The sequence below is a fragment of the Polyergus mexicanus genome, unplaced genomic scaffold (genome assembly GCF_030449975.1).
Source record: "Polyergus mexicanus isolate NDT 795.1 unplaced genomic scaffold, iyPolMexi1.0 SCAF_12, whole genome shotgun sequence".
Classification (NCBI taxonomy): domain Eukaryota; kingdom Metazoa; phylum Arthropoda; class Insecta; order Hymenoptera; family Formicidae; genus Polyergus; species Polyergus mexicanus.
In genome coordinates, this window is record NW_027223332.1 from 2,833,912 (window position 1) to 2,978,090 (window position 144,179).

General features: G+C 33.6%; 13 protein-coding genes across 21 annotated transcripts; 8 read left to right on the forward strand and 5 right to left on the reverse strand.

Annotated features, from left to right (window-relative positions):
- Positions 1–9,057: 9,057 nt before the first annotated feature.
- Positions 9,058–11,327, forward strand: LOC138938425 (oxidative stress-responsive serine-rich protein 1). Its single transcript, XM_070305375.1, has 2 exons — positions 9,058–9,345; positions 10,177–11,327. The coding sequence occupies exons 1-2, from the start codon at positions 9,269–9,271 to the stop codon at positions 10,862–10,864; spliced, it is 765 nt and encodes a 254-aa protein (XP_070161476.1). The 5' UTR covers positions 9,058–9,268; the 3' UTR covers positions 10,865–11,327.
- Positions 11,328–11,362: 35 nt separating this feature from the next.
- Positions 11,363–72,554, reverse strand: Src64b (Tyrosine-protein kinase Src64B). 4 transcript variants are annotated; one of them, XM_070305366.1, is made up of 7 exons: positions 72,166–72,554; positions 19,716–19,942; positions 19,045–19,236; positions 18,120–18,330; positions 17,775–18,028; positions 16,876–17,586; positions 11,363–16,769 (listed from the first exon to the last, which is right to left on the reverse strand). In XM_070305366.1, the coding sequence occupies exons 2-7, from the start codon at positions 19,756–19,758 to the stop codon at positions 16,555–16,557; spliced, it is 1,626 nt and encodes a 541-aa protein (XP_070161467.1). In that variant the 5' UTR covers positions 19,759–19,942; positions 72,166–72,554; the 3' UTR covers positions 11,363–16,554. The 4 variants fall into 4 exon arrangements, with proteins under 4 accessions (XP_070161467.1, XP_070161469.1, XP_070161468.1 ...); XM_070305368.1 differs by lacking the exon at positions 72,166–72,554 and adding an exon at positions 57,804–57,961; XM_070305367.1 differs by lacking the exon at positions 72,166–72,554 and adding an exon at positions 51,645–51,928.
- On the reverse strand, positions 36,658–37,488 carry LOC138938355 (uncharacterized). The gene has a single exon (XM_070305273.1). The coding sequence runs from the start codon at positions 37,486–37,488 to the stop codon at positions 36,658–36,660; it is 831 nt and encodes a 276-aa protein (XP_070161374.1).
- Positions 72,555–72,986: 432 nt separating the features above from the next.
- On the forward strand, positions 72,987–76,879 carry Uev1a (Ubiquitin-conjugating enzyme variant 1A). 3 transcript variants are annotated; one of them, XM_070305370.1, is made up of 4 exons: positions 72,987–73,267; positions 73,765–73,907; positions 74,888–75,013; positions 75,097–76,879. In XM_070305370.1, the coding sequence occupies exons 1-4, from the start codon at positions 73,243–73,245 to the stop codon at positions 75,235–75,237; spliced, it is 435 nt and encodes a 144-aa protein (XP_070161471.1). In that variant the 5' UTR covers positions 72,987–73,242; the 3' UTR covers positions 75,238–76,879. The 3 variants fall into 3 exon arrangements, with proteins under 3 accessions (XP_070161471.1, XP_070161475.1, XP_070161474.1); XM_070305374.1 differs by lacking the exon at positions 72,987–73,267 and adding an exon at positions 73,584–73,676; XM_070305373.1 differs by lacking the exon at positions 72,987–73,267 and adding an exon at positions 73,606–73,690.
- Positions 76,880–77,248: 369 nt separating this feature from the next.
- Cyt-c1 (Cytochrome c1) lies at positions 77,249–80,562 on the reverse strand. The gene is made up of 8 exons (XM_070304827.1): positions 80,282–80,562; positions 79,225–79,272; positions 78,821–78,969; positions 78,613–78,745; positions 78,366–78,530; positions 78,011–78,124; positions 77,756–77,890; positions 77,249–77,682 (listed from the first exon to the last, which is right to left on the reverse strand). The coding sequence occupies exons 1-8, from the start codon at positions 80,351–80,353 to the stop codon at positions 77,572–77,574; spliced, it is 927 nt and encodes a 308-aa protein (XP_070160928.1). The 5' UTR covers positions 80,354–80,562; the 3' UTR covers positions 77,249–77,571.
- A 2,192-nt stretch (positions 80,563–82,754) lies between these two features.
- Tral (trailer hitch) lies at positions 82,755–92,609 on the forward strand. 2 transcript variants are annotated; one of them, XM_070304853.1, is made up of 7 exons: positions 82,755–82,983; positions 84,571–84,725; positions 84,845–85,145; positions 85,939–86,137; positions 86,419–86,712; positions 86,941–87,117; positions 87,412–92,609. In XM_070304853.1, the coding sequence occupies exons 1-7, from the start codon at positions 82,863–82,865 to the stop codon at positions 87,695–87,697; spliced, it is 1,533 nt and encodes a 510-aa protein (XP_070160954.1). In that variant the 5' UTR covers positions 82,755–82,862; the 3' UTR covers positions 87,698–92,609. The 2 variants fall into 2 exon arrangements, with proteins under 2 accessions (XP_070160954.1, XP_070160953.1); XM_070304852.1 differs by having other exon boundaries at positions 82,776–82,983; positions 84,845–85,040.
- Positions 91,088–94,572, reverse strand: LOC138938102 (15-hydroxyprostaglandin dehydrogenase [NAD(+)]). Its single transcript, XM_070304854.1, has 7 exons — positions 94,438–94,572; positions 93,449–93,612; positions 92,876–93,002; positions 92,654–92,760; positions 92,153–92,326; positions 91,791–91,945; positions 91,088–91,461 (listed from the first exon to the last, which is right to left on the reverse strand). Exons 1-7 carry the CDS (start codon positions 94,451–94,453, stop codon positions 91,230–91,232), a joined length of 975 nt encoding a protein of 324 aa, XP_070160955.1. The 5' UTR covers positions 94,454–94,572; the 3' UTR covers positions 91,088–91,229.
- Positions 94,573–100,444: 5,872 nt separating this feature from the next.
- Positions 100,445–113,424, forward strand: LOC138938280 (15-hydroxyprostaglandin dehydrogenase [NAD(+)]-like). 2 transcript variants are annotated; one of them, XM_070305142.1, is made up of 8 exons: positions 100,445–100,806; positions 105,888–106,287; positions 107,130–107,250; positions 107,890–108,013; positions 108,161–108,267; positions 108,529–108,702; positions 109,154–109,308; positions 111,115–113,424. In XM_070305142.1, the coding sequence occupies exons 3-8, from the start codon at positions 107,158–107,160 to the stop codon at positions 111,227–111,229; spliced, it is 768 nt and encodes a 255-aa protein (XP_070161243.1). In that variant the 5' UTR covers positions 100,445–100,806; positions 105,888–106,287; positions 107,130–107,157; the 3' UTR covers positions 111,230–113,424. The 2 variants fall into 2 exon arrangements, with proteins under 2 accessions (XP_070161243.1, XP_070161244.1); XM_070305143.1 differs by having other exon boundaries at positions 100,445–100,640.
- On the reverse strand, positions 101,380–104,426 carry LOC138938142 (15-hydroxyprostaglandin dehydrogenase [NAD(+)]-like). Its single transcript, XM_070304918.1, has 6 exons — positions 104,049–104,426; positions 103,041–103,167; positions 102,662–102,768; positions 102,242–102,415; positions 101,809–101,942; positions 101,380–101,710 (listed from the first exon to the last, which is right to left on the reverse strand). The coding sequence occupies exons 1-6, from the start codon at positions 104,139–104,141 to the stop codon at positions 101,557–101,559; spliced, it is 789 nt and encodes a 262-aa protein (XP_070161019.1). The 5' UTR covers positions 104,142–104,426; the 3' UTR covers positions 101,380–101,556.
- Positions 113,425–115,380: 1,956 nt separating the features above from the next.
- LOC138938122 (15-hydroxyprostaglandin dehydrogenase [NAD(+)]-like) lies at positions 115,381–120,414 on the forward strand. Its single transcript, XM_070304885.1, has 6 exons — positions 115,381–115,596; positions 117,517–117,643; positions 117,956–118,062; positions 118,142–118,315; positions 118,473–118,630; positions 119,639–120,414. Exons 1-6 carry the CDS (start codon positions 115,504–115,506, stop codon positions 119,772–119,774), a joined length of 795 nt encoding a protein of 264 aa, XP_070160986.1. The 5' UTR covers positions 115,381–115,503; the 3' UTR covers positions 119,775–120,414.
- A 2,918-nt stretch (positions 120,415–123,332) lies between these two features.
- On the forward strand, positions 123,333–130,876 carry Stau (double-stranded RNA-binding protein Staufen). 2 transcript variants are annotated; one of them, XM_070304859.1, is made up of 8 exons: positions 123,333–123,533; positions 124,321–124,396; positions 124,778–124,986; positions 125,068–125,685; positions 125,824–126,371; positions 126,449–126,974; positions 127,056–127,261; positions 127,415–130,876. In XM_070304859.1, the coding sequence occupies exons 2-8, from the start codon at positions 124,344–124,346 to the stop codon at positions 127,670–127,672; spliced, it is 2,418 nt and encodes an 805-aa protein (XP_070160960.1). In that variant the 5' UTR covers positions 123,333–123,533; positions 124,321–124,343; the 3' UTR covers positions 127,673–130,876. The 2 variants fall into 2 exon arrangements, with proteins under 2 accessions (XP_070160960.1, XP_070160961.1); XM_070304860.1 differs by lacking the exon at positions 123,333–123,533 and adding an exon at positions 123,606–123,779.
- Positions 130,877–131,379: 503 nt separating this feature from the next.
- Bug22 (cilia- and flagella-associated protein 20) lies at positions 131,380–132,722 on the forward strand. The gene is made up of 3 exons (XM_070304920.1): positions 131,380–131,570; positions 131,660–132,013; positions 132,120–132,722. The coding sequence occupies exons 2-3, from the start codon at positions 131,738–131,740 to the stop codon at positions 132,423–132,425; spliced, it is 582 nt and encodes a 193-aa protein (XP_070161021.1). The 5' UTR covers positions 131,380–131,570; positions 131,660–131,737; the 3' UTR covers positions 132,426–132,722.
- Positions 132,723–133,243: 521 nt separating this feature from the next.
- Positions 133,244–139,652, forward strand: LOC138938232 (zinc finger protein 391). Its single transcript, XM_070305065.1, has 5 exons — positions 133,244–135,027; positions 136,438–136,668; positions 136,741–136,970; positions 137,083–137,469; positions 137,723–139,652. Exons 1-5 carry the CDS (start codon positions 134,848–134,850, stop codon positions 138,066–138,068), a joined length of 1,374 nt encoding a protein of 457 aa, XP_070161166.1. The 5' UTR covers positions 133,244–134,847; the 3' UTR covers positions 138,069–139,652.
- Positions 139,653–144,179: the final 4,527 nt, after the last annotated feature.

Here is a 144,179-nt window from a genome sequence, read left to right on the forward strand (position 1 = left end):
CTTAAATTTTGGATGTAAACATGCTGCTATTATTAATTCTTTTGTTTCAAATATTGTAAGAAATCTAAAATCAAATATAGTAAATTAAGCGACATTGTTTGTTTTATTGAAATTAATACTTTTGAATCAATAGTTTAAAATAAAATAATATTTTTCAATTAAATCCTTATTTAAAATTAAATAACATATGTATTAATCAAATTAATAAGTTACCTTTTATTTAAACCTTGCTGAATAGCTTCAACTAATGAATGGCAATCTATAAGGTCAGATTTATTGAGATTTTCTAATTTTCGTTGCAAGGTACTTAGAACTGGTAGTAAATGAGAGCTCTGCTTTTCCGAAAAGATAAAGCTCTCATTGGTTATCGCGTGTCGCGTCATCGCACTGGTCTGCAAGAGCCATAAGTTGATCAATCACATTCAAGCATTTTTACAACATAATAAGAATGCTAATTGGTCGATTTGCTTACGGCTTTACGGTTAAGATAAAAATTTTATCACGCACAATAGCAAGAATAACATCTTAAATAAATCAAAAAATTTGAAAAAAGTAACGATAAAAGTAACTGTTAAATTCGTTACTCGTTACCGAAAAATGTAACGAAGTTACTTTTTCCGTTACAAATAAAATTTGTAACGCCATTACCGTTATAGTTACCGAAAAAAAGTAACTGTAACGGTAACGGCGTTACAAGTAACGCGTTACTTCCCAACCCTGCAATTTACTAAGCAATATAAAAAAATAGATATCTACGGTTCCCTACGTTTATAATTATTAATTTCTTATTTTTACACATTGAAAATCCATATATTAGAGTATTTTCACATATTTATGTATATAATTTTTTTAATAATATTTTATAATTATTCTAATTAATAAAATATATTAAAATTATCCGTTTTTTTAGCTATATTAAAATGCTTTACTTCTATCATTTATATTATTTATGAAAATTAATTATTCACACATTAATCATATTAATTATGTCTAATTATTTCCCGATACTCGTTGTCATCGCATTTAAAAGAAATTCGACGAAGTGTGTTTAATGATTACCTTTCTATGCGTTAGCAAGGTCGTGGCATGTAAACATTAACGCATAACTATATAAAAGGGCAAAAATTAATCATTATTGTGATTATTATTAATTTGTCATTGAAATATTGTAAGTACTAAACCATATATGTATATTCGTGAAATATTAAATTAAATAAAAATATTTTGAAGTATATAGATATATTAATTATTTATTAAATACTTAATCTATCACAAGACTTTTCATTATGTTAATTACTCGATTTTATCATTCGATTGTTTTACTGCGTGTTCTCGATTCAAATATTATATTTAAATTATCAAATATCATATTTAAATCGTCGAATCATCTAACGATAAAGAGCATCGGGTGAAATATCCAAGAAAGATATTCCTTTCTCGAGTAAAATATATTAATGAACGAATTATGTAATTCCTCTAATTATTAAAATTTTTTGGAAAATGAAAAATATAGTCAGAATTATAAAAAGATTGTTAATAGAGGATAGGGGACTTGAAAATCGACCATCTCATTACGTTAGATACGTTAGAAACTTGGCGTTAGAAGCTTTTACTATGTTTTCAATCGGTTGAGATAAATATGGGAACGTATTTCCGCATTATTTATCTGACGTATTCTTCGTCCGCATATATTCGTCGTTATTTATTTCTCTTTATATGTTAAAGAGAGCATACTCGTTCGAACTTTCGAAAAATGAGTAATTTTCTAGATTTTTTTCCAGCATAACGGTTTGATAAAAATATTTTTTTTTTTTTTACAATATTAATACAATATTATTAAGTACCTAAATAAAAATTTTTAGATTTGAAAAAAAATTTTTTTTAAAGTTGCGCAAATATTTGCGGATTTATTTATTTTCATGCACGGTGTGTGCATGAGAACGTTCGTCTATCACATTCAAAATAAAGAATGCAAGCTTTTTTTTGTTAGACATATTATAATAGCTATCTGCTATCCGAGCGTTTTTTCAAAATTTTGAAAGATAAGAAAATATTTCGAGTCGTCGCGCTACAAAAAAATTACTAGAAAATTACTCATTTTTCGAAGATTTAAATGCGTGTGCTGCCTTAAAGATGCAAATTATCGAGTGACGGGTTAAAAATATTGCAAGTAGCAGATAATTTTATTGCGTTTAATTGTTCGTAAATATTTTTGTGCCCGATGAATGATTAATCCTTCTAAATTGAAAGATCGGTTTCTCATATTAACATATAAAAAAATTATTTAACACGTTTCTTCTTATTAATTAATAACCTTCTTTCTTTCCTTCTCTCTCATTTTCATTGTAACCGCAGATGCAATTGTGCCGAGCAAAAGCGCGTCGAGATTGTGCAAACAATTGCTGAATTACTTATACTATGGGACGAAAAATCACGTATGCATAATTATAGTTTGCCCGATAGAAATATTATGGAAGGGCCAGAGTGCAAGTTTATTCGCGCCATTTCGCTCGCGACACTTATCCGAATAATTCTAACACGATGATATACACTCTGCCGCATTCGGTTGCAAGCGTACCCTCTCAATTCTTTAATTAGCTCGCTATATTCGTAACTGTAGATATGCCACATAACTTCCTGTACGTCCGTAATACGTCCCGTCTTACATCAATAATTTCCGGATAATTTCGCATGTTGTTAAATGTGTATGTTTAAAAAATATTCAATATTATATATTTTTTCTTTAATTTTAATAAATGTTAACTCTCTTTTACATTCTTTTTGATAATAACTTGATGATCTCAGTTCAGTTACATTTAAAAATTTTGATTTCTTCAATATCACTTCTTGACAGTCGTTAACTTACCGTTACCGTTATTTTTTGTAAAAAGTAACTCATTATCGTTACTCGTTACTGATTTTAGAAAGTAACGATTCGTTACTTTTTCGTTATGTTTTTTTTTTGTAATGCTAAAATAAGCTATTAGATTATTTAATAATCAATATAAAATGTAATAATCTAAGTTACAATTAAAAACTCTAAATTAGTCTCTATATAGCAAACGGTTTTTTATATTAAACTTATTTAATGATTCTAATTTTTTATGTTATTATCTTTACTTTTTAATACACTTATCTTTATAGGAATTTAAATTGTAATTTACAGATTTCAATTTTGTCGAAAATTTTTGTCAAACATTGTTTTTAAATATTAATAATATTATTAAGAGTGTATTCCAATATTCACTGCCAGTGTTGTAAAATCTATAATTTACATTACTATAGATTTTCAGTACTGGCAGTGACTATCGGAATGCAGCCTATGACTAGAAGACTACAAATCCATACAGCACCGCAAGATTGCAATAACATTGCAGCAACATTTTTCTGCAAGATTGCAATATTGCAGAAATATTGCGAAATGTTGCTGCAACGTTGTTATGATATTGCAGCAACAGTAAAATGTCCGCCTACAGAAATATTGCAATATAATATTGCAGCAACATAGCAATATAATATATATGCAATAATGCTTTATGTATATTTATCGACATAATATCCTTAACATATGAAAAAAATAATAAGAAATTAGGCCTATAAGAGTCAGGATCTAGCGTATATATAGTTTTTCTGTATTATAATAACGAAATTATAAAATGTAAATTTTTCAGTACACATTCGACTTCCTTCAGTGACAGAGAATATCTAAGAGAAATAAGAAAAAACTCAATTTGCAATTGTGTAAATTTACAATTTCTTTGTATCCGAAATATTCAGATATCCGGATGCAAAAAGATTGTGATGAATTTACGCATACAACGAGTTTTTTCACGTCCTCTTGTCTTTATATAATCTCAAAATTTATTTATTAAAATCTGAAGTATCTTTTTTGCATATTAGAAAATTATTATCAAATTTTTGATTTTATATAAGAATGGAAACTATATTAAAAGAATTCTTAGTCCAATGCCTGAGCCCCTGTATTAGGGTCATATCATACGACTTAAATTAACAAAAATAGTTATGATTACAAATTAAATGCGGAATAGATAGCGCAACATGCGCCGCATAGTGGTAAATGAATGAACTAGCGATTATTGAATACTTTTTTTGTAATATTTTCGGAATGTTGCTGTAACATTGCTAAAGTTATATTGTAAAATAATGTCTTTGCAATATTTCTGCAACATTAAACTGCAATATGCAATATTACAATGTTGCAGCAATGTTCTTGCAAGCTTCAGTGCTGTATGGGAAATATTTTTCAAAAAATACATCTGAATAGATATAAAATAACAAGGAACCAAAAAGTAACGATAAAAGTAACGGCTAATTCGTTACCGTTACTGTAAAAATGTAACGACGTTACCGTTACCGTTACAAACAGAAAAAAGGTAACGATCGTTACCGAAAAAAAGTAACTGTAACGGTAACGACGGGTTACAAGTAACGCGTTACTTCCCAACCCTGCTTCTTGGTACAATAAAGATATATAGAATATTTTTAAATTTTTAATATCTTTCAATATTTTTCGCGCACAAATTACCGCGCTGGCCCTTAATTGCCTTCCCTCACCTTTATTAGATACATTTGTAAGAGCCTTTATTCTTTCTATTAAAATTTTAATATTTTTTATATTATAATAAATTTAACAAGTTTTTTGGAGACAAAACGTACAAGTTCTTTCTCCTCTTTCTCTCTACATATTATGAAATAAATGAAATCAATTTACTTGTTTCTATTTTCGATTCTCATAGAATTTGCTTGGTTTTTAAATTCTTATTAAATATCGAAAATATTGAATTTACATTGCGAATTATTGGGTGATTGCATAAGTTCGTGCCCGATTTAAATATAAACTTCAATAGATTATATTTTAGAGATAACACTTTTATTAATCAATTATATAGTCTCCATTCTTTTCTACAATCGTTTTCCAACGATCTATAAGCTTGTCGATTCCATTTTTGAAGAAAGAACTTGGTTTTTCTTGAAAAAAGGTGATTGTAAGATGGTTTTCGACAGCTTCTTCGGAATTGAGATTCTTGCCATTTGAACTATTCTGCAAAGACCGGAACAGATAAAAATCTGAAGGCGCAATATCTGGAGAATATGGCGGGTGCTGCAGAATTTCCCATTGCAACTCCTGCAGTTTTCCTGCAGCTTATTCCTTTCAGTCAGGAGATGCGGCACCCACGTATCAAGCTTGGAAATGTATCCAAGCTTTTTTAAATGACGAAAAGCGGTTGAATTATCCATGTTCAGCCTCTCAGCAATATCCTCAGTTGTAATCCTTGGGTTTCTTTCCACTAAGGCATGCACAATGTCATCATCAATGCCAGAAGGCCGTCCAGAGCGGAGTTGATCCTCCATGTTGAAATCACCATTTCGAAATCTGCCAAACCATTTTTTGACTGTTCGGAGAGCAGGAGCGCGGTCCAAATAAACGCTTTGAATATTTTTTTGTGCAATCCCAACACTCACGCCTTTCCGAAATTCATATAGCGTTACATGCCGCAAATGCACCTTTCGTTCTCCATTTTTAATGATTTCTCTTATGCACAAATGGACTTGATCTGAACAATGTCTGACGCTAAATTGACATAAGACAACGTCATCTATTCGGTGTAAGCAACAATTACCACACGAAAACAATAGAACTCCGCCATGCAGCAACTTAATGCCATCTATGAAAATCGGGCACGAACTTATGCAATCATCCAATATTTCTACGACATATCCCATCCAACTTTAAATCTAAATCTTAAACCAAATTTAACTCTGAAATCAATCGCTTTTAGGGTGGGAGAGATATCAGTTTCCACAAAATTAGTATCACCTCTCCGTATATAGAACGATTTAATTTACATCCATTTAATAGCCCAGTTTCAAATGGTGACGTAAAATTGCACAAAGCGCTGATTTGCGGAAGAAAGCACGGCGCGCGTTTCACGAAGATCACCCGGGTCTAATAAACGGGCGGAGAACATAATTTTACCGTAAGCTTTAACGTGGCGTTCCGCGCCACGACGATTCGCCGGGTGATGATCGCCTCCTGGCCGTTGCAACAGATATGCGTAGGTGCAACGTGCATCTGTATCCGGATGTCACGTTGACATCGGAAACTTCATCACGCGCATTAATGTAGACGAAACCTTGGCGCGACGCCAGGACTCATTTCTGACCAATTAAATATTGAAATTTCCGAACTTTTTTTCGCCGCTCTAAAAATTTCGATACATTTTATATATTTCTGTTTTCTTAATTGTCGCCTTTTAAATAGAACATTTATGTACAAAAAAGAGATCTATGACGTATATGTCACGGCAATAAATAATAATGCTATATAATGGACGATTTCTCTCTCCCCCCCTCTCTCTTTCTCTCTCGATAGTACCGCGTGTCTACGAACAACGTGTATTGGAAAACAATTCCGAATGGAACTTGCGCCTTTAGCGAGAAATGGAGACGACCGGCCGTTTTCTCTTTGCCTCCATGCTTTTCAGAGCAGCGGGAGGGAATTCGTAAATGTTTCAAGCCGCACGCTAAAATAAAGCCGGGCCGCGAAAGTGCGTCAGCATGTAGCGAGTTCGTCCACTGAATCATCGAATCTTATATCTTATACACGGGATCGGCTTATACGTGAAACTCAGAATTACAATTTTGCGAAATGTCAATCTAGTAAAATATGCTAAAGATTATTTATTCAATTCTCTCTCTCTCTCTCTTTCTCTCTCTCCGACATTAAAGAACAATAGATAATAACATGAATGTATGTTTGCGATCCTTAATTATGCTCATAAACGTGTATTATTCACGTTGGATGAAAATTCGCAAAGTTATCTTTAGTTCGATGACATAACTCCGATTATATTGTATTTCAGACGAGAAAAAAACAAGTGTATATATAATATTGTATATATATATATATATTTAATTATATGTATTTATATTTTATTATATATGGACCTTCTTCCCGGAATATAAGATAATAAATTCGAAAACAAATAATTGTTTAAAAAAATACATTGTAAATAATTTTCTTAAAAACAATTATTTTTTCATACAAATTGATACGTCTCATTATTCTGTACATAGAAGTATTACGGTAAGAAATATCGAAAACCAAATATTTTACTTGAGATATTTAATTTTTTTATATCAAAATATGTCAGATTATAAAATATAAAATAACTCAAAAAGTACTCAACGAAAAAATACTTTATTATAGTGTTTTGAAAAGCTCTCGTGATAAGCTACAAGAATATGTAATGAGAAATAGGGGATGCCATTTAAAAAACGGAAGTTGACCTTCAAATAACCTTGAAAATGAACTTTAATGTCAAATCCAAGGTCACTATTAGATAGCCCCCTTTGTTCCCTGCAACTTTTATCCGAGTCCTTTTCCTTCAAACGTTGATCCTGAAAAGTTATGAAAGGGGAACTTTTAAAATGGGACACCCTGTATGTATATATATATATATATATATATATATATATATATATATATATATATATATATATATATTAATTATATGTATTTATATTTTATTATATATGGACCTTCTTGCCGGAATATAAGATAATAAATTCGAAAACAAATAATTGTTTAAAAAAATACATTGTAAATAATTTTCTTAAAAACAATTATTTTTTCATACAAATTGATACGTCTCATTATTCTGTACATAGAAGTATTACGGTAAGAAATATCGAAAACCAAATATTTTACGAGATATTTAATTTTTTTATATCAAAATATGTCAGATTATAAAATATAAAATAACTCAAAAAGTACTCAACGAAAAAATACTTTATTATAGTGTTTTGAAATGCTCTCGTGATAAGCTACAAGAATATGTAATGAGAAATAGGGGATGCCATTTAAAAAACGGAAATTGACCTTCAAATGACCTTGAAAATGACCTTTAATGTCAAATCCAAGGTCACTATTAGATAGCCCCCTTTGTTCCCTGCAACTTTTATCCGAGTCCTTTTCCTTCAAACGTTGATCCTGAAAAGTTATGAGAGTGAAACTTGTAAAATGGGACACCCTGTATATATATATATATATATATATATATATATATATATATATATATATATTTAATTATATGTATTTATATTTTATTATATGTATTTATATTTTATTATATATGGACCTTCTTGCCGGAATATAAGATAATAAATTCGAAAACAAATAATTGTTTAAAAAAATACATTGTAAATAATTTTCTTAAAAACAATTATTTTTTCATACTAATTGATACGTCTCATTATTCTGTACATAGAAGTATTACGGTAAGAAATATGTAATGAGAAATAGGGGATGCCATTAAAAAAACGGAAGTTGACCTTCAAATGACCTTGAAAATGACCTTTAATGTCAAATCCAAGGTCATTATTAAATAGCCCCCTTTGTTCCCTACAACTTTTATCGGAGTCCTTTTCCTTCAAACGTTGATCCTGAAAAGTTATGAGAGTGAAACTTGTAAAATGGGACACCCTATATATATATGAAAGATATATACATAAAATCTTTCGATACATATTTTTATTTTCTTATACAATCTCTGTCCCTAATAATAAGGATAATTTAAAAATGATTAAAAGAGCAATATTTGTGCGTTATATTTTTCAGAGAAAACAAAATTTGAAGAAATGAGAAAAAAATTAATCATATGCAATTAAGGATATATATTGTAATAAAAGAAATAGAATATACGATAAAGGGGGGAAAAAAAAAAAATTTGCCCATACATATGTTCTAATAAATACACGTGCGTCAAAATTTCGCGGCAAATTTCAACCAATGGGAGGACGCGAACTCGCGCGACGCCATCTAAGATGGCATCCTCTTCCGGTGTCTTCGGGAGTCGCTGGTCTCCGATGTCGCGCAGTAACGGTGTTTATTTACGTACGCCGTCGTCGTGCGATTAATTGATCGCGAGTTCGCGCGTCTCTGAAACTCGAATTCGGACGCGGACGCCGTTCGTCATCGTTTCCTGCGAAAGCCGTTCGCGCCAAATAGCGAATTGTCAAAGCGAGGGGTAGGAGGAGGCGAGAAATCGTGCGACAAGGATCGCTCCGCTACGCCATAGTCATCGTGCATCGGTTCCATCCTACGTCCATCATCGTCTACCCTACTGTCTAACCTATCCGTCGTCGCGGTTTGTTGTGTTTGTTCTGGACGTTTCCGAAATACGCGCCTGTCAAATCCGCGATGCTACGCTCTCGTTGAAAAGAGCTCGCAGCCAAGTGACCGAGTATGGGCGACGAGGACGACGTGTTGCCGGCACGTCTGCAGAGGCTCGAGATTGATCGTCGCTCGACGAGTTGCCCGCAGTAAGCGTCTCGTTTCGTGTCAATGAAAAGAAATACGACAATAATTCCGAGACACCGTATCCTAGCCCATCCATTACGTTTCGTGATCGTGACGTGTTTAAAAGGCGATGTTAGAAATTCTTTCGTATTACTGGCATGTAAAGTTTTGGCTTCTTTGTCAATCAACGTTTCTCCTCTATTGACCAATCGAGCTATCGAAATGCCTTGCGACTGTATACTCTTTTGCAATCGCGGTCAAGGTCTGGCAATAACGTCACGGTATATTTACAATCGTACACTCAGACGTGTTTCGTTCGCCGAAAATCATCGTTTGCGTATCGGATTCTCAGATTTGTGTATATTGGTATTGATCGAGTAAAATGCGGCTCGATTTTATGGAGAAAAATATTTTAGACGCTCTATTTTTAGATTTGTAGACATCGAGATCCGCGATGCTGAAAATAACTAAATAGCGTCGATAATAATCTTAGAAAAGACAGATCTATTACTGAATTATGAAGTGTGGATTATTTGAAAGACTTTTAAAAATATAATAATGTTTATATAAATGATATTTAACAATTGAATATATATGTATAGGAACTTGTATATCTTCAATATTTTTTAATGAAATTAAAGGCTAAATATTTCCTGTAATTTCTTGTAAAATGCCTTTCTACGCTTCCTTATTTTTTTATCGCTGTATATGTTGATATCTCGTATGAATGTCGATAGAAATGTATTAAAAAAAAAAGTTATTTCCAGAAAGATCATAAGACACTTTAGCAGATTATTATCTGCTTTTTCGTGATATATATCTTTTTGCAAAGTAATTTCTCTTTATTCTTTCAGCATTGCAGCGACAGACAAATCAAAGGTGATAAATCTATTCAAGATATTTGGCGAGATTTCTGATAGCAGTTACTTATTTCGAAGGAGATCGATGCCCAACAGGCCTACTATGTTCTCAGTCAATCCAAAGGGCATTAAAAGTACAACGAACTTCAAGCCGTCTAAAAATGAAAGAGCGGTTGAGAAAAGCAAGAGGAGCATTGTCCTTAAGGAGGCTATTCTAAAGTTAAGCGATCTTCATGATATTTCAGTAGATACGCTCTTCAAGGACACGTGTAAATTCAATATTCCCACTAAAAATTCCAAAATAATCGATAAGTCAGTCATGAAGGACTTCAAGGCGCTGAAAATCAGTAAAGATTGTAGATTGGCCAAGGACGACACTAATATTCAGGATGACGAATGCGAGCCCGGCAATTTTCAGCGCGCTCGCAGTAACACGATGCCGAATCTAAAGAGGTGTCCTGGTCCAGGCGGTGGAGAACAACGAACGGCAACCGGACAGTCAGATACGAGTAGCTCGTCTACCCAACAATTGTCGAGTTCGCCGAATACTTGTTCGGTACAGGCACGTATATCGCCGCCCTCGTCGAGCGACGTGACGATCGGTGAACTAGCCGGCTACTTCGAAGAGTTCGTCCATATTCCAAAGAAGATGTCGCATATGGCGGAGATGATGTACACTTAACTGTAAAGTATCTTGAATTATGCATGTACCGCAAATATAAACTTTCTTTCCGTGCACAGTTTTCTCAGGCTGTGTATATTTCATTCTCTATATCGTATCTATCTGTTTGTTTATGTCTAATTTAATTCACTAAATTATTTTTTTAATATACTTATAACATTGGCAAAAGAAGAAGAGAGCAAAAGGAATATTTTTACTTTTGTTTCAATTTCTGTATAGTATCACAAAATTATTAATATATATCGTGTACAATGTGTACACACATTTTACAATATAGCGAGATATCGATATACTTTCTTTCGTATTTCTTTATCTTTCTTTCATTATTCGCGCACTATTTTTTTTTTCTTTAGTATATAAAAGGGAATATGGAATATTATATTATCTGTATTTTTAAAAAAAAACTTTTGTATTATGTGAGAGAAGAGTGATTGGTTTTAGAATAAATTACATAAACTGAAAATTACTATCGTAATATTTATCGAGCACCCATACAAGCAATAGATGTTTTTATATGTATATTTCTGTATCTTTGCATATACTTCGTCTCGCATTAGCTATTTGATTGACAAATAAAATTTTTATCCTACGCAAATAAAAATAAAACGTAAAACTTTCTATAAGACACACGTTAATAAAGGTGCGGTATTAATATGATACATAATATATTTATCTGCATAGGCTTACGACAATTAATAATAATATAATAATAATATAAAGTAATTAAGTTACTTAATAAGCTTTGGTATATAAACAATGACAACAGCGTATTGATCGTTTTCGCTTTAGATACAATACGAATGAAAATGCACGTCGACGCGCGATGGTGCACGATGTGAAAAAAAAATGCGAACGAAAGAGAGACGGGTGTACGAGAAAAAATATTGTTCGCTATTTGATGTGCGCATCACGTGACACAGTTCCATTCTGTAAACGATTATATCGTGGATAATGGCTATCCTTTTTAGTGATGTGATGCTTTCGTGGCTGCCGCGAGACAATAATGTCGATCCTTATATCAAAGTGAGTGACAGAGAGAGAGAGAGAGAAAAAGATTTGTCCTTATATCACAGATTTACCGAAAATTTTATTTGAGCGGAGCCACGACGATAGAGTCTTTCTCTCCGAGGAATCGCGCGAAATCCACGATTAATTAAGAACGTAATTTTCATTAAGTACAATATGCGTAAATCGCCGATCTCGCTTTGTTAGGTCGCCGTATAATTAAAAAAAAAAAAAAAAAAAAAAAAAAACATTTACAAATAAAAGCATATGTGGGAACGATACGTCCGAAGTTGTTTCCCCGATAAGTTTTAAACGGTATGATTTATGTCATTATCAATATTGCATAAGAATTATATAAATAATTAATCGTTTGAAAATACTGCTTATTTAAAAAAATGTATGCCTTTTCTTTCACCGCGTATGTTAATAATAAATATAACATTTGTTACAATGCTAAATAGATGGAAACATTATTATGTACAATTGTGCGAACGATAAAGTTATCGTATTGAATAATTTGAAAAAAAGGGAAGCTCGCACACACACACTTTAGTAAAAGAGATGTCGCGAACAGTCGGACATACAGTTCCCGATATCCCTGTTCGAGAGCAACGCGTATCGGCTTAATTTAAACAATATCAGTCTCTAGATCCAGTGGAAAAAGGCCAAACGACGCCTTTACCATAATAATTTGTAAATACATGGTCCAAATGTGATCCGGATGAAAACAGTCTACGCGAATATATAACGCGAACGCTTCGGGTCGTTCGACAACTCGTCACTTTCTTTCGAACAACAGAGAAGTCTGAGAAACATCTGAAATACGTCTAGAAAAGACGTTTTTTATTTTTCAAATGTCTTTCTTCAAAGATGTCTAATAAGACGTTTGAATTTTTTAGAAATCCCTCCCATCTCTTTTGGACGCCATAAAAAATGGTCTAACGGATATTTAAATTTTTAATCGTATCATATATATACACTTACAAGAATTTTTATCTTGCAAATATCTTTAGGCGCCTTTACGATGTTCGCGAGACGTTTCTGTTGTCTAGATTGTTCCGGTTGATCTAACACGTCAGTGTTCAAACCCTACGCATTTCTAATCTACGACCTACAGCAGCGATCATCATCATTATCATCATCATTATTATCAGCGAAATTTCCAAGTGATCGTTCATCATGAGAAAACAAGTCTATCGGTATAAAACGCTCATAGAAAAAATGTACTGGACGTAATACACCTACTCTCTAACGCTACGTAAACGCGAAACGCCTTTTCACGTGAACTCTTCCATACGACATCGTTATAATTTCATTGAGAACACGTTGCGCACCGTACTGTGTAAATATCGCCATCAGGATTCCATTTATGGATCTCGGGATCTTTACAAAGTAAGAGAGAGAAGAACGAAAGTAAAGACTGCTATTAAATAATATATTAAATTATATATTAAGCGCTACTTTATATTTCAAACACATTCTCTCAGTTTATTTCATAATATCTAGGAAATTATTCTCTTTTTCTGTTAACATTTCTTTTAACAAAGAATAAAGACGCGAGATTCATATTGCAACGATGTTTTAATTTGTAGCGCAATAATCGACGGATGTATGAGTTTGTCGTGCATCGCGTTATTGCTCACGATATTCTCTTATTTAGCCATATTAAGAGGACACGTGAAAAGAGGACACACGCTGACACGTGGATGTAACAATTTCCTACGCTCGCATGCGCGCAACACACTCGCATTTTGCTTTCGCTTTAATCACTTGTATCTATCGTACTAGTATCTATCGTATCGTAATCTATGGCTCATCGTGTTTATCGTGACATAATAAAATGTATACATTCGGTATCGATCGCACCTGGTTAACCAACTCTGGCTCTAATCGTTTTCTCTTTTAAATCGATTTTAACTATGATATAGGGAAAAAAATTCGATTATCATCTCTTATATTGAGCCAAAAAACTTGATACAAAAGTATTTAAGAGAAAGACTAAATATCAAAATTATATGTTCTCTTTACTTAGACAAGTCTTTAATCATCTTATTTAATTCAGCAATTAAATATTTCTCTTCATACCCTAAGTTGAGACATGATTTAAATAGAAAGAAGAAGATAAATCGTCACTATTAACAATATTGACAATGATGCAAATCCATTCAAATGATTGCATCAACAATATGGGTTGAATAATTTCAGTTAACAATTCGCCATTCCTTTTTATATTACAGATTACAAATATGTAATCTTACAGATCGAGACAATAATGATTTATAATATTAAAGTATTATCCATCCACTTGTAGTAATTCTTCAACGCGACGATTTTTATTATATATCCAATATAAATATAATAAAACCGCCTTTAAAATCTTTCTGTGTGATGCTATTAATAATCTATTTTACGTATTTTGTATTTCTCAGCTTCGTTTTTTTTTTATAAAGCTTTAAATCGCACTGATAATGAGGTAATTAAACAAAATGGCATTAAAATCAGAGTTGGTTTGAACCGATTTTGGAACAATCGATTCTCATGTGACATGTCTCGCGGAGACGACATTGAATTCTGGGAAATCGAATGCGGTTCGCGAGGATATTTTTTTTCCATCGAACCATAAAGAGAGCAAAATCGCCGATCCCGGCGAGACTGACACGCCTATCACCTAAGAATTCCTATTCTAAATCCGTCGTTTGTGTATGTATCTCTTTTTCTTTTTAGTAGAAAATTTACAATTCTTCAAACACTTTGTACGAGTAACATCGATGACTTAAGTTTATCCGAGATTGCATTTCCGATTTCACCCCGTTCCCTTGTGCTGCGTAAAGCCCATCGTATCGATTTATATCGCAGAGCTGGGAGATATTTTTACTCAAACGCATATACGCATTCGCATTTATTCGTGTATTAGTAACTTTCTTGCCTCTCTCGTGTACTCTAATTTCTATAACCTTCTTGTTTTCCCTCTCTTCAACAAGACCAACGGTATTTTGCAAAAGAGCGTCGTAATTCACACAGCGACTGTCGAAATGAAAAAAAAAAAATGACAACGTCAATTTGTGCGAGGTATTTACTGCGCTTTCGCAGAATGCTTGAATCAGGCTCAGAGACATATATTCGTGCATACTTGAGATAACTTATACGTTTAGAAACGACGATATTAAATGCATCAATGTATTGCCCCAAAAAATCAGTAAAAAGCTACTAGATCTAATTAATTTTTGGCAGACACATCTTTTTGTGCATGTTCGAAAGTTTTTGTCGCCGAGAATCGCTGTCGAAGAAACTCTCGAGCGAACAAATCGTTTTCATGCAATAAAACATCAAGACTTTCGTTAAAATGATACGTATCATGCTGATTCGCGTGTATTTTTTACAATCAAAATGAAATTATTGCGTAGCGATAACAGGCAAGCACATGTATAAATTCGTATACACGATTCTTAGCACTTAGGAGGAATAAATCGTCGAACGTTAATATCTTTTCGAAAATAAAGCTCCGCGCAGCTGTGTGCAATAACCATTCCATTTGAAAATACTCTTATTTTCGAGTTTCTCTCGATGGACAAACTACATGAAAAATTCATAGATATCCTTTATACCTAATTTTACATCTGTCAGAGCGAAATTCAGCCCTCGATTGAAAATTATGCACTCATGATTGAGTTTCACCATAAACAGTATGTGTATGTAATACCAAAACTTTTCTCGAGGACTATATATCCAAAAATTGGATTTTAGGAAAATTCGGATATAACCGCGATGAATCGGATGATCCGAGATCAATAAAATGTAAATACAATGTACTCTCGTACGACAAGTCACGTTCACAATACGCGCAAATACATACACACACGCACGCGCGCATACGCTCCTTTTCACTCTATATATATCTCGTTATCATACACACTAACATACGGTTATATTATATAATCTATAATTTCGAATTTTATCTGCAAACTTATATATCACGTTACTCTCTAATACCGTTTAAATTTACCGGCATTGCTAGTGTCTTTATTGTGGTTGCTCATCGTCAAAAGTATGAAAACATGTTTAAGTAAGTCATTGCAGGTTTCCGAGAGGAAGAAGCGGGGGCAGGTTTCGCCAGTGCTCCCGCGATCTTAAGATTGCATTTTTCGTTTCTAAGTATTATGGTTAAAGCCTGATTAGTCGTAAAGATTAGAATCTTTAATTTCTTCAATTCATTCCTGCAAACGGTGCAAAAATACCGTAGCATACTCAGCTTACAATCCATTTGACGTTTTCGGTGCTAACGTTAACACTAAGGACACGTAAAGGACAAGGGAGGAAGGAGAGACGGGGATCACAATCGAATTTTCGGCAGCATTTGACAGTGATAGTTTAATGAGTTTGCGGCATTCTTTTTCGTAAGAATTGGTCGCAAAAATTCTGTCGGTAGAAAAATTTCGCAGTCGAAAAAATGCCATTCGCGATAACGGATGCGGGGTGGTATTGCGAGGGAGGTTTTCCCACTAGTCTTTTCTCTCTGCGAGAACGATACAGCCAATGCGCGAAGTTTTTAGTAAGGGCAACGAGATACGCGCTAAATAATTTACTTAGCAGTAAATACCATAAAATTCCATGGCACAATTGATGTGGGCTGGATGAAAGTGACCGTGCGGCGGCAGATGGTTTTGCATATATTGATGGGCTGTATATCAGTCCGTCGGCGGTTCGAGATACGGTATTTCGCTAGTGACATTAAACGACTCGAAATAGTGATTCAGGAACTCGAACGTGGGTCGTTTCTCAGGACTGGCATCCCAACACTGTAACATCAATCGATAGATGCTGTCAGGTAGCGGATGGTTTAATGGTTTCGGCATACGGTAGCCCTTGTCCACTTGCTCGATCACTTCGCGGCCGTGCATACCTGAAAGAAAAAAATAACGTCGTATATTAATATATAGAATCATAAAAAATAAATACACTGAGAGAATAATAATCATCACGCGCGAAGATAAAACAACGTTACTCACCGGGATAAGGAACTTGTCCGTAAGTGAAAAGCTCCATCAGCAAGATTCCGTACGACCAGACATCGCTCTTGATGCTGAACCTACCGTAGACAATAGCTTCCGGCGCGGTCCATTTGACGGGGAATCTACTACCCTGTTTCGGACAGTACTCGTCGTCCTCGATCACCCTGGCGAGACCAAAGTCGCAAATCTTTGCCTTGTTTTTCTCGCCGATCAGCACGTTTCTCGCCGCGAGATCCCTGTGTATGAGCTGCTTGCTCTCAAGATACTCCATACCGGAGGCCACCTGAGCCGCGATGTATATCAAATCCTCAAACTGCATGTACTTGCCGTCTCCTTTTCGAAGGAAATCTAATAAGCTACCGTTGCACATGTATTCCTGCACGATGTAGATGGGCTCCTCCTTTGAACAGACCGCGTACAACGCTACCAGATGCCTATGTCGAAACTGCTTCATTATGGCAGCCTCTTGCAAAAACGCCTCGGTCGACATAGTCCCTGGACGTAATGTCTTCACTGCCACTTCGATCTTGTTTCGCCATTTGCCGTAATAAACCTTGCCGAAATTGCCGTTACCCAGTTCCGAGATCAGTTGTATCTCGTTCCTGTTGATCTCCCATTTGTCGCGTAACTCGGGTCCGAGATCCCACATGTCGGGTTGTGGTTTCGGACAAGGTTTCGACAGTACGTGACAAAGACCCAATGCGTTTTCTAGATGACAGAAATATCCTCAAAGATGAATATCATTCAATACAGAGACTTCTCTCAGAGTTAACTTGACTTTGATTCTATTTCCGAAATCATTAATTGAAGAAAGCAGGTACAAGTGTTGATACAATATTAACACAAATATACGGAAACGTTACTAAGACATTATAAATTCGAGAAGCTGTACTTACTGCTGTACGCCATAACGAGAGCCGGTAAACTGGAGAAGGTTTGATTGGTGGCGATAAAGAAGCCGCCATTGTCGAGCGGCTTAATCTTATAATGCTTCACGTGATGGCCCCTTCCTTCCTCCCAGTCCTTCACCGACAAGCTGTAACCCCGGGGATTGTGCTCGCTCGGCCTCACCAAGAACGTACCGCGAGGATTCTCGTCGACCAGCAGCAGCTTGCCCGCCTCCTTGCGCGACACATTTTCGAAAAACCAGCTGCAAAGAGAGCGATACATTGAATACATAATATCTCAACAAGAGACGCGATGCAAAGAAGAGGGAAGGATAAAAAACAACGAATACTCACTCCTCGCTCTCGACCGATCGCTCGACAGCCACAAAGTTCCAAGGAATCAGGCCTTCCTGTAGGGTCGTCAAGTGCAATACTCTCCACCAGTCCGGCTCGGAATCATCGAGGACCTCCATTCGGTCACCTTTCATAAAACTAACATCGGTGCTTTCCCGCGCCGTGTAATTGTACAGGGCCACCACGATCTTGTTGGATCTTTGTGAGTGTGCTGTATTGCGGAGAGAAGCCCAACATGTACATGTCGTCAAATTATTCTCCGAACAATGGAGAAACACCAAGCAATTCGAATCGGTTAAAAGTGTTTTAACTTTGAACAACTGAATACTAAAGTGATTTGAATAAAAAACCTACTCTCATTACTTTATTCAAAGAGTCGACATATCCAGAAATATACAGATATATACGTATATATGGTAGTTGATATTGATTTGTATCTACAGATACACATACGCATTAAATTTATATTTTAATATAAAATTTTTATATAAAAATATTATTTTAAAACATTGTATAAAATTAAACTTGGTATAAAAAAAGAAAAAAAAATTATAGTATAATTTTATTGAGTAAATTTAATTATAATATAATTTTGTCACTCTTTGATGTTATAAATATGAAAGAATAAATCAAAAGTCAAATTTCATTTTTTTATCGTTGTCAATAAATATAATTGAGATCATTCTTATACGTCAAAAAATTGTCTGATTAAAATTAACCGGTTCGAGTTATCAGCGGAAACATTTAAAATAACAGATGGAAACAACGCAACGATTACCAACGCTTAAGCGATTTCGCAATAAAATATAAGATTGGATTATTTGCAACAAACCAAATTCTCTATCTTCGCCCAGACGGCCATTCTAGATAAGAAAAAAAAAAAAAAAAAAAAAAAAAAAAAAAAAAAATAACGTAAAATACACACATGCAGATTTAAGAGGCGGATTCGTTTTACGGGGTTGTTGATGCGATATCTGTAGCTTACAGGGTGTCGGCCTCGGTCGGATGATATCCGCCCGAGCTTGCACGCCTCTCTGATTTGGGTCGGCGGTGTATCGGTCCAAGGAACCTCCATTGCTGTGCTTTGAGCTGAGTCCCGTCTCTGCCTTCTTATAACCTGAACAGAGAGAAGAATCCGTCTCTCGTCAAAGGGGTGATCGATCCGATGAGAAATATATCTTTTGTTTGTATGAATCTTAAGTAACAAACTCTCTCGACTGAGTCGACCTGTTTATGCACCGTCTGATCTAAAATAAACATTTACCTTGAGAACTTGTCCCGGAAATCACAATATCAATGTATGAAAATTTACAATAAAATCAAGAAAATAGAGATTAGCAATTATTAAATTTAATTGACACCATTTTTTTTTTAACGTAAAGAACTTACCTACATCGCTAGCCTTTAGCATAATTTTTTTTTTAGTTCTTCGAAAGATTAAATTCGATTATTATATAGATAGATAGATAGATAGAGAGAGAGATGAATTGATTTTCATGCCATTACGTTTGGCTGTTAATTAATTATAGTAAAATAACGGAATAATTATTCTTATATATAATATGTGTTATCGATGAGAAGATAAAATAGACTCACCGATTGGTTGAGGCTCTTGACGTTTACTGCAACACTTCCCCATGCTGGATCTCGTTCCTGATCTCCCCGCGGATCCTACGCACCTTCTATCCTGGATCTATTTGCAGGACAAACCTCCATCGTCCGGTGAAGCTCGGCCCGGATGGCCTGCGACGTGATGTATCGCTACGAACTCTCAGAACCCTCTCGCCAGTCCATCCATCGCCGTATTATCAGACCTGCCGCTCCTGCAACATAAGAGATCTGTCGTGATTTCGTGCGAGGATTATTATCACGACAATAGTCGCAGGATGCAATGTCACTGGATGAAGGTTCATGAATTACAGTCATTTGACAATAGGAAGTGTTACTATGCTTCGATGAAGTCGATGATGTAATTGCGGAGTCATCATGCGAGGACATCGCAATGACTAATTAAAATGTTATTGATAGCATTATTGCACAATTATAATTTATTTCTCGTTATCGTTATTATTCCCTGATTAGTCTCTAATCGAATCAATTATCAAAATTTTATAAAATAAATGTCTAAAGAGCAAATTAAGAAAGCATTAAAGGATCAGAGAGACTACAGCTTCTTTTTCAAGTACTAACTACATTTTAAAATTTACACGATTTTTTTATACAATATATTATGCGTACTGAGATTAATCGGCTTTGATTTAATTGTGCTTTATAGCTGTAAATGAAAATATAACAAACTCTTGCTTCAAATTTTAAGTAAATCTTGATACTCTTTAACATTCTCTCTTTTTTTATTTGAAGCTAGTTTTACGATAATAGTTGACGTTATGGTTTTTAAAATTGTGGAAAAAATGTGATGCAATAAAATTTTCATGGAAGGAGAAAATTATTTCAATTATCAACGGGCAATATGGTCGACCCTTATAGCTCTCGTAGAGCGACAAAGTAACAAAAGGGACTCTTGTAAAAAATCTCCAAGAGAGTATCTTCGCTAATGATCGATATCCACGAAAGCTCGCGGCCAATTTTACTTAACAGAATACCTACCGTTGTTTAACCAAAAGAAAATATTCATACAAAGAAGAGAAAGCAATAAACAAACAAACAAAAAAAAACTACGAACCATCGATGCCAAAGTATACCCTTCGGATCATCTTCTGTATCATTAAACAGAACGAGGTTTCGTTCGTTTACCCTCAACATGCAGAGAGTTTTTAATTAAACAGCCAGGCTAAAGAGAAACGAGAGCCATAGGATTTTCGAGGAGGGGGTGTAGAAATTTTCATGCTTCTGTCAATATTTTGACACATACATCCCTAACGTTCTTTTTTTTTTACTTGACATTAAAGATTTGAAAATTATGAAAAAAAAATTGTGTGTGCAATGAAATTTTCCTGGAGGGAGAAAATTATTTCAATTATCGACAGGCAATATGGTGGTTGGCCCTGTTTGACGAATGCGTCCATCTCCGCGTTCACGGACATGAGAAACAATTGTCGGGGATCGATTTTGGATGTGGGTCGGTCCTACTTTAGTGCCGAACACTGAGCAAGCGATGGCGTACGATCACCACGTTGTCTCTCGTTCGATTGGCAGAGCTCGACTACGAGAAACCGCTATAGGACAATTCGTTTACACCATCGCTAGCCCCTATCCATGTTTATATGCGTGTACTTATGCAACGGGGTAATACACGAGTAGCGAAACGATCGATATCCCACGGTGTGTGTGTGTGTGTATGTGTGTGTGTTCGCGTATACTATACGATATACACTCGCCATCCGGCAGAGCTTTTACGTGGCGAACAATGCGCTTCGTGGACAAAGACATATTAACGTTAGCATCAGGACGAGATCGCCTGATCCAAGCCATCGTCAGTTTTCACAGGGAGTTCTTAAGTTTCATAAAAGAGCGGAAAATCGTAACAACTAAGCTTGAATAGCTACAATTGTCATAAAGACTTTATTTAGATTCACTACTTATCTTATTGGAAGCAAGTGCAGTCTAATAAATTTTCCGCCCATCTAAAATGTCGTAATATTTCAAATTCAACATGGAATATTATATTTAATTTTCAATATTAAAAATTGAAAATTAAATATTATATGATGATTGCATAAGTTCGTGCCCGATTTTCATAGATGGCATTAAATTACTGCATGGTGGAGTTCTATTGTTTTCGTGTGGTAATTGTTGCTTACACCGAATAGATGACGTTGTCTTATGTCAATTTAGCGTCAGACATTGTTCAGATAAGTCCATTTGTGCATAAGAGAAATCATTAAAAATGAAGAACGAAAGATGCATTTGCGGCATATAATGCTATATGAATTTCGGAAAGGCGTGAGTGTTGGGATTGCGCAAAAAAATATTAATTTGGACCGCGTTCCTGCTCTCCGAATAGTATAAACAATGTAACTCCTTCTGGCATTGATGATGACATTGTGCATGCCTTAGTGGAAAGAAACCCAAGGATTACAATTGAGGATATTGCTGACAGGCTGAACATCGATAATTCAACCGCTTTTCGTCATTTAAAAAAGCTTGGATACATTTCCAAGCTTGATACGTGGGTGCTGCATCTCCTGACTGAAAGGAATAAGCTGCAGGAAAACTGCAGGAGTTGCAATGGGAAATTCTGCAGCACCCGCCATTTTCTCCAGATATTGCGCTTTCAGATTTTTATCTGTTCCGGTCTTTGCAGAATAGTTTAAATTTTAAATAGCAAGAATCTCAATTCCGAGGAAGCTGTCGAAAACCACCTTACAAACTTTTTTCAAGAAAAACCAAGTTCTTTCTTCAAAAATGGAATCGACAAGCTTATAGATCGTTGGAAAACCATTGTAGAAAAGAATGGAGACTATATAATTGATTAATAAAAGTGTTATCTCTAAAATATAATCTATTGAAGTTTATATTTAAATCGGGCACGAATTTATGCAATCACCCAATATATATATATATATATATATATATATATATATATATATATATATATATATATTATATACACAAGGTGTCCCATTTTAAAGGACCCATTCAAATATCTCAGAAACACTGCGTTAAATCGAAAAATGTTTCAAACAAAAGTTGTGTGGCTTCAAGGGGGCCATAAGATGGTGACAATGATTCGACCTTGGAAAATCATTTGAAGGTCATGTGAAGGTCAACTTTAACATCTTAAATGGAAACCCCCATTTTTCATTTAGTATTCTTGTAGCTGACATCGAGAGCTTTCCAAAACACTATAACAAAGTATTTTTTTATTAAGTACTTTTTGAGTTATTTTATATTTTAATCTGACATATTTTGATATAAAAAATTAAATATCTCGTAAAATATTTAGTTTTTGATAATCTTACCGTAATACTTCTATGTACAGAATAATGAGACAAATCAATTAGTATAAAAAAAAATTGTTTTTAAGAAAATTATTTACAATGTATTTTTTTAAACAATTATTTGTTTTTTCTTGGTTTTTGAGATATTCGACTGGATGTATTAAAATGGGCCACCCAGTATATATTAGAATTATAAATATAACATATTACAAAAAATATAAACTTGTGATTTGAAATATATTATATCGCATTTTTGAGATATTCGACTGGATGTATTAAAATGGGCCACCCAGTATATATTAGAATTATAAATATAACATATTACAAAAAATATAAACTTGTGATTTGAAATATATTATATCGCATTTAGATAAAAATTGCTTTTTATAATAAAATATTTTTAATTATATTATTCTCTCTGAAAAGAAATTCAAAATTTGTTAATAAATAAAAAAAAAATTATTGTGAATATTTTCAATAAATGTATTCTACAACTATTTTGTCTGAAATTAAAGAAAGGCTATTTTTATTTAAAATAATATATTTTACAATAAAAAGAGTCGTAGTTCTTATCGCATTTTCCCATATGAAATAGAGTAGAGCTGAATAATATCGAACGCAGAATAATTTCCCTATAAATCGCTGCCACTAGCATCGTCACTCGTTCTCTCACTTTTACTTCCGTTTATGATTTCGCGGTACAACAATGTACTCCATTTTGTCTCGTACGATAAAGTATAACGACTAAAACGTTTTAAAACGACGTGAGAATTTACCGGCCAACGACGCCGCGTGTAGATACTGACCATAAAAATAGATCGTAAAAACAAGAGAGTTAGTTATCGTCGCCCGATGTAAAATCTCTTTCTCTCTTTTACAATACTTTATCCCGGAGTAACAACTTTGTTGTTTCCCCATAGATCGCATGCCGGCAACTTTCCATATCGCCTGTATAAAGTCGCAAGATACAGTCAAAACATTTTAACGATATTAAAGGCGACAACGGAGCATTTTTTGTTAAGAAATATCAATTTTCCCTCGTATAAGTCATTATTAGATTTCTATTTAGCCAAATCTATAATATAACAATTATTAGTCTCGTTAATTATTTTTTTATTAATTATTATCCATATCAAAAATTATTTCTACGATCAAATTTTTTTTAAATTACTTTTGTAGCTTCCTTTATTAGACAACATTTTTATCTTTCTAATTATTAAACAAAGTGAAAACACGCCCTCCCCTTTTGCTAATCCTATTTTCGTACTAATCGATAACGCTTACGCGTCCGAGGTAGACAAAGGAACAACCACAATATTGCGAAGGTAAAATTTTGCGCGCGTTGAAATTAAAGATAGAAGAGACAGTATATGTGAATCTCGAGTTATATCTCGTTGACGTTATATGGGTGAAAACGCAAATGCGTCATTTCTTTGAGCGGTTGACTAAGTCTGTCAACTAATGCTTTAAATTGATCCGTGTGAGACATCTAATTGAAGAACTAGCTTTTAATTCGTCAAAGTAATTCGTGAAAATGAAGATCATAACAAGACTTTCATTCGTAATAATAATCGTATTAATTGTAATAAGCTTTTTAATTTTTTTCATTTAATTTATCTCATTGTATGTGTAAAAAATATAATTTAGAGAATATTGAAATTTCTTTCTCTACTAGCGAAGAGAGATACAAGTATAGAGATTACGAGTAGAGTTCGAACGAATAGATAACAATCGCGTATTGGAATCTGGATCGAATGGAGTTTCGAAACTTCCGTCTGTCATGACAAGGATCACAAATGACTGTAATTATCGCATGAAAAATACGAAACTTGCAGTTCCGATTTCAATCGGCGATATTAATCTTCCGCTCCATTTACAATTTAAGATTTAATCGGAAAATCATTTCTTTCTTTGTGTTTTTTAAAATCCTGAAATGATTCGGATTTGTATACTTTATTTTCTATCGTTATTTACTAGAGCACTCATAAAATTTTATCTCATTAAAAAAAAGGAAAAGAAATTGTAACAATAATGATATATAAATTTTAATATACAGGGTGTCCCATTTTAAAAGTTTCATCCTCATAACTTTTCAGGATCAACGTTTGAGGGAGTTTTTTAAGTTATTTTATATTTTAGTCTGACATATATTTTGATATAAAAAATTAAATATCTCGTAAAATATTTAGTTTTCGATAATCTTACCGTAATACTTTTATGTACAGAATAATGAGACGAATCAATTAGTATAAAAAATAATTGTTTTTAAGACAATTATTTACAATGTATGTTTTTAAACAATTATTTGTTTGTTCTTTTTTTTTTGCGCTAATTGATTTGTCTCATTATTCTGTACATAAAAGTATTACGGTAAGATTATCGAAAACTGAATATTTTACGAGATATTTAATTTTTTATATCAAAATATGTCAGATTACAATATAAAATAACTCAAAAAGTACTTAACGAAAAAAAGGAAAAGAAATTGTAACAATAATGATATATAAATTTTAATATACAGGGTGTCCCATTTTAAAAGTTTCATCCTCATAACTTTTCAGGATCAACGTTTGAGGGAGTTTTTTAAGTTATTTTATATTTTAGTCTGACATATATTTTGATATAAAAAATTAAATATCTCGTAAAATATTTAGTTTTCGATAATCTTACCGTAATACTTTTATGTACAGAATAATGAGACGAATCAATTAGTATAAAAAATAATTGTTTTTAAGACAATTATTTACAATGTATGTTTTTAAACAATTATTTGTTTGTTCTTTTTTTTTTGCGCTAATTGATTTGTCTCATTATTCTGTACATAAAAGTATTACGGTAAGATTATCGAAAACTGAATATTTTACGAGATATTTAATTTTTTATATCAAAATATGTCAGATTAAAATATAAAATAACTCAAAAAGTACTTAACGAAAAAATACTTTATTATAGTGTTTTGGAAAGCTCTCGAGATAAGCTACAAGAATACGTAATGAAAAATAGGGGGTTCCGTTTGAAAAACGAAAGTTGACCTTCAAATGACCTTGAAAATGACCTTTAATGTCAAATCCAAGGTCACTATTAGATAACCCCCTTTATTCCCTACAACTTTTTTATCCGAGTCGTTTTCCTTCAAACGTTGATCCTGAAAAGTTATGAGGGTGAAACTTTTAAAATGGGACACCCTGTATATTCATATTTTTTATAATCGCATTTTTATTTAGAGTTCGAGTTTTTTTTATAATCCGAAATTAGATATATTTGTGTAAAAGACTTAATATGTTATCATTTCACTTATAAAACCTGCGGTAAAGAAAATTTAGAGACAAATTCTGGTTCTTTCAATTATTCTCTTTTAAAGATGTTACACCGTGAGAAAATTTCAGAAATGTCTGCTATTATTATTTCCCCGAAGAAAAGTTTAAATTTCTTGTTAAGCGATGTAATTGACGAATTTCCGTTTAAACGTGTGTCGTTATTAAAGGAGCGAAAAAGCTGATTACACGAAGAGCTCGGCTCTCTTTCGTCTCTCGTCCCAGCCAATGTTTCTCAATCAGGAAAGCAAAACGGAAATGCGTTATTGTTTATCTTTCCTCGTTGCTCAGCGGTAAGACAGACAAAAGCCTCTCTCGATTGCACGACAATATACGTCGTGCGGGAGCAAGAAGATGTCCTTGTTTTCATATTTTAATCCTCGCTGTTCGCGCTATCATGAGCTCTCCTCCGAGAGAAGCCCGGGCTTTCGCCAAGCGTGTAATTCATAAAATATTCATCAAAATAATGACTAATTTAAGCGCTAATTAATACAGCTATTATAATAAATTAAATATTAACAATAATCGAAATTGTAATTTTATTCAATTAAATCCAGGCTGCTGGAGTAAAATTAACGTAAAATTTAAACAAATACAATTTATTATCGCAAGAAATGTTATAATGTGAAATAATATACTGAATATTAATAATGTCATAAAAATATGTGCCAATGCTGAAGGATTAATAAAATCATTGAAGAGGAAAGATTGCGGAAAAATAAATTAAGTTTTAAAACATTTTTAACGAGAAAATCTATAATAATAAAATAATATAAGTGATAATATAAATCTTAAAGTAATAAATTTTCGTTGAGAGACTAGAGATAATATTTTTAGACATCGATTTTATTAATGAAAAAAAAAAAAAAAAAATGAAAGATTTATTTCTTTCTCATTTACATAATTATTCCAACAGGGACATATAAATATATATATATATTATATAAAACTATTATCCTTCGTTCATTGTTACTCTACAAAGAAAGATGATCAGTAGCAGTGGACTCTCAGAAAACTATGCCGATAAACAAGCAGACAAACAATAATAAAATTTAAAAACTTTCGCTCGGCACAGCTCCAATGCGACTAACTGGAGAGGAAACGTACTTTTATCATTTCCGACAATGATGTAAAAAATAATATTCTACACTGCAATCGTTGTTTATTTTTAGTCGAGTTTGCGAATAATAGAAAACGGCAGACGCTTTCAGGGAATTCGACGATGTACATGCCAACAAAAGTCCCACTACGAATTAATCTCACGGTGGAAGAAAAAGAAAGAAAGGGGGAAAATAGAAAAAGACCTAAGAAAGAGATAGTTTAATCGCGCAGGTTTCCCTAGACGAAATAAGAGCCTGATACGCGTTCTTTCATAGCCGTTCCCGCGCGCGCGCGCGCGCGCGAGGATGCGACAGGACGCGCGTACTTAGAAGAGGAGGAGGGCCCGACTTGCCAGCAGTCACGACTGACAATGAGTCACGTAAGGTCCATGAGTCACGGGTGCACCTCTCAGGGGGTCGAAGAATAGACGTCGTTAAGGGATACCGGCATGAGAGAGAGCTCGGTGTTTGGGTCCACTATGAGGCCCGGTAGGGCCTACTTACTGATCCTTTGTATCAGCTCATCGGTTATTGACATGACAACGCGACACGTGGAAAATAGGGCGCTCGAGAGATAAGTCATAAAAACGCAGGTTAAAGACATCTACTTGAGCCGAAGCGTCGGGCATGCGTCTTTTTATACGTAGCTCGAAAATGGAGAGATATGTATAAAGACATGTATAAAGTATCCTTGATAAAGCCTCGTATCGTCAGTAACGGTGGAGACATGGTTTGTTTTTCTCTTCTTTTCTATATATTTCAATTTATAATCTCTGTATGGATTTATTCTTGTGTATATAAATCAAGAAGATAAAAATGTTTTTCATATGTCAAAAACAAATATATTAATGTTTAGGTCAAAGCGAAAATATTATATACCGATGCATATAAATATTATTTATATTTATATTATCACTCTATTCTAAATATTTTTTATATAATAAAATTATATATATTATATTATATTATATAGATTGAATCCAGAAAAAAAAGGAGAAAGTTCAACGTATATAAAATTAAAAATATATATATTAAAAAATATACAGGTTGTCCCATTTTAAAAGTTCCACCCTCATAACTTTTCAGGATCAACGTTTGAAGAGAAACGACTCGGATAAAAAAGTTGTAGGGAACAAAGGGGGCTAACTAATAGTGACCTTGGATTTGACATTAAAGGTCATTTTCAAGGTCATTTGAAGGTCAACTTTCGTTTTTTAACCGGAACCCCCTATTTTTCATTACGTATTCTTGTAGCTTATCTCGAGAGCTTTCCAAAACACTATAACAAAGTTTTTTTTTTCATTAAGCACTTTTTAAGGTATTTTATATTTTTAATCTGACATATTTTGATATAAAAAATTAAATATCTTGTACAATATTCGGTTTTCGATAATCTTACCGTAATACTTTTATGTACAGAATAATGAGACGAATCAATTAGTGCCCCCCCCCCAAAAAAAAACAAATAATTGTTTTAAAAAATACATTGTAAATAATTGTTGTAAAAACAATTATTTTTTATACTAATTGATTTGTCTCATTATTCTGTACATAAAAGTATTACGGTAAGATTATCGAAAACCAAATATTTTACGAGATATTTAATTTTTTATATCAAAATATGTCAGATTAAAAATATAAAATACCTTAAAAAGTGCTTAATAAAGAAATACTTTATTATAGTGTTTTGAAAAGCTCTCGAGATAAGCTACAAGAATATGTAATGAAAAATAGGCGGTTCCATTTAAACAACGAAAGTTGACCTTCAAATGACCTTTAATGTCAAATCCAAGGTCACTATTAGATAGCCCCCTTTGTTCCCTACAATTTTTATCCGAGTCCTTTTCCTTCAAACGTTGATCCTGAAAAGTTATGAGGGTGGAACTTTTAAAATGGGACACCCTGTATATATATATATATATATATATATATTTTTTTTTTATCGTGACAATGATTTCTTAAAGACTGTTTAATTACGGGCATTAAATATCCATAAAGATAAAAGCATGCTTCTTCATTTAGCACGCAAAGGAAAATAGGAGAATTTGCAAGTTATCTATATTGCGAGACTACAAGGCGCCACCCTGTCTAGATCAAGACATTAGTAAAGTCAAAAATGAATAAGATAGTCCTGGGCCGTCTCGTATACAAAATATTGCCCGCGTTCGCTATCTCGCTATGAATTACGTATCTCACTCAATTGGAGCGGTAAATCGCCTTACTTCTTTCTTTGCTCGCGCCGCGCCGCGCCAGGCCGTTCAATTTTTCTTCTTATCCGCTCGATGCAAGCGCGGGGAAAGCCTGTAGAACGCGTTTCGAGATACTCCAAGGCCTCGTCCGGCAGTTAAATGGGATCGACTTCGCCTCCATTCCCGTCGTTTCATATTCTTGCTTGCCTGTCCGCCTGCCCGCGCTCCGCTTAACGTGTTTCGCGAACGCGTACGTATATTCCTCCTCTGTAAAACCAGACACTTCCCCTGCCTTTATTCTATACGCACAGATATGTCGAGGAAAAGTCGAGGGAAACGAAAAACCAGCCGAGAGATAATCCTGCCTGAGAACGGTCTCAAGCCGAGACCCACGAATCTTTTGGCACTTTTAACCCGATAGCGGTATTCTTCTACCCACAAAATTTTTAAATTTAATATCGATTCTATGTTTTATACGCAGAGGTAAATTAAAAAAAAAAAAAAAAAAAAACAGTATATGAAATCCAGTTTCTGTCTTATATTAAATTCTTTTTGAAACAAATTTAGTTTACATAAATTAAGAAAGCTTAAGGCCGTGAAAAAATATATATAAAAAGAGGCCAACATTTTTTTATATATTTTTTTAATTATCTGTAACATATTCTTAAATTATCTTGATTTTATTGTTATTAATATACAATATCGTAGTGGTATGATAGCTTTTAAAATTTTTTTTATATTGTATATTTACCCCTTTCATATATTATTAATACTGATAATATATAAAATAATAATATATAAAATAATATAAAAGAATATTAATAATATTATTATTATTATTTTTATCACTATCAATATTACAAATATTTCAAATATTAAAAAATATATTTCCTCTGATTTTCATCAGAAAAAAAATCGGAGATTTATTACGATCTGTTAAGAATTTAGTTTCTGCATTTTATCGAATAATCGGAAAGCCGAGCGTTTGACGTTTGAAACTTCCCCACGCGCGTTTCTAGGAGCCGTGTACCGAGAGAATTATAAACGACTATGGATGGCCAAACTTCCGGGGGAATATTAAGAATTCAGGGAGCACCGCATGGTTCGCCGCACGTTCAAGCATATAAATGTGAGGAAGCCATTATTGCGCGTTACGATCTACTAGCAGCTACCAATAGTTGTACACGATATATCTACGAGCCGAATACTCCGAATATTTCGCTCGTCGCAGACGCTAAAACCCATGAAGCTTGTTATGAGCTATCATCGTCGGGGCACATCGTTACACTCTACGTGTTAATTATAAAGCTTAATTAATTGCCCGCAAATTACCGCGTAATAGGATACAGGGTACTCCATATACCTAACGAGCCACTTCTCGTTTATAAATTCCGTGGAAAGCCAAGCATGTGTCGACGAATATGAAAGTGAAATTATTCAAATTCTTTTAACAAAACAGGATACAATAAAATGTAGTCCTCGTTAACTATCGGTATTATTTTTTGCAATTTTTTTTTCGCATCGGAACTATGGAAAAAGAATTGTCACTTTTCACAACCTATCATATTTTCGTATTCGATATCATATTGTTAGTAGTAATTGAGGCTCAAAGAGATTCTATCGAAGGCCACTTTCAATCGAACGATAGATAATGCTCTCTATATAATTTATTTTTAATAATTCATAAAGACGAGGAATAAATCAAAGCCCTTCAATATCTTTCGTCAATAAATTCCATAGAAAAAGTATTGTCCATAAAAATTTTCTAGTACACATATTATATATAAATTTTTATAATTTTCTGCAAAAAAAAAATATCTTTTTCATTCATATTGAACAATCCATAATCATCTTAATACTCAGAAATTATATTAATATTATACGTAGTTTTGTCACACACTTTGAAGTTTTCGATAATGTCAATAGATATTCCACTTCGAATATTCGTATACGAATCGAACGCGCACAATCGAATCGGTTTGAATAGTCATTAATAATTTAAAGGTCTCTATGATCGGTAAGCCGTATTATCCCGTCATTACGATCGAATGCTTAAGAATTGACTTTCACATACCGCCGATATCGAGGGCCCGGATCTAATCATGGCAAATCTATGCGCGAGCGTAAGCGGACGGGCGTGAAAAACGCGGCCAATGTCGAGAAGGTGTCGACACGATCATTGCATTTGCATCGCGGCAGGCAGGTGACGGTATACCTCGTGTGCAGATACGAGTTAAATCGATCCCTTTACCCAGACTCGAGAGAGCGAAGCGACAACGATCAACGGGAGGAGAGAAGATGCGAATAGGAAAAAAAGGGTGAATGATCGAGGAAGAATAGAGAGGCTCTGGAGCAAGAATCTCTGCGTAATTGACGCAAAACAAGCAAAATGTAATAGACTTGCAAAACTAGAGATTTTCTTTTCCTAAATAAAGAATTATTTTTTTTATAAACGTTTCTAGAGAGAGAGAGAGAGAGAGAGAGAGAGAGAGACGGCTGTTCAAATAAAAAAATCAAAATCATTTAAACATAATTTCATTTAACACTCTTATCATTCAATTTATTGAAATAATAAAAATATATTATGAAAAATATTATAATATATTTATATCAATTTATTGAAATAATAAAAATATATTATGAAAAATATTATAATATATTTATATCAATTTATTGAAATAATAAAAATATATTATGAAAAATATTATAATATATTTATATCAATTTATTGAAATAATAAAAATATATTATGAAAAATATTATAATATATTTATATCAATTTATTGAAATAATAAAAATATATTATAAAAAATATTATAATATATTTATATCAATTTATTGAAATAATAAAAATATATTATGAAAAATATTATAATATATTTATATGGGGATTCGTAGAGGCGTGTTCGCCTTCAGAAGATGGCGCGAGGGATAGGTCGAGCGTACAGAGGTGAAGTCAATCACGAGACTTCTTTTCTAATTGTCAATGATAAAATGTATTTATAGTATATTTACAGTTATTTGGTTTGTGGTGGCCCTGAAAAGGGCCGTTTACGGGTTAACGCGGTGTGCGTTCCCGCCAAGTGATACGCGGCTCGGCTTTGGTTACGTGGAGGGAACCGATGCGCAGTAGCTCGGGCGAGGATGGAAGAGTTGGTGTAGTCCTGGGGTGCGTATAGCCAGGCTCTTCCCGGTCCGTCCCTGTCTGCGTAGCCGCTTCCTGGGTGTTGGTCTCCCAGTCACTGTCAGATTGAGTACCGCTGTCCGCTACTTCCCGTGAGGGGTATTGAGTACCGCGATGGATTCGTATTGCCGGTTGTGACTGTGTCCAACTGTCTCGATGGTGAAGTGGAGAGGCCGCTAGCGGTGATAATAGCGGTGGCGGCAGGTTCCACGGCGTCGATGGTGATGTGTATCGCCGTACCCTGATGTCCCACTGACTCAGGAAAAAGCGTGGTGGTCGGGTGAATTCCACAGGCGCCAGCTCTATCGGGTGTAGCGTCCACTCCCTGAAGCTCGTACACGTATGGTTGCCTGTAAGTCCTGGTGTCTTTTCTCCCTCACTGATGGGCTGTCGACTAGTCCCGGGTGAAGTGGGAGGCAGCTGTGGTCGAGGAAGACTCAGGTCCTGTGGTACTACAGGAGGCAGCGTAGGCTGTCGCTAATTCAAAAGAATTCGTGAGCTCGAACTGACTGACGGGCAGGAGGTCCTCTCCGCAGTCAGAGCGGGCTGCGAATTGAAGGCTTCTCGCCGTGCGCCGTCTTATAAGCCCCACTCACTGGATTTCACTTGCTGGCGCCCACTCCCGCTCGTGGCCGCCTCACGGTAAGCCTTCGTGGCTCGCGCGGTGCTCGCGCGCGGGTTTCACGTGCTCCGCGCGTGAGAATTCGTTCGCGCGTCTACCGGGTCGTTCGTGCGTAATTGTGGTGGTTTCTCGAGCCGCCACAGGACCCCCTTGGTTGTATGGAAGCCTCCTAAGTGTTGAACCTGATTGGCGGGCGAGATACTCGTCCGCTTCTTGTCGTGGCTGGTCGTACTGTTGTTTCTTGGCTAGTGGCTTGTGGTCCTTCTTCTTCTTCTTCCATGGTATACGCTGGTTTCAGCCTGTCTATTGATACGTTGACTGTTTTGTTGTTCATCCGTATTTTGTATGTTTTTTCGTTTCTGTGTAGAACTTCATAAGGTCCGTCGTATGGCGGTTGTAGTGCTCCTGATGGTGCGTTGTGTCGCACGAAAACTTTTGCTGCTTTGTCCATGTCTTTGTAGATGAACGTCGCTCGTTGTCCATGCCTTTTGATGGCTGGGCTGAGTTTTGTCATGATGCTTCGTAGTCTGTTCACGAGGCTGGTTTTGTCTTCTGTGTCATTGCTTTTTCCTGCTAAGAATTGTCCAGGTAACCTCATCGGTTCTCCGTAGACCAACTCTGCCGTTGTTGCGTTTATGTCTTCCTTCCAGGCGGCCCTGATGCCCATCAATACGACTGGGAGAATTTCTGTCCAGTCTTCTGTTTGATGGCATTTGATGGCTGCTTTTAATTGCCTGTGGAAACGTTCTATCATCCCGTTCGCTGCCGGGTGGTATGCTGTTGTCCTTATATGTTTTGAGCCTGTCATTTGCGTTAGATGTTTGAAAAGATCTGCTTCGAATTGTCTTCCTTGGTCGGTCGTGATTCTTTCCGGAGCACCGAATCGCGTAATCCAGTTTATGAACAGGTGCCTTGCTATCGTTTCTGCCGTAATGTCTGTTAGTGGGATCGCCTCCGGCCATCTTGTGAAACGGTCTATTATGGTGAGGCAGTAGCGTTTGTTATTGGATGTTGGCATTGGTCCGACTATGTCCATATGTATGTGCTGGAAGCGTCTTGTTGGTGGATCAAACTCTCCTATCGGTGCTATGTTGTGTCGTGTGATTTTTGCTCGTTGGCATTGCATGCAAGTTTTGGCCCATCTGCTGCAATCTTGTTGTACCCTTGGCCATACATATCTTTGCGCTATTAGTTTCGCTGATGCCTTTGCTCCTGGATGAGCTAGGCTGTGTAGGGAGTTGAATATTCTCCTCCTGAATTGTTGTGGCACGTATGGTCGTGTTATCGGTGTTGACGTGTCGCAGTACAATGTTATTGTCGATCCCGGTATTGCGACTTTCGTGAGCAGCAGACTTTGTTTCTTTTTCGTCATCTCTTGCATTTCCGTGTCTTCCGCTTGTGCTTCTGCCAATTCTTCGAAATTAACTGCCTTTTCTATTGCTTCTACTCTGGAGAGTGTGTCGGCTATTACGTTTTCTTTCCCTGCTATGTGGCGAATGTCTGTTGTAAATTGGCCGATGTACTCCAAGTGTCGTGCTTGGCGTGGTGAGCTTCTTAGCGGATCTTGGTCAAATGCGTAGATGATTGGTTTATGGTCTGTGTATACAATGAACTGTCTCCCTTCTAGCATATGGCGAAAATGTTTGATCGCTGTGTATATAGCCAGTAGCTCTCGATCGTATGGACTGTACTTCGTTTGTGGTCTGCTGAGTTTTTTGCTTAGGAATGCTAGTGGTTGCCATTCCCCTTTAACTTTCTGTTGAATGACCGCTCCTAGTGCTATGTCCGAGGCGTCCGTTGTTACGGTCAGTTCTGCTGTTGGATCTGGGTGTGCTAGGAGTGCTGCTCTAGATAGACTGTTTTTGCAATTGACAAATGCTTCTTCCATTTCTGTCGTCCATTGGATTGGTTGTTGTCCTCTCTTCTTTGGTCCTCTTAATACTTCGCTCAATGTTGCTTGGTCCTTTGCTGCTCCTGGGATGAAACGTCTGTAGAAGTTGATGGTTTCCAGAAACTGTCGCATGTGTTTGACCGTCTTTGGAGAAGGGAAGTTTTTTATTGCTTCCACCTTCTCTGGTAGCGGTACGGTGCCTTCTGCTGAGACCAGGTAGCCCAAGAATTTGACCTGTGCGGCTGCGAAGGTGCACTTGGCTGGGTTAATTCTCACCCCGTTGGTTTCTAGTCGGGTGAAAAGTTCCCTCATGTGCTTTTCGTGTTCTTTTTCTGTTGCTGATGCTACCAATATGTCATCTATGTATGCATAGCAGAAATCTAGTCCCCTTATTATTTCGTTAATGAATCTTTGGAAGGTTTGTGCTGCATTTCGAAGTCCAAACGGCATGAATTTGAATTCGTATAGTCCGAATGGCGTGGTGATTGCTGTCTTCGGCACGTCTTCTTCATGTACCGGAATTTGGTTATATGCTCTTACTAGGTCGAGCGTTGAAAAAACTTTTTTCTTGTGCAGTGTTTGCGCGAAGTCCTCTATGTGCGGTATCGGATAACTATCTGGTATTGTGCGTGTGTTCAATCTTCTATAATCTCCGCACGGTCGCCACGCTTCTTTTCCCTTGGGCACCATATGAAGTGGTGCTGACCATGGGCTTTTCGATGGCTGGATTATTCCTTCCTGCAGCAGTAGGTCGAATTCCGTCCTTGCGATGTGTAGTTTCTCTGGAGATAGTCTTCTTGGTCTGCATGCTTCTGGTTGTCCCGCGGTGGTTTGTATGTAATGGACTGTGTTGTGTTTGACTGTCTGGCTCCTTCCGTTTGGTCGCGTTATTCCTGGGTACTCTTTTATTATGCTGTCATATTTTGTTTCCCCAGCTACTGCTTTGATGGAGTTTATTTTATGGTTGCCTTTTGATCCGTGTGCCGCGAGGCCTGTTTTTCCGTCGATTAGCTTCTTATTCCTTACATCCGGTAGGAGGTGATAGTGCGATAAGAAGTCTGACCCTATTATTGGCTGAGTGACGTCGGCTATTATGAATCGCCATGGGAATGCCCTACGTAGCCCGAAGTCTGGTTGTATGGTTGTTGCTCCGTAGGTGGATATTGTTGATCCGTTTGCTGCGAATAGTTGATATGTTTCCGCCTGTTTCCGGCCTTGTGTTCTTGCCCGTGGGTAGACGCTTATGTCAGATCCGGTATCGATTAAATATCTTATTTTCGTCTTCCGGTCCGTCATATATAGGCGGCGTGGTTCTGAGCCTATGTCGCTTGCCGCCATCAGCGACTGGCTTCCTCGTTTTCCTTTTTGAACGAGCACGGGGTCGTGCATTTCTTGGCTTCTGCTCCGAAGCGTCGGTGGTAGTAGCAGATGCCTTCTCTTCTTGGTGTCCTGCTACGTTGTCGGTCTCTCGATTGGCTTCGTGGTCGTTTCCCTTGCTGTTCTCTTTGGAACTTCCTAGTCATTTTTGTGACCTGTGTTGTCAAGGCAGCGACTTGATCTCTTAATGCGTCTATTTGCGTTTCCCATGTCGTTCGTGCTGGCGTGACTACCCCTTGCATGGTTGCTACCTCCATTGGTCTATTGCCTATCTCATGTATTCTATCGGCCTGTTCTGCGACGTCTTCCAGTTTGTCTTGCGCCCTGACTGCTAAAATGGCCTGCATTTGCGTTGGCAATCGACCTAGCCATAATGTACGCAGTAGTTCGTCCGAAACCGTTATGCCGGCCAGGGTTTTGAGGTGGCGGAGAAACTGCGAGGGCTTTCTATCTCCCAGCTCTTCATGTTCGAGGAGCTGTTTGATTCTTTGATCCTGGGATGCCGTGAGTCTCTGAATTAAAGCCTTCTTTATTGCTTCGTATTTCTGTTTTAGTAGCGGCTGGGTGATGATGTCTTTGATTTCCCTGGCTTGCTTCGGCTCTATCCTCGAGAGGACGTATGCGTATCTCGTTGCGTCGTCTGTTATGTCGCATGAGATGAATGTTCCTTCCAGCTGCGCGAACCATAGCTCCGCATCCTCCGGCCAGAATGGTGGTACTCTTATGCCGATCTTGTTGACGCTCGTGCTGTCGTCGTCGACGATGCTTGTCTTCTCCGGATCCCTTGGCATCTTCCGCGTCGGTGGTCACCAGCTATGGGGATTCGTAGAGGCGTGTTCGCCTTCAGAAGATGGCGCGAGGGATAGGTCGAGCGTACAGAGGTGAAGTCAATCACGAGACTTCTTTTCTAATTGTCAATGATAAAATGTATTTATAGTATATTTACAGTTATTTGGTTTGTGGTGGCCCTGAAAAGGGCCGTTTACGGGTTAACGCGGTGTGCGTTCCCGCCAAGTGATACGCGGCTCGGCTTTGGTTACGTGGAGGGAACCGATGCGCAGTAGCTCGGGCGAGGATGGAAGAGTTGGTGTAGTCCTGGGGTGCGTATAGCCAGGCTCTTCCCGGTCCGTCCCTGTCTGCGTAGCCGCTTCCTGGGTGTTGGTCTCCCAGTCACTGTCAGATTGAGTACCGCTGTCCGCTACTTCCCGTGAGGGGTATTGAGTACCGCGATGGATTCGTATTGCCGGTTGTGACTGTGTCCAACTGTCTCGATGGTGAAGTGGAGAGGCCGCTAGCGGTGATAATAGCGGTGGCGGCAGGTTCCACGGCGTCGATGGTGATGTGTATCGCCGTACCCTGATGTCCCACTGACTCAGGAAAAAGCGTGGTGGTCGGGTGAATTCCACAGGCGCCAGCTCTATCGGGTGTAGCGTCCACTCCCTGAAGCTCGTACACGTATGGTTGCCTGTAAGTCCTGGTGTCTTTTCTCCCTCACTGATGGGCTGTCGACTAGTCCCGGGTGAAGTGGGAGGCAGCTGTGGTCGAGGAAGACTCAGGTCCTGTGGTACTACAGGAGGCAGCGTAGGCTGTCGCTAATTCAAAAGAATTCGTGAGCTCGAACTGACTGACGGGCAGGAGGTCCTCTCCGCAGTCAGAGCGGGCTGCGAATTGAAGGCTTCTCGCCGTGCGCCGTCTTATAAGCCCCACTCACTGGATTTCACTTGCTGGCGCCCACTCCCGCTCGTGGCCGCCTCACGGTAAGCCTTCGTGGCTCGCGCGGTGCTCGCGCGCGGGTTTCACGTGCTCCGCGCGTGAGAATTCGTTCGCGCGTCTACCGGGTCGTTCGTGCGTAATTGTGGTGGTTTCTCGAGCCGCCACATTTATATCAGTTTATTGAAATAATCAAAATATATTATAAGAGATCTTATAATATATTTTGAATAGTCTTTCCGTTATATAAATTATAATACGTTAATGGAAAAACTTCTATTGTCAAAGGTAAATCTTTGTCCAAGTTTTTAAAAGATAGTAACTATGCGACTGACAGAGACGACAGGCTTGAAAAGACACGCGGGGCAATTTCAACGCGGGGGTGGCACGCGAAGCGCTATAACGTGGGGTAAACGTCTCTCTCTCTCTCTCTCTCTCTCTCTCTCTCTCTCTCTCTCTCTCTCTCTTCCATCGGGCCGTGCTAATGCTTCGAATCTGCTCGGTCTTCCGGCCAACGCGCCGACAAAGCTTTGATACCCTTGGTACAGTCGGAAAAAAGCTCGCGGAAAAGACCGAGATGACTTAACGGAAGGGGATTACCTTAAGGAAAACGTGATTGGAGAAAATCGTTATTATATGCATAAAAATTGTATAATATACAAAATATTTTTAAAAATACTTAAAAAAGAGTTGAAAACTTTAGTAATATAATGTATATAATATATGTGTATGTGTGCGCCGGATATATAGAGTATAAATAATACGGGATAATTAATTCTAAACTGTATTAAATAAACTCGATTTATGCTCGCGTTATATTTGCATATCATTATATCAAAATTCAGTCAGTCACCATTCGAGATAAAAGGGTGAAAAATTAAAATCAATTAAACTATTCATGCATAATTTCGTTTTCAAAATAGAGATTTATGCTGATTGTTGTTATTAGATGCATCTAATAGTACACCGATTTATACAGGGTGTCCCCAATTTAAACGTCAAAACTTCGAAAGCGTGTAGGGGACCGATAAACGAAAGACAAAAAGTCCTTTTGCTCGTTTTCGCTTTGTTTTGAAGAAAATAAAAAAAAAAAAAAAAACGAAAAATTTTCACCCAAAAAACTTAAAACAACTCTAAAATTATCAAGTTTATCAAAAAGAATCATGAAATAAAAGTTGTAAAGTTATAAAATTAAGAAAAGAGAGTGAATTAAAATACTCCTGAGATAAAATAAAGAGGATTTTAAATAAATACTCGACACAACGCGAAATTTTGTCTCTAAATCTAATTTTCTTACGACGATTTTATCTCACTCCCTTTCTTAATATCCATCCCCTACAATTTTTATTTCACGGTACTTTTTCGACCTAACCTAATAATAATTTTAATATTGCTTTAAGTTTTTTTCGTGAAAATTATTCGTTTCATTTTCCGCGATTTTCTTCAAAACAGAAGCAGAAACGAGCAAATCTCTAAAGGATCCTTTGTCTTAGTTTATCGGTCCCCTATATGCTGCCGAAGTTTTGATGTTTAAATTGGGAACACCCTGTATAGAAAAATATCAATGAATTGGTTATTTAATGTCGAAGATACCAAGCGATTCGTGCGCTTTTAGCGTCCTTGCATTTTTAGACATCTATCTAAAGAGATCCGGAAGTAGGTTACGAATGGGGTGGCTCCACAAAAACTACCCGGGAACGTGTAAATTATCGCGCAGAGCACGATTGGACGATATTTTTCTCGCGACATGTTGAACGCGATTAAATTATTGACCCGCGCGTTCACCGTCTTAATAAAGAGCGCACGCAATTGCAATTTGTCGACTAGTCTCAATCTTTTCGTATTGTGAAATTCCGCCGATTTTAATGGAATGCACACGCAAGTGTTCTGCGTAATGCAGTCGCTTAATGCATGCGTGCACTCGAAGCCAAGCGGGAAATTCTCACGCGCGACGATGCATTTCGTCTCGGGGAGTCCCCGACGCGACCGCTGCCACACGTTTTTCGCCTTTCGCACTCGTCGGATCTGATTTTCCATATGCACGCCGGGGAATATCGTAAGGACGAATATATATGCGAGAGGGCTGCAGGGGGAAAACTCTCTTTCGTCGAGGGTAGAGGATCGATCGATGCGCTCTCGCTGCTTCGCCCGGAAACTCCGTCCAGAAATAAGCCAGCGAGGGAGGAAGATGGGGCGCGGAGAGACGACAAACGTGGCATTTAATGATAACACGTGCGACGTTTCGATCGACAATTTTATTTTATCTTATTTTTTTTTTTTTCTCCTCAGAGCGTCTAATCCTAGCCTCGAGCCATTCCCTAGGCCATTTTCTAAATTTTGCATTATTTATTTACGTAATGCACTTTCAATATCGATTGAGATTGTCATAATATATTATTTTTGCAAGATAAATAAATAGGTTTAAGGAGCGGATGTCCGTGCAATAATTCAAGTCATAAAAATCGTACAATTCACAAATATCTTAATGGAAGAAAATTCATTTAAAAAAAAAAAAAAAAAAAATTCTCATTCCCATATAAATAATGATAACAAAAAACGCGAATCGTAAAAAATAAATAAATATTAGGTGTACAACTTTGCTTCCGCCGTTTTTTTCCCGAAATTCAAGGCTTTATTGTAAAAAACTGGTTATACATTTATGATTCAAAGTATTGTCCACTCCCAATGATCGTGCCAATTCTTTTTGACTTTGACTCGAGTCTTCATTAAGTAATGCCTACAATCCTGCATCTTCGAAAACCTTCTCTCTTCCACCGCTATGCCGGTCTTCGACGTGAGAATCACCGTTCTTGAAGCGTCGAAACCACTCACGACACGTTCTTTCACTAATAGCGGCTTCACCATAAGTATTTAAGAGCATTCGATGAGCCTCAGCCGCAGATTTCTTCATATTGAAGCAGAAAATTAAAACCTCCCGCAAATGACGAGAATTTGGCTCGTAAACTGACACTTTCAATCGAGAATAACTTTATGATGCAGACACAAATCGACTAATGTTTCTATGGGATTATGTTGACAGATGCCCAAGTTTATTGCACGACGTCTATGATCTATTTATTTCGACCACTACTTACCGCTAAAGTCATCTATAGGAAAACGGCGGAAGCAAAGTTGTACACCTAATAATATAAATGATAAACGAAAACGTTTCTGTCCTCGACTGGATTCTTTCGATACATAAATGAATAAAATAAAAAATACAAAACGGTCAGCGATAAAAAGTCAGAAATAAATAAGTAGAAAATACCGAAAAAGTCAGAAATTGTCAAAAGTTATTTATGGTTTTTTTTAAATATTATTTTTAATATTATGATAGAGATAAACGGATGTTTAATTTTAAGACTGAATATGAATGAATCAACAATTCTTGAAATTTTTGGGAGCAATCTTTTTCTTGGACAAATTCCCTATGAATTCTTCATTAAATATCCCGTATTATTTATACTTTATATATCCAGAGCGCGCGCGCGCGCGTGTGTGTGTGTGTGTTATATAAATTATTATTGCACAATTTCAACTATTTCTTAAATATTCTAAATTATCTTACATTTGAGACATTAATATTTCCTTCCACGCAAAATTACCAAATTCCCAAATTTCGCGTTTTACCTCCCCCATTGTTGCACCGCAGGTAGCAGCTGCATATATTATTATATTTACGTGCACTTTCGTCGTGACAATATTATCGCATTGCTTACCAAAACGAGACGGTTGTCATAATTTTCAGATTAGGTATAGCGCGATCACCCGGACGACCCATCGTGGATTAAATCGGCGATTTTCAGGTTTCTGGAACACTTGAACGTACAGTTTCAAGGGTCGGTGCCCTGTTCGCTCCCCCCTTCTCCCCCCCCTTCCCCCTGGCGCGAATAACTTACACGCTCATCGCTCGATATCCCGAAGCTGTTGTTAGGTCGAGCTTAAGGCGACTTCCTGGCGGGCAAAAACTACAACGCAACTCGCCGTTGAATTGACGCTGTGCTCGATAAGACAACCCTTGTTAAGGATGAGTTGGCAAAAATTGCGCAATCGGCAGCACACCCATTGATCCTCGACGAGAATTGCATTTACCGCCTTCATTTTCTTACGACAGGGTCTGCCTCTGGGGATTACATAGTTTAGACTTGCGAGAAAAAAAATCGTATTCGAATGTACGTTATTTCGCGAACTATGAAAAGAATTTTTATTTTTATTGCTAAGAAAAAATATTTGAACGTGTCATCTTGCAAATTAAGCAGATACTACTTCCGTAATATGTGTAAATAAAGATTTGGTCTTCTTATTAAAGTGTTATAAAAGAAATATAAAAATCGTGCGAATTAGAAACTCGCGCATTGCTTCTTCACAAAGCTCCTCCTCAGAGAAAGCAGATTTTTCAATTTCAGCTTCCTCGTAGAAAAAGCTTTTCGAGCGAAATAAAAAGATAAAGAAGAAGCAAATTTCTAATTTGCACTTTTTTTTTTTTTTTTTTTTTTTTTTTTTTTTTTTATATTTTTATATAAAGAATTCGTCGGGGCAGACCGACATGGGGGCCCATATTTCTAATATTGCCAAATCCCACCTAGGATATTAGAAAATATTTTTTTTAAATTCAAAAACTTACTTATCTGAAAGAAATTTCAAATTAAAATTCAAAATTTCATAAAAAAATTAACGCTTTCACCATTTCTCGTCAAATTCAATATCAACCATCATTTAATGATACTCTATTTATGTTAAAAGATTTAGCCCGATATCTGAAAATTTGCGGAAATTACAGCTTGCACAGACATTTCTTGAAAAATTGAAACTGCCTTAAAATACTGTATGAATTTTTGTAAAAAAGGAATAAAAGTGCTGTATCACTTTACTTGTGTGCCAAATTGCAACGGTTATACCTCAAGCGGTTCTTGAGTTACAGACGTCTGAATTTTCGGTTAATCCATATATACAGGGTGTCCCATTTTAAAGGACCCACTCAAATATCTCAGAAACACTGCGTTAAATCGAAAAATGTTTCAAACAAAAGTTGTGTGGCTTCAAGGGGGCCATAAGATGGTGACAATGATTTAACCTTGGAAAATCATTTGAAGGTCATGTGAAGGTCAACTTTAAAATCTTAAATGGAAACCCCCATTTTTTATTTAGTATTCTTGTAGCTGACATTGAGAGCTTTCCAAAACACTATAATACAGTATTTTTTTATTAAGTACTTTTTGAGTTATTTTATATTTTAATCTGACATATTTTGATATAAAAAATAAAATATTTCGTAAAATATTCAGTTTTCGATAATCTTACCGTAATACCTTTATGTACGGAATAACGAGACAAATCAATTAGTATAAAAAAATAATTGTTTTTAAGAAAATTATTTACAATGTATTTTTTTAAATAATTATTTGTTTTTTCTTGGCACTAATTGATTTGCCTCGTTATTCTGTACATAAAAGTATTACGATAAAATTATTGAAAACTGAATATTTTGCGAAATATTTTATTTTTAATATCAAAATATGTCAGATTAAAATATAAAATAACTCAAAAAGTACTTAATAAAAAGATATTTTATTATAGTGTTTTGGAAAGCTCTCGATGTCAGCTACAAGAATACTAAATAAAAAATGGAGGTTTCCATTTAAGATTTTAAAGTTGACCTTCACATGACCTTCAAATGATTTTCCAAGGTCAAATCATTGTCAACATCTTATGGCCCCCTTGAAGCCACACAACTTTTGTTTGAAACATTTTTCGATTTAACGCAGTGTTTCTGAGATATTTGAGTGGGTCCTTTAAAATGGGACACCCTATATATACACACACACGCACACACATACATACGGAGATCTTTTTAAAATGTAATTTTCCGACGTTTTTAAACATTCTGAACACATAGAAAACCGGGAAAAAAAATCAAGCTTCCTCTATAAGAAAGTAAAATTAATAGTTTCTAACACACGAGGCTAAATCGCTTCAGTAAATAAAATAAAAGAAAAGAAAAAGAACATTAAATCAGTTAAAGAATACATTTGTAAATCTTGCATCAACGATTTTCGAACACACACACACACACACACACACACACATCTTTTTCTTTTTTCTTCACGCGATCGCCATTTGTGTGCCTGACCCTACTCTCGACGCCATTGTGTGAAAGACTCGAGGGTAAAGTAAGTAGGTACTTGAAGCCGACGACCGAACTATTGATAGCCCTAACAACGTGGCCGTTGAGAGATTCGTCTTGGCCTAGCTTTTTTTTTTTTAGACGTCTCTATTCGACTTTCTGCGTGGGCATGAACACGCGCCTATACTCACGCCGTCGTCGTCGTCGGGGGGGTTCCCCAGCTCGACTTAGGAATAACTTCGTCTAACTGGAGCTTGACATACGAAAAATCGCGTATTATATCTCACCGACAGTATGCACAATACCAGCCGAGGTCCCTATATCATTTATTCGTATCGTATCGCGAAGCGTGATGTAACGGCTAACGAGCGACGTTTCTATCGCCCGTGGGCTACATTTTGCGATATCAAAGCGAGATAACAAGACGTCGAATTGGTTTATTTAATTATTTCCGCGCGCGATTATTCTTTAACATAGAAATATTGTATGTATCATTGTTCAGTGAAGTGTCTGAAAAGGAATTTTATTGAAAACTTTATAATTTATTATTAGCTTTGAAAATAAGTTCTTTTGCGAAAAATCTTTCTGTATTATTTTATTAAGAGAGATTAAAATAACAGTTTTTTTTTTTTTTAATGAAGTGAAATCAATAACTGTCACGCACAAAACTCAATATATTGGTAACATATGGTCACGTTTATTGCAATATTAGAAAAATATATGTCTCAATATAAATATATACAGGGTGTCCTAGACCACCCGTACATCTTTTTTTTTTAAGCTAAGCATTTTAGAGAAAAACGTTTTCAACAAAAATTGTATGGTTTTGCGGGGAGCATAAGATGGTGTCATTGGTTTGACCTTGGATGGCATCGTTAAGGTCAAGTGAAGGACACCTTTAATTTCCTTAATGGAACCCCCTATTTTTTATTGCATACTCTTATAGCTTATGTCGAGAGCTTTCCAAAACACTATAATAAAGTATTTTTTTTATTAAATACTTTTTGAGTTATTTTATATTTTAATCTGACATATTTTGATATAAAAAATTAAATATCTCGTAAAATATTTAGTTTTCGATAATCTTACCGTAATACTTCTATGTACAGAATAATGAGACAAATCAATTAGTATAAAAAAAAAAAATTGTTTTTAAGAGAATTATTTACAATGTATTTTTTTAAACAATTTTTTTTTTTTTTTGGCACTAATTAATTTGTCTTATTATTCTGTACATAGAAGTATTACGGTAAAATTATCGAAAACTGAATATTTTACGAAATATTTTATTTTTTATATCAAAATATGTCAGATTAAAATATAAAATAACTCAAAAAGTACTTAATGAAAAAATACTTTATTATAGTGTTTTGGAAAGCTCTCGATGTCAGCTACAGAAAGAATACTAAATAAAAAATGGCGGTTTCCATTTAAGATTTTAAAGTTGACCTTCACATGACCTTCAAATGATTTTCCAAGGTCAAATCATTGTCACCATCTTATGGCCCCCTTGAAGCCACACAACTTTTGTTTGAAACATTTTTCGATTTAACGCAGTGTTTCTGAGATATTTGAGTGGGTCCTTTAAAATGGGACACCCTGTATATATATATATATATATATATATATATGATAAATCGATTTTTTAAATTAGCAGAAATTTATTGATAATTTCGATGAAATATGGAGTTGCCTCTAGCATATTAACGTGCCCCAGTTGAAGTATAAATTACATTCAATTTTTGATCACTCTCGAATTAAGCATATGTTTGATACATTAACGACTAAACATATTTAAAATCAAATATAAATGTTAAAAAAAAAATGAAAAAGATATGACACAAAAAAAATGAAATTCAGCATAAATTAAATATAATTAAATAAGTCAATAATATTATAGCACTGATCAAAAATACCTTATTAATTATATTAAATATAATTAATATATTTGTACATTATTACTCTAAAATCGAATTAATATATTTATTATTTAGCATACGGTATGGGAAAAGTTTAATTAAAGAAGTTCGAAAGCAAAAATTGAGAAAGCAAAGAATCTAATACTATCGATAAACAATGGCGGTATAACAGAGAATCGAACGCGATAAGAGAGCCGTACGTTGTTAACCGCGAATTCAATCACGAAAATTCACCGAGCCGAGTGTGTGTGTATGTATGTAATTACGGTCCTCGATATTGTATCCTTGGTCGCATTAGCAGCTGTGATTTTCGATAGGCAAAATGTTGTGCCGCGCGTAAAGGGGAACGCGATCGATAGTTGACAATATGTTCCTCAGTGTGTACGTCGCGCAAACTATAGGCTGTTTTAACGCTTATAGTAATGCCATCGACATGCAAACTTCTTCGTTAATATTCTTGGATTAAAGGGCGAATATAATCTCCGCGTTCGCGACGCAAAATTAGCATAATTTGGAACGCGAAACTGTTTCGAGCGCAAAATCGTTTCTCAAAATTACGAAGCTACCGAAATGAACGTGTCTGTAATTTTGCGGACAATTAATAATATTGTCGGAAATTGTGCTTTAATTTTATATTAATGATACAATGAACTCGAGACGAATAAATATTTTTTAATGTTAAAAAAATTGAGAAATAGTATTGCTTTTAATGTTATGTCGTACATGCGAAACGCATAATTTACATGCTAAAGTGAAAAGACTTCGTCGATCTCGTTCGAGGCATTTAAGCAATAGATAGGGGCGCGTTGACAGACAGGATAGGGCGCTTGTGCTTGTTTACCGATACTTCAACAGGAAGCTGAAGCGGCGCATACTTTAACGGGGCAAAGGCATCGGCGAGCGTCAATAAATCCGCGTGTTCATAATCGCGAAAGAACGAACGTACGAGCGAGCTTCCTCGTTGCCGTACAAGAGACGACGATCCGAAGCTACGGCCCTGGAAAATCGCTCCGCTTTGGCCGAGAGACAGAGCGAAAAAGAGGGAGAGAAAGAGAGGAGGGGAGCGAGAGCGACGGAAAAGTAAAGGGTGGTTACCGTGCACCGTTTGCCGGTGTCTATTAATGTCGCGGGCCTATTTCCGGATATATCTCGTTGCTGTGCGAAAATTTACCTCCCTCTCGAGCACAAAACGGATATCGATCGATACCCCGTGTTCGCGATGCGCGGTCGAACAGGGTTAGAGAGAGAGAGAGAGAGAGAGAGCGCGCGCGCTTTTGCCGCGCCGATTTCGTAGTGAAAAAGAAGAATAAAAATAAGAAACAGCGAGAGAGAGAGAGAGAGAGAGAGAGAGAGAGAGAGAGAGAGATTCCACAGGATCTCGTAGTAGGGGATTCATTTATAGAGAACTTGCTATTCTCGCATTTAGAGTTTTAGAGGTGAAAAGACTCTGCCATTTAATTAAAAATTCTGATTATTTTAATTACTCTTATTGTTAGATTTTGCATGATTAATTATATTTCATATATAGCGTACAACATATTATAATTAATTGAAATTTGAAATCTTTCGTAAGTCAAATGCTTTTTGTATTTTTTTTTTCTTTTTCCGTCATTCATTCAAAAATAAAAGCGCACGTGATTTTCATTCCAGGTTTCAATTAAATGTATCTCTCATTCTCTATTTTATTATAATACAACATGTAGGCAATAGAGAACGAGACGAGATACAAAAATTATCTAAACACACGATCTTATATATATATGAAAATAAAAAATCTTTGATAAATAAAATATAATTTTTATTATATAATTTCGCTTAAAATAAATAAATTATATAAATAACATCCTGATACTATAAAATTTCACATTTATATTGAATTCATTGACTCAAAAACTTGTCTCTATATTTAAGATATTATCTTTCGGCTATCTTCCTATTTCTATCTTATTTTTTGCCTATTTTTATATTTATCTTTATCATCGATCTAATTTAAGCAAGATAAAGACTGCCAATGTGACATATCAATTTCCAGTGTATCGTATAAGCGAGATTCGCCAATAGATATCAATACCGATGCAAAAATCGACGAAAGACGCGATTTCCGATATCGCGCAGCATACGTATGAGAATATTGTGTTTACAATAAATTTCAATAGTTTGTGTAATAACATGAGATATAAATAAAAATTATGAGGAAAAGGACACGAAGTAATTTTTATTGCGACAAAGGAAGTATCATTGTCTCGTATTATCGACGGACGGGGGAGCATCGTTATCGTCTCGTTAACGTAGTCGAAAATACATAAAGCGATACAGGGAAAGAAAGAAGAGGGAATCCATATATAATTTTAAGCGACTGCAGCTGCAGTTTGTGTCAAGATTAGATATAACACTAGCTGTATCTCGTATTCTGATGAAATCCCGCGTGCGCATCCTGCTTCAATGAACATTATATCCCCCGAGAATACGACGTTTCTTTACGTAAGGAAAATATCTTATATGGGGCAAACACTGTAATCTAGGATATGATATACTAGCGCAGTTATCGGATATATTGCAGGGGATCATCTTTATATATGTAAAGACCTCGGTAATCCTCATCTCCCGTAATAAAGCAATTTTAATCATGATATTTTATTAGGTGTACAACTTTGCTACCGCCGTTTTCCTATAGATGGCTTTAGCGGTAAGTAGTGGTCGAAATAAATATTGGGTTGAGTAAAAAGTCATTGTGTATTTTTGCAACAGATGGCATTAGTTCAGTTTTGGCAGTACTAGAGTCATTCACACATATTTTTATCATATATTGTTTAACAGCTGACGGTTTAAACTTCATTCTAAAAAAAAAAATTGAGCGATTTGGTTGAGTTTTGAAGATTTTACAACAAGTTGAAGATAGAAGACCAAACTGTGCATTTTCGCCATATTTTACTGTTTTACTTCCGTAAAGGGAAGAACGCGCGTCAAGCTTGTGAAAAATTGCGTAAAGTTTACGGTGACGATGCTCTACAAGAACGTCAGTGCCAAAACTGGTTCAAGAAATTCCGCGCTGGTGATTTTGATCTCAAAGATGCTCCTCGGTCAGGAAGGCCCTCCGAGGTTGATGACGACAAAATAAAGGCATTGATCAAGTCAAACCCACGTTACACGACACAAGAGATTGCAGAAACATTGAAAATCAGTCAAAAAAGTGTTCACGTTCACCTAAAGAAGCTGGGATACGAAAGCAAGCTCGATATTTGGATTCCTCATGAACTCAAAGAAGTTCATTTGACGGCGCGTATAAACATCTGCGATATGCTCATAAAACGTGAAGAAAACGATCCTTTTTTAAAACGAATGATAACTGGTGATGAGAAGTGGATTGTTTACAACAATGTGGAATGCAAACGGTCTTGGTCCCGACGTAATGATTCGCCTCCAACGACTTCAAAAGCAGAACTTCATCAGAGGAAGGTTATGCTCTCAGTGTGGTGGGATTGGAAGGGTATGGTGTTTTTTGAGCTCCTACCAAGGAACCGAACAATCAATTCGGATGTGTACTGTCGGCAATTGAACAGTTTGAACGAATCTGTCATCCAGAAACGTCCGGAGCTTGTCAATCGTAAAGGAGTTGTGTTCCATCACGACAACGCGAGACCACACACATCTTTGACGACCCGTCAAAAATTATTGGAGCTTGGATGGGATGTGTTGCCCCACCCAGCATACTCGCCTGACCTTGCGCCGTCAGACTTCCACTTGTTTCGCTCTCTTCAAAACTCCTTGCGTGGAATAACGTTAAATTCAGATGAGGCGGTAAATCAGCATCTTGTTCAGTTTTTCGCCAATAAAGACAAGTCCTTCTACGAACGGGGAATTATGAAGCTCACCGAAAGATGGCAAAAGGTCATCGAACAAAACGGAAAATATATCATTGATTGATCTTTGTTCTTTATATAAATAAATGACTTTGAAAAACATACAAAAAATGCGCAATGACTTTTTACTCAACCCAATAGATCATAGACGTCATGCAATAAACTTGGGCATCTGTCAACATAACCCCATAGAAACATTAGTCGATTTGTGTCTGCATCATAAAGTTATTCTCGATTGGAAATGTCAGTTTACGAGCCAAATTCTCGTCATTTGTGGGAGGTTTTAATTTTCTGCTTCAATATGAAGAAATCTGCGGCTGAGGCTCATCGAATGCTCTCAAATACTTATGGTGAAGCCGCTATTAGTGAAAGAACGTGTCGTGAGTGGTTTCGACGCTTCAAGAACGGTGATTTTCACGTCGAAGACCGGCATAGCGGTGGAAGAGAGAAGGTTTTCGTAGATGCAGAATTGGAGGCATTACTTAATGAAGACTCGAGTCAAAGTCAAAAAGAATTGGCACGATCATTGGGAGTGGACAATACTTTGAATCATAAATGTATAACCGGTTTTTTACAATACAGCCTCGAATTTCGGAAAAAAAACCGGCGGAACAAAGTTGTACACCTAATATATAAAATAAATGAGAAATAAAGGTTTTTTTTTTAATTTTGCGAAATAATGATAAATTAAATTACTCGAGAATTTATTAAAAAATTTATTAAAAGTGCTATTGAAAAAAAATAACATATACTATTTTAATATCTTTCAAATTATTTGAGACTTTATAACAAAAAATAATTTAGACACTATATTGTTCTCTCCTTCACAATCAGTTATACTGTTATCGTATAAAAAATTTATGCGCAATCAGACAAAAAGTAAAAATCCGTAACACAATTGACATAAAATACTTATGTTAATCATAATTTCATCCCGACATATGTATATTAATCTATTCTATCGGAACAATCAAGAAAGCGAAGAACGCAATGTAAACAAGATTAGCATCAATAGCTTTCAGCAACTTTTATCTAATTTGGGAAAAAGGCCTGTCTCCCACTCCCCTAAATGATAATGACCAGACGCGCGAGAAGGTATCATAAAACCGCGCCGAGCCAAGGGAGGAAAAGGATAAAGGATCCTCCGAAGGCGATTACAGGAAACGTGTGTGCGTGATATCAAACAGATGAACGAATCCTTTCATCGTCGACAAATTACATGCGTATAGACAAAATCGAGTGGGAGAGCGAATAAAAAATAAAATGAGAAGAACGCGAACGAGACTCCATTTCTCGATCATCCTTTACCAAAATGCCGCTCGGCATTCATTTACCTCTCGTCAACAAGGAGACTTTGCAATCTCTCGAGCACAACAGCATTCACCACGTGGCGCGCATATGGGCCCCTGGTGAGTCGGTTGTCCGATTGTATGCATTCGTGCACGCATATTAAACCTTTAAAGCACAACAAAGATATTTTTTTGTCGGTTGAAAATAAACTCGGTCAAATCAAAAGAGAGAAAGAGAAGGAAGATGATAGGGTGCTCTGATATATCACGAGGACGCGTTGTATGTGTGTATTATTTTTCTCGAAAAATATTTTTTTATTTATACTTCAAACGATATATCACACGGAGAGGATATTACATGACTATTACTTCAATGATTGAAATGCAAAGATTTATCGTGATTTATTTTATTAAAATTATCTTATTATTAAAAAATAAGACGAATATTTTTGTAATTATAATTACTGAGATTTCGATGTGAGATTAAGATACCTCGTATAAAGACCTTTTTTTTTTAAATTACTTTTTTATACGAATGACGCAAACACTGCAATAATCACCGCGCATATAACGGGCGGCATACGTTTGACTTACGGTCGAGGCCGATTCAAGGGTTGTTAATCCTGCAATGGATGAATGACGAAATGGGACGCGACTCGAGTCGAGTCGAATCACGGATGTCTCAGAGATTCGAAATGGAAAAATCAAGTCGAGAAGTGGATTGCCCCGTCTATTTCGACGCCACGGACCGTTTATTCTGGACACGATATACAATATGCGATGTTAAAAATACTTTTTTTTTTTTAAATAGATACATCGACACATCATAAAATATATACTTGTGTTACTTGTACAATATTTTTGTCTAATAATCTATTGTTACTTCAGCTACGATCTCTCCTTGTGTATTTATCTTTCTTTTCAGAAAAAGTATGATCTCTTGTTAGAAAATTTGCTCAAATCAGGCATTACGTTCTTTTGTTTAAATTTCATATTTCCAAGAAACGTTGATTCGAAAATTGAAAAATCCAATTTAAATTGAAGCAAAATCGTGAAATCTGAAATACATGATATTATTACCCTTTTCTTTCAAAAGCTAAGCATTTTAGAGAGAAACGTTTTAAACAAAAATTGTACGGTTTTGAGGGGAACATAAGATGGTGTCATTGATTTGACCTTGGATGGCATCGTTAAGGTCAAGTCAAGGACACCTTTAATTTCCTTAATGGAACCCCCTATTTTTTATTGCATACTCTTATAGCTTATGTCGAGAGCTCTCCAAAACACTATAATAAAGTATTTTTTCATTAAGTACTTTTTGAGTTATTTTATATTTTTAATCTGAAATATTTTGATATGAAAAATAAAATATTTCGTAAAATATAAAATAACTCAAAAAGTACTTTATGAAAAAATACTTTATTACAGTGTTTTGGAAAGCTCTCGAGATAAGCTACAAGAATATGTAATGAAAAATGGTGAGTTTCATTTAAGAAATTAAAGGTGTCCTTGACTTGACCTTAACGATGCCATCCAAGGTCAAACCAATGACACCATCTTATGTTCCTCTCAAAACCATATAATTTTTGTTCCAAACGTTTTTCTGTAAATTGCTTAGTTTTTGAAGGAAAAGGGATGGTATACGGGTGGTCTAGGACATCCTCTATAAACAAGATTGATTTAAATTTGATTGAACGAAACAAAAATGCGAGAGTATATCATACTTATACGCATTATGTATTACACGAAATAGCTATTTTTTTTCAACGCAATATTAATGTCAGAAGGGATAAATCTCTCCGGAATAGCACGGAAGAGAAAAATAGATTGCTAGCATCTCGTACGCGACACGTCACTCGTCCTCTCGCGGTATGCGTTTTTGATACTCGCGGAGTGCTTTTCGTGTCATCTACGCTCTCTCTCTCTCTCTCTCTCGACGCACTGTCATCCATGCGGGGCGATGACTCGCAGAGAGCGCGCGTGCTCCTTTTGAAAAGCATTAGCTTATGTTTTATTTATTCCCGTGCTCACACGCATCTTAGATGCATCTCGACCGAATTCTTGTCCTTTGTTGCCTCATCTGGACACAAAATCCGCAGGATATATACAGGGTGTCCCATTTTAAAGGACCCACTCGAATATCTCAGAAACACTGCGTTAAATCGAAAAATGTTTCAAACAAAAGTTGTATGGCTTCAAGGGGGCCATAAGATGATGACAATGATTTGACCTTGGAAAATCATTTGAAGGTCATGTGAAGATCAACTTTAAAATCTTAAACGGAAACCTCCATTTTTTATTTAGTATTCTTGTAGCTGACATCGAGAGCTTTCCAAAACACTATAATACAGTATTTTTTTATTAAGTACTTTTTGAGTTATTTTATATTTTAATCTGACATATTTTGATATAAAAAATTAAATATCTCGTAAAATATTCAGTTTTCGATAATCTTACCGTAATACTTTTATGTACAGAATAATGAGACAAATCAATTAGTGCAAAAAAAAACAAACAAATTGTTTAAAAAAATACATCGTAAATAATTTTTTTAAAAACTATTATTTTTTTATACTTGATGAACTATATTTTTATATACTTTTATAATTGATTTGTCTCATTATTCTGTACATAAAAGTATTACGGTAAGATTATCAAAAACTAAATATTTTACGAGATATTTAATTTTTTATATCAAAATATGTCATTAAAATATATGGGTCCTTTAAAATGGGACACCCTGTATATATATATTTATGTATGTAATAATAATTAATCACCATTTTTTTTTAAATTGAAATATTTATTTATTTAAGCCAAATATACGACATTTATTAAATCTAACATGACTTAAATACTTAAATATCTCAATTAAAAAAAAAAATGGTAATTAGTTGAACGGATTTAGTCAAGTTAACAATTTTTTTTTCCCAATACTAGCTCTCAATCAATTAATAATCATTAACGTAAATTAATAATCGATTGCATTGTCCACATCGACGACATTAAAATGGAACACCCTGTATATAATCAACAAATAGCTATATTTTATTGAAAATTGATTACATTTTGTCGTATTGATATTTTATCATTCATCCGTCTATTTATTCACTGGAAAAAAAAAATTGTTTATTTGACTAAATTTCGTTCAACTGATTATCATTCTTTTAATTGAAATACATTTAAGTACTTAAATCAAATAACGTCATGTTAGATTTAATATGTCTTATTTAATTTAAATATTTAAATATTTTAATTAAAGAAATAGTAATCAGTTGAATATGTTTAACACATTCATGTTAACAACTTTTTTCTCTCTAGGTGTTAATCCTGAACTGATGATATTAGAGAAAATCGACATAATTGGATGTTAAATGTTTCTTTGTTAAAGAAAGATAGAATGTAATTTTATCTTATCAGATATGCATTGCTTTGCGAATTAAAAATTCAATTGTTAATAAGAATGTAAAATCTTATAGATCTGGGAATTTGAATTTGCTTTCTAATCTTATTTGTACGAGAAATAAATAAATAAATTAAAGATATCGGTTGCAATAATTTTGCTTCTCTATTCTTAGACTTTAGACATCTTGGATAATCAATAAAAATAATTCGTTACTTTATTACATCCACAAAAAAAAAATTCATCCCAAAAAAAAGAAATATAAAAGGAAATAAGGAACTTTTTTTTATCTTTCTCGCCTTCTTAAAAAAGTACATCCTGATATGAAGTTGATCTAAATGTTTTGAAGGAATTAGATGAAAGATTATTCAAAGTTATCTGGCAAAAATTATCGTGGAAAGATCGTCCCTCCCATTGGGGGACGATCTAAAAACGCTAGTTGTTCAAAGTAAGAAAGAAAGCAGAGAAAGAATGAAAGATCGCCAGCTGATTCGCGTCTGCTGCTGAAACAGCCGCCTGAATCGATGGCGAAGAAATTATTGGCTACACGGCCGATAAAATTGAGCCGCACTTTTCGATCCGCAAGAAGATAGGATATCGATCCGGATATCTTCCAATGACTTCTTGTATGTATATAATCTGCGCGTCTTAAGAATGAGTACTTGATATGAGCATAAAAAAGGAAAGCCGACGAAGTCAATAAGGATTGGAAGAATTCCGATAGCTTAGACTTGCTAATGTGACCAGTTCTATGTTAAATATCATCGCCTATGGTATTTTTTTAAAAACTTCTGTGTATGAAAACTAAAATAGAATATAGAAAAAAGATAAATAGAGAAAGAGAAAAAAAAGAGTAGTATCCCAAAAGGAACAGATATCTATAAGAGAGAAGGAAAAAAAAGCAAACTTTAAAAATGTAAAAATATATACAGCGTATAAAATAAATTTGTAAATTATAATTTTATTCTTTGTGTATATGTAACGGATTCAAAAAGATTTTGATACAGATTTCGATGTTACAAAAAATATGAAAATAATCTCCCAATTTATTCGTGATGCTATTATAAATAATTGGTCAAAGAATTAATTTTTTTTTATATTTATAAAATATTTAAAAATTCATAGAAACTATACCAGTTTTTATCCGTTACAGTAAAAAGTGTATGCAAATTACTGATATAGATTTTTATCTATTTGGCATATTTCTCCGATTGCTTTACTGGGCTACCATGTATATCAAAGTATTAATTATCAGATTTTTTTTTTAATTGTAATTTTATAACATTTTAATAAGTAACTGAATCGAAATATGAATATAAATATTCTCTATATAGAAATAAACTCTCGAACTTTATCTCTCAAGCTTTTTTTCTCATTCACAATTTAAAAATTTTCTCAAGTGACAGCAGCGCGCGACCTTTCTTAAGTAAGATGTACATCGAACCATAACGTCTAAGCATCGATACTAGGTCATCACGGCACGGTTCGATGAACGCCATGTTCACGTAAGGCCGGCGGCTTCTTAAGCCCGTGAAGAGCGTCTAAGCGCACTGAATACCGATGAGTCCTTCACATTGTCAAGTAATGTCCCAGTTCGGTTTACGCATTTTTCACTCGTACACGAAAGACAGAGAAAGGGATAAAAAAAAAAAAGAAAAAGGATAGAGGTGAAAAGCGTCCCACGTGCCATACGCCTTACGTATAGCTAACCTGTTCGGTCAGTAAATGAATCGTTCTTTTGTCAGAGAATGAACCACCAGTAAGTTCGTAAATTATAAATCTTACACTTTAGACATAATTTTACATCTTGTATGTCTTTTCGTTTTGTAACTCCTATACAGGGTGTCCAATTTTAAAAGTTCCACCCACATAACTTTTCAGGATCAACGTTTGAAGGAAAACGACTCGGATAAAAGTTGTAGGGAATAAAGGGGGCTATCTAATAGTGACCTTGGATTTGACATTAAAGGTCATTTTCAAGGTCATTTGAAGGTCAACTTCAATTTTTTTCAATGGAACCCCCTATTTTTCATTACGCATTCCTGTAGCTTATCTCGAGAGCTTTTCAAAACACTATAATAAAGTATTTTTTTATTAAGTACTTTTTAAGGTATTTTATATTTTAATCTGACATATTTTGATACAAAAATTATAATATTTCGTAAAATATTCAGTTTTCGATAATCTTACCGTAATACTTTTACCAGGTATATAAATATGAAACCGGAATTTGCCCATAGATGGTCCTAGCTGTCAATGTAGTTACCGTCAAACCGCGTCATTGGCGCCATTTTCTTGTTTTGACATCTGATAAAGATTTTCAACTCACAACAATACAAGTTTCATACAACAGCATAGTTTTTAATAGCGTTGAACATGTCGAATTTTGTGCCTGGAAACTACGATTTGCGGACAGCATTGATTTTCCGTTACCATTTGAAGAAAACTGCTGCAGAATCGCATCGAATGCTTGTCGAAGCTTACGGTGAGCATGCTCTTGGTAAATCACAGTGCTTTGAGTGGTTTAAAAAATTCAAAAGTGGCGATTTTGACGTGAGAAACGAAGAAGGGTGTGATCCATTATGAGCTACTAAAACCTGGCGAAACCGTTAATACTGAACGCTACCCACAACAAATGATCGATTTGAATCAAGCTTTGCGTGAAAAACGACCAGAATATCAAAAAAGGCAACACAAAGTGATATTGCTTCATGATAATGCACCATCACACACAGCAAAACCGGTCAAGGGAACGATTGAGGCGTTTAGTTGGGAAATACTTTCGCATGCGGCTTACTCACCAGACTTGGCTCCATCCGATTACTACTTATTTGCATCGATGGGACACGCACTTGCTGAGCAGCACTTCACTTCTTACGAAAATGGCTCGATGACTGGTTTGCCTCAAAGGAGCAATAGTTTTTTTGGCGTGGCATCCACAAATTGTCAGAGAGATGGGAAAAATGTATAGCTAGCAATGGGCAACACTTCGAATAAAATATTTTTTATCATTATCATACAATAAACGTGTATTTTCTATACAAAAATTCCGGATTCATATTTATATGCCTGGTATGTACAGAATAATGAGGCAAATCAATTAGTGCCCCCCCCCAAAAAAAAAACCAAATTGTTTAAAAAGATACATCGTAAATAATTTTCTTAAAAACAATTATTTTTTATACTAATTGATTCGTCTCATTATTCTGTACATAGAAGTATTACGGTAAGATTATCGAAAACTGAATATTTTACGAGATATTTAATTTTTTTTTTTTTTATATTAAAATATGTCAGATTGAAAATATAAAATAACTCAAAAAGTACTTAATGAAAAAATACTTTATTGTAGTGTATTGGAAAGCTCTCGAGATAAGCTACAAGAATATGTAATGAAAAATAGGGGTTTCCATTTAAAAAATGGAACTTGACCTTCAAATGACCTTGAAAATGACCTTTAATGTCAAATCCAAGGTCACTATTAGATAGCCCCCTTTGTTCCCTACAACTTTTATCCGAGTCGTTTTCCTTCAAAGTCGTTGATCCTGAAAAGTTATGAGGGTGGAACTTTTAAAATGGGATACCTTGTATATTATAAAGTTACTTTGCATTAGAAATAGCATAGAGTATAATAACTACAAGACGATGTTTAAGTTCTTCTCGAGAAGAAATACAGAATAATTTGTGAAATTATGTACATGGCTGTGGCTCAATGCGAGATCGGAATAAGTTCATAATTTGGAAGAAGAAAAAAATGAGAGAGAAGGAAGTTTGCTTCGAATATGAAGACGCTTCTAAAGCGAATAGAGGGACGTACTTATAAATTATAAACTTTGTACCAACAAGTTGCTTCTTGGAGCTAACTTTTAGCGAATTTTCCTTCTCTATCCATATTAAAGATACCTTAATTATTATACGTATAATGTAAAAAGGAATATAACAGACTGTCACTAATGTAAGCCCGACTTACTTTATTCAACTGTCGGCGCAATCAAATTCTCATTTCACCTCCCTTGATCCAAACGCGATGCAAATATCACAAGGCGCGGAAACTCCGCGACGTGTTACAATGCTACATCATTAACAGGTGGAAAGTGGCGTCGTGCTGCACCTTTTGTTCACCAGCGAATGCTGATTAAACTTCGTCCCGACGTTTCACTTTTACGCGTCGTCGTCGCGTGCGAGTGCTGAAAGTTCATGAATTCCGAGCTTGCCCGATTACAATCAAGAATTTTCACGCGAAAGAATCGAAAGTTCCGGAGACCTTGTAGCAGAACCCGAATAAACGATTCTCTTTACGCCGTTATATATGAATTTATTTTCTAAGGAGATACTTTATAGCTTTTTAATAATACATCATTATCCAAAAAATTTTTAATATATTAAAAATATTACAAAATTTTTAATATATACATATATATTTTGTGCAATTACAAAATTGATTTTCACGAAACGTTATTTATCACACGATAAAAATTTATTTCGTAAGAAGATATTTTATAGCTATTTAATAATACATCATTATTCGAAAAATTTTTTTTTAATTTTAGATATTAAAAATATTAAACATTAAAAAATTTTAAATATATATATATATATATATTTACATCTAGTACAATCAAAAAATTGATTTTCACAAAACATTATTTGTCACATAGTAAATATTTAATTTGTCGTCATAAAAAAAAAGTTAAAATAAAAAGATTTTGTTAAAAATACATGACCAATGCTTGAAATTAATAGGAAAAAGTCAAGTTTATGTACAATGTCAATTCATCGGGGGAACATCAATTAAACCTGTGATCATTTCGTACGCGTTCAATTATTTCGCGAACGCAACACGCACCCTGTGCCTCGTTATGGGTTAAAATCGGGAAAATAACGAATGAGAGAGAGAGAGAGAGAACCGGTGTAAGGGAGGCAATCTCCCCTCATAATACACCAATCATTCGGCAGATTTATTCTCTCGCATTGTTTCAAACGCGTCCAACGCACCGCGCTCAACAAATGCATACAGGGTGATTCGCAGTCATTATAATAAACATCCAGGATAAATAATCTTTTTCAAATTCAGATAAGCAAAGTGTCATCATTCATAAAAATAAATAAATAAATAAATAAATAAATATATTAGATACATGAAAATAATAATAAATTAATTTCAATTAACGATTGGAGTTTCATGAAAATCAACATTAAATGTAGAAGTAAATTCTAATTTAAAGCTGATGTGGGCTATATAATATAACAGACCTACATCGCCTGCATAAGGGCTAAATCTGATTGTGAGACGAGAATTTTTTATAAAAGACTACTGTCTGACACATGTCATCATTTATTATACAAAAACTCTTTCAAGTTTCTAAAGTTAAATATTTCGGCAATTAGACTTTGAAATTAAAATTTTAATTTCTGTTAAAACGAATCTACGCGAAAGTAAATAAGCAACCCCTCTTCCCGCCCTTTCCCTCCCCTCCCCTCTCCTCATTAAGTCCCGTCTATTCACATTTTTAAAATTTTTCTAGAGAATTCATTCGCGGGCAAATGAAAATTATCGAGTTATCGATATTCTTTCCACGAGAATTTTCGTCATATTAGATTCAAATTCGATGAGATCTCGATCCGTATTCTTACGTTAGTCGCGCGAATCACCGTGTATAACGGCAACGTTACCGCGTCCCCCGCGTCTTTGTCATGGGGGTCGTCGCACATTGCCGACGACGAGAGATCGCTCACATAAAAGAGAGAGAGAGAGAGAGAGAGAGAGCGAGACCTCTCGATAATTCAACGGAACGAGGGGCGAAAAAATCAATAGCGCAACCACCCCGATGGGGTGGCGCGCGGACGTCGTTGCCAAGAGGGACGATCTCGCGGGGGGGTAACGAGGGCGGGAAGGGTGACAGGAAGGGGCGGAGAGGAGGGTGGCGGTAGCCATCGGGGTAGAGGGGAGGCGGAAAGTCCGGGGAGCCCCCGTAATTCATCCGGGCACGCGTGCATATGCGCGAGAGAGAGAGAGAGAGAGAGAGAGAGAGAGAGAGAGCACGCTACGCTTTCTACCGCATATACTTAATGAACACACACGGCCGACCCCGGCCGACTCTCTCATCGTTTATTTACTTTTTCTATTTTATCTCTCTCTCTCTCTCTCTCTCTCCTCTCTCGTTCTCGCTCTTTCTCTCGGGGGAGCGCAATAACCTTTCAGCCTCCGTTCACTTCGGAGGTAACGCCGTCGCACTTCAGAGAGCCACCGGCTAGCCTCCGCTTGTTTCCCCGAAGCGCAGCACGAGGTGCGAAGGTGGAATTGAATTTTTTTTTGGGGGGGGGATAGGGGGGGACCATTTCCTCGCGTAACGATAATGGAAAAATTAATAGATAGAATCGTACACGCGCACCAGTCATTTAACAGCTCATATATATCATGTGTCCTTTCTATATGCCTGAAGTAACACGTGGTATATGTATATCCGCACCTGAGAGAGAGAGAGAGAGAGAGAGAGAGAAGTTTATAATTTATGAACCCAATCTACATTTACATTGCACGGTTCATTTGATGACTGACGGAATTGATTACATAAGGCGTATGACGCGTAAAACATTTCTATACAATTTAATTGTCAGAGTATTATTAATTAAATAATACTTCAAACATAAATACATTTAAATATAAATATATACTGGAAATAAGATATATATAATATAATAAATAGATAGATAGATACATATAATCCCTCTCTCTCTCTCTCTCTCTCTCTCTCTTTATCTTCTAAAATATCATTTGTGGGTAATCCACGTTATTATATATTGTAGGATTAATTTGATGTCTCTAATTATGCACAATTAGGTCATCGCGATAGATATTTCTTGAAACACGAATATACACAATAATACTGCTCGATTATTTAAGATAAATAATCGTGCAGAAAAAGGACAATAAAGATAATAAATGCAAGGAGAAAATTGAATTTATCTTTTAATATAATAATATAAATTTAATATAAATGCTTCTTCTCACATGGAATTACATTTTTGTAAATGTCTGTTTCTGCAATAGATGATATTAATTCGAAAATTCGTATATACAGGGTGTCCTAGACCACCCGTACATCCCTTTTCTTTCAAAAACTAAGCATTTTAGAGAAAAATGTTTTCAACAAAAATTGTATGGTTTTGAGGGGAACATAAGATGGTGTCATTGGTTTGACCTTGGATGGCATCGTTAAGGTCAAGTCAAGGACACCTTTAATTTCTTAAATGAAACCCCGTATTTTTTATTGCATATTCTTATAGCTTATGTCGAGAGCTTTCCAAAACACTGTAATAAAGTATTTTTTCATTAAGTACTTTTTGAGTTATTTTATATTTTACGAAATATTTTATTTTTCATATCAAAATATGTCAGATTTAATTTATCTCATTGTATGTGTAAAAAATATAATTTAGAGAATATTGAAATTTCTTTCTACTAGCAAAGAGAGATAAAAGTATAGAGATTGCGAGTAAAGTTCGAACGATAGATAACAATCGCGTATTGGAATCTGGATCGAATCTGGACGGAGTTTCGAAACTTCCGTCTGTCATGACAGGGATCACGAATGACTGTAATATCGCATGAAAAATACGAAACTTGCAGTTCCGATTTCAATCGGCGATATTAATCTTCCGCTCCATTTACAATTTAAGATTTAATCGGAAAATCATTTCTTTCTTTTTGTTTTTTAAAATCCTGAAATGATTCGGATTTGTATACTTTATTTTCTATCGTTATTTACTAGAGCACTCATAAAATTTTATCTCATTAAAAAAAAGGAAAAGAAATTGTAATAATAATAATAATATATAAATTTTAATATACAGGGTGTCCCATTTTAAAAGTTTCATCCTCATAACTTTTCAGGATCAACGTTTGAGGGAATTTTTTAAGTTATTTTATATTTTAGTCTGACATATATTTTGATATAAAAAAATTAAATATCTCGTAAAATATTTAGTTTTCGATAATCTTACTGTAATACTTTTATGTACAGAATAATGAGACGAATCAATTAGTATAAAAAATAATTGTTTTTAAGATAATTATTTACAATGTATGTTTTTAAACAATTATTTGTTTGTTCTTTTTTTTGGCGCTAATTGATTTGTCTCATTATTCTGTACATAAAAGTATTACGGTAAGATTATCGAAAACTGAATATTTTACGAGATATTTAATTTTTTATATCAAAATATGTCAGATTAAAATATAAAATAACTCAAAAAGTACTTAATGAAAAAAATACTTTATTACAGTGTTTTGGAAAGCTCTCGAGATAAGCTAGAAAAGAATGTGTAATGAAAAATAGGGGGTTCCGTTTAAGAAATTAAAGATATCCTTGACTTGACCTTAACGATGCCATCCAAGGTCAAACCAATGACACCATCTTATGTTCCCCTCAAAATCATACAATTTTTGTTGAAAACGGTTTTTCTCTAAAATGCTTAGTTTTTGAAAGAAAAGGGATGTACGGGTGGTCTAGGACACCCTGTATATTGTATCCATAAATTTTCTTATATACGTACTTTTAATATATACCGTGTAATGTAAATTAACAACTAATCTCCTCGAGCAAAGTTCAGCTCGAAGGAAAATAAACATCAATTTTCTTAAAGTAATGGACCACATGACAATGTCGTAAGGTATTCGCCAAATTGGGTCATTAACCACTTTGAAGTTTGTTTGTAACACAACCCCCAAATAAGATCATAGGACTTTCAACGTCATTTAGAACGGCAAGCAAGCGATCCGAAAAGAGATACCTTTTTTAGATAACATCGTACATCTTGCTCCCTTTCATTCTTTTATAAGGCGCTAAAGTAGATTTACGTAACATGGTTTGTTTAAATAAGAGCAGTTTAAAAAAATGTAACAAGATATTTATTTTACCATATTCTCTTTTTTAAATCTACGAAAAATGTGTTACAAAATGTACTTTATACAAATCGTCTAAAAATAATAACTAAAATTGTATTTATACTGTTATTAACGTGCATAAAATTGAGATATGTAATTATCTTTTTAAATATTCTTTTATTAATGACACAATATCGCAAATAAATATTTTAATAGATATTTTACTAGCACACATCTTTAATTCTATAAATAAATTTCAACAACAAAGGATTTATAAAAATTGTAAAGATAGAAGAACCTGTGTGTGTGTGTGCTCGCGCGCGCTTATTAATCATGAAAAATTTTTTAATTAAAATCAGTTACAATGTTGGATAGCAATACCAATCTCGGATCATTCTGCGCACTAGAAACAATGGATAAAACGGAATTACCGGTTTAATGAATTAATATTCAAATTGATCGTGAAATAAAAACCCCGGCGTTTAATCGACCAAGCTCTCGCGACGCGACTGCGTGCACGATTTCCACATCGACCGCTGATCGAATTGTGTTAGCATTAGCGCTGAATCATTAACGAGGGGACGGACCAACGCGTATACAGATATCATGGCGTCACGAGTTTGCAAGGCAAACCAGATAAAATCATTCCCCCATTCTAGGATTTGCGGGAATGACCGGGAATGACGAAACATCCCTATATGTATATTCTTTTTCGCGTATATCCGAGTATATTTAAATCTCATGTCCCTCTATATATATCGTGAAAATCTCTGCTTTAAAATCGACGAGAAAGATAATAGCAATTTTTTTTAATTAAAAATTGTTATTAAAATATTTTTGTCACATAAAGTTTTATCACTTTCGTATCTATTTCATAAAAAAAAAAAAAAATATATTGTATATTGTTGAACGTTAATTCATTATATTTCTGTGAAAATATTATATCAATTATTTCTTGTTGAAAAGCCATATCATCCGCGACAAATAAATTGTTGAGATGAAAAATTTATACATTATTATTAGCTTGGTATTGTAATTACATAGTATTAATAGAACCCAGCGGGACTATCGGAATTGAAGTGACGGCGTGCTTATAACGTCCGGTGGGATATCTATTGTCTCTTTCTAATCAGCATCGAGAGACTATCAGAGGAAGCTCGAACCTGAACACGCGCGCGCACAGAACACCTTCTTCCTCTGATAATGGTTTCCGCAACGACAATGGCACGCGGAATTCCCCATGTCGCGAAATGGGAATGCCTTGTCCGATATTGACTTTAATTGCGCACACGACACGACGAGCGATTATGGAGATGAATCGCTATGCGAATTCGATGTTCTTAAGAATTATACGTTATTAATTATGCATGATAGCAAAGGGCTCTAAAAGTGGAGGCCGTGGTCTGTTCAGAAAATTAAATACGTTCCATATAAAATACACGGAACGTATTACGAGATTACTTTCTAAGTGGATTATTCAACTTTCTTAATTAACAGCTGTGAGAAATATGGGTGAGTATATTTATAACATAGAATAGAACAATCTTTTCTCAACGAATTGATTGAGAGTGAGGAAGAAAACATGGCAGACAATAGTTTCACAAAATAAATTCACATAGTAAATATATGGACTGTAAATTATAAATAAAACGGGAAGAAAAGAAAAGCATAAATAAGATGAAAGTAAAAATAAACTTGAGAAATTTTGCTCTCTAATAAAGACTGATTCGCAATAGTGTGTGTCTCTGATATCGTAAACGCTAATATGGTCTTAAGTCGCGCGTACAATGAACGTCGATATGAATGTGACATAAAAATCAACACGCCGATCTTTTAGTCGAGCTTTTGATAATTACAAAATTGCAATAAGATTTTTTCTAATTTAATTTATTCGCGCCGCAATATATGACATTACAGAAACAGCTGATATATGATGACAGTAAATTCACGCGCATACTCGTGTCAGATGACGCGATGAAAGTGCAAGTGAGAGCCGCGATGCGAGGAGAACGTATTTTATTTTTCGTCGACGATCATAAAAAAAAAAAAAGAAGAAGAACTTTCTTCCATAAAATGTCAAGTTTATAAGGCGACCATTCATACGTCAGCAGGCAGCTGTTTTGTGCCATGCTTCATTTCGAGTAAATCGCTCGAAGAAAGATGCAAAGAATTGCGGTTTTCATGCAATTATACGATCTAAAAATCGTAGCCTTTAATTTTAGAGAGTTAAAATTGAATATATATTTATACTATATTATATAATCAAATTAGAGGAAAAAAAAAGATATTAAATATGTTCGCGTATATGTTCATATATTTTCATGAAACTATCATCGAGTGAGTTTTAAAAATTTATCCATTTCAAGAGATATTGTGGAATGTGTAATAAACGCATAAATATTTTAATATATAACTGTTAGTATTTTTTCAGAATTTTCGCATTATACAGGGTGTCCCATTTTAAAGGACCCACTCAAATATCTCAGAAACACTGCGTTAAATCGAAAAATGTTTCAAACAAAAGTTGTGTGGCTTCAAGAGAGCCATAAGATGGTGACAATGATTTGACCTTGGAAAATCATTTGAAGGTCATGTGAAGGTCAACTTTAAAATCTTAAATAGAAACCCCCATTTTTTATTTAGTATTCTTGTAGCTGACATCGAGAGCTTTCCAAAACACTATAATACAGTATTTTTTTATTAAGTACTTTTTGAGTTATTTTATATTTTATTTTGACATATTTTGATATAAAAAATTAAATATCTCGTAAAATATTCAGTTTTCGATAATCTTACCGTAATACTTTTATGCACAGAATAATGAGTCAAATCAATTAGTGCAAAAAAAAACAAACAAATTGTTTAAAAAAATACATCGTAAATAATTTTTTTAAAAACTATTATTTTTTTATACTAATTGATTTGTATCATTATTCTGTACATAAAAGTATTACGGTAAGATTATCGAAAACTGAATATTTTACGAGATATTTAATTTTTTATATCAAAATATGTCAAAATAAAATATAAAATAACTCAAAAAGTACTTAATAAAAAAATACTGTATTATAGTGTTTTGGAAAGCTCTCGATGTCAGCTACAAGAATACTAAATAAAAAATGGGGGTTTCTATTTAAGATTTTAAAGTTGACCTTCACATGACCTTCAAATGATTTTCCAAGGTCAAATCATTGTCACCTTCTTATGGCCCCCTTGAAGCCACACAACTTTTGTTCGAAACATTTTTCTATTTAACGCAGTGTTTCTGAGATATTTGAGTGGGTCCTTAAAAATGGGACACCCTGTGTACAGTTCTAAAATTTATATTTAAATATTGCAAGCCTTAAATTTCCTACTTCCGTCAAACGGACATCTTTCGAGAAATTCGCGATTAATTTGGGCATAAATAAAAATTGCAAATGTGATAAGAATCAGTTTGTTTTGTCGAATCCTTTCCCTTTTCATTTGCCGCGCACTCTCGAGCACGAAATTAATTTATCTCTGTATCGTGCAACTCCTGATTAATGTTCCACGCGATACAATGATATCGGATACGAACGATAACACTCGCGTAGCCAAGCAAATGGTGAAAGCTTCTAGAGTATAATGCGTACGCGTGCCGATCGCCATGCTTAATGATGAATTTACGATGGTGGAAAGTTTGCAAAGAAAACGCCAAGTACACGAATAAAGAAATGAAAAAAAATTTCATCATCTTAATGGCGAGTATTGTTTTACAAGTATTTTATTTACATTAATACAACGATTAATTTTCTAAATTTAATAGTCTACAGTTGAATAAAAAAGATATATAATTTATGTTGAAAATGTGTAATAAAAATTGATAATATTCTTAATAACAAAATATTCTTACCGTCTTCGATTCATTCAAGACGGTATATAATTTTTATTTGATATTTTTTTGACAAGTATTTGATATATAATACAAGAATAAAATATGCATATCACACAACGGTACATGTATGATGTAATATTGAAAAATAAAATTTAATAATTTTAACAATTTGTATATATGTTTATAGGAGAAAAAAAAAAATAAAACACATTGAAAACAGATAGAAAAGAATTGCTCCAATATATCGAGACCGTTTGCTAATGAATATATCGTATTAAAAACCTTATTATTTTTTTATATAAATAATTAAATACTTTATTAAATTGAATGTTAATAGAATATTATATCAGATTATTAAAAAAAAAAAAAAATTGTTTTAATTTACAATAGGAGAATCGAATCCGCGATTGTGGTTTCTATTGTATGGTTATGTTATTTGTTGTTAATTAATTTGTTTTTTGCTTCTGCTTATTGATTATTATTTATTTAACGTGGAATTGATGAATGAGGATATCGATATTAGGAGTTTAGAAATGTCATTCTGTTGTATATTTCCTAAGGGTTTATTGATGATGAACCTATACATACAGGCTTACCTTTGACGTTCAATTTTTTAATCGAACGTAAAAATGATTTCTTCAAAGCATTATAAATATTTAAAAAGTTAAACCTAAAAAAAAAACCAAAAGAAGTGTGGGTCCCATTGAATTTAATTAAATTTGATGATAAATTTTTGACCAGACAAAAAATTTTTATTATCACAATATGGATCAACAATTAATGAAAGCGCGTAAAAGGAAAAAAGAAAATACGAGTATATAAAATCAATAGTTAAAAAAGATCTAGAAATGATATATCAAACATGTAAGTTTTTTCTATTTACGTCATCAAATTTTAAAGATCACTGAAAAAGTATATACTGGTATATAGTATGTAAGTATAGTGTTATAAATGAAATATATTAATAAATTTATTGCAATAAAATAAGAGATTTGGTTGATCAACGACTTTATAAAAACGCAACGCGGAGACAAAATTCGACTTCAGCAACGTCTCAATATCGCATAGATACTAATATGTATCAAGAATTTCTGCTTAATAAATTTCGACGGAAAGAAATCGATACATCTATTGATTTTTTAAATATATTAATATTTTTTGGAAAAATATTTTACAAAAACTAAAATAAGAGACTATTATTAAACCAAAACATTGTAGTTTCTTACTGTATATTATTGTAGCAAAATTTATAAAATACTTTTTTATACTGCTTTTCATCTGTCAGTTTTATGTATGAGAATATGTAGCTAAAAAAATTATAGATAATATCCATAATGTATACTGATCAATTTTTTTTTATTTTTTATTCAAATATTATATTTTTGAAGCGCCACCTATGTAGAAAAAAAAGAACATATCATATTACAGCTAATAACTGGCCATAAAATTTCGAGAAAAATATTATTACTCAATTATTGGCTAATAAATGGCAGAAAAATCTTGATTAGAAAAACTAGTTAGTTTTTAGGCATTGGCCAGAAACTTTTCTACTCGAGTAGTAAATTATAATATCATGCTGCATAGCAAAACATATATAAACATATCGAGAGTATTTTGAATAAAAACTATTCGAATTATTAATATATTAATTGAATGTATGTGTATCTTTAATTAATACACACTTGATACAATCAATCTTGTATATGTGAGAAATCATAGAAAGAAAGAAAAAAAAAATTAATACGACATAAAATTAATAAAAGCTTAATAATACAAAATAAAATCAATAAGAAAGAATTGATAGAGAATAAAATATTTTTGAAAGAATGCATTTGTCAAAAATTACGCATGCGATATACAATCTTTAATTGAATTTTCTCGTAAAGTTTATTAATTAATAAAAAAATTAAATAGATTTATTTAATAAAATTAAAATTATATTTTGCGGGGGAGATGCCTAATGTGTTAAAAAAGTTGCCCCGCGATTCCAGCTTTTACGAGATTCGCGACCAATTCGTGGTTGCCAATCTCACCGGATATCTCTCTCTCTCTCTCTCTCTCTCTCTCTCACTCTCTCTCTCGTCCGTCCGCGCGCGCGCGCGCGATATTTATCCCACAAAGATGCACGTTGACGCGTGCAATTTCCGATGGAAACGAGACCTCGTCGCCAACGTGATTTAAAGGTTAAGCCGAGGTTGGCCGATCGACTGTAAGAGCTCCGTGGTTAAACTTAAATCAGATCTGTACGTCGATTTAAGCCGGCCTCGATCGAGTGCTCGTTTATATTTAATTTCCATCCGTGCGTCCGAAAAGGACGCCTAATGTCCTTTAATATAGTGTCCCTTGATTCCGTTTAATTTTATTTAGACGAATTACTGCAGAATTATGCAGAATGGCGTAAAAAAAAAAAAAAAAAAAAGAAAGGAGAGTGACTTGATATTAGCAACAGAATAATAATACTAATAATAAAAAATATAGCAATAAATAATAAAAAAAATGAGACAAATTTATTATTTGATTTAAAAGGTATTATTTCCAATATGATATTTTAATAAGCAAATCCGTTATTGCATTAACTGAAATATCGCTTTCGATACAATTTCAATTCTATTTTGATTGTACAGTTCTTTTCCTCATTGTTTATAATAATATTTAGTATGTTATAATATATATGTATATATATTTATTATTATTATGTATGTATTTATTATTATTATTTATATATATATATATATATATATAATATATATATATATATATATTATATATATATATATATATATATATTATATATACAGGGTGTCCCATTTTAAAGGACCCACTCAAATATCTCAAAAACCAAGCCCGGAAGAGAAAAATATTTCAGACAAAAGTTGTTTGGTTTCGAGGGGGCCATAAGATGGTGACAATGATTTGACCTTGGAAAATCATTTAAAGGTCATGTGAAGGTCAACTTTAAAATCTTAAATGGAAATCCCCATTTTTTATTTAGTATTCTTGTAGCTGACATCGAGAGCTTTCCAAAACACTATAATAAAGTATTTTTTTATTAAGTACTTTTTGAGTTATTTTATATTTGAATTTGACATATTTTGATATAAAAAATTAAATATCTCGTAAAATATTCAGTTTTCGATAATCTTACCGTAATACTTCTATGTACAGAATAATAAGACAAATTAATTAGTACCAAAAAAAAACAAATAATTGTTTAAAAAAATACATTGTAAATAATTTTCTTAAAAACAATTTTTTTTTATACTAATTTATTTGTCTCATTATTCTGTACATAAAAGTATTACGATAACTAAATATTTTACGAGATATTTAATTTTTTATATCAAAATATGTCATTAAAATATATGGGTCCTTTAAAATGGGACACCCTGTATATATATATTTATGTATGTAATAATAATTAATCACCATTTTTTTTGAAATTGAAATATTTATTTATTTAAGCCAAATATACGACATTTATTAAATCTAACATGACTTAAATACTTAAATATCTCAATTAAAAAAAAAAAAAATGGTAATTAGTTGAACGGATTTAGTCAAGTTAACAATTTTTTTTTTCCCCAATACTAGCTCTCAATCAATTAATAATCATTAACGTAAATTAATAATCGATTGCATTGTCCACATCGACGACATTGATATATTCAATCGTGACTTATCGTTAGCACATAAATTATAAATATCTTTTTTCGACCATTATTTTTTCTCGAAAAATTATATTTTTATATGCATAACTGAAACGACGGCTAAAAAAAGAATGGAGGGGGGGGGACTTTCTTGTTCAAGATAATAAATAAAAATTTTATCTTACCCCGTAAACGCGAGATTTGTCGATTAAAAATATATTCTACAGAAAAATAAAATTTTATCTTTTTCAATAAAAGATAATCGCTTCATCTCTCTCTCGCATAGAATGAAGTTCTCTTTTAAAACGATAGCGACCAATCCTCGATATAACTTACTTATTTACCGAAAAGACACAAAGACCAAAGCGTTGAAGTCTCTTCGGAGAGACTATCGATATACAAAAAAATATCTGCTCAAAGTATCCATAATCCCATTAATATCAGCGCTAATCGCATCCGCGATCATTCGTGAGCGAGGTAATGACATGACAGTAACGACGATCAATGTCAGGAGCGTCCCACATCGCGTACAAATGTAACGCCCCCCCATGCAAGCGAAGACTCTCGCGCGATCGAGAACAACAAACCGTCGTTAATGGCGAGCACTATACCGTGTGTGCTTCGCCTTCGCAGCTGGATAATTATCCGAGCAATAGTATTTACGTTTGTTTATCACGCGTTTCTCTCCTCTTAAATCGACGACGCGCGCTCGCGCTGTCCCATCGGGACGCGCGATCAAAACACAAACAGTATACACAATAATCGTTACTCACCGCGACCGTGTCGTCCGTCGTTCTCTCGCACTTGTCGACCGCTGCTCTCTCTTCAAGTAATCCACGTCAGGCGGCAAACGTCGGACAGGACACACGGGGGACTTTAATGATCGTCCTTTGGCGGCATCGGGCGGCACGCCGTCGTCGTCTCTCTCGCGATCACAAAACCGGCGCTCACACGGCGCATCGCATCGCGCGACGAAATGCACCCCCGTCCCCGTACAAGAAACACGGAACTGACGAAGTTATCGCGCGCCGTTCATCTTATCGGAGGGAAAGGGGGAGAAAAAAAGATCTACCTTCGTCCGCGCTCGCGCGCTACCCGCGAGTGCTCCTGCGCAACTAGCCGGCGACGATATGGCGCACTGTGCTCCTTACGTCGCTTCCCCCGCCATCTCGCGACGCTCATTCCCCCCACCAAGCGACCCCGACCAATAAGCGACGCTCGTAGGCTCTCTCTCTCTCGCTCTCGCTCTCTCCTTCTCCGCGCCACGGCGTATGGCAAGTTCGCTAGAAGCGCGTTCCACTTGACATACGCAACACTCGTGAGATTATTTCGTTTATGTCGTTCACTGAAAGTTAAAAGAAGACAGACATATAATAAGATATGATTAAAATAGAGAGAGGTAGAGATCGATAGGTTACAGCTGTACTTTTTCACATTTTCGGCGTTTAAAATGAAATAAGCGTGTAGATTTGGACTTTGAAAACAGTAAACGAATCAAATGGTAGACGGTAAAAGCGAAACGAACAAACCGTTTGTAGGATCCCCGGTCGTGGCGAGGCGCGAGACTCCGCCAACGAATGCATTGACGTTGATCTAGAGAACGACTTAGTCTATGGTGACGGGGCGATCTCTCGCGGAGCGCGGAGGTTGGCTGAATTTTCGCAAAGTATATTTTCGGGGTGATAGCGCAATCTGGTCCGCAGGATATCGCGACGTCCCGGGTGATGAGAAGCACGCGCCGTAGTTGAAAGCCGCGCCAGCCCCACGTGTGACATTGCCGTGCGCCTACGATCGCCTTGCACTTTAGGGGAAAAAAAAAAAATACGGCGCTTCGCAGAAATACAGAGATCATGGCGGTGCCCAACACCGGTGTAGGTGAGTTATTTTGTTAAGCGTTCGCTCGCAACTGAGCGAGCGCGCGCGCGCGCACGCGGGAAAAGACGCGCGGGTTATCGTTATTATCGAGAGACTCGGCATTTCGAGTGAACGGAATATTTCTTTCGCGAATTAAACGCCCATCGAGCGCTTCGTGCGCGGAGAAACGCGAGTTGACAGGATGTCGGGTGTCGCGAAACCGCCTCGTATTTCTCGCGTTAACAGATGATCGGGACGAGACGCGAGAATCCTCCCATCGTCGATGTCATTTTCTCTCTCTCTCTCTCTCTCTCTCTCTTTCACTCGCGATACCAGCTTCAATCTAGATCTCGGTGTTATCACTCGCGAGAGATTCGACTTGAGAGGTTAACCATGCTCGATGCCCGCCTCGAGCCATAACCTGTATCGGGCGCGTATACATACGTACGTCATCGCGCGGGTATATATGTACATCGTCTCAGCTGTCAGAATGTAAGCCGTGATAAATGTCATTTCAGTCGTGCCCCGAAACTTCCGTCTCTTGGAAGAACTGGAGCAAGGCCAGAAAGGTGTGGGCGATGGAACGATCAGTTGGGGTCTAGAGAATGACGATGACATGACCCTCACGCATTGGACTGGTATGATAATTGGGCCACCTAGGGTAAGATATTTAATAATATTTATATAAATGAAAAATTTTATATAATTTTTTTCTTTCTTCACTGCAATTGTAATACCAATCTATCATTTTCTTGTATTCAAATATACTTTTCTCCTGGATAAAAATTAATGTACAGGGTGTCCACAATTTAAATGGCAAAACTTCAAGAGCGTGTAGGGGACCGAAAAACTAAGACAAGAAGTCCTTTAGAAGTTTGCTCATTTTTGCTCCATTTTAGAGAAAATCGCAAAAATTCAATCTCTCAATGTCAGTTGCTCTCTTGAGTCGATTGGCATCGAATAAACTTTCTGCTTCAAGGTTCCTTACATATGTAAACGCTTGATGTTATCCTTTACGGTGCCAATCAATTCAAGAGAGCGATTAAGAGACCGAATTATAGATGCAATGTACCAAATATCACTAGAACAATGTCTAGCTGCAATTAATGAGGTCAGTGCTAGATGTAATGCTTGCATCGCTGCAAGAGGGCAACATTTTGAACAATATCTGCATTAAATAGATGATAACATAAATAAATAAAAAAAACCAATACTTGTTTTGTTTCTTTTTTTGTGATTTTCAAAATGGAGTGAAAATAAGCAAACCTCTAAACGACTTTCTGTCTTACCTTTTCGGTCCCCTACACGCTCCTGAAGTTTTGCCATATAAATTGGGGACACTCTGTATATATCAATATATATATTAACTAAACTATTCCCAAAACTCTTTTTATGTTAATATAAATTGCAATAAGATATTACGTTTATGATAATTAAATATGTAATTTATAGCAAATATAACGTTATAAAAATATACCTTGTTATTAATATGAATGATAATATGTATATATAAAAAAAGTATGAATTTTACATTAAAATAGAAAATGATTATAAGAATTGATTACATCAAAATAAATATTTTGAATAGAACATCAAGGACTTGTAAAATATGTATAATTTAATGCTCATACATTGTTTTAGACGCCGTATGAAAATAGAATGTATAGCCTGAAAATTGATTGTGGTCAAAGATATCCAGATGATGCACCTAATGTAAGATTTTTAAGCAGAATCAATATGAATTGCATTAACAGTGCTACTGGAGCTGTAAGTATATAAGATTGTAATGTGCATTTATAGTAATATAAAAATATATATACTTAGGATAATAAATAAAATTTGCATACAAGGTGGATAATCGCAGTGTACCAGTCCTTGCAAAATGGCAACGAGAATATACAATTAAAACAGTTCTTCAAGAACTCCGTCGTTTGATGACGTTGAAAGAAAATATGAAACTTTCTCAGCCTCCGGAAGGCAGCACTTTTTAGCCTACTAATACAAACAGAGACATCTTCCTTTTTGCAATAGCATGAGGTGAGATCTATAATGAAGGTACCAAATGATATTAAAATGGTGCCCGCTAAAAATATATGTTTAAAAAGAAACAAAAAAAAAAACATGAAAAAAAACAACTTTGTGAAAGAAAGAAGGTAATAGCTTGGAAAGTTGAATGAGTGTACCAAGTTTATGTATAGATAGAAAAATTGATAAAATATTTATATTAAACACAGCTGGTTCTTTATTAAAATTTTTCATTAAAAATATAGCATTCTTTCCAGATTTAATTTTGCAAATATACTATCATATGTGCATGAATTAGTAATTTCATTTACGTATAATCTGATTTACGGGAACTCTGCTCCAGCTTTTCAAGCTAGTACAATGTAAAGTGAAAAAATCATATTTTGAATCTTAAAACTGGAGACACAGACTGTGTAATAAAATGGATAATCAGTAAGAATATAACTTATGCCTTTAAAGTTTTTTAACGAGATGAAAGATAATGTCTGGTACTGTGAATCGTTTTAAGACTTCTTCTGTTTGCGCGTAAGTGCCATTTCATCTCTTGTGGAGGTGTCTCTCACTCAGTAATGTTTTAGAAAATTTGTAAATTCTAAATCGTAAATTTGTACATTCATTTTACCTTTCCATGCTGCGTACTATTTCAACTGGCGTTCTTTGACGAAATAACGTGCATATGTTGCGTGCATTTGGCAAGTTATATCCTAGAAACGGCCTCTTACGTTAGACGAATTACGTTTTGTAATCGTCGAGATGTCGCTCCGTAAATGAAACATACATTTGATTTGTAATATTTCATATGGTGAATGATACATAATGTTGTATGGCAAAGTACATCAACGTATGAAGCATCATAAACGAGATCTTTTATTTAGTATTGTATTTGAATATATGTGTATTGGAAGTATACACGCTACCCGTATGTGTATGTATATTTGATTATATCTATTAAAATATAACATGATTAGTATATATATACATATATATATGTATATATAGATATTCTGTTTACTATTTGATCCAGGCTTCATGATTGATGTATTGTGAATACAATTATTTTAATTATAATTTTATTATAATATAAAAAATCATACCTCTAATTCTTAAACACGTTGTGTAAAATACATATGCTGCGTATTCATTGTTACAAAATCAGATCTATCTCACCTTTAGTGCAATTACAATTATAAATTATATGCATTATATATTATTGAAAGAGAGTTAAATTGTATGCAGCCTATTGATGATTCCCGACAAATGACATGTTATGTTCCAGCAAGAGCATAATTATATAAAATATTATTATGATGTCGTCTGGAGATCTGTATCGTCCAATTAATCGAAATCTTTATACCTTAGACTAAAGCAAATGCCACCAAAGTAGATTTCAAAATATCTTCACATTTGTGTAATTTAAAAATTTTCGATTACCCAAACATATGGTACATGCGCACGAAATATACATACCTCTTCGTCTGCTTTGCATTTCAGTACTATCGGTAATATAATAGTGTAATTTAAAAATCATCCTATTGAAAGAGTAACGAATTAAGAACTCCATGTGGACGAAATCAAGCTTAAGGAGAATAAAATGATTTCCTTAGAAAAGAGTATTGTTTTCTTTTCTTACCCATATATTCTAACAATCTATTTTTTTTTAAGTCTTGAACGAATCGATATTTCATCAAAATAAAATAAGTTTATATATTCAAATTTGTGTATGCGGATACTTTACACATATATGTTTGAATAAATTTTAAAAACATGCCTTTACTTATGTAATCTTAGAGAATGCTTTTAAATAACAATAATAAAATTTGTAATAAGTAATTTGTAAGAAATGTTGTAATGCACAGAATAATCTCATATATAAATATATAAATTGGATCTTACCAAAAATCGACAGAAATAATATACTCAATCAAGTTAAAATATATCCTTTAATCTCTCTTGTAGATTGAAATATTCATAAATATGCTCAAACTTATATTGTGAGTTGCTTGAAGATCGTCAATTGAATTGCATATGAACATCGTATTAAAGAAAATAGATGTTCTTTATGTTTAACAATTTATTTAAATCAGACGATGAACTCCATTTGATATATAGCTATGTACAATGTATAATTTAAGTTTTGGTGATGACAAATTGACAATTCAATTTATGTCAAATGCTATATGAGTAAGATTGAGTCTTCAGAAAGGAGCCATTACTTGCTGGATACATTGCTTAAATTGTGAAACTACATTCCAATACCAGCATAATAGCTAACATCGCCGAGTTAATTTCTAGCACGATAGCTAATGGTATTTTTTAGGAATAAACATTATTTTTGTGCTCTTTATAGTCGTCCACTTGTGTCGTTTGAAATAATATGAAGCAGCAACGAGAATTGACATTATTCCAATAACCTGCAAATAATAATGAAGTAATTAAGATAAGATATATATTAGAATAAAATAAAATATATGATATTCAATTCACCTTGATAGTCATTCGTTTTCGATCATCAAATTCATGATTGGAAGTCCACATTAGGAATGTGGTAATATCTTTTGATATTTGAGAGGCAGTTGGAGGAGTACCATCTTCATACTCCAAGACTTCATCATAAATAGCCTGTAAAAGATTGGAATAATGAATATCTTTGTTTTCTCTTTCCTTTTTTTTATTTTATTTAAAACTCAAAATCTCGCTAATTTTAACATTTCTTATTTAAACAAAATAAATTGGACTCACCTGTGCCATATTAATGGCACCACCTAAGAAATATGGATTGAAATATTGTCCTTCTCTCAAATTTATACCAGCTGGTGAATCACAGTATCCGGTCAATAAGGAGAAAATGTAGTTCTGAAATATGAAATACACTTTCAAATAAAAGTTATTTATATGTGTAATAAATAATAAAATTTCAATACATATATAATATTTTTAATATTATCTATACAATCGAGTTAAAAGTTTTGGAAAAGAAATTAAAAAGTCGATGTTTTTTTAACAAAAAATGTATACATAAAAGAGATCGTTATCGATTTAATAGATTTAATCGTATTTTTTCTCTTTCTATGTATACTGCTAAGAAATGACTTACTTCTCCATTATGCCTGGCATTGACTATGTAAGATAGATCAGGTGGATAAGAACCATTGTTCGCTGCTCTAGCAGCTTCTTCATTCGGATATGGAGCTGGTACATAATCGAATAATTTTCCTGGACGTTTATAGTATTCTCCTACATCATTAGGACCATCTTCCACCTATATCACAAAAATTACAATTACATTTTATATTCTATCAAGTTACATGAAATGGATTTCTTGTAATTGATATAAAATATACCAGGACTTCTTCCGCGAGAGCTTTGGCTTCTGCTTCAGTATGAGTAACATTAACGAGATGACGGTATGCCACATATTGCAAACTGTGACAAGCAGCACATACATTCTTATAGACTTCCCATCCTCTTCGCATACTATAAAATATTATAGATTAATAACAATAGTAATATTTTCATTTTATTTAATATTTCTGTGCTAAAAAATCGCACCTAGCATGATCTAATGAATTAAACCATCCATAAAAATCCCATTTGTATGTTGGTGCATGAGCTACCAAATCGCCAGCTCTTACTGAACTATCTAAAGCATAAATGAAGGCACTGATGCCTCCGGCTGTTACTCCTAAGCATGTTAATAACTGTAATTAAAAAAAATGTTATATGTATTACTATTTTCTTTTTTGCAGTATAGTATATATAACGCTACTGGGACATGTTACATAATAATATTGTCATGTTAAAGATATATAGATAAATGAAGAAATGAGAAATATTCTAACTTACTATTAATACATGTAGTTTGGAAAGAACACAAAGTTAATGTGTTTTTAATGGATGAGGAATGTGGGACAAGGTGAGGATATCTTCAATCAAGATAAATTAAATTCACATACCGCTTTCCGACCCCTAGACCAATCTTTCACAGTGGAGAAATTGTTGGTCTGCAAAAATATAAAATTCAAAGTTCAAATAACAAAGTCATATAGTATATTTTATAAAAATATGGGGAAATAAATACTACTTTATGTATACGTTTACCTTCTTTATATATCTCTATTTTCTTTTCTCACATATTGATCAATTTGATTTTTTACTTCAATTATTTAAAATTTATAAACGCACTTTTCATTTATATATTCCTCATATGATATTTATTATTTATATATAGATCAACTGTAAACTGAATCGTATATAATATAACTATATGTACTCTCTGTTAATATAAAGTCAAAGATACATTAATACCTGCTGATGAATAAAAAAAATTTGAACTTGCAAACATTACATTTGTTCAATTTTTATAAATATTACTATTAATATAATAAAATTAGAGAAAAATATGTCTAATAAAGGGCATGTATGGGCTCCAAAGTAACAAATAAAATAATACTTGATTCAAAATTTACAATTATACAATACACATATATATATGCGCGCGCGCGCGCACACACACACATACACTTGATAATAGGTATAACTATTCTTTCAATTAGACAATAAGATCATGTCATGTATATTAAGTATTATTCAATGTGATACCGAGCACGATAATAATACACGTTCATCTGCGTTATCGACCACGCATTGAAAGTGTATGAGCAACACATATTTGACATCATGGCAGCATCCCGATTTTTGATCGCTCGCTATTACATAACATCTGTTAAATTAAATTAAAATATCGACGAGACCGTCACGGAATTACAATCGCGCGACGTCGCGACTTTCGCCGGCGTCCCGATGTCGCGCGAACGTCCCTTGGAATGTAAATGTCGTGGGAAATGATGCTGTGACATAGCAGCCGACACGAGTTACCCTCGACGAGCCCTCGGGTCAATATCGTTTAACGTTAACATTGCGACACTCGAACGCCGTGATTTTCAACGTGAATTATCGCGAGTAGACGCACGCGGACGTCGCCGATGTCATCGACGCTCGTCGTTCGCTTACCTGGCCGATTAAGATGCCGTAATTCGGTTTTAAAAGACCCGATTTACAAATTCGACCTAACGTCGCCGCCATGTTGGCCACAGATGCAATGCGCCAAGTATTGTGCGCTGGTCAGCGAATGGATGCCACCGAGCGATCGACGAAAAGTCAACTCGCGACTCTCGCAAAAATTCTTCTGCGATTATTCCGATTTTTTTTCACCGGTCACGGGGTCCCCGAAAGAGGTTAAACGGGAGGATATCGAGATAAAGATGACTCTCGATCGAACTCACGCAGGTGTGCCAATATTAGCCACGAACATCCACGCGTTCGAATCGGCACACTTTTGTATATGCACGACAGAGATATTATATAAAAAAAATAAACAATACATAATATATATAATAGTAAATAAAGATAATAAATTGTATGTATTATTTACATGATATATAATATGTGCAGAATTTTTCTTTTTTCAATCGTATTTTTTTAGAGTTTTCTCTTTCGTGATATATATACGGGGTGTTCGATAAAATTTTTGACATACCCGAAGTGTGAAGGTAGATTTGGCTCAAATGTAGAAGGAAAGTTCTGTACCATTTTGCGATTTTTGTAATAATCATTGAGAAATTAATTTAAAAAGATTGACCAATTCGCGCGATGAGAAAGAATGGCCTAGAGCGTCTGCGTCTATACAGAAGTCATTGCGCAGGAATCTGAATGAGATAGATTCCAGCTTCTTGCTGCTAATATAGCATAATGAATGATATGATTTCGGTCGAGCTAAAAGAAATTATGTTCTGATACACATCCCATACAGCACTGAAGCTTGCAACAACATTGCTGCAACATTGTAATATTGCATATTGCAGTTTAATGTTGCAGAAATATTGCAAAGACATTATTTTACAATATAACTTTAGCAATGTTACAGCAACATTCCGAAAATATTACAAAAAAAGTATTCAATAATCGCTAGTTCATTCGTTTACCACTATGCGGCGCATGTTGCGCTATCTATTCCGCATTTAATTTTTAATTATGATGATTATATAAAGTTTACAAAGAGCGGCTAGTAATATTAAAAAGATATAATAACTATTTTTGTTAATTTAAGTCGTATGATATGACCCTAATACAGGGGCTCAGACATTGGACTAAGAATTCTTTTAATAGTTTCCATTCTTATATAAAATCAAAAATTTGATAATAATTTTCTAATATGCAAGATACTTCAGATTTTAATAAATAAATTTTGAGATTATATAAAGACAAGAGAGATGTGAAAAAACTTGTTGTATGCGTAAATTCACCACAATCTTTTTGCATCCGGATATCTGAATATTTCGGATACAAAGAAATTGTGAATTTACGCAGTTGCAAATTGAGTTTTTTCTTATTTCTCTTAGATATTCTCTGTCACTGAAGGAAGTCGAATGTGTATTGAAAAATTTACATTTTATAATTTCGTTATTATTATAATACAGAAAATCTATATACACGCTAGATCCTGACTCTTATAGGCCTATTTTCTTATTATTTTTTTCATATGTTAAGGATATTATATCGATAAATACACATAAAGCATTATTGCATATATATTATATTGCTGTGTTTTGCTACAATATTATATTGCAATATTTCTGTAGGCGGACATTTTACTGTTGCTGTAATATCATAACAACGTTGCAGCAACATTTCGCAATGTTTCTGCAATGTTGCAATCTTGCAGAAAAATGTTGCTGCAATGATATTGCAATCTTGCGGTGCTGTATGGGATTAATACTGAAAATTTATATTAATTTACATTATACACAATAGATATTATTATTAAACAAAAAATATATATAAAACGTTACTATTCCCTAGCAGAATATTAGAATCTAATCAAGAATTAAGGAATGTAATTTTCATAATTTTTTTTTTCTATATGTTTATAACATACTGCTCCTTTAAATCATTTCCTGCTTTTAACAACAGTTTTTCAAACTGTATCATTTTGTCATTCGCGAATCCCTTTTTGTGTCTTATTTATTTGAATATTCCAACCATCCAAAATCTCTTACCGCATTTGGATTTTTATTTTAGTTTAATTTACACTGCCAGAGTAGTAACGTTTTATAATATATTTTTGATTAATAATAATAACGCACACACACACACACACACACACACACCATATCTGTTATATAATAAAATAAACGAGATAAATATAATTCTAGGCAACAATATTCTGCGCAGACGCTTAACACTCGACGTTCGACGCTCGATGCTGTCATGTAAAGGCACCTTAACGCTGCCATGTAAAGGCACTTTAAGAACTACAAGCCTGAAAACTTTTAATCGACCAATTGAGGCGAAGATTTCTTCGCTCTGATTGGTCCCGATTGATATTGGCGTAAAATCGCCGTTTGAAGATTCTCTCGAATGTCAACGGCCGGCTTGGGGTGGGAGGGAACTGCGTCGCGCATGCGCCGCGCGCTGTTGGCGCTCTTCGGGTAGTCCGCCGTCGATTCTTGCTGTCAGCTGGGAGTTCTCGTCAGATGGTGTCGTGAATCCCGTTAAATCACATCGATCAGTGCGCGACGGAGATAGAGCCAAGATGAGCGGTGGTATGCCAGAGCTGGGCTCGAAGATCAGCTTGATCTCGAAGGCAGATATTCGCTATGAGGGCCGACTGTTCACCGTCGATCCGCAGGAGTGCACGATCGCCCTGGCTAACGGTGAGTAGCATCGACAAGAATCCAAGATGGAGTCCCGGCCGCGCCGCATCCACCATGCACGATCCCCGCCGACCAACGCCATCGAGAGATTAATATCCTCGATTCGTTTCTCGTTTTACATAAGAGAGCCACGCGACCGATATAATTTCATCGATTTTAATTATACACATTATATCGTGTAATTAACTTCCGTACAATTTGTCTCATGTTTTCGCGGATAAACACAGAGGTCACATCTTCTCGTGACTCCCGCCTCTGAACTCTGCCAGATCGCGAGCCGGTTTCGATCTTTGCCGAAGAGAACTTTCGTCGAAACCGCCGTGAAGCGTGTTGATTAACAGTGACAATACTCGTTCATCTCGCCCTATCGATATTTACGATTCCTTTGTCGTACGTCATGTCATCGACTTTTGCGAACAAAAGGGCTCGATTCGCGAAGCGTTGCCGGTACTCGGCGATTTATCCGGCAGACATATCACGCCACAAAACAATCGGGGTCACGGTGACCCGATCCCTTCACGTAACGGACGTTTGCTGGAGGACACGCTGTTTCGATTCTCGAAAGTTTCCCTCGTCATGCATAGCCCTTTCGTTAAATCTATCCTTCGGCCTCGTAAGCATCGTAATTTAATCTGCATATTCGGCAATCTGCAAACTTCACAAGTATCGAATAATCATCGAGATGACCGTTAAAGATCAATTTGCAATATATATATATATCACGGTTATAATTAACTCGGCAATCGCCGAAAACCATTTTAAATCTGTTGCAATTTTTATATCGCGATGGTTAGTATTAAGTTATTCAGATAGATAATTTTTAATTATCTATCTAACTTGCTGTGTTATTTAATTTATTATCTGATAGATAGTAAGTTTAGCAAATTTAAAAATTTAACATAGCAAACTTTTTGGATACAATTTTTTTATGTTGCTTTAATATTATTTTTAAATAGTTTATCTATTAGTATGTTATTGATCCTGATATAAATTTGAATTTGGTATGTGTAACGCTTATATATATATATACAGAATGTTTGTCTCTTTCTTCAGAATGTTTATATGCCCTTGATCCTCTTGTCCCATTAAATCCATGTACATAACAAATGACTTTGGAGTATCTTGAATCTAAGGAACAAATATTATTCTTTGGAATCTATTATATTGAATTTATATATATATATATATATATATATATATATATATATATATATATATGTATATTGATTTCTGTATGTTATATGAGTTATATAAAGAAGAACATAAAATTTCTCTCTTTTGTCAATGCTACTTTATGTTAAATAAAATAAGTATTAAACAAAGATTGTACAATAAATTTATAACAATATAAGTAATAATGCTATTAGTATGATATAATTTCTAGGTATTGGATACATTCTGTTATTTTAAATTTGTAAATATTATGTTTTAAATGAAAAAGCCCTATTTTAATTACTTTAAAATAACTTAGAGATATATCTCTATGTAATATATAACCCATTCAATATTAATATGAAACAAGAAATTGTAGCAATGTTTTTTTCAATCAAAGCAAAAACTTGAAATGAATTACTAATTGCCTTTTAGTGCGCTCCTTTGGTACTGAGGATCGAGAAACTCAACTTCCTGTGGCACCACAAAATCAAGTGTACGAGTACATCCTATTTCGTGGATCTGACATCAAAGACATTCGAGTTGTCAATAATGTTAGTTCTATTCCCAATGATCCAGCTATTGTGCAGGTAATTATTTTATCAAATTTTCATGTTTTTCACTTAGAAACTCTTAAATTTGACCCAAACACAATACTAAAAAAAGTGAAATTAATTATATTATACACATTAATGTATTTTGTTTGTAGATGACAGTGCAGCCATCTATAGGTCAACAATCATATCAACCGCAGCCAAGTTATGGTCATCCGATGATGGGCCAGATGGGCCCAATGGGTGGCCAATATGGAGCCCCCTATGGCATGGGTATGGGAGCTATGGGTCCGGTAATGGGAATGCAGACTGCAGCTAGAGATCCTCGCGGAACAATTAATAAACAGCAAAGTGAGTTGAGCTTGGGCTCTGCTGAACCCAATGCCATCTCTATCCCAAACTCACTGCCAACGGCCAATATCGACCCATTACCAAAAGATCAATCTCTGGAAGATGGTAAACTGTTTTTGCTATGAAATACCCCTTGCCTTACTGGCATGCTTCTTGCTGCTCCTGCTTTGGTAATGCTTGTAAAATTTTTTTCTATTAAACTTTGTTCTATCAAAAACTGGCATAAAATATATGGGAATATACATGATAGTATTTTAACAGCATCTTTTTATACCTATGATTAACTTTATAACAATGAAATTAAATTATCTATTCTATTGATAAAAGCTCTTACACGCTATTATTTCTAATATTCTGCAAGCTTCATACTTTTTGCACCCATCTATTCTTTATACATACATTTCACATTGTTAATTAATACACAAAGTAAATATTGCTTTGCACTTTTACGCATGATATAATTTCTGTATTTTAAAATCTCAATATTTTGATAAATTAAAAAAAATATTTTTCACATTGGCTATTCAAAGCGTGCATATTGTAATTCAATTCTTACATTTTCAAGATCAATGCATGAAATTTTTTGCATATGCATTTTTAAATTTTATTCCATTTGAGCTTATATCATAACCAAAAACAAAATAGCAAGAACAGTAACAATGAACAACAATAATTGTTAAAAAATCCTCGAGAGATCTCTTTTACATCATATATGTGAAACATTTATAGACTTATATATCTTTTTATTTAAAATTGGGAATGAAAGGTTTGTCTTTATTTTCGTATACTAAAGTTTTGTGTTGAATTAGGAATGCTTACATCTTTGAGATCTGCTATGATTGCTCTCTTACATTAGTAAAAATATACATTACTTGATACATTTATTTTAAAATGACAGGTGTATTGGATCTCATCAGTGGTGGTTCTCGTTCTACCACTCCTACTTCATCTCTACTCACAAGGAAAAGTCCAACTATGGATCAAGGTATTCAGGTAGGACATGAACAGCAATCGAAGCAGCAGAGTAATAACATTGCAAAAATGAATGACAAGTCTAATATCAGGACCGTCCAACCGCCTCGTCGAGACCACGATAGGTATTTTCGTAATTTTTACTTAAGAATTAATTGTTTTTGTGTGAAACGATAAAAGATTACTTTTAAGAGTAAGAGTTTTATTTGTTTAGAATTGATATTAGAAATATGATCACATTTATAACTTTTTATATTTTATCTTTATTGTTTAATGCTGGATTTTCTAATCACAAATTAGAAAACGATTTTATATATACACATATTTATTACTGTTATTTTTAATATTATTTGATAAACAGATTTAAAACCACAGAATTTTAATAGAAAATTTTTTGTATGTGTAGTCATGGAGGTGCTAAAGGTAATATGGGCATGTCTCAATATAACGATGCAAAGAGGGACATGATGAAGCACGATGGCCATAACCAAGGTCATGGCCAAGGTGGTCGGGGTAACCGCGGTCATCCCCAAGGTGGTTGGATGAATCGGGGCAACATGAGAGGTAGAGGAGGAGGTAGAGGACGCGGTAATTTTCGTACGATTCAAGCAGGCAACGCTGGTGCCAAGCCTAAGAATACACTCAAATTTGACAATGATTATGATTTCGAGCAAGCCAACACTGAATTCGAAGAGTTGAGGTAAGACTAAAAATGCTCATTGATGATGTTGATTTCGCATGGTTACGTGCCGGATTCATTTCAAGTAATCATTGAAATGACCAATGTGGATACCATGCAAAAGTAAATCAATGCGAATTTAAAGCAATCGTACATAATATATGAATTGCTTACGCTTCGCATTAACAATGTATTATAAAATTACTTTTAATGATATAATAAAATATATCGTTTTTTTATATATTTCAGATCGCAATTGGCAAAGACGAAGATCGATGGCACTGACAATGAGAAAAAAGACGACAGTGGGAATGAAACAGGCGCGGGTGAAGGTGAACCTGAGGAAGAACCAGAGATTGTTCACTATGATAAATCGAAATCATTCTTTGATAATATTAGTTGTGAAGCTGTCGAAAGGAGTAAAGGGTATGTTGTTAAGAATGTCCAGTGGATGTAATTACTGTACAATCGAAAACAAATTAATACAACAGCATATTAACACACGCGTATACTTGTTTAAAGATTTATAAAAATAGATTGTAAAAAATTTGTTAAGAGTATTTGAATCCAAGTATCCCTAAGTTTATTTTAATCCAAATTTAATTTTCTCAACTTCAAAATTAATTCTTTTATAAAACGAAACGACTGTTGTACATTGGATTTTTTAAATTATTTCTTCACTAATAATTTTATGAAATATTTTACATGAATTCTTTTTAGGCGATTCCAACGCACGGATTGGAGAACGGAACGAAAGCTGAATTCGGAAACGTTTGGCGTAGCTTCCACGAGACGCGGAGGATTCCGCGGCCGTGGTTATTTCACTCGCGGAATGGGAAACATGTACAGAGGCAGCGGTGGTGGCAACCCCGGTTTCCGAGGTGGCTATCGAGGTAGCAGGGGCGGTAATCGAAAGCCTCCTAACCAACTACAGAATAATACGGTGAGTCAAAATCGCGCGACCAACGAACAGTCTGCCTCTCAATCGCAGACGAACGTTATTTAAATATAAAGGAAGAATGTAATTTGTCACCGGTACGGCGTAAAAGAGTATAAGTAATATGCCGCGGAGTATGAGCGATGCGCTGCTATATATAAGTATTGAACTATAGATTAAGATTTTTACGATATGTGGTCTACCGTTACGGACTGATTTGGATTAGAATTTGGCAATCGAATAACAGAAAATACACGCGGCCGGCGTAATTGTAGATTATATTGTATAAGGAAGCGCGCTTTTTTTTTTCTTGCAAGCGCCGAACCGGTGGTTACGTGTGGAGTTAGATGACAAGAATCGCACATATGGACGTTTCTGGCGCATATGACTCTTTGCATCGATATTTTGCGACGAGATCGAAGAAGGTACTTTTAGAGACAAATTTTCTTATCGCTTAGTCGACAATGATCACGATGAGTTGGCGTCAAGAAAAAAAAAATACATTTTCGTCAGGGAAGTAAAGTCAATTACAACTAGGATGTTGTTCCTTACCCTTCTTTTTTACATTGATACTTATTTGTGGATTCAAATGTAAGAGCATTTAAGGAAGGAAATTATATGGGAAGGGAAATAGTCATAAGTTTTATTTAATTAGAAGTATGTGTGTATTGATAAAATTCTTAATCTGAAGCTACACTTTAAACAAATTAGTTTGTAGCTAAGAAAAATTGTACAATTCGATCGTGATCATTCTTCAGTCCGGTTTTCTCAAGACTTGACTATAAATAATTATGGAATGGCTTTATGATGATGGTGACTTGATGATATTAGTCGTTATGGAATAGCTGGTTTGTATCCGTATATCGGAAGTGGATGGTAACAGACATGCATAAAAGTACTTTCTCATCAAAGTATGTAAAAATCGATTGTATCTAATTGCATTTGTCGAGAATAGAAATACTGTGAAATATATAGTACAAGGCAAATTTGGCGAAAAAAGATATCCTTTTATTTTGTTTTGTTTTTTCTTTTTTTTCTTTTGAGCATACGCAGACAGAATTCTTCAAATGCTTAACATGGAATTCATGTAAACATATAATTTTATTAAGATAGATGAATATATAATAAGTGGGAAAATGAGAGAAAATCAGTTTATATATAATTTTTGTATTATTAAATTGGAAGCTTGCGGTCTGTTTATTCTTTCTTTGTAAGATCTGCGTCTAGAATTATGAAAGTTGTAAGCGTCAGTCGTATTGTTGTAAGTAGCTAAGTTCTAAATCATGTTACATTATTGTCATAGTGTCCTAAACTAAGGATTCCTCGATTGCTTTCGAATATATTGAGTATTTTCATTAAATGGAACTCTAAACCTACATTATATATAATCAACGATAAATTATATTAAATTTATAATTTATAATGCCTATTAAAATCAATGTTTCTCAAAGGTGCACACATTATTTATACTTATATCTTAAATTAATATTATATTTTGCCAATTATATACGTGTATCTCTTTTTTTCTCTCGTATTCTGATAATATACATATTTAAGAAGAATTGGATCACTTATATTCAATATACATATATGTGGAGGAAAAACAACGTATTTAAATAATTATTTATGTTAAATAATGATCATACATGTATATTCAAGTAAAATCATAATTGATTTACTTTTTATACATTATTCAAGCATTCTAGTCTTGAAACAAGAACAATTTTCGGTATACATAAACGATGAACTGGATTTGTATGCGTTAAGTGTAAAAATGAGTCGTGGCAAAGATTGCATAAAGATAATTTTTGTAATTGTAATTAGATTGTAGTTGACTATTCACGCTTTCGAAGAATCCTTTTCGACACACGACGATACTACGCGTAGAATTGTGTTAAATGGCGATACAAGTAAGACTAAAAGCATGATAATGTCCTTAAAAATATAAGACGTGGAAGAAACAGAATAAGAATATTATTTGCGACTATTATTTTTCTATGGCTCATATGGAGTCCAACTCATACAGATATTATATAAATACATACATAATCATACACCCACATACACACATAACTTGAAATTGATATAACTGATAAGCAAATCTCCAATAAGCTATCAGAGGAAACGCAGAGTAAAATAAAACGAATCATAGGAAATATAAAACGAAATACGCGAATAGAAAATACAGTGGTGAGAAAATTTAACTTTTAAGTTTCATGCCTCGTGCATATGAAAGAAATAAAATATAATATACGCGAGAATGAATTTTTGTTTTGTACAGCGGATATATTGTGATTCCCGATGCTGAATAATATTGAAATGATGAAATAACACGTCGTCGTGTCATTTCCAATCTCCTACGCACTTTTTTCCATAATACTTGAATGTAAAATAAAACAATTTCTTGTTTCCTCACGAAATTGTAATGTCGAGAAAATATTACTGTAAATTATTCATGCAGATCCTTCTCTTGTGCTTCCTCTTCGATGAATGCAAACGTGAGAATTTCACGAATTTGGATTAAATTTAAATGAGCGATTTGGGATGTAACAGATAAGTGTTGTGCAGTTTCCAAAAAAGAGATGTACTTGGATGTAAATAGAATTATGTAACGTCTTTAATATATAGGACCCTAATGTATGTTAAATACAAGGCTATCGTGTGCTTGATGCTACTGAAATGCGCTGCGTATTATACACGATGTGATTAGAATGTGTGTAAAAAATTGCGTCTTCCACGCGCTACATCAATTTTTTTTTTCTTTTTTTAAATCCTTGATAAGCGAATACTAACTACAGTGATTTATTATCGTTCTTCCGTAGATTAACAGGTCACGTTAGTTTATCGTGATTCGAACATACCGGGGGCAATTATGTCTTTCTATTTCTGTCCTATGTTTTGTTTTTAAATGGTGAATTTAAATCGCTCGAAAGTGATTGTCGCATAAGGGAATTGTACTAACGTGCATATGGAAACTATCAAATTTTTAGCATCACCGTAACCGAAATTTTCATATCATTCTCTCTATTTATAATGAATTTGGGAGTTTACGGCGAGAGTTAAGGAATCAAGGAATTAAGTGTAAAAATGTTGATGTAAATCTATGAAATTTGCATAAGATTTTAAGTTCTCATTTCTATATATCGATACATCATTTTTTTAAATCATTTATTATAAATTTTTTATTACAAAAATATCTACATACAATCGAAAGTTTCGATTAAAATAATAAATTCAGATACGTATGCAATATGTTAGAAAATTATGAAGTACTTATGATATATGGACCAGCATACGAGTTCAGCCAGATGGCAGAAAATGTGCGTAGAACTTGTTAATAGAAAAAATAATCTACGAAGGATATGTGATATAATCGCGAAAGAACAGATTTTTTGCGGAATATCACGATTCTTCGCGTTAAAACTGCGTTTCGTCCCTTTCACGCTTTCGGTTATATACGTAAAATGTCTTTATACGAAGTCTCTTCGATTGACAACGCATCTGCCACGTAGACGTTGGGCGAAAAGATTTTCAGCGAGATTTTCACTGAGTAGAGCGAGAGAGATTACGGTCGAACCCTTGTTTAATTATCAGCGTGCGTTCAGGCGCAGCTCATTAGGCCTGTTCTACTGTTGTCGCAGACTTCCCTTATCGTGCGACCTTTCACGACCTTAATGTCGACGTGTGAAAAGTTATTCTTGTAATAACGGCGTAGTGTTTGCGGATTCGGCACGTAAATCTCGTAAGGCGCTCTGCCGTTCTCGATGACCCAAATACTGCCGGATTCGCCGATTCTCAATATCGTCATTAGACCCTGCGCGACTACATAAGGTCTGTAAAAATAACACGATTAAATAGCAAAACATCGAGAAATTTATCTCCCGAGTTAGTGATTACACGTAACCACCGAAGGAGAAAAATGTAACGTTTCACTACAGGATCGGATTTACAAGCTAAACGCGAGTTGTATTTTAAAAAGCTACAGCTTCACATTATGCGAGGAATCTCAGGTCTCGGAAATCGCGGGAGCTTAGAGAAGAATACTTGTAAATAATTTATTTGCGATTAAAATAATTACGCAGCGAATATAAATCCGGTATTCTTATCTGGCTGATTCATCTATCATGTTGATTGTAAAGACAATGGCAATGGTACGACTTACGTCTGTATCGAGAATTGTTCAAGATTTTTGACGAAATCCGCCTTCATGACTCTGGAGAGTAGTTTGTTGGGGCTATCTACTGTCAGGGCGGTTTCCGTCAGTCCTGGACACAAAGTTATCACGGTAACACCAGTCTTCTCGTAATAACAAGGATCCTGTCAAGAGGCATAACGGAAAATTCGTGAATGATGAAAATTGAAGACTTCGATATTTCTTATAATTTAAAAGAACATTCTAACATATGGTAGCATAAATTTGTCAGAGAGAAATTTTATACAAATAACCATTTACAATTTACATAGTACTTGCTTAAATAATCGAAACACTTATAACCGTGTTTAATTATTTATATATATAATTACCGAAAGAGATTCCGATAAACCAATAACGGCGTGTTTGGTGGCTATATAAACCGGAAGCTGAGCCGTGTTTCGAATATCCGTGTGTTGGCTCACATTCACCAAGACACCACCGTGACCACCCGTGTCTCTACTCATGTATTTCATAGCTAACATCGCAGTGCTGATCATGCCACCCTATAATGAGACCAATATATTATTATATTAGGATTTAAATTTATATTAAGACATTCTTCGATTTTTATTATTATTCTTATTAATAACGTTTACTTTCTAATTTTTTTTTTTTTATATTTGCTTATGCGCAATGTGCTTACAAAATCATTTCACAGCAACAATCTCGAAGAGCTGATTGAAATATGTAAAAATATAAGGTATTCAAGGTCTTAGAAAAATATCGTAAGAGCACACAGGGTAAGGAAATGATAAAATTAAAAAATTATCATTAATGACATTAATAAATTACTAATAAATCAATAGATTGTTATTAATTTTCATACTTACAATATTCACCGCGATTTCCTTTTCCCATCTTCGTTCGTCCAAAACTCCGGCGTTGTTTATCACGATGTCAATGCTTTCCAACAACAAAGATGCTTCTTCGAAAGCGTCTACAAATTGATATGGTAAACCCAAAATAAGATAATGATACTCGATGGGAGGTTGAGCGATTATAATGTTGAATAAACATCTGTATGTGATTTTGGAATATTGCTTCATACTTACCAATCATTTGCTTATGATTAGATACGTCGGCGTGTATAAAATACACTTTTTTTTCGCCGCAAGATTTTTCGATACCGAGTGCAATACGTTTGCCGGCTTCAATATCGATGTCCAATATAATTATTTTCTGTAACAAATACGAGTAAAAAATTATAACACCGTCGTTGATATCGATACTTTATTATATATATATATATATATATATAGAAAAGAGAGAGAGAGAGAGAGAACCTTTCTCGCAATGTCATTTTATAGATTTATAAGTAGAAGAAAAGGAATATATTTTATATTTATCGTTAAATGTGATAAAAGATCATTTTTTATAATTTATACAGAATAATATTAATTGTTCTAATTTATAAATAGATATACATATTTATAACGAAAAGTTTAAATCTTATTTAAATAACAGATTATATATATGAGAGAGATTTCACATATATATATATATATATTATAAATTTTTTCATAGAATTATTTATATATGAAACTATTTTTGCATGTATATTTATAGGCACAATTTTATTTACTTTTTATGTAATTTATAGTTATTATTTTAATCGTTAAGCTTACATTTGCTCCGTGCTTTAAAAAATGATTGAGAAAAGCGTGACCCAATCCTGCTGCACCGCCAGTTATTAGAATATTTTTTCCAGAAACGATGCAATTAATTGCTTCTATTTCCTTTGCCCTTTCGGATGCTGATGAACGTCGGCGGAACGATCTCGGATTTGATTCTGTAATATAAAATTTGCTGAATAAACGGAGAAGAAAATTCATTTTACATTGAAAAAATCATAACATATTATGATGATATTGATTTATGTTTAAAATTATATTGCATTTATGTTTATTATTATTTATATGAAATTAAATGTGGAATTTATTAAAAAAAGAGAAAGTACGAAAAATTAAATTCACACTTTTTAGCAATGATTTATTTATTATTTGATGTATATTGAATAATTATCCATTGATTTATATGTCCACATTGCATATTTTGTGGAAAAAAAAAAACGGAATATTTAATTGAATCTTGTCAATTCGAATTCTTATCGCAAGAATTAATCAAATCTATATGTTATTTTTTTCTAAGATTTGAGATATTTATTAAATGCAATAACTTTTTATATTTTCATTCATTTATAAATGTCATTTAATGAAATACTAGCAAATATATAGCAAAACATTTAACAAAATTTCCAAATGCGTCTTCAGCAGCTTTTTAATTTTTCTATGATTTTGAAAAGGTCAATATCTGATTTTTTCATTGAAACTTTTTAATAAACTTTTTTCACGCGTGCTAAAAATTTATTGCGTTTTAGCTTTTCAGAAGAACACTCTGTTGAAAACAGATCTCTTGTATTGCATTTTTTCAATAAGTGTCACATAATTTTTGTGCGACTTTACAATACATCACGAATATCTAAAAAATTTCACTGAATTCAACAAACCATTTTTTATATTGCACATTTTTTTTTTCACATCGAGGCACTTTATCGAATCACAAAGTGACCTCGGAATATGACAGATACGCGTTACATAAAAAAAATCGAACCTACCCATTTCCCTTTCCATTTCAATTTGCCTTTTAAACGAAACTGTTATGAATATTTTGAAGATAGGCACAGCCAACTTTCGGAGAACTTGGTTTGAAGTAAAGTTGAAGCGAGAGGAATCCGAGAGTCCGTGCTAATACGTACGTTTTGACTGAACTTCGAAACGGTCCTTCAAGTATTTATATACAGTAAGCAGCGATGTGTGGAATTCCACGATACCGCGACTTCATCGCGAGTTTCGTCGTGGCGGGGATGTACAGATGGACTTTGGATTAACGCATTGATCGAACGATTACGATCCCTCAAAAAGAAAGTTCTTTTATTATCCCGTAAAAAAGGTCTACATCTTCAATAGTCTCAGAAACTTAAGAATTGACTATCTCTCACTTTGCGTTAGATTGATATATTTATTCAACAAAAGTGTTTCAATGTACATTAAAATGATCGATTATAAAAAGTGTTATTAGATTCATAACCCATACAGCACAGAACATTGCAGCAACATTGCAACAATATTGCAACATTGTAGCAACATTGCGGCAATGTTGCAATGTTGCTGCAATATTGCTGCAATGTTCTGTGCTGTATAGGAATTAGATTAATAGATGATTATAAGATGAAATAAGAAAAAGATATGATAGTCATTTACCGTGAATAATTTATTAGCAAACTCATGTAATTTTTTTATATTCTTGTGCAATTGTAAATTTCAAGTCTAGAGTAAAATAGATCTCAAGATATTAATTTCGGCAAGTTTAATAATAAGAAACAAGCTGAATTGTGCAAATTAAAAATTTGCACATTGCTTCCTCATCATTTTGTCTCACAAAGCTTAAACTCCTTTAAGCATGCGAATTTTTCAATTTTCCCTTCCTCATAGAGGAAGCTTCGTGAGCGAAATAAAAAGATAAAGAAACAATATGCTATTTTCTAATTTACACACTTTTTTATTTTTATACATATATTTGTTATAGATTATACCTAGATAGATTTACCTTATAGATTATACGTTTTCAGAAATATAAAAACTTATTTAAGAAACACTTAATTAACTTTATTATAAGAAACATTGATAAAGAGTTTAAAAGAATGGAGCTGACATTTCTCAAAAAGTTCAAAATTTTATAAAAAATGAATTTCCTTTCATCAATACTAAAGCAAATTCAGTAGCAACCATCCTTTGATAATATTTTATCCGTGTAAAAAAAATTTAATCTATCTCAAAATTCGCAAAAGTTACAACGTGTACAGACATTTATCAAAAAATTAAAAATTTTATAAAAAATGAATCTTTTCATCGATTCTCACCAAATTCAATACCAACTATCCTTTAATGATACTCCATCTATCCATCTAAAAAAAATGTAGCCCGATATGTCAAAAATTGCGAAAGTTAGAGATTGTACAATATATTGCGTACACACATACATACATGCATATATACATATATGCATAGATATTCGTTAGGAATGTGATTTTTCGATGTTTTGGGACATTCTGACAGGGTTGGGAAAGTTACTTTATAAAAATAACTCGTTACCGTTACCGTTATTTTTTCTAAAAAGTAACTCGTTACCGTTACTCGTTACCAATTTTAAAAAGTAACTCGTTACCGTTACAGTTACTAAAAAGTAACGAGTCGTTACAATTTCCGTTACTTTTTTACAATACAAACTAATAAATTATTTTGCATAAGAAAAACTTTTAAAAAATTGTAAGCAAGATTTCATTCAAGGTTTATTACAAAATAAATGATTAAATTTTATCGAAATTCTTTATTAATTTTTAATAAAATTTGTTGCTCCATAGTATCATCATTTAAATGCCTTCTTTGTGGTGTTAATACAGAGCCACCGATGCTAAATATTCTTTCTACAGATGCATTGCTTGGTAGAGTTGTATTATATTTAATAAAAAGTTTTTTAAGTTTTGGATAGTCGTTTAACATTTCTATATTACAATTATTTGATTTTAAAAACCGTTGCAATTCTTCTTGTTCAGATTCATTTTGCACCGTTTTTTGCTCAAAAATGAAAAAATCATCGTGATCGTCAGATTTTCCAGCTTTTGGAGAATTTTCAGTTGATCGGATTCCCAATAAATCCTCCAAGTAATTTTCAGCACGTTTTCTTTTTTCTCCGGTTAACCAGTTTAACTTAAATTTTGGATGTAAACATGCTGCTATTATTAATTCTTTTGTTTCAAATATCGTAAGAAATCTAAAATCAAATATAGTAAATTAAGCGACATTGTTTGTTTTATTGAAATTAATACTTTTGAATCAATAGTTTAAAATAAAATAATATTTTTCAATTAAATCCTTATTTAAAATTAAATAACATATGTATTAATCAAATTAATAAGTTACCTTTTATTTAAACCTTGCTGAATAGCTTCAACTAATGAATGGCAATCTATAAGGTCAGATTTATTGAGATTTTCTAATTTTCGTTGCAAGGTACTTAGAACTGGTAGTAAATGAGAGCTCTGCTTTTCCGAAAAGATAAAGCTCTCATTGGATATCGCGCGTCGCGTCATCGCACTGGTCTGCAAGAGCCATAAGTTGATCAATCACATTCAAGCATTTTTACAACATAATAAGAATGCTAATTGGTCGATTTGCTTACGGCTTTACGGTTAAGATAAAAATTTTATCACGCACAATAGCAAGAATAATATCTTAAATAAATCAAAAAATTTGAAAAAAGTAACGATAAAAGTAACTGTTAAATTCGTTACTCGTTACCGAAAAATGTAACGAAGTTACTTTTTCCGTTACAAATAAAATTTGTAACGCCATTACCGTTACAGTTACCGAAAAAAAGTAACTGTAACGGTAACGGCGTTACAAGTAACGCGTTACTTCCCAACCCTGCATTCTGAACACATTGACGTCAAAAACACGAAAAAGAACTTCGTCGCGAGAACAAAGCTTCCTCTATAAGAAAGCAAAAACAGCAATTTTATGCAATGAACAATTTGTTTTTTTTTCTTTTTGTTATTTTCAATACTTTTTATGATTTTTTAATCATCAACATTCGACATTAATCGTAATTCTACGCCTTTTTATTGTCTCTTGCTTATCTTCCCTTTCGCTAGACTAACCAGATACGTCTCTCGTCGTTCTCTTCTCGCGTTCTCAATAGCGCTTTCTCTAATTAACCCCTTCTGCGTAGACTAATTAATCGCCTCGCAACTCGGCAACTCGACAACTTTCCGATACTGGGCATACCGGACATAAATCGAGAAACATCATTTAAAACAGTTGCACTTTTTCTTTTACTCGAGGATAATAATGACATAGTTACTATTGTATATCGCAGCAGGTCGTGATCCAAGCAATGCGTCGCATTAAGGTGGGTATACACTTAGCGAACGAACAGCGAATGCAAACGTTCGTTATTATCATTCAGCAGATATATACGGCAAAACGAATGCGAACAGAACGTTCGATTCACATTCGGCTCGATTCCCTCATGAAGCGGTACATCAAAGAAAAACGTTCAAAACGTTTCGCATTCGCTGTTCGTTCGGTGTTTGTTCGCTAAGTGTATACCCACCTTTAGATGATTGCGTTCCCTGCGCACAATTATGCGTTCGCGCACTATTAGCAGGATATTTTACATATATGTATAAAAGAACGTATAGTTTTTGCAATCAAAACGCCATAAAATTTAATCCATAAGATCTCTAATCGCTAATTGATCTTTAAATCGCTTAAATACTACACAATATTCATGTATATTCTTAGCATTATAGACGAGATATTCTAGAAAAGATTATTAAATATTTATAAAGTAACATAGTGAATGATGTCAACATAAAACATATGTTGGAAATGCGGTTAATTGTTTGAGCAGCAAGCAAAATTCAAATTTATTAGAACGCATCTTTTTTTCAGTTTTTTTTTTTTTACGAAATATTTAATTTGCATTATTTGATCTCACCCCGGTGAGCTGTTCCATTAATAAGAATTCACGACAGCTACGGGACGCAGAGAACTGTCTGGTGAATCATACATTATTATATTCACAGCACGAGATGCAATGAGAAGAAATATTTTTGTTTTTAGCATGAGCGGATGAAATAGCTCTCAGACGATGTTTGTCTTTATGATATTTTTAAAAATTAATTCTTGTTTAATGCATTAGCAGTTCTACATTCATTTCAACTGCATCTTTGGCAGAATTGCTAGTATATCTTCTCTCTTTCTCCAAATAAGTTTAAATATGCGTAAATTACATTTCAAATAAAAAATAGGAAAAAATGCGATTTAAAGCAGATTTTAGACAATCTACATTGCACTCGATATCTTTATAGATTGATAAAACAAGAGCTTAAATGGCATATTTTATGAAAAAGTCAAATGGCGTATGACGTTTGACGTAAACAGCTACTCATGCTATTCATATAATGGCGACACATATATAACTTTAAAGATGAAATTATCGGTTCCGGGTATTTAATATATGATGATCATGTGATAATGTTTGCTCGACGAATCCGAACTGTGCTCGCATAATTATACTGCTGCAATGAACATAAGAAGAGAAATGCGCAATAAAAAATTATCGATCGCCTTATCATCGGCAGTCGACTCTAATCAAATGTGACTAAATAACCTTCCATGACCTTATCATTATATGGTAGTCTTTTTACATTCTCGAGTTCGGGAATAGAGATAACGTGAAAATTCAGAAAAATCGATGAAGTATTTAGTTTAGATAATTGTTGCAATAGAAGTGAGTTTACGTCTAATTTTTTTTTAATTATTACACAATTATATTATATCTTTATTTATTTGTATTAAATCCTTATATTAATATATACAAGACATTTGCTAAGGTCATCGGATGCCTCCTCTTTATCTTTTCTGACCAATTTATTAAATATATATGTATAAGAGTTTAAGACTTATTGTTAGCAGAAGGAAGGCAACGCGAAGGAAGAAGAGCTGATGGTCGCTGCCCATACAGCACTAAAGCTTGCAACAACATTGCTGCAATATTGCAATATTGCATATTGTAGTTTAATGTTGCAGAAATATTACAAAGACATTATTTTACAATATAACTTTAGTAATGTTACAGCAATATTCCAAAAATATTCCAAAGAAAGTATTCGATAATCGCTATCTATTCCGCATTTAATTTTTAGTCACGATGATTATATAAAGTTTACAAAGAGCGGCTAATAAGATTAAGGATATAATAACTATTTTTATTAGTTTAAATTGTATGATATAACCCCAACACAGGGGACTCAGACATTGGACTAAGAATTCTTTTAATAGTTTCCATTCTTATATAAAATCAAAAATTATTATCAAATTTTATATAAGAATGGACAAACATGCAAAAGATACTTCAGATTTTAATAAATAAATTTTGAGATTATATGAAGACAAGAGAGATGTGAAAAAACTTGTATGCGTAAATCCATCACAATCTTTTTGCATATCTGAATATTTCGGATACAAAGAGATTGTGAATTTACAAAATTGCAAATTGAGTTTTTTCTTATTTCTCTTAGATATTCTCTGTCACTGAAGGAAGTCGAATGTGTACCGAAAAATTTACAACTTATAATTTCGTTATTATTATAATACAGAAAATCTATATACACACTAAATCCTGATTCTTATATGCCTAATTTCTTATTATTTTTTTCATATGTTAAAGATATTATGTCGATAAATATACATAAAGCATTATTGCATATATATTACAATATATTGCTATGTTGCTGCAATATTATATTGCAATATTTCTGTAGGCGGACCATTTTACTGTTGCTGCAATATCATAACAACGTTGCAGCAACATTTCGTAATGTTTCTGCAATGTTGCAATCTTGCAGAAGAATGTTGCTGCAATGTTGTTGCAATCTTGCGGTGCTGTATGGGTGCGTTCCTGCAATACTTTCAAATTATATGGCGTCTATTATCAATCGCCCGTGATATCGGCGAACTTTAGAAATAACGCACTCGGTGCAGTCGTGTGGCACGAAGCGGCGATAAAAGCTTGACGTGCGCACAGCTCGCGCTCGCTAAGTCTTATCAATAGAAAAAATGCACTTAACGTTCGGTCGGCGTCGCGCCGACGATAAATTAGCGAAGGATACGCGCGGAGGAATCAGTCTCGAGCAGATATCAGTAACCGGCACGAGTCGGTTCTGATCGAACTTTACTCCGAACCGGGACAAAAGTAATTTTTCTTTTATGATTTTTTTTTGCTTACTTATCGTATTACGTATATTCGTTTGCGCATAGTAAACGAGTGCGAGATCCTTTGTGTGCGTTTATATACGTTCATGTTACTTATCTGCATCGATTCGGAGGTGCACCAGGTTCACGGATACGTTCACGCACGCGTAAGATTACAGTTTATTTGCCAAACAATTAATATCTGGCCGTACTTTGTAACTAGTGACTACTTTATAGAATATTATTTGTACATTATTATTGTTAAATTTGATTCTTTAATTTTTTTTACACGGTGATAGATTTAAATTTCTGGTGACTTGAAAAAAATATTTTACACATCAATCCATTATTCTCCTTATTATCGCAATTTATTTGTTGCCTCTCTTTCATGAATGTAATATGAATATAAAGAGGAAAAAAGAAATTACATACTTTCAGAATGCGCGCGTATATATAAAATTTTATATATAGCTTATATATTTTATAAATTTAATTTGTGTCTAATGTGTTATACATATGTTATATATATATATATATATACGCATCATATTTTACAACTCATCAAATTAATATAAATTATTATTCCCACAAAACATTATTATTAATAATATTATTATTAATATATATATATATATATATATTTATATATTATAATTAATATATTATTATTAACATATATATTTTACGTCCATTCTTGGTTCTAAAAAGTAAGAAAGATGAAATGTATAACAATAAAAACGTCGTGTGTGAATAAAATATATTATAATTTAAATTAATCAACAATTATATATATAATTATATACATATAATATATAATTTAAATTATCAAATAAGATCTTTTATAAAAACAAAAACTACAATATATTATTTATCATACAACTGACGTATGGAGTATTTAATCTCCGATCAACTTCGTATTAATTTTCCTTCATGTCAACCTCGGTTTTCTTCTGCGGCAAAGTGTCGGGAAGCTGCACCTCGTAAACTGGTTTTCCCTCCTCGTTAATCCACACGCTGCCGTTTTGCGCGCAACGGACTATATATATTAATCCATGAGCGACGCTCTCCACCCTATTGACAGATTTTATTCTTACATTTTATACAAATTTCGAGAGCTTACAAAAAAAAAAAAAAAAAAAAAATATATATGGATCAAACGGTAATCTTACCTCTGCGGTTGATACTTCTGTAAAATGTCAGCGCTAGAAATACCTTGCGGTAAATCTTCTAAGATTGGTGTACCGGTTAAACCAGGACACATAACGATTACTTTTACACTGGTTCTGTCATAGTGATAAGGTTGCTGTAAGTCAAAAATATTAGATTAGGCTGACTTATCAAACGAGAAGCGTCTTTTAAGCAAAATACTCTCTAGAGATTATTTTATCGTCGAAATTTTAATTTAACGACGAGATCTCTTGCTAGAAAACAAAACGGAAAATAATTCTTACTCATTTATATTATTAAAATATCATATACACGCGTATATATTTTGATTTTCTCGAAAAAATTTTTTCTATATATTTAAAAAACCTAATATATTTCTTATTTTTTTAATTTTTTTGTTACACTAGATTTTTACGGTATCATGTAAATACTTACTGCAAAAGATCGGCTGAAACTAACTATGGCGTGTTTCGTAGCAGAATATACCGGAAGCTGAGATACTGCTCTTAATCCGGCAGTGGACGAAATATTTACGATGACACCGCCTTTACCTCCAGAGTCTTTCCGCATTTGTTGAATTCCCAGAAGAGTCCCACGAATTATTGTTGTCTATAATAATATAAAAGGGATTAATATTTCAAAAAATCGTATTTTACTTAAGATTAAAACACAATTATAGTCACATTTAACATTTCGTAACATTTTGCATTCATAAATTTTTCTTTTAAAGAAAACATTATTCTAGCAGAAAATATTTCGCGAATTCTTATGTAAATTTGAAATCAATTTTTTTTCTTAAACTTAATGCAGTAAGTGCAGTAAATTAAAACGAAATATTAAAGATACAAAACTTACCACGTTAATGTCAATAGCTTTGGAAAAATCAATCTCGTTTATCACGTCAACATTATTTACTAAAATGTCTAGTCCACCGAGAATGTTGATCGCCTCTTTAAATGTGGCTGCAATATCAAGTAAACAAGTTTCAATTTTATACAGACAGATACCAAACACATGCGAAAATAAATTTGATTCTTACAGATTATTTATATACGCGCAAATAATTAATTTGCGTATTAATAAATTATATATTAACGAAGTGGACTGTGTGATTTGAAAATATTGCAAATTAAGTATGCTGGATAAGAAAAATTTTCTAACCATGCATTCCTTATGGTAAATATTTTATTTTTGCTGATATATATATATATATATATATTGTATATGTACTTACTGTTAAATTCGGAATTATTCGTCACATCGCAATGCAAAAATACAGCACGTTTGCGGCCAAACTCATTATTCAAATTCTTTACAGCTTGCTCTCCGGGAGATTGCCGAATATCGATCAAAGCTATAATCTAAAAATATTTATGTTACTTTTGTATAAAATGATTTACCATACATCCGCTTCTCATGAATATTTCAAAATTATTATGTGCCGCGTGATTTACATTTCACTGATTGGAAGAACTTTTATTTTTTGTTTATTAATAGGAAACTTTGTTCTGTAAATGCGAACATTATTTATATTTTTTAATGATAAACATTTTCATTTCTTTTTATCTAAATTAGGTAGATAAATATTACGACAGTGAAGCTTTTCGTATTTCGTATTTTTCTGCGCTTTTCCAAATGTATTTAAGATTTGTTTCAAAACTATTAACTAATAATAATAAACATCATTTATTAGGTAATAAAAGAATTTTAATTTGATGTATGTGTGTGTAATTCTTCGAATCTGTAAATACGATATTTCTCCTTCTATTTCTTTTTCTATTAATTGATAAATTGTACTAAATAAAATAAATAAAATAAGAGATTTAAAATGAAGTAAATAATATTTATCGAACACAAACAAATATTTCTGTTTTCCTACATTTATAACCGAAGATAAAAACATAATTTATCACTGAAAGTGATATAATGGTGTAATAGTGAGATAATATCAAAAATTATAGACTGACAGGCTATGTTGGCGTTTAACCACGCTTTATTAATCTTTACAAGAACTGATGACTTTCATTGATAATGGAAGAAGATAAAACAGAACATGCACATGTAAAACCGTTGCGATGAATCTAATATAGAATATTATTGAGAGTAGAAAAAATATATAATGGTGCGTGGAAGGAATTATTATTAAATAACATTAAATAACTGAATTGAATTATATATATTAATACACGGATACATCGATATCGCATGTGTATAATCTCATAATCATTAAATAATAACGTACCAAGGCGCCATTCCGCAGCAGCTCCCTGCTAAATGTCAGACCCAAATCATTTGTCGCTCCAGTCACTATAACTCGTTTATCCTTGATCTGCATCTTTCCTTCAATTTTATCAGCTACTGGATCTTTTCTGAATTTACTCTTCACTTATAAAAGACCTCGATACTTCAAAACAATCAATTTTTGTTCGCGATTTTTATGTCGAAGGAATTTTATATGAAACGATTGTAATCGACGCACGTAATCGACAAGCAGAGATGCTTCTTTGGATGCTGTGATCACCAGCTGCGAATCTTCGGTTGGTCTGAGAATCTCCTTGAACTGATATAGAAGAATCCACTGTTTTCGTTTGACGATCTTTGACCCCGCGATCTGTGTATGACGTTCGATTTGTCAGGGTCTCCTCTTCTCGCGCGAGATCCGCGTTAAGGCCCGTCTACATGGGACGCGACGCGCCGGACGCAGCATTCATAGTCAGTTCTTATATTTAAGACCGTCTTAAGTAATGTCTTAAGATGCTAATATGGCTTTGTGATTGATTTAGGACATCTTAAGATTGTGCTTAAGACGGTCTTAAATATAAGAACTAATTAATGAATACCAGCTTGCGAGCTGCGTCTGGCCCCATATAGCACCGCAAGATTGCAGCAACATTGCAGCAACATTTTTCTGCAAGATTGCAACATTGCAGAAACATTACGAAATGTTGCTGCAACGTTGTTATGATATTGTAGCAACAGTAAAATGTCCGCCTACAGAAATATTGCAATATAATATATATGCAATAATGCCTTATGTATATTTATCGACATAATATCTTTAACATATGAAAAAAATAATAAGAAATTAGGCATGTAAGAATCAGGATTTAGTGTGTATATAGATTTTCTGTATTATAATAATAACGAAATTATAAATTGTAAATTTTTCGTCCTATGTAAACGGGCCTTTATCCGCGGAGGCAACATTGTATTAAGCACTATCTCCCGCTTGTCTAATTAAGATTGCTATTATTCATATTGCATTCGAAAAAAATTTTTAAGATTTCTTAGAAAACCAATAAAGCAACTGTGTGAATTAAACCTTAGATTCGTGTATATTTTTATGAAAAATAAAAAAAAGTCGGCAATAAAATTGAACAGCTAATATTTTAGATAAGATACTGCGCACATTTTTAATGTTTATTAATCTTTAAGATTACACCGCAGTGTATGCAAATAGGCGAATATTCGATTTAACTCTATCTCCTTCTATTTTTTTTCAAAAAACTTAAAAAAAAATCGATCTTTTATTTGAAGCTTTCGTGTAATAGCGAAGTACTTGGTGTAAACATAAGTAATGATAAAATCGATGATAACTTGATGCTTTTATCATTAACGGAAATAAACTGATTATATATAAAACCGAGAAAAAAAAATGTGTCGAAAATGAACTGTAGAAGGAGATATTGGAATGCATCTAATAATAATAATAATAATTAAAAAAAAAAAAAAAAAAAATTATTTTAGTAAAGTTAAAAATATAAAATAAATAATAAATATAAAAATCTAAAAAGGAGAAATATTGTATATGTCTCTTTGGACTAGAATTTTCTTTATAACTAAAATTAAAATGGAACAATAACTCATCCTCTTTCGGCAAAAATGCACAAGCTTGATTGTGCAATTAGATAATTGCAAGAATAATATAATATTAATACATTGATCCAAATATATTTGCATAGTATAACTATGATATCTCTTTATGGTATCCTTATTTTTTTTTTTTTTACATTCGCAAATGCAAGAATCAATATTAAAAGCCCAATACTTTTAGAGAAAGATTTCGAACTTTTGCTTTCAGGGCGCGGTCGCTCTTTTCGATGTCGTTCTAAAAATAAAAGGGACCACGGTACCGATGACGATGTGTAAGGCCGCCGAATAGTCTGCTTGGAGAATCACACGCATTTTACGCACGTGCGTGAAGGGCACGCACCGGCCGACGTCGCGCACACCCGCATGCCACGCAGACGCGCCAATCAATATCAGGCTATACCGGGTGTACACCCCAACCGTCGTGATCGTCACTCAGCCAGTACACTATCAGCCACCAACCACACCTTTCGCTGCTTCAGTACCGTCAACTACGTGCCCTTTAACGGAGGAAAAGCTTCGTCTGGACCACTGCATCCGAAAGCTATCCAGTTCATCAGCTTATACCCAGCCTATTGAGAAAAGTCAACGTGGGCGAAAGAATCTAAAAGGTACACAGTGAAAAGGACAAATCAGCGAAAAGATTTAATCTCGACAAGGTAGACAGAGAGAACATCCGGATCAGACGACATATAATAGATAAATTTGTTATTGTGATGCTTTATCTGAGGGTGTTTAATGATGTCAAATTTGGCAGATTGCATGGTAAATTTTTGAAATGCAAATTGTGCGTTTAATTTACTTAAGATCTTTGATTCCTGAATTTTTGACTTCTCGCTGATTTCGAGATACGCTGATCAAAGTGACAGGTGAAAAGACTGTGTGCTAAGTGTGTGAATGCCCCTCTTCCATTGGAACGCATTTCAATTGATTTCTCATAAAAGAAAAAGAGCCAAAGGCGATTGGTAAAAATTCACGGGTGTACAATGTTAAAGATTACTAAAGAGAAAATAACATGTGCATTATAAATACAAAAAATGATAAAGTAAAAGAAAAATGGCGAGAGCTTATAGTGTTCAGATATATTTTGACGGATTATATTTTATTTTTATTTCTATATTTTCGCATATACGAAAACTTTATCTGAGAAATACATGAATTGGTCAGACACAAAACACAGGTGTCAAAGTTAAGTAAATAGAGAAATTTTGAAGAATCCACATATTACATTAGTCGTAACGAAGTAGCAATTAAATTCCATTGAATTAATTAATTTTTAATGCGTTAAATAAATAAAATATTCTTTTACGCGCAAAGAGAGTTTATTAAAAACAATATTATACTCTTTCTATTTAGTGTATATAAAAACATTAATCCAAACATATTTTTGTAACATAGCCGTGATATTTAAAAATTTTTATATATTTTATATTTTTCATATATTATTTGCAAGTGCAAGAGTCGACAAGAATTTAAGGAAAATGGAAATAAAAGGGCGAGTTGCCCTAGTGACAGGCGCCGCATCTGGCATCGGCAAAGCTTATGTCATCGAATTGTTGAATCAGGGTGCCAAGGTATGTATGATATTTTTTAAGAGAAAATATATTTACATGAAATTCTCTATACTTTTTGTATCGTCAAATTATTTTTTTCTTTTAAGAAAAAAGAAAAACAGAATTAATTATTTCAATAATGCAACTATTCGATTTTCTTTCTGAACGATGAGTGTAGTGTGTTTTTATGATTCGGAATTTCGCGCGAAAACAACGCTTCAAGAATCCTTTGCGTTTTTCTTTTTCCGAAACAGCTGATTTAAATTTAGATTGCTCTCAGACGGAGGAGTTTATCGTATACTCGAGATGTAAGAAAATAAATCGCCATATTTTTTGACGATTAATATATATAATGTACAATATATACTATATATTTCGAAATATATTTTATATTATTTTAGAAACTTTTATTTTATTTTTGGTTGGTCTCAACGAAAATTTGTACATTTAAAGTTTTTTTTTTTTTTTTTAAAGAAATAAGCTAAAATTATTTTATAAACATATCAAATTAAATTACAAATTTTTATAAATAAATTTAATAAATCTTTTTCTCTCGCAACTTATTTTAGTTAAAAATATTTAAAATGAAATAATTATTCTTTAAATAGCTTTTGCGAATGTAATATAAAATTTGCTATAATAATATTGTATTATGTACAGGTGGCTGTATGCGATATTAACACCGAAGAAGGGGAGAAATTGGTGGAGACATTAGCTGCGAAATATGGTAAAGATCGTGTGATATTCTCGCAATGTGACGTCACGGATTATCCGCAACTTGAAGGTACGATAATTGACGCGATAATTCTTTCTTCTATTGTAGATTTATTTTTATTCGCATAAGCGACTAACGCGTACATATTTACACAAGTATTTTGCTTTTATTCCTAATGCAATTTTTATGTAGCATACGATGCAATTCAATTTACAGAATCGTTTCAGACAACGATCGCGGAGTTCGGTCATATCGATATCGTTATCAACAATGCTGGTATCATGAATGATCGGTTTTGGGAGCTTGAAGTTGACATTAATCTTGTAAGCAAATATCCGATAGATCTCCTTTAATATGTTTATATCTTTTATCTTATAGTGTGTTATTGAAGACTTTAATCTGTTATTTCTTACATTAATTGAAACGGTCCATATAGCGATCTATTTGTCCCTTTTTTTTTCAATTTGTGTTATAATTTATGATTCTGTATACGTTGCATATATGGTAGTATTGTCAACTTTCAACGATAAAATAATTTTAATATATGTGTTAGAAATTTAACGTCGTAAATACAATAATTACAGAACGGAGTAATACGCGGTACTTTGCTTGCTCAACGATTTATGGGCACGGATAGGGGTGGTCAGGGTGGAGTCGTTATTAACACCGGCAGCAACGTCAGCATCAACCCTTATGTCAGCGTGCCAATTTATTCAGCGACAAAAGCAGCTATCGTCAGCCTTACCAGGGCTTTTGGGGTAAGAGTGTCTACTTCCCATACAGCACAGAATATTGCAGTAATGTTGCAGCAACATTGCAACATTGCCGCAATGTTGCTACAATGTTGCAATATTGCTGCAATGTTGCTGCAATGTTCTGTGTTGTATGAGTTATATCAATCTTATACTATCCATCATAATTATTAACTTGTAATATCAGACATGCGGGTCATCAATTTGTCTATCATTCCTTTAATGCATGGAGTTAGAGGTCAATTCGTTTGAATCTACATTTATATTATTCTATTAAAATTTACAAACGCAACATACACTCGAAGTTAGCGTTTGCTATTAGTACATTAAACAAAACAATAATTAAACAATAAACACAACGAATTTTACATCTGCAGAAATTTTAAAAATCATATGTTTAAATTTTTATTAAATTAAATACAGAAAAGTATTAATTTTTTTCTCAATTTTTCAACAGGATCAATATCACGTAGATTTGACGGGCGTTAAAGTGATGGCACTTTGTCCAAGTGCCACAGACACCAAATTAGTACGAGATGTCAATAGGAAGCTTCTATTGGCTCGATACGAAGATGCCTGGCAAAGAGATACAGCCTCATCAGTTCCTCAAAGGTATACTATTATACAATTTTTGTCTTTGTATTTCTGAATAACTAACTTCATGAAATTATATGTTTTCTAATTATAAATAAGATAACGTATATGAGTAATAACTAATAACCATTCTATAAAGACTTTTTAAAAATCTTATTCGCAATTAAAGATTTTTCTCCTCTCTATTTAATGAAAATATAGTTGTAGTGTAATAAACAAAATTATGTTTAGAAAAATGTTGTGTTACTTTCCCCAAGCATAGGAAAATATACAGGGTGTTCTGGGTCAGGTCAATGAAGCTTCAGGATCTTATAGGAAATTGAATATGGAATAAATAAATTTCAATAAACATAGATCCGGAAACGCTTTGTTAAGAAGTTATAGCTGATAAACTTTCTGTAAATAATTAATTATAATCAAAATTTAATAAGAACATTTTTACTTTCGCATTTGCAATGTTCGCACTACGAATGTTTACGCAAAGATGGTTCTTTTCAAGTTCATCAAAAGATGATCTTTTTTCAAGTTTCTACTTTTTTCGTTGTTTTGAGCTTATTTTCTATTGAACGCTTTATCAGAATTAAATAAAATTGGTGTGTTATTTCCCATACAGCACCGCAAGATTGCAACAACATTGCAGCAACATTTTTCTGCAAGATTGCAAGAAACATTACGAAATATTGCTGCAACGTTGTTATGATATTGCAGCAACAGTAAAATGTCCGTCTACAGAAATATTGCAATATAATATTGCAGCAACATAGCAATATAATATATATGCAATAATGCTTTATGTATATTTATCGACATAATATCTTTAACATATAAAAAAAATAATAAGAAATTAGGCATATAAGATTTAGTGTATATCAGGATTTAGTGTATATATAGATTTTCTGTATTATAATAATAACGAAATTATAAGTTGTAAATTTTTCGGTACACATTCGACTTCCTTCAGTGACAGAGAATATTTAACAGAAATGAGAAAAAACTCAATTTGCAATTTTGTAAATTCACAATCTCTTTGTATCCGAAATATTCAGATATGCAAAAAGATTGTGGTGGATTTACGCATACAAGTTTTTTCACATCTCTCTTGTCTTCATATAATCTCAAAATTTATTTATTAAAATCTGAAGTATCTTTTGCATGTTTGTCTATTCTTATATAAAATTTGATAATAATTTTTGATTTTATATAAGAATGGAAACTATTAAAATAATTCTTAGTACAATGTCTCAGTCCCCTGTGTTGGGGTTATATCATACAATTTAAACTAATAAAAATAGTTATTATATCTTTAATCTTATTAGCCGCTCTTTGTAAACTTTATATAATCATCGTGACTAAAAATTAAATGCGGAATAGATAGCGATTATCGAATACTTTCTTTGGAATATTTTTGGAATGTTGCTGTAACATTACTAAAGTTGTATTGTAAAATAATGTCTTTGTAATATTTCTGCAACATTAAACTACAATATGCAATATTGCAATGTTGCAGCAATGTTGTTGCAAGCTTGCGGTGCTGTATGGGTTAGTTTGTTATTTAATTATCCATCAGATTTATTTTGTTACCTTTTTCAAATGAATGAAGGGTTTTAAAATTATTTAAAAAATCATTAACAACGTTATCTTTTGAAGTTTATTAACTAAAATTTTTTAATAAAGAGCTTTCTAGACCTACGTTTACACAAACTTTTTTGTTCCAAATTAAATTTCCTATAAGATCCTGAAGTTTCATCGATCTGACTTGAAACATCCTGTATATAACATGACAATGCATGGAAATGATTTTTAAAAAAATACTCGATACTATAGGGCGGAACACGTGGCGAAGGCATTGGTACAAGTATTAAACAGCGGCAAGAGCGGAAGCGTGTGGATGGTGGAGAAGGACCAGCCACCGCATGAGATCAGCTTCGCGAAGCACTAAAAGAGAATTCATACGATCCTTTCTCGCTTCGCTGCAAATATCTATGCCGTACCGCACAATTAACTGTAATTTGTATCGAAATATATCCCGTCACACCTGCCAGAGCATCGTTATCGTGGTCGTTATCAAGAAGGCGGACGCATGAGCGAAAAATATACATATAGTTACTTTCGTACTTTCGTACAATGTATATTTTGGAGAATCGGGACGTTTTTTAATAACGACAACGAGAGTGTATTATTCTTGAAGCTAACGTTACTTCCGATTTTTGATAGAAAGCGATACTTTTTGGTACATTTTATACTAACAGCAGAATCCGCGAGACAAAACGTGGATACGAGTACTCGGAAATTTAATAATTATGAGAGAGAAAGATAATCGCGATGTTTAAAGAGGGAGAAGAACCCAAATAGAAAATCCCAATAATATTATGAGACTATCAAAAGTCATTTTGATATCATCTTGATGCCATTTGATATTATTGTGACTTTCTGTTCTGCTTGGGAATCTGCGCAAGATCGACGTGCGACGACGGAAACATTTACTACAAAAGAAAAAGAAAAAAAAACAATGTAAAGAACGTAAATGGTTTTCGCTTCCGTCCCGCACCCACGTTGCAAATTTGCGTCGATTTTTTTTTTTTTTTGTATGGGCCTTGACAACGCACTCGCTTATCAACCCAAAAATCTCGAAGTTGAAAAATAATTTCTAGATGTTACACGGACATTTGTGTATTGTATCGATGAAATATTATCAGAACGATATCTGAATCCTGCCACACTCTTTGTAATCGTCTCGTGTAACTTACTCATTTTTTTTTTAACGTATCCATCGACGATTCCGTTTAATCCATTCCGTTTAATAGCGCTAAATGTAATGTAATCACATTTCACTACGTCGAATATAATAAAGACACTTTGTATTTATTGCTTGTGTAAGGAAAGCAGGAAAAAAGTATGTGTGAAAATGATAGAGTGAAAGAGATAAACATTTATTTTGCGCTCTCGAAGTATAGACAAAAAAAACAAGAGAGAGAGACAGAGACATTATACATACGTCCCTTACAATGACTGATGCAGATAACTCTAACTCGATGGAAATTCTCTTTATGGAATGTTTCCATAAATCTTTATATATATTATATCTATTGAGAACGAGAGAAAAGGCATAATCAATAATTAAATAAAAATGGAATAAGCCAAGTAAAAATATAAAACAATCAGACAAGTCTCTTTCACATTGAAAATATTTACACATTATATATTTGATATTTACGCATTAAATGTATTTATATCAAAAGCATTAAATGATTTAGAAAATTAGGGCATTTTCTTATGGAAAAATGTGATATCTAAAAAAAATAATTAAGCAATTTTACACAAGAGAATAAATAAACATAAATTTTTTTTTTTGCACATTCTCATAAAAATTTACTAAAGAATTTATTAAATTTATTAAAAAAACTGAATTTTTTTTACTCGTGCCAATTTCCAGTTCAAAGTTCGATAATGCTCGTGTGTCGAGGGTTATTCGCATCAGTGTAATCGCGAATATAATTGAACCGAAATCCGTCGGACGATTACTCCAAGCGAAACTACATATTCAACAATCGTTTCTATAATTTTTCTACAGTCTTTTTGAGGGGAAAAAAATATTTAGAAATATGGTATAGCGATAGAGTTAGGATCTATATAGAGAGCCTAAGTGCAAGCACGACGCTCGATGCCGCCCATACAGCACTGAAGCTTGCAACAACATTGCTGCAACATTGTAATATTGCATATTGCAGTTTAATGTTGCAGAAATATTGCAAAGACATTATTTTACAATATAACTTTAGCAATGTTACAGCAACATTCCGAAAATATTACAAAAAAAGTATTCAATAATCGCTAGTTCATTCATTTACCACTATGCGGCGCATGTTGCGCTATCTATTCCGCATTTAATTTGTAATCATAACTATTTTTGTTAATTTAAGTCGTATAATATGACCCTAATACAGGGGCTCAGACATTGGACTAAGAATTCTTTTAATAGTTTCCATTCTTATATAAAATCAAAAATTTGATTAATAATTTTCTAATATGCAAAAGATACTTCAGATTTTAATAAATAAATTTTGAGATTATATAAAGACAAGAGAGATGTGAAAAAACTCGTTGTATGCATAAATTCACCACAATCTTTTTACATCCGGATATCTGAATATTTCGGATACAAAGAAATTGTAAATTTACAAAATTGCAAATTGAGTTTTTTCTTATTTCTCTTAGATATTCTTTGTCACTGAAGGAAGTCGAATGTGTACCGAAAAATTTGCAATTTATAATTTTGTTATTATTGTAATACAGAAAATTTATATACACATTAAATCCTGATTCTTATATGCCTAATTTCTTATTATTTTTTTCATATATTAAAGATATTATGTCGATAAATATACATAAAGCATTATTGCATATATATTATATTGCTATGTTGCTGCAATATTATATTGCAATATTTCTGTAGGCGGACATTTTACTGTTGCTGCAATATCATAACAATGTTGCAGCAACATTTCGCAATGTTTCTGCAATATTGCAATCTTGCAAAAAAATGTTGCTGCAATGTTATTGCAATCTTGCGGTGCTGTATGGGCGATTACGTTTCTCGATATTAGACTAGTTTCTCGTATAAGATTATTATATCGCGAGAAGACTTGTATGATGCGCGATTGCATCGAATTGCAAAGCTCGGATACAAAATTCGATACATCAGTCAGATATCTAGCTAGCTAATGGGTTTTGTTCGAGTGATATATCGCCAATAATAATTCTTTGTAGCTTTCGATCGATGACGCGATTAATGGCGACTGTTGATTTTGTTTTTGTTACGTGTTATACGGTATGTATGTTGCTAGCCTTGCCAATAAATCGCATTGCCTTTTAATAAACCAGAACGGATTTGCATTGTTTTATGCAAGAGCTAATCTATTTTCCCCCGCAAAATCTCTTTGATAGAAAAAAGATGGGCTAATATTATAAAAATTAAGGGATGTCTTTCTAGTTCGACGCTGCGAAAATAAAGGTGATCTTTGGGAATTTTTTTTTGGAGAAAAATGTAAAACATATTAATTCCAAACTTTCCATGTTTATTAAGTAACATTTCAAGTATATCCTGCAATTTTTTCAAATAAAAATATTCGTTTGTTTCGGAGTTATGGTAGTTCAACCAGTATGTCTCAAAAAAAGAAATGGCGGACATGATTCCAGCCGTTATAGTCATCTGAAATAAAAAAAACCAAAAAGATTCTCAATCTGTATGAGTGTGGTTATCGTGTAAATTAGAATTAAATCGATATTTGCAAAATTCAAATTTCGCGTCTTACAAAACTAACCAATTTTTTAATAAAAAACGAAATTTTTTTTTTGAGACGCTGCCATTTTTTTATTTTTTTTATTTTATTTCACGCGATAACCACACTCATACAGATTAAGAATCTTTTCGTTTTTTTTTTTTTTTTCATTTCATATGATTACAACGGCTGGAATCATGTGTCCGTCATGAACAATAATTGTTTTTTAAGCACCCTGGTTGGACTACCATAACTCCGAAACAAACAAATATTTTTATTTGAAAAAATTTCAGGATATACTCGAAATGTTACTTAATAAATGTGGAAAGTTTGAAATTAATATGTTTTATACTTTTCTTTAAAAAAATTCCCCAAAAATCGCCTTTTTTCAGAGCGTCAAACTAGGAGGATTCTTTAATTAAAACAGATTACGACACAGTAATATAACTAATATTTCAAAATAACCAAGTAATAAAATTCTTTTATATAAATCCCATTCCCTATTTTATTTCTGGTACCGTATTTTTTTGCATTATTCAATACGCCTGTAATGATAATCCTATCCACAATAATAGCGACATCTTATACAACGTTAAGAAATGAATTTATATGCTATTTCTCTCACATTCGGGTTTCGAATTATTCAACATAAATGTGTGTGTATGTGTGTTCCACACAGCATCAAATGATTTTGTTCTCGCTGCTTCTTGCCTGTCGGCGTAAATCCGATCTTGTTTACCTCGAGAGCGGGTTCACATTATCCGTATCTGATATTCTATCAGATACGGTCGACATCTCGAATGTCAACATCTGTGGCTCCCCTTCAACGATAACTGACAGATTCATTTGCGGATCAGTACCTGACGAGATCGATTCGAATCGAGATACACGCGATTTGCATTCATCGTCTCGAAAAGAACAGGACGCGTCAGTAATGGAGATTCAGGAGAAAACCGTGCTTATCACCGGTGGAGCCAACGGGATCGGTTATTGCACCGCTCGGGAATTGCTTCGAGGTGGAGCGAAGGTAATTTAGCGAATGTATTAAAAATAAAACATAATAACTCCATAAATGTACTAAATATAACATAGTACAATCTGCTAATAATATATATAATATAATAATTTACAGAGTTGGGACCCATACAGCACCGCAAGATTGCAATAACATTGCAGCAACATTTTTCTGCAAGATTGCAATATTGCAGAAACATTGCGAAATGTTGCTGCAACGTTGTTATGATATTGCAGCAACAGTAAAATGTCCGCCTACAGAAATATTGCAATATAATATTGCAGCAACATAGCAATATAATATATATGCAATAATGCTTTATGTATATTTATCGACATAATATCCTTAACATATGAAAAAAATAATAAGAAATTAGACCTATAAGAGTCAGGATCTAGCGTGTATATAGTTTTTCTGTATGATAATAATAACGAAATTATAAAATGTAAATTTTTCAGTACACATTCGACTTCCTTCAGTGACAGAGAATATCTAACAGAAATAAAAAAAAAACTCAATTTGCAATTGCGTAAATTCACAATTTCTTTGTATCCGAAATATTCCGATATCCGGATGCAAGAAGATTGTGGTGAATTTACGCATACAATGAGTTTTTTCACATTTCTCTTGTCTTTATATAATCTCAAAATTTATTTATTAAAATCTGAAGTATCTTGCATATTAGAAAATTATTATCAAATTTTTGATTTTATATAAGAATGGAAACTATTAAAAGAATTCTTAGTCCAATGTCTGAGCCCCTGTATTAGGGTCATATCATACGACTTAAATTAACAAAAATAGTTATTATATCTTTTTAATCTTACTAGCCGCTCTTTGTAAACTTTATATAATCACTAGCGATTATTGAATACTTTTTTTGTAATATTTTTGGAATGTTGCTGTAACATTGCTAAAGTTATATTGTAAAATAATGTCTTTGCAATATTTCTACAACATTAAACTGCAATATGCAATATTACAATGTTGCAGCAATGTTGTTGCAAGTTTCAGTGCTGTATGGGGAAGTAACGCGTTACTTGTAACCCGTCGTTACCGTTACAGTTTTACTTTTTTTCGGTAACGATCGTTACTTTTTTCTGTTTGTAACGGTAACGGTAACGGATTAGTCGTTACTTTTATCGTTACTTTTTAGTTCCTTGTTATTTTATATCTATTCAATAGATAGATGTATTTTTTGAAAAATATTTTGTAGTCCTCTAGTCATAGGCTGCATTCTGATAGTCACTGCCAGTATTGAAAATCTATAATAATGTAAATTATAGATTTTAAAATACTGGCAGTGAATATTGGAATACACTCTTAATAATATTATCAATATTTAAAAACAATGTTTGACAAAAAATTTCGACAAAATTGAAATTTGTAAATTACAATTTAAATTCCTATAAAGATAAGTGTATTAAAAAATAAAGATAATAACATAAAAAATTAGAATCATTAAATAAGTTTAATATAAAAAAACGCTTGCTACATATAGAAACTAATTTAGAGTTTTTAATTGTAACTTAGATTATTACATTTAATATTGATTATTAAATAATTTTATAATCTAATAGCTTATTTTAGCATTACAAAAAAAAAACATAACGAATCGTTACTTTCTATGTTACGGTAACGCGTTACTTTCTAAAATCAGTAACGAGTTACTTTTTACAAAAAATAACGGTAACGGTAACGCGTTACTTTTATAGAGTAACGTTCCCGAACCTGATAAGTTATAATAATAAATATATTTTTTGCAAATTATCTTATATCTTCGACAATAGAATAATAGAATAAATAATTCGCGCGCGGCGCGAATATAAGAGGGTAAACGGAAGATATAATGAAAACTTTAAATAATATTTAAAACATAGAAATGCAGAAAGAAATATGTATTATTAAATTAACAATTTCTATATTTTGCAGGCCGTCGCAATTGTAGATTTGCCCGACTCGAATGGCGAAACTGCCGTTGAGGAATTGAATAAAGAATTCGGCGCAGACCATGCTACTTTCCTCATCGGAGATGTGATGAATGCCGACGAGCTTACGGGTATTGTATTAGTCGATTGCTAAACTGTAATTAAAAAAAATATTTTAATCAATAATTAGATATATCGTACATAAATAATATCAATAATTTTATTACGGCTCAATTATGTATAATCAACTATTTTAAATGATCCAGAGGATGTTAAACATCCTTTGGATGTTTTCTGGGTATTTTTTGAATGTGTGTGTTGTTAGGGATATGGCGTTATATAATCGTTTATTTGCGTGCGATAAATTATTTATAAAATAAAATAAAGAAACATTTTCCTTTTAATTAATTGAAATACTTTTGCTTAACATTTACAACTTGCAGCTTGCTTCGACAAGGCGATAGAATCATTTGGTACATTGGATATTGTTATCAATAGTGCCGGGATCATGAACGACGCGGAATGGGAGCAGATGGTTGATGTTAATTATGTAAGTCATGACTTTTATTGTTTTATTGGAAATTTCTTATATTCAGACATTCTTAACGCGTTATCGTCTTTATAATCAGAAAGGGATTGTACGTGGCACGATATTGGGTCTAAATCATATGGGAAAGCACAAGGGCGGAAAGGGCGGCACTATCGTTAACATGTCATCGATAGTCGGCTTGCAAAGCAATCCGATCGCGCCGATTTATGCCGGGACGCAGTTCGCCATCGTCGGTTTTACTCTATCGTTACAGGTGTGAAATGCGCGATTTATATATGTATATAAACAAATAACGAAAATTTATTATCAAATTATTTAAATTGCGCTATTATTATTTTATATTTTGGATACGCTACGCGACACGCTCAAAATATTATAACTTTAATAAAGTCTCGCATATTTTTTCGCAGACTTTCTACGAAAAGACGGGCATACGTGTTTTGGTAATATGTCCCGGTCTTACTAACACTGCCATGGCCTCCAAGTTCATGTCAAGCAAAGTCTATGCGATGGATATTGTCGACGACGAGATCGCTGCCAAGGAAATGACAACGATGGAGAGTCAACTGTAAGTCACAAATATACACCTAGAGCTCCGCATTTTAAACAATGAAATTTATTTTTGATTACACTTATTCAATCTTAATAAATAATTAAAATAAATAATACGTGATAAATCAAGAATATATATAATAAATTGGAATTGACATATACGTAGATGAATTTTCTTTTGTAGAGTTATAGATTTTGAAAAAAATTTATTAGAAATCATATCCAAGATAAATAATTAAAATAAAATCTTTCTCTTCCTTATTTTTATATCCCAACAATATTAATCAAAGAACTGATTTGTCAAAAAGATCTTTGATAGACATATATATATATATACAGGGTGTCTCATTTTGAAAGTTCCACCCTCATAACTTTTCAGGATCAACGTTTGAAGGAAATCGATTCGGAATAAAAGTTGTAGGGAACAAAGGGGGCTATCTAATAGTGACCTTGGATTTGGCATTAAAGGTCATTTCCAAGGTCATTTGAAGGTCAACTTTTGTTTTTTGAATGGAACCCCCTATTTTTCATTACGTATTCTTGTAGCTTATCTCGAGAGCTTTCCAAAACGCTATAATAAAATATTTTTTCATTAAGTATTTTTTGAGTTATTTTATATTTTTAATCTGACATATTTTGATATTCAAAAAATAAAATATTTCGTAAAATATTCAGTTTTAGATAATCTCACCGTAATACTTTTACGTACAGAATAATGAGACAAATCAATTAGTGCCAAAAAAAAAAAAAAAAAGAAACAATTGTTTAAAAAAAATACATTGTAAATAATTGTCTTAAAAACAATTATTTTTTATACTAATTGTTAATTACAAAGATATACGATGGAAAAAAAATTGGAAATTTGAAAAAAATGACGACCTCTCTCGACATTTTTGCTGAGGAAAAATTATCTCCAAATGATCTCAAGAATCTGCGATTAGCAGATAGTGCGGTAACTCTGGGACACCTTGTATATATATATATATATATATATAATAGTATTCTTTCCGCTTATTGTTAACAGACCTGAGCATGTGGCGAATGCTATCGTGGAATTAATCGAAAAGGGAGAGAACGGCGCGGTCTTTGTCAGCGAAAACAATCAACCTGCATATGCTGTGCAATTACCGTCTTACGCCGATCTGAAAGTTTCAGTGTAAATAAACTTGCAATTTCCACGGCGGATCATTCTTGGTACACAAATACTGGCATCATAATTTTTCACGATCCATAATAATGATTAATTATCTTGCGTATTAAAATTATACAAATAAATTTATGCTTTTTTCATTGCGACGTGAAGTTTTCAATCATTAAAAATTAATTTGCATTGAATTGCAATTTTTCCTTCAGGAATAACATTTATTTATTAGACATATAGTTTCTTCCTTTCTGGTATATAATTAAAATATAAATTTTAACTCGTAGCTGTGAAAAGTTGAAAAATAATAATAATGTTTAATCGTTTTTATTTTGATAAAAATAATTGTTTATTGAATAATGTTAGGAGAAGCATATTATTGTAGAACTTTATTTGTTCTTTCGAAATGTTTGAAATTCAAGCAGGTTCTTCGCTTGCATTTCGTCGAAACTCGAATTAGCAGTAGATATATATAATAAACAATATTAAATAATAGACTTGTATAATAACTAATTAAATATTTGAACATCTAATTAAAATAGTGTGGTAATGACAGATATAATAACAGTTAATATAACAGATATATCTAATTTGTTATTTCATAAAAGTAAATATAATAAATGACGGCAACTATAACGAATTTTTTTCCTTTTAACAAAACTAACAAATTACGACATGTGAAAAGAAAATGTATGAAAAATATAATTAGAAATACATAAAGTATAATGATGCATAGTTTGAGATATGTATAATATATATATATATATATATATAGATATTCGTGCATTTATGAATGAAAACTTTGTCCGATTGTTTTGACAGCTGTAATTCGACGCGAGAGATTAAACGCAAAGTTAAAAGATAAAAAATCGCACACAGATTATTAATATTTAATAATAATCTAAAAAAAGGAAGAAAAATATTTTGAATATTTTAATATCGACGATCACATGATGCACGAGTATTCAAATATGATGCATTCGATATTTGGAAGTATCTAACTTGAAATGGGCGAAGACGCATCTGATAGATGGTTTGTAACGCAAACGAAAGGAAGACACTGCATCTCTAAGTGAATAAAATTCTGAATAAATTTGATTTCTCGTTCGCATTCATTATTTCCGTTATTATTTCCTACGGTTTGATTTATACCCACCGTATGCAAGGGTGCGTTTAAAAATCCTATCCGCGATGTAGAGATTTCTTTGTCCTGATTGGTCAATTTGAAGCTACTCTACCCCACGAGTAAGATTTTCGAACTCACTCTAGGGCGGGTATTCATAGTCAGTTCTTATATTTAAAACCGCCTTAAGCACAATCTTAAGATATCCTAAACCAATCACAGTGCCATATTAACATCTTAAGACATTACTTAAGACGATCTTGAAATAAGAACTGACTATGAATACACCGGCTTAGGATATACAAAGTGACGTCACGCACTGCCGCCAGCATAAAGGTGCCATTACATGACAGGATCGAGCACAGAGAGAAGATACAATAGAGGACGGGAGCCTTAGGTAATCGTGTAAGTGGAAACATCAGACGATTAGAAAGAGATAGAATCAAGTGACCTGGCTGTCATTGTCTATTCGCGCATGCGCAGTTTTTGATATTTAGTATTAGCAGTTTTATAGCAATAAATTTGTTGCAATAACAATTTAACTGAAATATATTTTTCGTATTACTTTATTATTTGAATCATATGCAAATCGTTTATTGAATTTAATTATATATTTTATTTCTACAGTAATATAAACCATCATATATTTGTGATTTCTTTAAAGATTAAAATATATCGAAATTGATAATTTGATCATTAAGAAACTAATTTATTTTTAAAATAATTTGTAAATGTAAATTAAAATTTACCTTTATTAACACTTAAAATTATAATTATTATACATTTATTTATGGTTTAATTTTTGTCTACTTATATATTGCAAAATACGTTTTTTAATAAATTTTAACTGATTTTCTGTCATAACAAAACATTTATTAGATTTTTAAAAATCTGTATTAATTTTCTTTAAAATATAACTTTATAATATTTTTTACTATGCTAATGTACTCTCCGGACTCTGTATGCTCTACTCTGCGCATGCGCTAACAGACAAGGACGGCCAGGTCACTTGACTTCGTCTCTTTCTAATTGCCTGATACTCTTTTATCTGACTCCCGCCCCCTCTATTATATCTACTCTCTGATCGAGCATCGAGCGTTGAGCGTCTGCGTCTACACAGAAATCATTGCACAGGAATCTGAATGAGATAGATTCCAAAGAGATTGTGAATTTACAAAATTGCAAATTGAGTTTTTTCTTATTTCTCTTAGATATTCTTTGTCACTGAAGGAAGTCGAATGTGTACCGAAAAATTTGCAATTTATAATTTCGTTATTATTATAATACAGAAAATTTATATACACACTAATACCCGTATTCATAGTCCGTCCTTGAGGAATAAGGATTGCTTGTTCCTCGTTCCATGTTTCATAAACTTTCCTTGACCGAACAAGGAATCTTATTGGCTCCCTTATCTCAAGGAAGGTCACGAGCTTCCTTGAGGAGTGATGCGACTTTTTTAGCAGACGATACGCAGAATATAACCAAATATAACCTCCAAAAGTTAGTTTCGTTACATTTGTGGTTTTGTGGTTATTTGTTGTCGCGCTCTCAAACTGAAAGTGTATAAAGGAAAAAGGGATAATGGACAATGAATGTTTAAATGATTCTGACGATGGATTTGAAGACGAAAATCCAGAGAATCGGATTCTGTGGCGGATTCCGAAAAGATACATTCGCGATTGGGAAAATCCCGTGGAATTTTTTGAAGATACGAAAAAGTTTTCATATGTATTATATGAAATTAGTTGCATAAAACGGTGCTGCCTCCAGTCGGTCACTAAAAATCCCTAAAATATTCCTTCCTTCTGAAAGGGAGACTCGAGGTCCATCTATGAAACAAGGTGGCCTTGCAGATTCAAGGAATCCTTCATGGAGGCTTCCTCCGTCCTTAAAATAAGGAAGGACTATGAATACGGGTATTAATCCTGATTCTTATATGCCTAATTTCTTATTATTTTTTTCATATGTTAAAGATATTATGTCGATAAATATACATAAAGCATTATTGCATATATATTATATTGCTATGTTGCTGCAATATTATATTGCAATATTTCTGTAGGCGGACATTTTACTGTTGCTGCAATATTTCGTAATGTTTCTACAATGTTGCAATCTTGCAGAAAAATGTTGCTGCAATGTTGTTGCAATCTTGCGGTGCTGTATGGGTCGCGAATCCCTTTTTGTGTCTTATTTATTTGAATATTCCAACCATCCAAAATCTCTTACCGCATTTGGATTTTTATTTTATTTTAATTTACACTGCCAGAGTAGTAACGTTTTATAATATATTTTTGATTAATAATAATAACACACACACACACACACACCATATCTATTATATAATAAAATTAACGAAATAAATATAATTCTGGGCAACAATATTCTGCGCAGACGCTTAACGCTCGACGCTGCCATGTAAAGGCACCTTAACGCGGAAAATATATATTTCTATGTCTATGGCCGCCAGCCTCACATCAAAATGGCCGCATTTTAGTCTACAGAGTACTTTTCTTTATTGTTTGCCAATAGCCGTGCCGAGGGCCTGGCGGTGTTCTCTTATAACTGTCGTGACCGATCTGTTTCGCCAGAAATTTCGCTGCGTCCTCCATCGCGCCCTAAATTTTCGTGAAATAGAACGAGCGTAATAGGGTAAGGATGAAGGGCGAGAGAAGAGCGTGTCGGCGTTCGGCGAGTTCCCACGAGTTCTCACGAGTTCCGTACAGATCGCCCTCATCGTCGCCGTCATCGCCACCGCTGGCGGCCAAGCCCATTTTCTTCAATAACGAATTTTATTTATAGGCGGAATCTCGCGGCGGACGAAATTGCACGCGGCCGCGAAATCGTGTCTCCCGTTGTAACCCATCTATTTTACCGGCTCGCCCTTCTCGCAGAAAGGTTATATCGTCATCCTATATATCGAAGTCAATCGGATTATCCACGCCCGCTGTCAATCACTTTGTGCGCGTGTAACATTTTGTTTTAATGCGTGAAACTTTCTAAAAATCTTTGTTTATGCGAAAAAAGGAAGGATACTGCGCGGAAATTTATTTCGGAGTAAAGCTCTTTTTAGGATAGACATGAGAGGCTCGATCCTCCTTTCGCACAAGCAGTGCAATTTATAAATTATTTGTAAATTGTTTATTTACTAATAATGATCAAAAAAATTCATTATTGTACCATCTTTCACTAATTAGCAAGATAGCGGAAGAATTTGGTTGTAGTCTGCTGATTGCTGTGCGCGAGAACTTATTGGAAGACAAATGTATTTTAATTTGATGCGAAAAGTTTTAATCTCTTATTAATTGATTTTTTATAGTACAAATGTAAGAACTTTTTTTAACAATATATGCGCGATATAAATTTATCACTTGTTTAAAATGTATATTGAAACTAGAGTAATAATAATAGAGTAGTAATAATTTTTTTTGTTTTACAGATTTTTCCGTGTATTTTCATAAGATGTTACGTCATCAACATCACGCAATGCAGAATCAATTACGGGATCATAATAGGTTAATATTAAATCAATGTTTATATTATACTAATTTGTCCAAAACATAATAAATATTTATATAAATTATGCATAAATTGACTAAGAAATTTCTTAATGAGTTTATTTAATGATTTAATGACAAGTCACATCAATTTCTATACGGAGCAGAAATTGTCGATAAGTCATGTTATCTTTTATTTTATATATAGTGAATGTATATGATGATAATCACTGCAATATTTCTTTATTTTGAAAAGATTAAATATTCTCATATATAGATTATAGATGCAATAATAATTACTTGTTTATAAATCTGTAGACAGAGTTAATATCATAAATATGAAGTATTTAATAAGATTTATTGATATTAATTACAATAAAACAAAAATGATGTTTTTAGAATGGCAGGATCGATGCGGCCTATGCAGCAGGCTAATATGACCCAGTTACATCAGCCGCAGCATCTACTGCCGCATCGGAATCCTCATCAACCGATACTGTCCATGCCCCCCCATCAACAGCATATGCATCACATGCAGCACCCTGGCCCGCCGCATGGAAATCCGAGGCAGCCGATGTTGATGGGCATGAACACGCACAATACAAACAGTAAGCATAGATACATTGCGAAAGACTTAATCCTCATTCTCGATTATTAATGCAAAAATTAATTCAAAATATTTTCTTTAGATACCATGGTTAGCGTTAGCATGAAGGACCAAACAAATACAGTTTCTGTGACTCTTCAAAATGTACAACAACCTCAGTATCAACATCAGCAGTCGCAACAACAACAGCAGCAGCAACCGAATAATCAACAGAATCAGTCTGTCCAACAGCCACAATCATCGCAGCAGCAAGTGCAACAATCACAGCAGCAGCAACAACAGCCACAACACATGCCGCAGCAATCGAACATAGAACAATCAAAGGCGATAACAAACGACAGCAATGGAGAGTCCAGAGACGATAATTCGTCCAATCAGAATCATGCCAACGCGACTAATCCAGCCTTGGCAAACATGAAAGAAAAAACACCTATGTGCTTGTTGAATGAGTTAGCCAGATTCAATAGGATTCAACATCAGTATAGGTTGACCAACGAGCAGGGACCGGCGCACAAGAAGAGATTCACAGTGACATTGAAACTCGGCGAAGAGGAATACGTTGCGGAAGGTCCCAGCATAAAGAAGGCTCAACACAGCGCGGCGACCGAGGCCTTAACAAAAACGTGGTATCGTCAACCTCCGCCTAAACCCACCAAGGCCATGAGAATCGGCCATCTGGGCAAATGCCCGACAGGTTCTGGTAATTTCATATTATGATTTCTATATGTACTGTAGTTGTACAATAATATTGATTTATGACGTTATCTTTTATAGTTTCAATTTTAATTATGTAGTTATTATGTTATTATTATTGTACAGTAACTATTTTGTGTTACAGGACATTTACCACCAACCGTTGAATTGAACGCTTTAGCGATGAAACGAGGTGAACCAACTGTTTATACGTTCCGACAAGCTCCGCCGGCTACATTACAGCATCAATTTATGCCGCCCAATTTTAATAACTTCCCGCGAATGTACAATCCTCGAATCCCGTACAATCGCGGAGTTCACACGGATCTTCAAGGACTGTATCTCGTTACACTCAAGGTTGGTGAACGCGAATTTACGGGTAGAGGTCTGACAGGTCAAGCGGCACGTCACGATGCGGCCAGTAGAGCTTTGGAACAACTGCGACAGTTGCCTTTGCCAGAAGAAATCACAAGCGTCAACAACACTAATGAGAATGGTACGCTGAACGGTATCGATGATCCAAACGCCGAATTGAAAAGTCCGGTGTCGCTAGTTCACGAAACCGCTCTGAAACGTGGATTATCAGTCAGCTTCGAAGTTGTATCTGAGAGTGGTAAACCTCACATAAGAACTTTTATGACGAAATGCACCGTTGGTGACAAAGTTACTGTGGGAGAAGGATCCTCAAAAAAAGTAATATTTTATATTTTTCTGCCAGAAAAACAAGTATATGTAATTTCTAATACTCGTACTTTTCTGTCTCATCACAGGTGTCGAAAAAACGCGCTGCCGAGTTGATGTTAGAAGAATTGAAACGTCTTCCTCCTTTACCGGCTACAATACAGAATCGAACGATGCGAGTAAAACGTAAACCACCAGCAACGAAAAAGAAATCGCGTAATTTAATCAAGGTTTATCAGGAGCCCCGTTCAGAAAGTGAAGCCGCTGAGGAAGTCAATCCGGTCTCCCGGCTAGTTCAGATTCAGCAGGCGAAACGTGAAAGAGAACCGGTCTACAATCTGATAGATGAGAAGGGCGCGCCAAGACGCAGAGAGTTTGTCATGGAAGTGACGATGGGTCAATACTCCGCGCAGGGAATTGGACCTAATAAGAAATTAGCTAAAAGAGCCGCAGCTGAGGCTCTCTTGACACAATTAGGCTATAGCAAACCATCGCCACAACCCGCGAAACCATCTATAAAGACGGGAGAAAGCGAGAATACAGAGTCAAAACCCAGAAAAGTGACGTTTCTCGAAGACGAGCAAGTGAATGACACTCAACCTCACTCGGTAGGAGGTAAGAAAAAAGAACGTAGCTCATTTGGCTATGTTCAATAAGTTTTATAAATTTATTTATTTATCTATTTATTATTATTAGGTACCATAGGTCGCCAATTAGTACCTGGTCTTTTATTGGTGGATGGAGGTCAAGAATCTAAATTGGGAAATGGACCCAGTGTACAAATAGTTGCTGAAGAATTACGTGGACAACAACAGAATGTGGCTGGTGTTTCGCCCAAAGATCAATTACATTATTTAGCTCAGTTATTTAATTTTACTGTAGAATTCAGCGATTTTCCCAAGGTAATTATCACGATTATTTAATCTGCATTAAAATAAGAAAATTGAAGTTTTAATTGATCAAAAAGAGACGAAAAGTATATAAACTGGAATGATAAGTACACATATTAATATATTGTAAAAATAGATAGTTATTTTCCCCAATTAATGTTCCAGGGAGTATCCATAAACAAGGAATATTTATCACTTGTGTCACTAAGTACTGATCCACCACAAGTTTGTCACGGTAATGGAGCGACAATAGCCGCGAGCCGCAATCAGGCGGCGCTAAGGGCACTTCGTACCCTCAGTAAATTAGGACTTGACAATGCCTCGAACGCAGCGCAAGTGAAGAAAGACAAAGGTGCGTCTGGTGATGGAATACACATTAGCATTCAAGTTAAAAATAACATGGATGGAGCTATTGATAAGTAACCAAATAGCTTAAGACTTATATATGATGTTGAGTTATATTTCTGCTTCTTTAAGACATTGCAGAAGAAACTATCATAGTTATAAAAATCTTCACAAAATTGATGTTTAACATTCTTCATTCATTGCTTTCATTATCATTCTTCATTCATTTTCATTTGCAGAAAATATATTGTAGCTTCATCTAAGTTTTTATCCATTCTTGTGGAAGCTACTTTGCTTTTTATATTGAATCTTTCTATATTACCCTGTATAATAATCTGATTGTAATTGTAAAAATGCGTTCATCTATTAGAAAAAGTTGATTCTATCTGAAAAAGATTTAAAGCACGTTGCATGATTTAGATATTTTTATTTTATGTATTTATATGGCTGGATTGCTTATTATTCATATTGAGTACTATAAAAAATCGAACAGAAACAAATTTTAATCAATTTATATACAATTATCAGCATGTATTATATTATGTAAAACTTCTGTCCTAATCTTTTGCAGTGTCTTAACTACATTGAAATGCCGTTCAAGCACCAATAAACGAGTATTTAATAATAATGCAAGAATACTTTAATTTTTAACGTATAAGAATGTCTGATCAGTTATAGTAGGCGAAGCTAAAAGAACATCTGTGACTATCAGAAATATTATTATAGAAAATATTAGTGTGTTGAATGATACATATATTACAATGACTCTTGCAAAATTAATAGTTACTTTGGAATCATAAGAAATATTATTGGTGCTTGATCACATGATTGCGATCCTAGCAGTGACAGCTATAACTGCTATATTTATTGTAACATTTTCATTGACAGGATCACAATTGCGATATACTTATCTATGATAATTCCAAATGGTCATTTTCCAGTCTTGGTCTATGATCATATGAACACTGTAGAGAAACGAAGTCACACGACCTGGAGATGAAATGCGACCATCTCTTAATTTCTCAATCAAATTCCTCGGCTTTCTCATTATCATGAATAAAGAGAGCTATGTCTTGTTACCTAATACACAAATTAACAATTGTAACAGTTTTTTTTTCTTTTTTTTATATATATATATTTCTATCCTCATTTATCCGAAATTGCTATTTTATGGTGTATGTTTTTTTTTGTTTTATCGAACAAAACAAATTTAAAACCTTATTCAGTCGCATATGAAAATTATACATAAAATCATGTCTTTTTCCAGAGCAAACTCTGGCTACGTGTGCTAGAGACATGTGCTGATTAAACATTTTAATGAAAGATTAAGTATTTAAACTTTAAATTGGTAAAACATAGGTAATGGGATATATACTGTCCCTATGCCCCAATTTGCTTTTCTGTAGGGGCCAGAAGCATCTTGGGGTTACATATTCATGTATCGTGAAATATTGAGAAGTGAAGAGAATAGAAATTTTCCATGCATCTACTATTCAGAGATAAAAAATAATGATAGTCTGCATCGGAAATTTCGGAGAACTTAAAAAGATAATAATTAAAAATCTGTTCCATTGCGTCAAGACCATTACAAAATTGTTTTAATCTCGCTAAGAAACAATCCGAAAAACAACTGTGAATTTTGTCTGGTTGAGAAACAAAGGGAATAAAGAAATTTCTATACACATTTATCGTTGGTAGACAAATGGTAATGATAAACTGTATGGGAAATTTCATCGAATCTAAGGAGAAAAAAAAGAGGAGATAATCCAAAACTTGTCTCGTTACGCATCAGGATTATATTACAAAATTATTTTAATTTTGCTAAGAAATAATCCTGAAACAATGGCAAATTTTGCGTTATTGCCGAGTAAAAGCAGTAGAGCGGAAGAAACTTAATGAATGAAGATAAACATTGAGAAACGGTACAAACTTTGAATATTCGTGTAATTTTTACTTAAGTTCCGTATATTCGAAATTAAATTTTCTATATCTTGCGCAAAATACAAACGCTTTCTTTTGCTATTTTGACAATGTAATGATGCAGAGTTTTGTACCGGCGTTCTCAATCGAGTAACCTGCTGTCTTCTATTCATTATTCGTATTAAATGCGATTTATTGAACAAGAAATACAAGCGGCTAAGTAAATTGTATTATTGTTCATTAAATTCGTACGCACTTTATTCGTAACGTCCGATGTTCGGTATATTGAGAATTTGTAACAAGTGTTTTTGCGATGATTGACCTACCGAAATTAACGCGAGTTACATTCGATCAATTCGAATTTAAAAGACATTCGCTAAAAATTATTTATTGATTTTTCGAGACGCTAGTTGGATTTTTGTCTGATTGCTTTTATAAGTGAGCCTTTCTTGTTCATGTCACGATTCAGTATTACGAGACACAGTGGTAGATTCCATTATGTATAATTTTTCGTGAGAGACAAACAGAAAGAGAGAATAATTGAATAACTTGCGTCATGTACGCTGCAAGAAGAACAATTTTATGCATATAAACTGTAATAACATATAGTTAATATTAATGATAGATAAGCGAATAAGGTATCAATTTATCGAGGTACCGGAAAAGGGAATCAACACTTTAAGGAGAACCCGTTAATACTAAGAAATCAACTTACCATATTGTCGGGCTTAATTCGTAAAGTGTTAAAGAAATACTAGCCGATGCATCGATATTGACTAGAAAAAGAAGAAGAAGAAGAATTGTGGAACATAAATTTTACGGATGATATTGCGTTCTGTAATTTCATTTCAATACAGTCACACATACGTAAAAATATTGCAAAACCTTTGCTTACTATTGATTAGAAAATTATTTAAAAAAAAAAATTGCTATTACTTTGGTAAAATATGTTGTATTCTCGCAATTTTTCACTTAGTTGACTGGATGAATATCGAGCGCAAAAAAAAAAGAAGTATACTCGATACTATAATATAGTTTAATTATGTTAGATTTATATCTAAGTGATTTGAGTTTCGTATACTGTAACAAAATACAGTTACATAATGCGAGTTTTCAACAGCTTACATATTGAAAATAATTGCTTCTCGAATACGTAAGTCGTAAGAGTCGAAAAGATTCTTCATACCGACAAAGCTTTAATTTCGAAAATAAATTATACGATGTATAGGAATCTACTGCTTTTCTTCATCAGCATCAGTTTGTATTTGACGTTGATAAACAATTGTAGAAAGGTTTCACATATATGTATATGGCCTTTTTACTATGCGTTTCAAATATACGCATGACAAGGTGGCGCACGAATCTCAGAATACATTTTATTTACCTCTATCGAATACTTTATCCAAATACAATGTTCTTTTTATTAATCGTATATTAATTTATTTACGAGATTAATTGGTTAATTAAATTTTTTTAATTTGTAAAATCTATTTATTATATTATAAAATTTGATAGACGTATTTTTAGAGAAACTTTAAGATTCAAAAAATATTTGTGCGAAGTTATCTCGTTATAAGTCTGAGACATCCAACGTACACGCGATGTAAAATATAAAAGGCACTCTCTTATTTATTTAATATCTACAAATGCGAGTTTAACGTCTATTTGTATATTTCATTTGTATTTGTTGTTATGAATTTGTAAAAAATACTAATTAGCTATTGCCGGAGAAAATTGTTAGAAGTTCAAAAATTCTCTAGCTGATAGCCAATCGGCATACTGGACAAACTCATCGCGCATGAAGAATCAGCCTTAAGTATATACCTAGTATCGTAGTATCTAGTATATAATTTTAAAATGGCATATCGATCAAACGTTAGGTTAGAGTTGCTGTTAAATATTTTGTGAAACGACATTTTGCGAAACGGTAGATCAAAATAGAATGAAAATCGATACGTGAAGAACAGAAAATTTATTGTTTTTAATATAAGCATGCATTTCTTAATTCGTCATTTGTAATATATTCTCAGCTCGATTCTTGTCAAGATGAAGAAAGGTTAGCTCTTTATTGTTACTTTTATATTTTGCACACAAACAATGAATGTTGAATCGGTCAAATCTGTCATATTAAAATATACATTGCAGATTTGAGAAGAAGAAAATAATAGCTTCATTTTGATAGAGCAGAGGAAATTATCGTAGCAGCTAAACTTTCAACCAAAAATGTTCAAAAATACTTTCCAAAGCGGATTCTTATCCATTCTGTACAGCATTGGTAGCAAACCGCTACAAATCTGGGATAAAAAAGTGAGAAATGGACATATCAAGAGGATCACCGACAACGACATCCAGAGCCTCGTTCTAGAAATACTGGGCAGCAACGTTAGCACAACGTATATTACGTGTCCCGCAGATCCAAGAAAAACTTTGGGTATAAAGTTACCTTTCTTGGTGATGATCATTAAAAATCTGAAGAAATATTTCACGTTCGAGGTTCAGGTAAGCCCTTATTCTATCGACTAGTTTGTAAGAGATCAGAGAGCTTATTCTTGAACTCTGTCCAATCTTTTTTTCGATATAAAACAAAAATATTTATATGTTACAGATAATTGATGATAAGAACGTACGTCGTAGATTTCGCGCTAGCAATTATCAATCTACGACAAGGGTAAAACCATTTATCTGTACTATGCCTATGAGACTGGATGATGGCTGGAATCAAATACAGTTCAACTTGGCTGATTTTACACGCCGAGCTTATGGAACAAATTATGTAGAAACATTGAGGGTACAAATTCATGCCAATTGTAGGATACGACGAGTGTACTTCTCAGATCGATTGTATTCAGAGGATGAATTACCAGCAGAATTCAAATTATTCTTACCCATTCAAAATAAGGCAAAATGTTAGGAATTAGTGAAGAAATATGCGCTTTCGACAAAAGGAAAGTATTGTTCGCTTTTTCTTTTTAAAACTTATTTAAATTTATTACAGAATAAAACATTTCATATATATATATATATATAGATGATTGTCTTTATAAATCGATTGTCCTCGATTTATTTTGTTTTTATGCTAAAAAAGAATTCGTTAACTATTTCCATGATTTATTAATTATTCTAGAGAAATTATAGGTTTCTTTACTCTCATTTAGATGCAATTGTTTCCCTTTTCCGTTCTTTTTATCGCGATTGTCAAAAATGCTAGCATAATAAATATTTTTGGTATGTAAATGGATATTTATTTTCGAATAAGAACTTTGTTATAATGATACATTTATATAATAATAATAATAATAATAATAATAATAATAATAATAATAATAATAAAATGCAATAAATTGTATTTTTCAATTTTCTTAAATCTTTTATAGAGAGAAAGAAATATATAAAATTTTTTTAATCAAGTTATATTAAAACAGAATAATTTAATATTTGTGTAATATTCATATTTTTTCAAATATAATTTCATTAACAATTATGAATGTTTTATTCGTTATTTGATTATTTCATTTATTCAATTTATTACATTTTTTAATAATTATTATATAATTCAATTAAAAAAGCATTAAATTATATATAATCGGACATCAGATTATATAACGGCATTTTTATTAATATCAATTATAATAAAAATCATCATCATTATTTTTTATTACATCCTCCGAATAACATATTCCACGCGTCTCGCAAATTTTTTTTTTTTTTTTTTCCATTTTTATACATCTCGAACTAATGAAAACGGTATTGTAATTGTACAAAACAGAAAAATAATAAACGTCGATACGAATATAATTAATAAAATAATAATTGCACGATTACAACGAACGCAATATATGATTAAGGGCGGGGCGGAAGAGACGGGGAATGGTAATCGGTAGCACACGCACACAAACCCCGCGCGCGTATTAATTGCTAATTATTAAGTATTGATTTTTTTAAATGGGGACGCGTGGAGCGTAGCGTCAACTCCCCGTTTCTCCTCCCTTGGGAGGAGGAGATGGAGAAAGATGGAGAGAGAGATCGCTCGTTCGCGTCAAGCGTATCCGCGGACTATTTTCCGCGGCGTGGAAAAATAGGACGCGCGCGCGCGCGCAGTAACACCCGGCGCGACGCGAGAAATGGCGGGAAAGTACGCGTGAATCGCGTGGCGGACGTTACGGGTGGTACGGCGCGTCCGCGAGATAGGAGAAAGCGCGCGTCGCGCGTCTGACAGAGGAGGAGCTATCGAGCGACACGCGGACACGTGGTGTAGCGGCGCGGCGCGGAATCGCGCGAACGCTCATCGTCCGCGAATGGGGAGGAAAAAAAATTGACGAATTTCCCAAAGATGGCGGACTATAATTAAGAGAGCGCCGCGCGCCGATGCGTTTTATTCTTTGCGCGCCGCATGGCCGCGTCCTCTTGTAATCGATGTAATAATATGGGATTATCGGATGCCAGCGACGGCGACGGCGGACAGCGTTGACAGCGGCGACGCCAATATAGATACACACGCAACGCCGCGCGCGGCGAGCGCGCTGCGCGTCGTCGTCGCGCCGCGACGCGGAGCGCCGGCGGAATCCATAAATAAAACAATTGGTTATATACATATGTTTTTCAAATCGACGAATGCTATTATATATTTTGTATTGAGCATTCGGGGGGAGACGAACGGACGGACGGACGGACGGACAGACGCACGCCGACGCCCGACGACTATCGCGGAGAGCGCGCGTCTGTTTTTATAAAGAGGCACACGAGACGTCTCGCCGCGTCGCGTCGCGTCGCGCCGTGCCGCGCGGCTTATAATCTCGCCCAATCCCCGCGGCCTCCACTCATATAAAGTATACGGCGGAACAAAAAAAAAAGAGGGAAAATCGTTATAGAATAATCAGCGAGCCGTCGCTCGCTCGCTCGTTCGTTCGCTCGCTCGCTCGCTCGCTTTCGTACGCCGCCGGGAGACACACGCGCTTCTTCTCGGTCGCGCACCGTCGCCGCTCCTCGTAACCGAGGATGCGTCGCGTCGTTGTCCGGGTAAACGAAGATACCGCGTCGCGGGACGATTCAACGCGTCTTACCAGCCGTCGTTAATTCTCGTGAAACGAGATTGAAAAAGGAAAAAAAAAAAAGATCATCTCTCGTGTCAAGTCGGCGTGCGTGCCTGTCATTATTATATATACGCGTCTCTGTCGTAAAGAAAGAGTCTTCCAGTCGTGGACCGAGAAAAAAAATTCCTCCTCCCTCCTCCTGGCGCGTTTTCTTTTTTATCATTTATTTCCTCGCCTCTCTCACTCTCTCTCTCTCTCTCTCTCTCTCCCTCTCTTCTGCCTTTTTTCTCCCGTTTTCGAAATATGGGTACAGCGGCACACGATCTCGAGCAGCAGCGCGATCGGCGAGCGGACCGATCCGCGACGCAGTGCCGGATATGTGCGGCCGACATCGCCCTCGACGACGACGGGATGCACATTTTCGCCGAGGACGGCCGCCGTCATTATCTGCAGACCAAGATACGAAAATATCTGCATATCCTGGTAAGTCACAAAAGCGCGTTTTTCGCGCGGCGCGCATTTTTTTTTCGCTTCCTTCCCCTCTTTCCTTTCCTCTCCTCTCCTCTCCTCTCTCTCTCTCGCACTCTCTTTTTTTTTTTTTTCAAAATTCGTCGCCCTCTACGCGACGCGTGTACGTCTCTCCGTTTGTATATCCGTGCCTCTTCTGTCACGATCACACGTGCCGGTCGCGATAAATTTCGGCCGAATTTCGATTTTCGAAATTTTCCTCGCGCCGATTGCGATTTCGGAAGATCATCGAGGACACGATCGGTCGATGAATACACACATAGCGCGATGATGATTTCGATGTTGATGAAAATGATGGTTGATGCATACGCCGATCATTGGCGATCGCGCGATGAAACTATCTCTATATTCGCTATTAATAATAATTTCTTGAATTCGGATGAAATTTATAATTGCGATAAATCCGAGATGAAGGTATATTATGAGCCGCGATCGTCTCATTAATTTCCTTTTTTTTTTCTTTTTTTTTCTTTTTGGCGATTAATGACGTTTCCTGACTCGCGGATAAATCGACTCGTTCGTCTAAAAATAACGACGACATTCTCGGACCTTTTAGATGCTTGAGGTGCGCGGTGACGTGTGTCAATTACGCTTCGCGAAAATGTACGGCCGAAAATTATAATTATACCGGTTCTTCGGTCTTAAAATGAGTCGACGAAATGTCAAAATGAGCTTTATCGTATGGAAAATATAATGCGATAAACATATGGATGATCGTACGTGCCAAATACGCGTCTGTCGAGCGCGACCATTTTGTGCGGAGCTACAAAAGTGTTAAAAATTAGCATTTTATTGATTGCAATAAGTATACCGTGTTCTGTATATGTATGCGCGCTATATATAAGTATACTACATCTATAAATATAATCGGAAATGAGGGCCGCGCGTCGGGGGAGCGGCGTCGGACGAAATAATAAATTACGGAAAATACGTCAATCAGATTCCATTGCGTAATAAAAAAATACGGCAGCTTTTTCTTTAAACGACAGATCTTCCCACTCGAATCGAAATTATCGGCGCTTGTAACAAGCCGGAAGCTGGGTTAATTGTATAGGATAAGATATAGAAAAAAAATTACAAATGCATCGTGCAAATAGACAAAATTAGAATAATAACGAAAAATAAAAAATAATGGACATAATGATAAATTTATTTTTAATAATGATATATTATTATTAATACATAACATTCGCAAAGAGATAAAATATTTAGATTTATAAGATATTTATAAATATTTAAATCATAAAATATGCAAATGATATAATGCAAGAATTTTGCAGTAATAGTTGGTGTTATCTTTTAAAGATATATGTTATATATAGTATGTTTTAGAATTATAAACTTATTATTACAAATATTTTTTAGGTATCATTGGAGGACAAGATTTCAAAAATGATCTGTTCTATATGCATTAAGAGACTGGAAGGTGTCCATCGCTTTGCAATGATGGCATATCGTACCCAAGAAAAGTTGAGATCACAGTTCTACAATAATATTGACAATACGCATCTTGTACAAGATGATGAGATACAGGATATTAAAGATACTGCAAAGAAGGCAGAAGATCGAGGATTGTTACATTCAATATTGACAAAAGTATGTGTTATATATTGATTTTTTTCACATTTTTATGTGTAATATATAATTCATTATCGCTGTGTTCTACAGGGTGTGATAGAAATTTTAACTGAAGATGAGCCACTGGAATCATCAGAGTTAAATTCCCAAGAGGACAAACGTCATACTCCAAGCATGGAGGAAATGGAGGTAAAAGTGGATCCAATGCTATTTTTACAATGTGGTATGGAACAATCGGCATCGGAAGCTTCGGATTCCTCAGACAACGAGGAAGAAATAACAGGGTCATATTCACCTGAGCCGCTATCTTTAACAAACAAGTAGAAATTTTTTTGTTACTAGTAATATAAAGTAATAATATTATATAAAGCTATTGCGTGTCTGAAAAAATCGATAACTGAAATTATTTAACATATTTTTTATTTATTTTAGAAATATTGAAGCAGAAGAAGACGAAGAGAAAAAAGACGAAAGCGAATCTAAATTGTGTGAAGACAGTGAAAAAATTACGTCTAACTCATCAACCAAACCACACGAATGTACAATATGTGCTCGATCTTTTATATCACAAATTGGTTTGCAAAATCACTTATGGTCACACTTACCCAGAGAAAGAAGATTCGATGGAAAGCCTATTTTAAGATCTCAACACGTTTATTCCACAAACGGTGTACTTCACACGAACAGTGATAACAATTCGTCCAGCAATTTCATCTGTCCAATCTGCAGTAAAAAGATTTCTACAAAGGGAAATTTAAAGGTGCATTTAGAGACGCACAGGCCTAAGGGAAAATATGGATGTGATATATGTGGGAGAATGTACGTTTGTATTGCATTATAATAACACTCATAACAATTATTTTATAAGAATTTAATTAAAATATAAAATATTAAAATTATAACTAAATTTTTATTTAATAACTAAATTATTTTTCACGATTTGTATATTTAATATTAATACTTTTAGTATTCTAAGTTTTTAATCTATAATATATGCTAATCATTATCTGTTAATGCATTGTCTTCAAAAGATTTCCATAAGTATTACTAAAGATAATTTAATTTTTTACAGTTTTAAAACACAATCGAATTTATTCAGACACAAGGAATATCATGGTGGCATACAGTTTCCATGTAATGTATGCGGGAGAGTGTATCCGACGAATTCAACGTTACGTGCCCATAGCATAACGCATTCGGACTTAAGACCGCACGCATGCCCACTTTGTGATAAAACGTTTAAGCGAAATCAGGATCTAAAATTCCACATAAATCAGCATACGGGTGCGAGGCCTTATCAGTGTCCTTACTGTCCGAAAGCTTTCGCGAGCTCCGGCAATTGTTTTTCACATCGTAAAAGAATGCATCCTCGAGAGGTCCATCGGGATCGACAAAGAGCGGCGGATTTAATGAGATGAACCATGGGTAGTCAGTACGAGGACTGGTCTTAGAATCTCAGAGAAATATTCTGTCGAGTGATGATCGTATATTGATTATGTATCAATATCTGTCGTAAACATAAATTTATTTCCAAAGAGTAACGGTGCTAACGTATGAAAACGGGAAATTTTGTATGCTTTATTGTTTTTAACTTATTTATATACATTTAGCATTAAGTATGTTGTTGTTGGTATTATATACTTTGTTAGTTATTTAATGGATATGTCTTTCTACTGTCTCATAGGGATGTTTGTTAATATGAGATATTGGTAAACTTCCATCGTTGTTAGTGAACCTAGCAATGAAGTACTTTATTATAGTGACAGAGAAAGTAAGTTTGAAATTTCATAGCCAGATTTAAGTATTGATACTTCTAGTCTTATTTTCGAAGCATACTAATGCAAGTATATGCATTATTTTAATAATAGAAAATAATCATTGTTAAATGTTTCTAGAAATATAAGTATTATTTAAAGTTGACAGATGTTATTTGTTATTAGAAATTAATATTAGCATATTTTATTTTTGTGATAAAAATGTCTCCACACTGCCATTTTACATATACTTTTACATATATTTCTAATTTTTTTTTTTTTTTTAGTATTCGCTTTTAAAACAGTATTGGTGTACATGATACAACTTATGATTTATAATTTATTTCTATAAAAACGAATTTATATATGTAGCAAGATAGTAAAACTAGTTTCATACTCTACACGTACATACATAACATTATCTTAACAACTCTGTGATAATTGTATTGGTACTAATTGTTTTATACTGGTTATGAAATTACAACTTACCGGCTGATATATAATAGGAATATTATTCTATGAGCATAGATTATATATGATTGTAGCATTATTCAAACAATGAAAATTCTAAAGAAAGACATATAGTTATTTTATTCACAGCAATTGAGAAGGGAATTTCACAGGGAACTTTATACGGAACATATATATCGACCAAAAAGAGAAAAGAAGAAAATTTGTGAAAAGAAAAAAAATTTTGTAGTTTGTGACATATTTTTAGCACAATACGAACATCGTCATAAATATTAAGACTGTATACGAAAATTATGTGTCAAATTAGATAATAATTTTAAGGATAAATACAAGACCGAATGTTTCAGTCACATAGGAAACAAATCTAGTCGTCGCAGTATTAATTATCGATAAGCAGGACGTAGACGCCATAGTCGATATTATACAAATACGTTATTCTTATAAGCAAAATATATGAGATAAATGTTAAACAGAAGTCTGAGTAGTTTTTTAGGGAGGCATAATTAAGTCAGTTAATTATTAGTTCGTGTAACGTAGATAATAGCCCGTGCTTCCGTAAAATGTATACATCCGCACACGTGCTGAAACACCGCAAAAAGCATAAATAGAGAATATACACATATAACAGTCAGTACACATACAAACAATAAATAGCGTACTATATATCGCAGAGATGAAGAAAAAAAAATATGTGTAATTACATTATTAATGCTATATTATTAGCTCATAGAGATACAAGCATGTATTTTGTGATTACGTTTTTCTGGATGCTTGCTGACATGTTATATATATATATATATATATATATATATATATATATATATATATATATATATATATATATGTATGCATGTATGTATGTATGTATATGTATATGTATGTATGTATGTATGTATATATACAATACATACTTATAGAAATAGGCAACAATAAATAGTGATTATATATACATGTATACAAAAATAATCAATTTTTGATAGAAGGAGAATATCCAAGGTGATCTAATGCTCGCGGCTCAATCGTCATCATACTTGCATTTTAGATCTTATTATAGAGAATCAAAAATTGAGTATTTTTCTAAAGCGCCAAGATACACCAAAGCCCTAGTAATCGAGACTAGTGATCAACAATACTTCAGAAGTGCCAGTTGTAATGCAAAAAAATAAAGAAATTAAAATCGTATTCAGCAGCAGACAAATACTGAAGAAGCATTTTGTAGAGTTAGTTAATGGACGGAATACACACCATCTGTGACATATATATAAATAAATTCGTTGTATAAAATGAGTCGAATTGCATTCTGCATTCACATTCGTATGACAAAAGACGCGTGTCGTTAAATAGATGCGTGTATTATCGATAATTAAAACGACGACTATGTAATTACGAATAAAACCAATGCAATTTCAAACAATAACACCGTCATTGACCTGAGATAAAGTGGAACAACATTTTATTGATGCATACATAAATAAACGGCATATGTAAAATGTGATATTGTGACCATGGACATATCTCAGAGAAATTTTATGAAGGATTTATTCTCGAGCTTTACAATATTCATCGCTTTAGTTTAAGCAGATACACGTCAAAATCTTATCAAAGTAAATATTTATATCTTCAAGATAACTAACGTTTTTCTATTCCATCATGTCACGCGTATCTCATTTAATGTTCACTAAGATTTATTCATCTACATATATAATTTTCTAACGAATAAATTTTGAAAATTTTCGAATGGAGTTATAATTGCATTAAATGAAAACAATATTATATATTTTTTTTTCTATATTTTTATTTGCTTCTTATTTTTTCAATATTCTGTCTGTTAATTTTTTTTTTTTTTTTTTTTTTCAAATATAATTTTGTAGATTATGATAATTACAGGTTCATGTTTAATTTAGAAGAATTGGCACTGAATAATATTATGGATGATGAATATATTGAATATTTTCTGATATTGAAAAAGCGATAGCTCGAAAATTACGATAAGATATAGGACGTGGAATGATTGCAAGTTGAATGCAACGAGTAAATTTCCGTATTTCAAACTTGGTAAAGATCAACAAGAATCTACATCGGGCTTAGAATATATATATATATATATATAAACTCTATTTCCTTACGTGATACACATGTAGAATACACACGACCCGGATTTTATTTTGCTCCGGATTGTTATCAATGAATTTTCCAACATTTATTTTTTACAGATGGAAATTCTGATAACATTACGCTTTGAGTTGACGAGAAACAACGCAATTATTAATATTAATGATCGTTTAATGGAAATAATATACTTTTTTCTAAGATTTAGGTCCGTTCTATTTACGACTATAGTCTCATCATCAGTTTCGTAACATTTTATTCATTAAATTAGATATACTTGATTTATTCTCGCGCATAATATTTTTCGGAATGTCACGGTATTTCAGAATTTTATTTCTTTTTTCTCTTAGGTATTTTTATAAAATTAATGACGCATGTTAAATTCATACTCGCATAACGAAGGATCTATATCGAATATCAATATAAGTACACACATTGATATGATATATATTGTAGTATACATATACAGGGTGTCCCATTTTAATCTCCTCAGGCAAATATCTCAAAAACCAAGCCCGGAAGAGAAAAATATTTCAGACAAAAGTTGTTTGGTTTCGAGGGGGCCATAAGATGGTACCATTGGTTTGACCTTGGAAAATCATTTGAAGGTCATGTGAAGGTCAACTTTAAAATCTTAAATGGAAACCCCCATTTTTTATTTAGTATTCTTGTAGCTGACATCGAGAGCTTTCCAAAACACTATAATAAAGTATTTTTTCATTAAGTACTTTTTGAGTTATTTTATATTTTAATCTGACATATTTTGATATAAAAAATTAAATATCTCGTAAAATATTTCGTTTTCGATAATCTTATCGTAATACTTTTATGTACAGAATAATGAGACAAATTATTTAGTGCTAAAAAAAACAAATAATTGTTTAAAAAAATACATTGTAAATAATTTTCTTAAAAACAATTTTTTTTTATACTAATTGATTTGTCTCATTATTCTGTACATAGAAGTATTACGGTAAGATTATCAAAAACTAAATATTTTAATAGAGATATTTAATTTTTTATATCAAAATATGTCAGATTAAAATATAAAATAACTCAAAAAGTACTTAATAAAAAAATACTTTATTATAGTGTTTAGGAAAGCTCTCGATGTCAGCTACAAGAATACTAAGTAAAAAATGGGGTTTTCCATTTAAGATTTTAAAGTTGACCTTCACATGACCTTCAAATGATTTTCCAAGGTCAAATCATTGTCATCATCTTATGGCCCCCTCGAAACCAAACAACTTTTGTCTGAAACATTTTTCTCTTCCGGGCTTGGTTTTTGTGATATTTGCCTGAGGAGATTAAAATGGGACACCCTGTATATTAGTGTTGACTATATACAGGATGTCCCGCAACGTGATGTCCACACTGAAACTGTATATTCTTTGTGTCATTCTAAGTCAAAAAGTCTTAATACATATATGCCCTAAAGTCGTTTGTTTCGAAGTTGTAGCAAAAAATGCAAAAGTAGTTATTTCTCTCACTAAAACGAGAAAAGCATCTTTATGACTTACCTTACCGCACTAGTAGTGCGGAAATAATAGGCATTACAAAAAATATTGTATGTATATGCGGAAGACAACGAACTACGTTGCAAAAATACATACAAAAATTTTATTTACCGATGAAGCTACTTTTACGAGAGACGGCATTACAAATAATAGAAACTCACACGTTTGGTCACCACGAGAAGGAAATCCTCATGCTATTACTGAAACATATTTTCAAAATCGATTTTCAGTGAATATCTGATGCGGTATAATCGGTAATCGTCTAATATAGGGCCCATTATTATTGAAGATCATTTTTAAATGCTGAAAACGATACTTGCATTTATTACAAGAACAGTTGCTCGAACTTCTTGAAAATCTGCCTTTAAACATCAGAACACAAATGTGATTTCGACAAGATGGAGCACCACCTCACTTTAGCAGAATTGTTACGAGATATCTAAATGAAAAATTTCCTGAGCGCTGGATTGGCAGGGGAGATCCAATAAATTGGCCTGCAAGATCTCCCGATCTGTCTTCTCTAGATTATTTTAAAGTATTTCTTCTTTAAGTACTTTTTGAGTTATTTTATATTTTAATCTGACATATTTTGATATGAAAAATAAAATATCTCGTAAAATATTTTGTATCCGATAATTTTACCGTAATACTTTTATGTATAGAATATCATGAGACAAATCAATTAGTATAAAAATAATTTTTTTTAAGAAAAAGTATGTAATTATTTACAATGTATTTTTTTAAATAATTATTTATTCAGATATTATTATCTAATATCTTTCACAAAAGGGTATCATAGAGATCGTACCGATAATATGACATAGTCATAATCTTCGTACAAATATTGGATTTCTATTGAAATAAAGAATAAGAATAAATAAAATAAAGTGTTTGTAATGCGTCATCAATGTGTTAATAGTATATATATATATATTTTTTTTTTCAACACGCGGAATTACGCAGTAATATTGAGAGATATATTGATCACGCGATGATTCGGAATTTTCTTCTACGCTGCGGAGTTACTACTGGTTACCGGTAAATAATTTCGTCAAGAAAATTGACGTATATATATGTGTTTATATACACATGCAAAATACATGCGCATTGCGGATATAAATTACAGGCAGGAGATAATTGTCTGTTCTAATTTTTACAGATTATATATAGACACTGCAATATTTCTTTAGCAATATTAATAAAATTCCTTTTAACTGGTAGTATAATATATATTACAGTTTTCTGTTTTCAATTTTTTATTTTTATTTTATCGTTAAAATGTATTTAGCTTTAAAATGTATTTTTTAATGACGATAAAATGTATTTATTAATATAATAACGATATAATAATGCTTCTTATAATTTTAAGACTTTACGCGCATATTCTAAGTACTATTTAAATTTTTACTGCGCTTCACTGATAAGAATGCAGGGAGGTCATTACAACAACACAAATAGCAGGAAATTATCGTCCTACAGACTTGGAAAGAGAATTGATTAATCTGCGTTCCACAAAGAAATTAAAGACCAGAGATGAGTTGTAGAGCGAATTACAAAAGTTCAACGGCCCAGAGATGAGTATCGTATCAACAGTTAACGTCATTAAATTATATCATTCTTGCGTTATATCGGCAAAAACTTAACAGAGATATAATTAGTCTTACTAAGAGTGCTAGAA

What these genes read in the sequence shown, in the direction of transcription:
- LOC138938425 (XM_070305375.1), top strand. Translation starts at nt 9,269, where the DNA reads ATGGGCGACGAGGACGACGTGTTGCCGGCACGTCTGCAGAGGCTCGAG. An exon ending in CGCTCGACGAGTTGCCCGCA is followed by an intron (nt 9,346 to 10,176) that starts GTAAGCGTCTCG and finishes TTATTCTTTCAG; the next exon opens with CATTGCAGCGACAGACAAAT.
- Src64b (XM_070305366.1), bottom strand. Translation starts at nt 19,758, where the DNA reads ATGGGGAAGTGTTGCAGTAAACGTCAAGAGCCTCAACCAATCG. An exon ending in CGATCGGTCGAGAGCGAGGA is followed by an intron (nt 18,029 to 18,119) that starts GTGAGTATTCGT and finishes CTCTCTTTGCAG; the next exon opens with CTGGTTTTTCGAAAATGTGT. An exon ending in TCTCGTTATGGCGTACAGCA is followed by an intron (nt 17,587 to 17,774) that starts GTAAGTACAGCT and finishes TCTGTCATCTAG; the next exon opens with AAAACGCATTGGGTCTTTGT.
- LOC138938355 (XM_070305273.1), bottom strand. Translation starts at nt 37,488, where the DNA reads ATGCCAAGGGATCCGGAGAAGACAAGCATCGTCGACGACGACAGCACG.
- Uev1a (XM_070305370.1), top strand. Translation starts at nt 73,243, where the DNA reads ATGGCGGTGCCCAACACCGGTGTAG. An exon ending in GGTGCCCAACACCGGTGTAG is followed by an intron (nt 73,268 to 73,764) that starts GTGAGTTATTTT and finishes ATGTCATTTCAG; the next exon opens with TCGTGCCCCGAAACTTCCGT. An exon ending in TTAACAGTGCTACTGGAGCT is followed by an intron (nt 75,014 to 75,096) that starts GTAAGTATATAA and finishes TTTGCATACAAG; the next exon opens with GTGGATAATCGCAGTGTACC.
- Cyt-c1 (XM_070304827.1), bottom strand. Translation starts at nt 80,353, where the DNA reads ATGGCGGCGACGTTAGGTCGAATTTGTAAATCGGGTCTTTTAAAACCG. An exon ending in ACGGCATCTTAATCGGCCAG is followed by an intron (nt 79,273 to 80,281) that starts GTAAGCGAACGA and finishes ATATTTTTGCAG; the next exon opens with ACCAACAATTTCTCCACTGT. An exon ending in CTCTCGCGGAAGAAGTCCTG is followed by an intron (nt 78,531 to 78,612) that starts GTATATTTTATA and finishes TTTGTGATATAG; the next exon opens with GTGGAAGATGGTCCTAATGA.
- Tral (XM_070304853.1), top strand. Translation starts at nt 82,863, where the DNA reads ATGAGCGGTGGTATGCCAGAGCTGGGCTCGAAGATCAGCTTGATCTCG. An exon ending in CACGATCGCCCTGGCTAACG is followed by an intron (nt 82,984 to 84,570) that starts GTGAGTAGCATC and finishes ATTGCCTTTTAG; the next exon opens with TGCGCTCCTTTGGTACTGAG. An exon ending in AGATCAATCTCTGGAAGATG is followed by an intron (nt 85,146 to 85,938) that starts GTAAACTGTTTT and finishes TTAAAATGACAG; the next exon opens with GTGTATTGGATCTCATCAGT.
- LOC138938102 (XM_070304854.1), bottom strand. An exon ending in TTTTAAAGCACGGAGCAAAT is followed by an intron (nt 93,003 to 93,448) that starts GTAAGCTTAACG and finishes TATTTGTTACAG; the next exon opens with AAAATAATTATATTGGACAT. An exon ending in GAACAATTCTCGATACAGAC is followed by an intron (nt 91,462 to 91,790) that starts GTAAGTCGTACC and finishes TTATTTTTACAG; the next exon opens with ACCTTATGTAGTCGCGCAGG.
- LOC138938142 (XM_070304918.1), bottom strand. Translation starts at nt 104,141, where the DNA reads ATGCAGATCAAGGATAAACGAGTTATAGTGACTGGAGCGACAAATGAT. An exon ending in GAATAATTCCGAATTTAACA is followed by an intron (nt 102,769 to 103,040) that starts GTAAGTACATAT and finishes TTGATATTGCAG; the next exon opens with CCACATTTAAAGAGGCGATC. An exon ending in CAGAAGTATCAACCGCAGAG is followed by an intron (nt 101,711 to 101,808) that starts GTAAGATTACCG and finishes ATCTGTCAATAG; the next exon opens with GGTGGAGAGCGTCGCTCATG.
- LOC138938280 (XM_070305142.1), top strand. Translation starts at nt 107,158, where the DNA reads ATGGAAATAAAAGGGCGAGTTGCCCTAGTGACAGGCGCCGCATCTGGC. An exon ending in TGTTGAATCAGGGTGCCAAG is followed by an intron (nt 107,251 to 107,889) that starts GTATGTATGATA and finishes TATTATGTACAG; the next exon opens with GTGGCTGTATGCGATATTAA. An exon ending in GCCTTACCAGGGCTTTTGGG is followed by an intron (nt 108,703 to 109,153) that starts GTAAGAGTGTCT and finishes ATTTTTCAACAG; the next exon opens with GATCAATATCACGTAGATTT.
- LOC138938122 (XM_070304885.1), top strand. Translation starts at nt 115,504, where the DNA reads ATGGAGATTCAGGAGAAAACCGTGCTTATCACCGGTGGAGCCAACGGG. An exon ending in TGCTTCGAGGTGGAGCGAAG is followed by an intron (nt 115,597 to 117,516) that starts GTAATTTAGCGA and finishes TATATTTTGCAG; the next exon opens with GCCGTCGCAATTGTAGATTT. An exon ending in GTTTTACTCTATCGTTACAG is followed by an intron (nt 118,316 to 118,472) that starts GTGTGAAATGCG and finishes ATTTTTTCGCAG; the next exon opens with ACTTTCTACGAAAAGACGGG.
- Stau (XM_070304859.1), top strand. Translation starts at nt 124,344, where the DNA reads ATGTTACGTCATCAACATCACGCAATGCAGAATCAATTACGGGATCAT. An exon ending in CAAATGCCCGACAGGTTCTG is followed by an intron (nt 125,686 to 125,823) that starts GTAATTTCATAT and finishes TTTGTGTTACAG; the next exon opens with GACATTTACCACCAACCGTT. An exon ending in AATTCAGCGATTTTCCCAAG is followed by an intron (nt 127,262 to 127,414) that starts GTAATTATCACG and finishes TTAATGTTCCAG; the next exon opens with GGAGTATCCATAAACAAGGA.
- Bug22 (XM_070304920.1), top strand. Translation starts at nt 131,738, where the DNA reads ATGTTCAAAAATACTTTCCAAAGCGGATTCTTATCCATTCTGTACAGC. An exon ending in ATTTCACGTTCGAGGTTCAG is followed by an intron (nt 132,014 to 132,119) that starts GTAAGCCCTTAT and finishes TATATGTTACAG; the next exon opens with ATAATTGATGATAAGAACGT.
- LOC138938232 (XM_070305065.1), top strand. Translation starts at nt 134,848, where the DNA reads ATGGGTACAGCGGCACACGATCTCGAGCAGCAGCGCGATCGGCGAGCG. An exon ending in CCGCTATCTTTAACAAACAA is followed by an intron (nt 136,971 to 137,082) that starts GTAGAAATTTTT and finishes TATTTATTTTAG; the next exon opens with AAATATTGAAGCAGAAGAAG. An exon ending in TGTGATATATGTGGGAGAAT is followed by an intron (nt 137,470 to 137,722) that starts GTACGTTTGTAT and finishes AATTTTTTACAG; the next exon opens with TTTTAAAACACAATCGAATT.